Below are 108,998 nucleotides of genomic sequence, written 5' to 3'. Positions count from 1 at the left end.
TGTCTCATGTCTTAAGCCCTCACAGCTTATCCTAAATTATGGACCACCCTATACTTATTTACAAAACCCACAAATATTTACACTGTTTATTTCACTGTCATAAACTTGACTGCAGTTTTAGTCTTTCAAGCTGGTATGCACTGTAGCTGCATTGTTGGTTTCTTGTGTTATATTTGTATTTGTATCTATCAGGGATACAAGCTCAAACCTTTCAGATTGGTTAAAGCCACTGGACCCTTTCGGTACAGAAAAAAAAAATTCACAGATTTACAAATAACTTACAGGGTTTACAGAAGGTAGTAATGGAAGACTTCTCTTGAAATATTATTTCATGAAATGCTTTACTTTTTGAGAAAACAGTAAAACCATATCAATTCTCGATAGCGAGAATTACAGATTTATTTTAAACACATGTCATGACACGGCAAAACGCGCAGATACAAGGGTGGGTTTTCCCGTTATTTTCTCCCGACTCCGATGACCGATTTAGCCTAAATTTTCACAGGGTTGTTATTTGATATAGAAGTTGTGATACACGAAGTGTGGGCCTTGGACAATACTGTTTACCGAAAGGGTCCAATGGCTTTAATGTTTGCCTGGTGAAGAAAAGTAGATGTTTTTTTCTTCAGATATAAAGAAATCATGTTCTTTGATCTACAGTGTACTTCTCTAGCACTGAGGAAACTGTTCCCAAAAGCCCCTTGAAATCTACATACAGGTTAATATTTTTAGAGCGCCGGCACGTTAATCCGGAGGTCGTTGGTTCGAATCCCACTCTAGTCAATTCTTTGTTCAACCCCAAAAATCAGGTGCATATTTTGTAAATCTACATGTACAGATTAATTTTTTTACAGATTATTTGGGTGACAGATTCTGTGTTCAGTAGACAATAGTCAACCCTCAATCACAAATCTGAAATCAACTTTTACAAACTTGTTCTCGGTTGCCCAGAGCCCTGAACCTGAAGTCTTCAACAAAATGTTGTTGCAATACACAACTGTAGTATAAACACATCACTTAAAAGGCGCGCTTTATCTGTGCGAACATTAGTTAGATAACTTTATGCTCATCTGTGGATTGTGGAGCTTGTTGGGGGCCTGGACGACAGGCCTGGCAAAGGGGCCAGTGGTTCCCGAGTTGTCAAGCATCAGTTCCTGTTTTTACTGGTGTATTTTTTTAGCGAAGCTTTTCCCAAAACACCACTGTCTGATTATTTTAAACTTTTCACCAACTTTTTAAACAACTTTTCAAGATATCAATGCTTTAAGTACTAACTTTTATCAATATATAAATCATGTTTTAAGCCTGCACCAAATTATTCAATGAACCATAAACCAGTTTAAAAACCGACCTAGATTTCAAATCCTTTAATTGGACCAAGAATTATACCTCAGAATTTCACAAGAGCATTCACCAAATTATACAGTAGCCATTTTGTCACAAAATCCAGACACAACTTATAATCTAGAATTGCATATATGTACATTCCTGCACATACTATGTGGAGTTGCCACAACATTCTGGATGTCACATTCACTGTACTGTAGGTATGGTAGGAAATTCCAACTGGTGTGTTTGAAACCGATGCATAGAATTTAGAGCTAAACTAGGAGCCAATCCTGTAGTATAAAATACAAAGCCTGAAGTTGTCTGCGTGTGAATGTTTTTCTTCATTTAACATTCACGAGCAAGCGTTATAGACCAATAGAAGTGTTTGTTTGGAGTCAAAGGGAAACTTTGCAGGGAATTCCGCACTTACGTCATGCGTATTTCACCGGTCAGCAGGGAGTTTTGCTTGTGAGTGTGCATTCTCCACTTTACTACATAGGTACATGCTTGCACAGTAAGCGGAAAATGATGATCATAAGCGCAGAATTCGGCGTTTAGGAGAGCCTTGACATTTGGACCTGGTTTGTAACACACAGCACTCTGATTGCATGTTTCATGAAATCGGTGACAACATTTCTTTCTTACAAAGATACTGATGAAAACACCCTGTAATTCTTACACCAATAATGTTTAAAGTTACCCAAAACATTTCTTACTTCCAAGCACCTGTATGCTTTGGACACCAACTTTCTTCTGGCAGTCGTTCCATCTTTAACTAATTGAGATTAATATAAGATTTCCAAAACGATTTTGTTGTGGCTCAGTTTAAAAGGAAGCTTCCGTCTAGACGTTGTTTCTGGGTGTTGCGGGATCTTAGTAGGCCTGCTGTTGTTGTCCAGAAAACACCCTTGTAAATGATCCCAAATAGGGTTTTGAATTTGTCGTTTCTTAGCACATGTTTTCACACGCTTAAGTTACTGTAAGTTAGTCTTTGGAACAGTTTTGGCAACTTGGTGCAAAATGTTTCTCATAAATCAGGTTATGCACTAGTTTTAGCATCACTCATAACTGAGGAAAAATGATGGTTTATTTTTTAAGGTATTATTTATATTCTTTTGACTCTCAACATTCCCAAATTCTCCAAAATCCTATGTCTAAGTTTTAAAGATTGAGACTATTTTGATGAATTTGGTACTCCTGTACTCCCCAGCCACCAACATTGAGTAACTACGGACGGAGTATGTAGAGTTGAGTATTTTGATGAATTTTCATGTGTAGTACTGTACCCCAAAACCACCCACTCTTAGCATGAGACCAAACATTTGGGTGTTGAGTTATCGTAGAGTCATTTAGGGGATGGAAGGGTCTCTAGCAAAAATAATTAGAGGCGACGGTTAATAAAAAATAGTGAAAATAAAGTTCCCAGCATTGTCAAAAATATTCTCCAAAACTCCTGAAATAACTGTTTATCAACCCTAACCAAGTGTTATTTGCAGCCACAAGTCACTGTGTTTAAGATCTACCCAAACATGTACATCTTTCATACATGTAGATAGATAAAAGTGCACATGTAGATAAAAAAAGAGTGCAGAGATTTTGACAATAATTTGCAATTACAACTAGGTTAATTCAATAATCAAATCAAACCTCCTAGGCCCATAATCCATGTGCAGAACTCCTTCAATCTTATTTACTTGAGTCTAAACCGCATGAGGAAACTGAGCTATCGCCCATGTGTCCCTCTTCCGTAACCCACCAAGTAACCATGTAATGCTAACCGTAGGAAACATGTTGCTAATTGTGACGGGCAGCAAGGGAATGAGCTCGGACATGAATGCTGAGATAAGACGATTCCCTTAGGGATACATCAAGATCAGGTTCGGACTACTGGGGGATTGTAGAGAGATTCGCAGGATGGAAGTTCATCCGATGTGATCCCAGTTCCAAATTGTTTTCTTGGGATTTTTGGGAATGAGAAATGAAATGTCTTTCTACCATTCATTGATTGTGATTTCGGAAGAAGTTAATTCATAAGGCATGGGGAAGAGACTCAGGTACATGTATGGCCATTTTGTTATTCTTCATTTCAAACTGATGCAACTAAAATGAGACTTGGGGGATAGAAATAGTAATAGTAATAGTAAAAGTAATAATAGTAATAGTATTAGTAATAGTAATAATAGTAATAGTATTAGTAATAGTAATAATAGTAATAGTATTAGTAATAGTAATAATAGTAATAGTATTAGTAATAGTAATAATAGTAATAGTATTAGTAATAGTAATATTAGTAATAGTATTAGTAATAGTAATAATAGTAATAGTATTAGTAATAGTAATATTAGTAATAGTATTAGTAATAGTAATAATAGTAATAGTATTAGTAATAGTAATAGTATTAGTAATAGTAATAATAGTAATAGTTTTAGTAATAGTAATAATAGTAATAGTATTAGTAATAGTAATAATAGTAATAGTATTAGTAATAGTAATGGTAATGGCAAGTTTGTGAACACTTTTTTTTATTATTCCTTGAATTTTGTATTGGAGTTCAAAAATAATTCTGTTAAACTGAGGCTAGCGTTGCCTTTTTTTCTGAGTCAGTTTTCAGAATTGCTCTAAAATGTTTTAGGATGATAAACCAATGATAAATCACTGAGTAGAAGTCGTTGCCAAGTTGTCAGGCCCACTGGACTCGAGCTGTCATTCAAACCTTTATTATTCCTTGAATTTTGTGTGTGAGTTCAAAAACAATTCTGTGAAACTGACACAGGCATCGCATTTTTTCAAAGTCAGTTTTCAGAATGGCTAGGAAGTGTTTTAGAATAGAAGAGATAAACCAATAGATCATGGAGTAGAGGTCGTGGCCAAGCGGTCAAGCACACTGGACTCAAACTCTTTATTCAGACCTTCATTATTAGTTCAAAAACAATTCTGTGAAACTGAAACTGCCTCGCACATTTTTTTAAAGTCAGTTTTCAGAATGGCTATAAAGTGTTTTAGGATAGAAGGTATAAACGAATAGATCATGGAGGTAGAGGTTGTGGCCAAACAGTCAAGCCCACTCGACTCAAACATTCAGACCTCCATTATTGTTTGAATTTTGTGTGGTAGTTCAAAAACAATTCTGTGAAACTGACACTGAAATGGTATTTTTTTCTGAGTCAGTTTTCAGAAAGTCTGTCAAGTGTTTTATGAGAGATAAACCAATAAATCAAATTAGCGGAGGTCGTGGCCGAGTGGTCAAGCCCGCTGGAATCAAACTCTTAAATCAGACCTTTTTATGTCCGCTTGTAATAATTTGTTTTTACTCTTGCACTGATGTGTACGTATTAAGCACTGTGTACTCGGTTCTTTCCAGGGTTTTGAAATAACAAGTCCACAGGCAAATCACTTGGGTGGGATTTGAACCCATGACCTCTGCATTGCTAGAGCAAATTAAAAAAAAAAAAAAAAAATTAAGATATAAAGAAATCCAAGCTTTTCGATCTAATAAAGAAATCGTGCTTTTTTATCTACTTTTCTAGTACTGAGGATAATGTTTCCAGAAACCCCTGAAATCTACAATTTCAGGGGTTATCTAAAGGTGGCAATGCCCTCATTTCTACTAATACCTCATAGCATATGGATCCATGTTTCAGACCTCGTTGTCAGCGATAACGCTCATCTCTGTTACAAGCGGTGTAAGAGGATCATTGTCAGTTGAACGGTTGCCTTGCAATCCGAAGCAATAATGTTACACAAAATGTTTCCTATGTTGTTCTTCTGGCTACCTCTCTCATCCTAGAGCAATTAGAAAATACTGTAACTGAACTCTCTGGACATCTTGAAACGATTATTAGAACTCCGCGAGAAAACAAAACCCAGATTGTGTCTTATTTAGGTCGGAAAAAACATTATAATAACATCCTGGTATCTTTCATATCCTTAAAGTCAAAGAGTCATTGAAACAAAAACAATACTTTTGAAGTTCAGTGGTTATACAGTTTTATGTTGAACAAGGAAAGATTTGGTTGACTTCCTACCCTGCTTTGCTTTCCGTTTCTTCTAAAACATTTTACAATAGAAATATAATGAAGTGTAAAAATTAGGTTGATTTCAAAGACACTGGACACTATTGGTAATTGTCAAAGACCTGTCTTCCCACTTGGGGTATCTCAACATGTATAAAATAACAAACCTGTGAAAATTTGAGCTCAATTTGGTCGTCGAAGTTGCGAGATATGAATGAAATAAAAAACACCATTGTCACACGAAGTTGTGTGCTTTTAGATGCTTGATTGCGAGACCTCAAAATCTAATTCTAAGGTCTCAAAATCAAATTCGTGGAAAATTACTTCTTTCTCGAAAATTACATTACTTCAGAGGGTGCCGTTTCTCACAATGTTATAGACTATCAACAGCTCCCCATTACTCTTTACCAAGTAAGTTCTTATGCAAACAATTATTTGAGTAATTACCAGTAGTGTCCACTGCCTTTAAACTACCCTCATTTCGGTATACCTGTACCCCAATGGAAACTCTCTACATAAATGAGGGCATAAGTTGTAATCAATCGGGAGTCGTTGAAATATTCTCATCGGCATCGATGAAACATTTGTACTATATCTGTCACTTAGACCAGTGTCAAGGGAATTGTTACATTTGTAAAGGTAGAAACGTGATGAAGCTATCAAGTTGTCCCTTCAGGGGGGTAGGAACATTCTATCTCCATACTTCTCTAGTTTGGAAGATAAATACCACGCCAGGTGTCTCAGAACATGAGCAGCCCTAAAGGAAAGGCAACACTCTTTCTCAAAAAAAGAAATTTTCAAATATCTGCTGACGTGACCTCAAATTCTCTTTTTCGGTTCTGAGCCTTCGAGCTCCAGAAACCTAAATAGTTTCTGAAGTATTTAGGTTGAAAAGTATTGACATTTTCTTTGATTCAGTAATTATTTTGCTTGGAGGAACCATTCCCTATAGATGAAAAGGCAAGGAAGTACATATGTATAAAGAAAGCGCTGTACAAGTGAAACTGACAAAAACAGTCACTTCTAATTCTATATACTGATGTTACTAAGATAAGTTTTGTAACTTTTACATTTTTTCAGCTCATTTGGGCCATCTTTCTTGACCTATCATACAATAAGTACGCAAGTACATTGTATTGTCGTTCTGTTCCTGTACATTCATGTCTTTCTTGTTGCTAAGCATATTCTCTTGTACAGCTAGCGCAGACATTCCTGTAAACCCGGTAAGCAGAAATAGTGACTGTAAATGCAACAGTTCTTGATAAGCAGATCCCACCACAACAGTTTTCACTTGATAATGTCTTCCAGGCTTTAACATCAAGGTTTTCTGTATTTACGAAATCTCAAATTTCCTCGGGGAAAAAAAAAAAAAGACTGAAACAATGTTCTCCAGATTGCATAGGTCATATAGATATAGGGTAAAGCATTCTGTGGTGAACAACGTAACCTTCCTCAGACGGGATTTATCAAAACAAAAACACAAGCAGTCTCCTAAAAGCATTAATTATTTCCTTTAAAAAAAAAAGAGAGACACAAAAAATGTCCTGAAATAATTAAGTTCTTGCATAAAAATGAAACAAACAATTTGGAGACTTAAAGGTTGTACCAATCCTAGCACGATTGGCTTAATGTCCCATCCAAAGGATAAAGCAATAATGGTGAACTGTCTTGCACAAGGACGCAGGTGCCACAACCAGGACTTGAACCTTCACTCTGTGGATTAGAAACACCAGAGCTTAAATTCGGCCTCCTAGCCGCTACGACGAGCCAACATTACAAACTTTTCCTGTTAGCTGGCACGTTTGAGTTAAGCGTACAAAGTTTGTTTCAGGCGAGGGAATTTCAGGTTTGAAATTTATTTTTAGTCAAGTTTCACTTAACTCAACGCAGATCAAATAAAAATAAAAATGAACTGAATGTACCCAAAACCTTTCTTAGCTTGTCCACAAGATAGTAAACGCAACTTAGTTTCCTCATGGCCGTAGTTCAAACTGAACTTCAAGAAATGTAGTACCTCTACATTACACTTCAGCTGTTGTTCTTTCATTGATTCTAATTAAAAATGAAAACAACAACACATGTTGATATATATACATGTGTGTGTATACTGCGATTGATTACACCCATCTGGACATACAGAGGCCAAGGCAAGGGTGGAAATTGTTTCATCCTAAACAATTTGAAGTGAAGAGTTCCAACCTTGCGTTGTTGCTTTTGACTCTAAACATGCTAAAAAGTTTCATTAATTTGTTTGTGAGAACGAAAAATTCATAAGATATTAAGGGGTTTCTTTGAAAAAATACCTCCCTGGCTCGCACATGTGAGAGAGCCCGATTTCTGAGTACTCTGCAAGATTTTTTTCAATTGAAAATGCAATCACCAATGTGGAAGTGTTTTGTTTTTCAACCGTTTTAACTCCCATTTGGCAAACAGCCGACTCCGAAGGTCAATCTCTGTTGTTAAAAAACAAAGCGGGAAAAATAGAATGCTTGACCTAATTTGCTTATTGCACTCATCTTCGCAAAATTACCAGGGGGTCATTTCCATGCTAGCACATTATATGACATTGAATGCTGTGCCCAATTTCATAAAGCCAGAAGCACAAAGATGTACCCAAAGCACATGAAATCTTTCTTAGTAGAAACTGGGTACCTGCCAAAATTTGAAAAAGTAAACATTGTTGCAAATGGTGCCCCACTCAAATGTTGCCTAGCAAAGACATTTGCTAAGCAATATGTTTTGCTTAACAGCTTTCTGAGCCCTGGTCATTTTGAACCCAACCATGGAGCAATAAACTAGGTTTTGCTCCATGATCCAACAAAACTATTACCGTAAGAGATTGTTTTTTCTGGTTGCCTCAAATTTCCACTTGTGTCTCTCCACCCTGCAAAGTTATCAATTGTTTCGTTTAAATCAGTTATGGATAAGTCTGTTGTAACATCAGATTAGAAAATGGAAGTAGCTGTTGCAAACTGCTTACCAACCTATGCAAAAATGTATGGCCTGACATTTGGACCCTATAGTTTTTCTCAAAGGCTTAAATCCTTACAACCAATCCACTCCCAACACTAGTTTCACAGCAGTAGGTTTGATCGAGCCTGAGTTCAAACCTTGGCACTGATCTTCTTGGATAGGTTACAGTCGAGGAATTCCGGAACTGACCTATATTTTCAAAAACCTTGGGAGACTTTATAGAGCCAAGATTTGAAAACAACTAACGAATAACTACAAACACACCTTGTCTACATGTATGGTACTTTGCTACAGTGCAAGGGCAACCATTAAGCTGGCACTAATGGTAATAACTCAAAATAATTGTTAGCACTTTGTAATTAGCAATGGAGAGCTGTTGATTGTATAAAACATTGTGAGAAACAGCTCCCTTGGAAAATCTTAAAACCTATGGTCAAGTTTTGAAGTGGCACCAAGGCCAAGACCTGGGCACTGGAGGCAAGACCTGGGCACTGGAGGCAAGACCTGGGCAATGGAGGCAAGACCTGGGCAATGGAGGCAAGACCTGGGCACTGGAGGCAAGACCTGGGTAATGGAGGCAAGACCTGGGCACTGGAGGCAAGACCTGGGCACTGGAGGCAAGACCTGGGCACTGGAGGCAAGACCTGGGCAATGGAGGCAAGACCTGGGCACTGGAAGCAAGACCTGGGCACTGGAAGCAAGACCTGGGCACTGGAGGCAAGACCTGGGCAATGGAGGCAAGACCTGGGCACTGGAGGCAAGACCTGGGCACTGGAAGCAAGACCTGGGCAATGGAGGCAAGACCTGGGCAATGGAGGCAAGACCTGGGCAATGGAGGCAAGACCTGGGCAATGGAGGCCATGGCCTCTGTAGCTTCCGTGTAATTCCAGGCCTGGGATTGGATTAAAGGCAGTGGACACTACTGGTAATTACTCAAAATAATTAACAGCATAAAACCTCACTTGGTAAACCACAGGCCCCAGCCGTATATCTGCAGAAATTATTGCTTAGCAAAACTGATTAATAGCAGAAAGTATAGGTCAGCGCTAGTAGTCATCAGTAAAGTAAAAGAGCTCAGGGATACCCTACTTTTTCCCTTGTGGGGTAATGTATTTGGCTTGATAGCTCGGATGAACTCATACAATATTGCATAGAAATAATATTAATAAGTTAAACAAAACTAAAAATGAACATATTTTACAGATGATCTTCTACATACGACATGTTCAAGTGCTTAATTGTCATCATCTGTTAAATATCACATAATTGGCCTACCTGTACCAAACCTCCCTGTTGATTCACTTCTTATGGGTACCCTCGACATGACTGAGGGTTCACCAGTAAACTTTCCTCCCGTGTCATCATTCGCTGGCCGGTCATCAGCGCCTGGCCTGTCATCAACAATAGGAACCCAGTCTCAACTCATCCTTGTCAAACTTGTCACATATCTCAAGAACTTTCCTATTGTCTTAAAAAGAAAACCTACAATGTCTGAACAATGCATTTATATTCTCTTTATCAAAAATCAAGGTCATGTTTTGATTTGAATTTTCTTGTGGGTCATGAGGGTCGCACTTTCTGGCGGCAGATGCTTGATCCTGCCCTAGATCGATCAACAGCTGAGTTAGACACCTGTTGATATCGGTAGCAAAGTTTAGGCCCTCTGCTAGGGTGGTAGTCTAGAGTAGTAAAGGGACCACACCTTCTATCTGGCGCTCACAGCACCGCCTACTGTCTCCCCCCCTTTGGTTCACTACACTCCTGCTATCTTAACCTTTCATCTATTACCCAGTAACCTACATTTACCACCCAATGTATCCCAGGTAGGATATGGTTAAAGACAGCGGACACTATTGGTAATTGTCAAAGACAAGTCTTCTCACTTGGTGTGTCTCAACATATGCATAAAATAACAACCCTGTGAAAATTTGAGCTCAATTGGTCATCGAAGTTGCGAGATAATAATGAAAGAAAAAACACCCTTGTCACACGAAGTTGTGTGCTTTCAGATACTTGATTTCGAGACCTCAAATTCTAAACTTGAGGTCTCGAAATCAAATTCGTGGAAAATTACTTCTTTCTCAAAAACTACGTCACTTCAGAGGGAGCCGTTTCTCACAATGTTTTATACTATCAACCTCTCCCCATTACTCGTTACCAAGTAAGGTTTTATGCTAATAATTATTTTGAGTAATTACCAATAGTGTCCACTGCCTTTAATCCTATAGATGGTACCCAGTGGTACCTATTAATTAGTTAATGTCCCTGAAGTTAAGAACTCATAACTTGAAAATAATGTTAATACAATAAACCAGAACCCTTTATAAAAACTGCTATCTTTCTCCATAAACCACATTAATTCAAAGTGAAATGATTCTCAAAATGCTTTATAATACTATCGGAAGCTGCTGTACTTCTATCCAAGTAAGTTTTTATTGCCATTAATTTAAGAGTGATTACCAAACATATACACTAATCACCCTTATTGTTCAGTTTTTCTTTACAGCAACTGCTTTGCATTGAGCTAAATATTTGGCAAATATTCAGTTCTCATAACAAGGCTTTTCTGGTGAAAAAGTTATTCGGTATTTGACCTTGACTTTGTTGCTACTTTCCCCCTAAAAAAATAACTGCTCTCAGTTGGTCCTTCCTATAGAAACCCACCACCATCATTCATTATGTCCATTTACGCATCAATTATTCCTACTGCCTTTGGTATTTCTTTTTTCATGGAAACACCTGTTTTTATCTTTTGAACTTTGACGACAGCCAGCTGCGGATACTGGTCACTGTCAAAGAACGAATTCTTTCTTTTTTCATGAAATCTTTTTGACTTTTGCAAATCCGGGCTCATCTCCTTTGGGGATTGGTCGGCTTAGAAGTTTTACAAACTTGATGTAACCATGGCATGCATGGGTGAACTTTGTCAACCCATCAGGGTCCAATTTTATTGCACTGTTTACAACAAAATTCTAGGCTTACAGCACCCTATAAAGTTTTGAAGTTATAGTGCTCTACCAACCAGGTTACTATAGTGGTTGATACCCATGCCTACATCCTTGTGGAATGTGAAGGGGTTAACCCTGTTTCAGCCCCAGGAGTAGGTGCACATCATTGTTGGTGGCATTGTGCTCCTGGTGACAGTTGATTTGGGTCAACATGGGTCAACTGCCTGGAGTTGAGTGATATCTCATAAAAAAATGTTTTTAAATAAATAAAACAATTGGCCCTATAACGATGGTCACAGAGAAATCCATGTAACTGCCTTTGAAATAATGTTGTGTGATACTCTCACTATTTTAGTAAAAAAACACATTTTCATATAATTTGCCAATAGAGGGAGCCCTTGTGCCCTTCACCATGTTCAGTTTTATGTTGTACTCCAGAATTCCAAGCAATGCACACACTTGTCATAGTTTACAAAATTATCCTTTTCCTGTAAACAAGAAGCTTGCTGTAAACCCAACTTTGAGCAATCGATAATTTGTCATTTGTAAAGATGCAAGTAAGGCTGCATTCCATTTGTCACTGTGTATTTTGGGAGAATATTATGACATTACCCCTTAGAGAGACCATTGATTTCTGTACTTAATCATTCGTATTACCAAGTTGTGGTTGGTGCCAATCGGGGCCGACCACTGTAGCTACAACCTTACCTGACACAACAGTGAACGAAGGATACATGTTATTACTGAAATAAAAACCATTCCAAAGTGCTGTCAGATTTTTTGCGACTTTAAGAAGTAAGACGATTGAGGAGCTCAGTCTCCCACCCCTTCATTCCCCGGAAGATCGTCAACGAGACCCGTCTATAGTTACCCATCAAACCCTCAGGAACATCTGCGCATTTCATTGAACCGTAAATATTTTTTACGGAAGTAGATAAAAACTGCCAATGCGTGATTAATAATGAACTATGAATGGGAGAACCATGTCCGCTTACATATAACAAACCTCAGATGGTTAGGGTGGGGGAAGCCGGGGGAGGGTGGAAGGAGTAGGTTCATGCTGAGTTCAGGAGGGTCTTGGCACGCAAGGAAGTCAGCCAATTGTAGTTTCCTCAGTTTCCCACCAAAAGTTGTTCCCAGCAAGGGTGGAGCCAGAGCGTGAAGCGGCTCGGAAGGCCCGAGTGAACCGAGAAGTTTTAAAAGTTGTACGGAAGGCCCCTTTTTGCCTACGTAGTTTAAAAAATTGTACTGGAAGAAATGACTTGCTTAACGGAGAACATGTTTAGGGTGAATGTTTGCTAAGAAAATAAGCCAAGGTGGGATCTGTACACTGGTAAAGTAGGTATATCTGCTTGCCAACCAAAAGTGCCATGTGTCATGTGAACTGTTCATAATAGGATCCCTGCTTATTCTCTGTAGCAAAATTAATTTTGGGGTACAACAAAAATGGATTCAAACCTGCTACCGCTGGGTTTACGTACCAGTGCTCTACCAACTAAGCTATCCAGCCCTTTTGCTGTCTTCCTATTTTGTCAATGTTTAAGAAGGTGCCAGTCAGAAGGCATACAACAGCTGCGCTCTCCCATAACGGTGGCTCGCTGGTCAAATAACACAGTTAAAACACCTGAGGACCAGTCAAAAATTCAGTTCAAGTGGTCCAACTGGCTAGTTCAATTTTTTAAAGGCTTGCCCTATTTTGATTGAAATATGGACCAGTGAAAAAAGTTTTGGACTAGTGAAAAGCCAAGCTACATGTAGCTGGTCCTGCTGGTCCATTCACTAAAAAAAAGTTAAAGGGAAACTGACCCTAAACTGACGTGTTGCAAAGGAATCACACCAAACTATGATATTACCTAGGAAACAGATATGAAATTTGACCTCTGTGGTTTTATTAAATTCCAAACTTTTGGCGGTCAAGATGAGTTAAACTGTCATCAATGTTGGATCTTGTCTCGTTAGGATGAAAGTATCGTCTGGTCAACTGACAAACTTGGCATGATAACTAAGTGATAGTTTCCCTATTGACTTCCTTCTAGTTGAACATCAAGTCTGGGGCGTCATAGTTGACCTATATTGAGATGACAGGCCGTGTTCCGCCTTAAAATAATAAGAAAACGGAAAAAGCATCGTCAACCAAAGATTTTATCTAAACGTTTAGAGATCAGTGTATAACAAAAGACTTGGCCGACATTAGCCCTAAATAGTCTTAAAAAGCAGGGCTTGAGTTACAAGGAGGCCCTGGAGGCCGTGGTCTCTGTTGCCTTGGTCTTGGCCTTGGTGCCCCTTCAAAAGTTCCCCATTAAGATTTTGCAGTGGAAGTGCCCTTTGCAAAATGAATATGCCCTTGCCCTCAAACTTTTAACTCCATACTTGAAACAGAAATCAAATTTGAGTTGAGCATTATAGGGTGTTTCGTTTAGCTTCCCTGGGTCAACCCCGGTGCGTGGCGGTTTTTTTCCCCCAGGACGAACATGGGTAAATATCTGCACACGTTCATCCTGGAAAAAAAAGCGCCACAAACCGGGGTCGACCCAGGGAAGCTAAATGAACGCACCCACTAATAAGTAGAATAATGCGCGCAACACAGGTTGAGGTCACTGTGGTCAAGTGGTTAGACTGCTGGACTTGCAATCACAAGGTAACTGCTGATTTCACAATGACAAGAATAAGTATTAGCATCTACGAATCATAGTTTCTTGATTTGTGCAATTCAGAATCACAGGCATTAAACCAATGTTTGTATGAGAGAAATTATAGCTGTTGCTAGCTTGGCGTTTATATCCCTTTGTGGGAGTTTGCCGAGGTTCCTTTGACGGGAAGATCATCCAAAACAAACAAACTTTTCTATCAAGGAATGGATACCGGTTATCGCTGGGATATGACTTTGCATTTACCTCTTACCCACTTGTGACACCAGCTGGTACCCTGCTAAATATAGAAACATTTAAGTGCAACAATCTTGAATCCAAGCAATGTTGCCGTCTCATCAGGAAGTTGGTTTTTAGCGGAGGGGTTAGAGTGAGCATCTTTTGGGTCGTAGTTCGTTTGACATACAAGTAAACTTGAAACATTTGATTTCCTGATTTGAAAGACCTAGTTTCTCCTGACATGCCTGAGGAAATAACCAAATTACCTTTTAAAGGGGGTACTAGTTAGTGTTTGTATAGGCAAAGTTGACTGACTTAAAGGAATTGTACAACATTGGTTTGTTGATTTCAGAGTACATTTTTTTCAATCCTTGAGCTTTCAAGAAACGGACAGAATCATAAAGGGATGGGTACATCATTGTTATTAGTTACCATTTATTCCAGTCATTTTGTTTTCGAGAAATATTTCATAGAGGATTTACGTTACATAAAAAAAATCCACTAAAGCGGGATTTGAACATCGCTATACCAGAGCTATCTACCCCTATGATGGCGGTCCCCTATTTTGTCAATGTCTTTGTTGGGGGTGCCGGGCAGAAGCCATTTAAACTGTAACGGTTGTATAGACAGGGATCACACCCAAGCTTACAATGCAGCATGGGAAGCGACAGCAGGGGGATCACCTTTAAGGAGATGCAACTTTTACTCTGAAACATAAGTGATTTGGGGTGGACAAAAAACAAAGGACTAGAACGGGATTTGAACCAGCAACCTCCGCTTTAACGTGCCGGTGCTCTACCAGCGGAGCAATCTAGCCTTATGTTGGCAACCTTTCTATTTACCCTGCTCTGTGGCTGCTGTATGCACTGTAGCACCTTGTAAACCCTTATAAGGTGCTACATAATTGGGTCTAACAATTCGTCACTTTCTGAAAGTTTGAACGCATACTCAGCGCCTTGAGCACCTTGTTTGGTATACGTGCGCAATATAAGACTTTGATATTATTATTATACTATTACATGTATATAAAGTAATACCATTTTTTATTTGTCATTATTCAGGTTATTCCACAACTCATTGCGAGAATAGACACACCAAGACAACTAGTGGGTCGGTTGATTCATCAGCTACTGATGGACATCGGAAAACAACATCCACAGGTAAGAGGCGAGGGAAATTTAGAAAGCGTGTAGGGAGGCAGTAGAGGAAAGGACGAAGTTCATATTTAGACAAAAACATTTGCTCCAGTCTTCAATTTTCCAGAAGCCTTAAACCTGGTTCAATGCGAATGCGATACGAATGTTTACGTCACATATTCACAACGAATTGTTCGCAGGGGTTGAGTTGTGCTCAACTCTCTTGCGAATATGGCTGCGAGAACAGAGTTTTTACATCAAATTCACGTTGCATTCGCATTCAGGCTTTAAGAAGAATTCCAAGACTCAGTTTCACAAAACATTATTATATTTGGTACAATAAAAACGTTCAAACTTCGCAGCCAAAGGCTGGAATTGTGTTTAAAAAACAGAGTTTTATAAAAATAAATTAGTAAGATTCATTGTATAAGATTTTTGCAGTAATTAGTATTGTGATATTTCACACTTTGCTTAGCAATTTTGATACCGACCTAAGATCAAACTCGTTGCCTCTTAGTGAAATCAAGCCCTGTATACATTTCTGGCTGAGTTTACTATTTTTATCTGTGGTTAAAAGGGGGTAAAACTGTTTTTTTATTATGTGTTTCACAGGCTTTGATTTACCCATTGACCGTGGCCTCCAAATCGCAGAGTACGGCTCGACACAATGCTGCAAATAAGGTGCTGAAGAACATGTGTGATCACAGCAACACGCTGGTACAGCAAGCTATGATGGTATGTATTCTTGTGTCTCATTTCTAAAGAATCGTGGTGAGGTATTCTTGAAGAAAGGGTATAAAAAAGACGTAAGGAAATAAAAGAAAGAATTTGGGGGTAAAGGTGTCACAGTGGTATCTGTGATTGGTTTGAGGGTTCGAAAAAGTAAGCTTCACAGTGATACGTGTAAGGGGCCATTCAGTAAAGTCAATGTAGTAATATTTCAATTTTGTTTCGCAAATTGTTTTGACCCCCCCACCCACCCCAAATTTTATGATACACGTGTAGTGTTAGCACTGAAGGACAGAGTAATGCCTCAAATAAACCACATATGTTAGATCAACTGTCTCTTACATCAGTTAATTTCAATCTTGCCAGCTTATATAATTTGTCTACTTATGATTTGACTTTAATAAAAACTCAGTTTGAATTTTTAGATTTTAAATGTCTTTTTACCCGCCCACAAAAAAAAATTGTGAGAAAAAAAATCACAATTTTTAAACATTGACTTTTCTGAATGGCCCCTTAATGTACATTGTAACTCTGCTTTAAATTCTTCTTCCATTGCATCTTCATCCGGTTTGAGGGTTTAAAGGAATAAGCCTCACATAAGTACTTCAGTTTGACTCTCTGTATCTTGCTTTTGTTTCAGGTCAGTGAGGAGCTGATTCGAGTAGCAATCCTCTGGCATGAGTTGTGGCACGAGGGTCTAGAGGAATAAACCTCACATTTAGTACCTCAGTTTGACTGTTTAAATCTTGCTTTTGTTTCAGGTCAGTGAGGAGCTGATTCGAGTAGCAATCCTCTGGCATGAGTTGTGGCACGAGGGTCTTGAGGAAGCCTCACGACTCTACTTCGGGGAGAGGAACGTGAAGGGAATGTTTGGGGTTCTGGAACCTCTTCATGCTATGATGGAACGCGGACCTCAAACCATGAAGGAAACCTCATTCAATCAGGTATTTATTCTGCCTCAAACCACCTTCTCAAAAATTTTCGCAGGAGTTGAGATTTCAACTGATGCGAATTATTCATTGCCAATTTGTGCCATCAAAACTTGTACTGCATTGGCATTCGCAGAAAGTATGAACCAGGCTTTAGGGAATCCAAACCTTATCAGATCAATTTCTTTCATACAGGCGTATGGTCGTGATTTAATGGAAGCGCAGGAATGGTGCCGGAAGTACACACGCTCCCGCAATGTCAAAGACCTGACGCAAGCCTGGGACCTGTACTACCACGTGTTTAGACGCATATCAAAACAACTCCCTCAGGTAAGTCTCAGTCTAAATTAAGATGATCTTTCAAAGCTTTTGCGAAGTTACGTAAGAGATGGTGAACACCCATACACCATTCTGAAAGAATGCGGACGGCACAGTGGTACCATAGTGTGCTCATCTGGAGGTTGCTATACAAAAGCTTGCCCCGAGCCATTTGACATAGCAACTGTCTTCTATCGTCTGAGGAATTCAATTGTAAACAGTAACTTGTGACTAAGCAAAATATTGTCTGGCATTATTCAAATCTAACTGGCAAATGGCTTATCACATGATCTCAGAAATTATTGTCAAAAAAAATTGTTGGTTTACAAATTGATATAATCTTTGGAATTGTCAACAATTTATTTTCAATTTTTTTTCTTTTTCTTGTAGTTAACTCAGCTAGAGCTGCAGCTTGTATCTCCCAAACTCCTGATGTGTCGAGACCTTGAACTGGCCGTCCCAGGGACGTACAACCCAAATCGACCAATCGTACGCATCCAACGTGTTCAATCATCACTACAAGTTATCACCTCTAAACAGCGCCCTCGCAAGCTAAGTATCTTTGGTATGTTCATCTGCTTATCTCTATATTTACCTGATTCATATTTAAGATAATAATAAAAATAATAATATCAAAGTCTTATATGTATCTACCAAACAAGGTACTCAAGGCGCTGAGTATATACAAAGTTATTGTAGTGATGAATTCTGAGACCCAATTTAGTTGCACCTTATTATGGGTTTACAAGGTGTTATAAAGGACAAGTACTGGAAATTCAATCTGAAAGCTCGCCGATTTTAAAGTTCATACCAGAACAGATTCTCCAGAGAAATAAATCCATCTGAAGTGCTGTCAAAGTTGAGGAAACTACATTTCAAGACCCTCCCACTAAAAACCTGGGGCCACGTTCATGAAGCTGTTAAGCAGAAAATACTGCTAGACAAACTTCTTTGCTAAGCAAACATTTAGTGGGGCACCAGTTACAAACAATAATATCTTAATGCTGTTTTGGCTGGTAACCTATTTCTGTTAAGCAATACTTTTCTGTGCTTACATGGCTTAGCAATCTTTTGTGCTTGCAGAGGAATTTCCAATATTGAAAAAAAAACCACAGTGGTCACAAGGTCTGGAGCGGAGTTCAGCCCGAGTAGCATCAGCGATGAAATTGGGCCCTGATTGTCTAGCTTTTCCCCAGTTGGGGTTTCCCTACCACTTCTAAAACTTCTGTAACATCTACTTCTCAGAGTGCAGTTACTTTTGAGGGTTTCTTGGTTTAATTACTAGAAGTCTCCCGAACACCCTAATAATCTACTCCGCGGTAGTAGAATTAAGCAAGACAGTTCTCTAAGAACAAATTCTACCTGGCAAGTAGATACACATATGGTGTTACCGCAAACCAAATATATATTGATACCTCACCATGCAATGCCTCAAATCCTATATAGAACCTGGTCATTATCCAAAAAATGTGACTTTGATTTTTAATTTTTTTTTTTCGCTTTAGGGAGTGATGGAGCAGAATACATGTATCTATTGAAGGGACATGAAGATCTAAGACAGGACGAAAGAGTGATGCAATTGTTTGGTTTGGTCAACACCCTCCTCGCTAACAACCCAGATACATTCAGAAGGCATCTCAAGTAAGTTAGGAGAAAAGTCTTAAAACCTAACCCCAAATACAGAAACTAACCTTGAGTCACCAGGCCTCGAGATAACCCATGGGACCAACAGTATGTAGACTTTTGGACAGTTCTTTTTCACAGTTCTCACCAGTGGTGAGGGTGCTCAGACCTACGCATGCAATAATGAGCATGCGCGCTCCCGCTCAAAGCCACAAAAAAGGACCGTTATGTCTGTTGCCGCCAGCATCTCAAAAGTCTCCCATTGCCCATTGCCATGACGCCCTGTGCCCTCTGCAAAGTTCCAATACAAACTTACATTTTCCTCATAGAAGTGCCCCTTATTACTTCAAGAGCGAGAGTTAACTCATCAACATGCCCTGCAGTTCGAGCATAAAATTGATATCGTTATCTTGCACACCATTTTTTGTCCCACAGGGGTTGCTGTTAAAAGGCCTTATTCACACCTCTACCCCCCTCCCCATTTGACCCCCCCCCACAAAAAAAAAACAAAAATGCATATACAGACAAAGAACAAGCAACCCACATTTTAGAACATGCCCCCTGTGTATTAATTTTGTTTTTTTACCCATACACTTATGTGTGCCCCCTGTGGGCAAACTTTTCATGTTGTAATCTCAAATTCAACTTCCCACCGAGGTAGGCACTCATTCTTTGAAGGGGTTAACATAACCTACCCCCACCCTTCACCCCCCAACCCTCGTTCCCCAATACCAAACAGCGAGGGCTGTTCTGACAAACCAGGCAAATATAACTTGATACTTCCCTTAACATCAATCCAAAAGGAAATCAGAGTTCCTTTTCCACTTATTGCTGAAACTCTCGTAATAGGAAGTCGAAATTGTGATCTCTTAGATTAGACTGTTTTGCAGTGGGTCGCCAAAGCTGGGGTTGATTACAATAATACCTTGCCCAATCCTAAACTTGATTTCAAAAAGAGATAAGATTTAGATCTAGATGTGGTTCCATCACATGATGATTTGTGTTGTGACATCACATTTTACTTACATAGGAGTGAAGATTGATTTAAGACTGATTTGTGGTCTAACTGTAAGAATAGAACATGGCAAAAATTCTGAGCGAAGTTGAAGTCTGTGTCTGCCTTTGTCAGCTTTGAAAACAGAGTATCAATACCAGATACCAATTTTGTAAAGCTGTTCAGCAGAAATTGCTGTTTAGCAAATTTCTTGGTTCTTTTACATGCAGTACCAATCCTAAGAACAGTGCAATAATTGTAAAATGTCTTGCTCAAGGACACAAATGTCATGGTCGGGACTCAAACCCACACTCTGCTGATTATAAACACCAGAGCTTGTGTCCGATGCTCTTAACCGATCATCCACGACACACGGTTACCCTGCAAGTTCCTTGGCTTCTTTGTAAACTTCCAACCAAACGAGGACTCTTGTTAAAACGATCAGTGAACTTTAGGTTAAAAATAAAACAAATCGATTTTTGGGATCATCAACCTTGTACTTTGCCTTTGAAGTACATTGTTCAAGGCGGTGACTCAGGCAAGTAAGGTGCTGGAAAATTTAGTAAAACAAGATTGCGTCAGTCCTTGTAGATTTCATATTTAGGAGGGAGCAAATCCCAGTGTCCCTAGGTCCTTACACCCTACACTATAACCCCTATCATCTAACCCACTTTCTCTCCAATGTATTCCTTGACAAAACAAACAAGGCATTGACTTCATCTCCAGAGGCAGATGGCCGACTATTTTAAGACTTTGTTTTTCAATATACCTTCCTGTACCTATCACCAAAGCGGTTTGAGATTTTGCCGCCAGCAAACTTCCCAGAGGGACTTCAGGTATCAGGTAGTTTTGCCATATATCCTGAGTTCTGGCCAGCTCTTGTTGACCCTTTTTCGGATATGGAATCTTGAAGTTATTTTGGCAATAACAAGTTTCTTGGTGTTTAATTTGTGACTCAATTTCTTGTAGCCATTTATGAACGTTCAGAAAACTTCTTCAGGCCAGCGACAGCAGGTTTTTCTAAAATTGGTATCAACTCAAGTTCCTGAACAAAACCATGGAATTAATTAAGAGCCCATCAAGAACACTATTTAAGATTGATTTTTATTTTTGTCCAGATATCTTGACAAAATAAGTGATATTGATCAGGCCTTTCTATTCTGAATACGCTTTATATCACCAACTTGCAGATGGTTTATATTATTTTTTCAATCATGGCGTGTTGTGGCCGAGTGGCAAAGCACTCAAACTCTGCTGGTGTCTCTGATCAGCAGAGTGTGGGTTCGAGTCCTGCTTGTGGTACTTGTGTCCTTTAGAAAAGTACTTGACTTTAAATACTTCGTTTTTCGGATGGGACATTAAGGGGTAGGATCGGTAATGGCCGTAAAAGAAACCAGAACACTTATCGAGGAAGAGTAAGGGTTAACCCGGTGTTTCTGGTTCATTGCAAGCACCCTTGTTAACAGGTTTCCTTTGGATTTTTCAATTGAGGTGCCCTTTGCAAAATTAAACTGGCCCTCTCAAAGACGAAATTCAAAGCCTGATTTTAGACTGGTAATCTTGTTATCTGGTACTCCCTTTAACCACTTTCCTGTACCTATCAAAGAAATAGAGTATAATTTGTAGTCGTAACTTATGTCAGGTGTATGTACGCCAGCATTTACTGGCATTGGTTGTGAACTTCCTCCTACCTACATGTGACTCTACCAACTATCAGGGTAATTGATTGAGATTTTCCGTTCTGAGAACCCCTTTCAAAACTATCAATTGCTGAGTATTTAAAGAGGCTTTAACTTTTAACCACAGTGAAATTTGCTGTTGTTGTTGTTGTTGTTGTTGTGTCTCTATTTTCCGATCATTTGCGAAATTCATTTTAAAGTGGACTTCCTTCCAGCCCAAGTCTTGAAATCATCATCAAATTTTGTTGTAATTTTAAAACTGGCGATTGTCAGTGAAATTCACAGAAATTTGTTGTTGTGTCTCCTTAAAGGCACTGGACACCTTTGGTTATTGTCAAAGACCAGTATTCTCACTTGGTGTATCCCAACAAAATGTATGCATCGAATAACAAACCTGTGAAAACTTGAACTCAGTTGGTTATCAAAGTTGCAAGAGAATAATTAAAGAAAAACACCCTTGTTGCAGAAAGGTTTGTGCTTGTAGATACATAATAAAAGACTTCAGCTGAAGTCTTTTATTATTCGAGTGTGAAATTACCTCTTCTCAAAAACTATGTTACTTGAGAGGGAGCCGTTTCTCACAAAGTTTTATACTATCCAACTCATTTAATACCAAGTAAGGTTTTACGCTAACAATTATTTTGAGTAGTTACCAATAGTGTCCAGTGGCCAGTGCCTTTAAGTTAACCAGTGACTTTGATTTATTTTTAGTTGGACATGGGTTGAGGTTTGCCCGGACTGGGAAACCTGTTGACTTTTAATTCCAGATCTTAGGGTGTTTGACGGGAAACTATTTGTCAAGGGAGTAATTGGACATAGCACTGTCCATGGTGGATTGCTGTGCAATCTGTTACGTTTTAATCATTTGAGTCTAGACGTAAACCTGTTTAATTCTTACCGCGCAATACTGTACGGTGTCCTAAAATTACCATCCACATTTCTATGTTTCGAGCTGACTTATTGTTTTAATAGATGTTAAATTTGCATCGGAGATAAAGAATATTAATTGGGGTAACCCTTACACTGTTGTGTGTAAACACTGTGTACTCCAGACTTCTGTTGAAAATAAATCACTGGAATATTACTCGGGTGGGTTTCGAACCCACAACCTTTGCCAATCTAGAGCAGATCTTAGGGTGTTTGACGGGAAACTATTTGTCAAGGGAGTAATTGGACATAGCACTGTCCATGGTGGATTGCTGTGCAATCTGTTACGTTTTAATCATTTGAGTCTAGACGTAAACCTGTTTAATTCTTACCACGCAATACTGTACGGTGTCCTAAAATTACCATCCACATGGATCGGGTGGGTTTCGAACCCACAACCTTTGCCAATCTAGAGCAGATCTTAGGGTGTTTGACGGGAAACTATTTGTCAAGGGAGTAATTGGACATAGCACTGTCCATGGTGGATTGCTGTGCAATCTGTTACGTTTTAATCATTTGAGTCTAGACGTAAACCTGTTTAATTCTTACCACGCAATACTGTACGGTGTCCTAAAATTACCATCCACATGGATCGGGTGGGTTTCGAACCCACAACCTTTGCCAATCTAGAGCAGATCTTAGGGTGTTTGACGGGAAACTATTTGTCAAGGGAGTAATTGGACATAGCACTGTCCATGGTGGATTGCTGTGCAATCTGTTACGTTTTAATCATTTGAGTCTAGACGTAAACCTGTTTAATTCTTACCACGCAATACTGTACGGTGTCCTAAAATTACCATCCACATGGATCGGGTGGGTTTCGAACCCACAACCTTTGCCAATCTAGAGCAGATCTTAGGGTGTTTGACGGGAAACTATTTGTCAAGGGAGTAATTGGACATAGCACTGTCCATGGTGGATTGCTGTGCAATCTGTTACGTTTTAATCATTTGAGTCTAGACGTAAACCTGTTTAATTCTTACCACGCAATACTGTACGGTGTCCTAAAATTACCATCCACATGGATCGGGTGGGTTTCGAACCCACAACCTTTGCCAATCTAGAGCAGATCTTAGGGTGTTTGACGGGAAACTATTTGTCAAGGGAGTAATTGGACATAGCACTGTCCATGGTGGATTGCTGTGCAATCTGTTACGTTTTAATCATTTGAGTCTAGACGTAAACCTGTTTAATTCTTACCACGCAATACTGTACGGTGTCCTAAAATTACCATCCACATGGATCGGGTGGGTTTCGAACCCACAACCTTTGCCAATCTAGAGCAGATCTTAGGGTGTTTGACGGGAAACTATTTGTCAAGGGAGTAATTGGACATAGCACTGTGCATGGTGGATTGCTGTGCAATCTGTTACGTTTTAATCATTTGAGTCTAGACGTAAACCTGTTTAATTCTTACCACGCAAGACTGTACGGTGTCCTAAAATTACCATCCACATTTCTATGTTTCGAGCTGACTTATTGTTTTAATAGATGTTAAATTTGCATCGGGGATAAAGAATATTAATTGGGGTAACCCTTACACTGTTGTGTGTAAACACTGTGTACTCCAGACTTCTGTTGAAAATAAATCACTGGAATATTACTCGGGTGGGTTTCGAACCCACAACCTTTGCCAATCTAGAGCAGATCTTAGGGTGTTTGACGGGAAACTATTTGTCAAGGGAGTAATTGGACATAGCACTGTCCATGGTGGATTGCTGTGCAATCTGTTACGTTTTAATCATTTGAGTCTAGACGTAAACCTGTTTAATTCTTACCACGCAATACTGTACGGTGTCCTAAAATTACCATCCACATGGATCGGGTGGGTTTCGAACCCACAACCTTTGCCAATCTAGAGCAGATATCTTACAAAGTAGACCACCAAGATTGCCCGGTAGCTAGACACAGTTCGACTCCTTTATTTTAGCAGTAGGTACTGCAACAATTTAGTAGATGTAAATTTGCAACGAGGATAAAGAATATAATTTGTTTTTACCCGTACTCCGATGTGTGTAAACACTGTATGCTTGGGGATCGGGGTTCTGTGAAAAAAAAAAAATCACAGTCGTCTGTTTGTGTTTTGACCTACTTTGTGGACAAACCAAAATTCAGTCAACCAGCCCGTCTAGTGTGCGCAGTTTATCACCATGATTTATGCTGTTTCCAAAAATAGTTGTTTTAAAGTCGGAGAAAATGTAAACAGGAAAGTGTTTTCGGTCAGGTTTGAAACTCTCGTAGAATAAGAGATTTGAAAGTAACTGTTTTGTCTTGAGTTTATTAGAGCTGTTGAGGTTTATAAATGGTCCCAAGCATAAACATGTGTGGTTTGTCAATGAAGATTATGGGTTCCAGTTAAAGAGGGGCTCTAAGGTCTAACAGGGTTTTTTCAAAGCTGCAAAAATATTCCGGAGAAGAGATCCAAAAATAGGAAATATGTCCTTTAAAGATTTCCACTGGTTCAACGCTTCTTACAGGAAATATTTTTGATCCAAAAACTTCCTGAATTTATCAGATAATTCAATGATTGTTCAAGTTATAAGAAATGCATGACAGCATGTTTGCTGGTCCATCTACCATCCTATCTCCCCCCCCCCCCCCCCCCATTCCATTTAAAGTATTTGAGCTGATGGGGCAATTGCCCTGCAGTTACTTTCTTTGCCCCACCCCCAATTTCTACCGAAAGTTTTTCCCTTATGGTCGGAGTTGAATTCAACTCCAAACCAACGCAACAACATACCACAACTATATTTAATAGCAAATGAACACTCTTTATCCAATTTTTTTACATCAAAAATGCTATATAATAATTTTAGTTTTAACCTTATATGTTATGTACATCAATGTTTGATAGCACATTGATTGGGGAGGTAGTGCTTTCTGCTCTACCGGCCAGGTTTCGAATTGATGATACCCAAGCCTACATTCGTGTGCACTGTGAAAGGGGTAACCCTGTTTCAGCCCTAGGAGTAGGTGGCAACGGCCTCTGGAAAAAAATAATTGTAGCCCACACCTTGAAGTGGCCTTCAGGCCTTGTGTGTCAGGCGACTTGCATAAAAAAAATAAAAATTAAAAAATTTTTTTTTAAAAATGTATACTCAATACTTTCTGGAGTCCTGTAAACAAAATCACACACATATAATACTTGGATGAGACTCGAACCCACGACCCTTTGCAATTCTAGAGCAGTGTCTTACCAACTAATAATAATAATAAAAATAACCCATTTTTATATAGCCCTTTTCACACTGAAGGGAGTCCCAAAGCTCTTCACATTATTACCCCTGGTCACTGGGCTTTAAATCACTCCTTAAACCATCTCAGCTCCCTGGTGGGGAGTATGCAGCCTGTGCAACATTAATATGCGCTACTCGGCTAAATCAATCACAAGAACCATCTCTGCCCTCACAGGTACCCATTTACCCCTGGGTGGAGAGAAGCAATTATAGTAAAGTATCTTGCTTAAGGACACAAGTGTCACGACCGGGATTCGAACTCGCACTCTGCTGCACAGAAGCACCAGAGCTTGAGTTCGGTGCTCTTAACCGCTCGGCCACGACACCCCAACTACCAACTTTATGGAAATAAAACAAACAAACAAAGACTACCAAGATTGCCTGATAGCTATAGGCAAGTTCAAATCCTTTGTTTCAGCAAAAGAAAATTGCCTAGCCCCTTCAAGAGAGAAGTTCCAGACCTGCTGTTTTTTTTATTTTTATGGAAAAAGCACATAACCACTATGATTTGTTTTTGTTTTCATTTAGCATCCAACGTTACTCCATCATCCCACTGTCGACAAACTCTGGTTTAATTGGCTGGCTGCGTCACTGTGACACTCTTCATACCCTCATCAGAGATTATCGAGATAAGAAAAAGAAGATCTTGCTCAACATCGAGCACAGAATCATGCTTAGGGTAGGTTGGAATAAACCAGGGGTGGATTTCACAACGAATTAAGCCACTGGTCTTCTTCTCGGGTTGGGACGAGTTACTCGTCCCATGGAGGTTGTCCTAACTTAGGACTAGCCTTAAGTTTTTAATAACTCCCAGTTAGGACTATCTTTGTAAAATCAAACCCAGGGCCTAGTTTAAAATCACATGGAAATAGAATCTGTTTTCTTTCAAACATAAGAGAATATGCTTACGAACAATAAAACAATTTTTTTAGTAATTGTTTGTCATGATTTATATGTTTAAAAAATATATAAAGTTGTTTGGGGGGCTGACTCCGCCTACCCCTTTTGTGACGTCAATCGAGGCAGACTTTGCCTGCAATGCGTATATTAAACACACGTGCAAAGTACATGTACGTCCAAGTCGTGAGTTGGTACATTTCAAAAAGTGTTTTTCTGCATTCAGCAGCAATACACCTGGTCGGCATTGCCGGAAAAAAACAATTTTTTGGGGTTTTTTTTTAACGTACAAACTCACGACTTGGTCCGTACATGTACTTTGCAATTGTGTTTACTCTACGCATTACAGGCAAAGTCTGCCTCGATTGACGTCACGAACAGCGCCCTCTCGGGTCGGGTCTACTCTCAAATTTGTAAATAACATAAGAACTGATTTTTTAAAACCTTAGTTAACTGTTTATTCACATTCCACTCATCAAAACACATATATTAGTGACAAAAGCTTTATTTTGAAAAAATACCACTTCCAGGTGACTTTAAGGGCAATGCTTACTACAGAGTTCTGCGCTTACAGCCAGCACCAAAACTAGGGTAAAAAGTTAGGGGGGACAAAGGGGTGCACCATGTTTTGTATGAGGCGTTTCTGGCCAATTAACAGTAGTTTCCGTTTTTCTATTTAACAAGCTTTTTGTTCAGCATTCTTGTTATGTAATTAAAGGCAGTGGACACTTTTGGTAATTGTCAAAGACTAGCCTTCACAGTTGGTGTTTCTCAACATATGCATAAAAATAACTAACCTGTGAAAATTTGAGCTAAATCGGTCATCAAAGTTGCGAGATAATAATGAAAGAAAAAAAAACACCCTTGTCACACGAAGTTGTGTACGTTTAGATGGTCGATTTTCGAGACCTTAAGTCCTAAATCAAATTCGTAGAAAATTACTTCTTTCTCGAAAACTATGGCACTTTAGAGGGAGCCGTTTCTCACAATGTTTTATACTATCAACCTCTCCCTATTACTTGTCACCAAGAAAAGTTTTATGCTAAAACTTATTTTGAGTAATTACCAATAGTGTCCACTGCCTTTAACTATTGTTTATGTAAGATAATCTGAATAGGATGTGAAACTTTGTATGGTGTCGGGGAGTATAACTAGGTAAGGTTTGTGGCAGCACCATGTGTAAATCTCTTTTGGGTAGTGTTGGTTATGAGAAGAACCAGTGGTTAACAATTCAACATCATCTGAAGTGAGTTTCAAAACAAATACGACTCACAGACTTTTAATGAGGATAGTTGTTTATTTTCTGACACTAGATGGCGCCAGACTATGAGCATCTGACCTTAATGCAGAAGGTAGAGGTATTTGAGCATGCTTTGGAACACACTCAAGGAGATGACTTGGCTAAGCTGCTTTGGCTCAAGAGTCCAAGCTCAGAGGTAAGTGTCTATGAGTAGGGTTTACTAGTATAACAGTATGAGCTTAGCCCAGCTGCCTCTCCAATAAACGGGCCTGAGTGCAAGGACACCAAAGCATTATCTCCTTGGTAAAGGGAACCCTATAATTATGGAAATTATACATTTCTACTGCAGCATTTCAAGGACACCAATGCAATAACCACGGGGCATGGAAACAATTGCAGTTGTTGCCTCCGTGAATAAAGTACCTGAATAAAGATGCTGATTTAGTTGTTGACTCTGTTGATTTTCCCTCCAGGTATGGTTTGAGAGGCGAACCAACTACACACGATCTCTGGCAGTCATGTCAATGGTGGGCTACATTCTAGGACTTGGAGATCGGTAGGTCACAAATTATTTTGTCCACTTATTTTATGCCAGCTCTGCAAGCTGGCTAAGTGATGGATTGGTGTTTGGGTGTTTGTTGTTAAACAAACGGGTAGCTCAATGGAAGAGCAAGTGGTATAAGTACCAAGTTAAACCTTTGGTGCACAGATTACTTTAAAACAAATAAAAAATTAACTTCAACTTGTTTTTTTTCTCAAAATCTTTCAATAGCACCCCTTGTTAAACATCACATCAAGCGAAAGCTCAACATTAATTTTGGTTTTTACCCATACACCGATGTGTGTTAGCTCTGTATACTCAGTACTTTCCCGAGTCCTGTGAAAAAATATCACAGGCATGTTACTCAGGTGGGATTCGAACCCACGACCCTTGCAATTCTAGAGCAGTGTCTTACCAACTAGACTACCGAGGTTGCCCGGTAGCCAGAGGCAGTTTGAATCCTATGTTTTGGTAGCGGTTACCGCAACGATATAAGAGATGTTAAATTTCCATCGGGGATAAAGAATATTAATTTTGGTTTTTACCCATACACCGATGTGTGTTAGCACTGTATACTCAGTACTTACCCGAGTCCTGTGAAAACAAAAAAAAGAAAGCTCAAAACCGCTCTAAACGACCGAATGAGGCTGATATACATGAATATGGGTGTTGTACAAGAACTTTTCAAGTTATGACCGTTTATCAAAGTTCAATTTGACGTGTTTTTGGTGGTCGCTAGCTAGCGACCGCCTTGTGCACCAAAGGGTTAAGCAGCATTGACTGTGGATGGGAGACTATTACTTGTATTGTTATGGTAAGTGGCTTGTCTGAGAAAGTTTCTGATGGAATTTTTTTCATTTTATTTTTTTCAGACATCCGTCAAATCTGATGTTGGATCGTATGTCAGGAAAGATCATCCACATTGACTTTGGGGATTGTTTTGAGGTGAGACGTTATTCTTGAATATTAGAATACAAAATGCATGTGGACAAGGTCTGAAACTGAAACTCGTGTCCCTGCAAGGATTTATTGGCCGTTTGTGATGGAGTCACATGAAATATTCTGAATATCACAATTGCAAAAAGATCAGGCGATGTATTTTAAAACTTGTTGATGTGTTTTGATAGGTTGCCATGACGAGGGAGAAGTTTCCAGAGAAGATTCCGTTCCGTCTCACCAGGATGCTCATAAATGCCATGGAGGTCAGTAGACTTGTGTCAGTCCTCGGCTAAATCCCTAAAGTCCACATCCGGAGTTCTCATGGTAAACTTGAACCAGTGTAATTTGCCTCAGACTGGGTGAAGTCTCTTTGGCTTGGACCAAATGGAGCGTATCTGGGATTTCTTTTGTTTCACGAAACCATCAGACTGCCATCAGAAAATTGTGTAACCTTGGGCTAGGTGAACTTGTGTAAATGTCCTGGGGTGGATTTCACAAAGGTAGTCCTAACTTAGGACTAGTCCTAGGCAATGCTAAGAGATAGGACTGGTCCTAAGTTAGGACCAGTAACCCATCCTAACTTAGGACTGGTCCTATCTCTTAGCATTGCCTAGGACTAGTCCTAAGTTAGGACTACCTTTGTGAAATCCACCCCAGGTCTATGTGGCGTGTTCTGGTGAACAAATTTGAAAAACTCACCGATTATGGAATCTTTTTCCCTATGATGTTAAATGTAAAAATTCAATTCAATTCAATTCAATTTAATTCAATTGTTTATTGTCACACATCTAAATACATATACAGTGAAATTCACTTCGGCTTGCGAGTCTAAAAATATTAAAAATTACAAAAAATACAGAAAACCCTTAAACCGCATAGGCATACAATAACAAGCAAATAAACGGTATGCGCACATTATGCAGAGAGACAATAACAGTTACAAAATTGCAAATCCCCAAAAACAAATTAAAAAGAATTAATCATTAAAAAGTAACCTTATTGCACTGGGATAAAAACTATTGCGAGTACGGTTGGAGTCGGCTCTGATCGCTCTATATCGCTTACCTGATCTCATTAATTCAAACAAACTATTTGCAGGGTGAAAATGTAACTAAATATCTCCTTGATTGTTATACAAAGTCTCCCTGATTGCCAGATGCAATTGCTGGCATCTCTGCAAACACTGTATTCTTAAAAAAAGGTAACAATTTATACAGTCCATATTGAGTGACTTGAATTTTACTTTTTCTCTTAAAAAGGTTACTGGCATTGATGGGAACTACAGGATCACATGTGCTAGTCTCATGCAGGTGCTGAGAGAGCATAAAGATAGTATAATGGCTGTACTGGAGGCATTCGTCTATGATCCACTGCTGAATTGGAGACTAATGGATAGTAAGTAACTTTGTCCAATTACATGTACATGTATTACCAACAGGTCAAATGTTTTTAAGAATTTTTTACTTCTATTGTTATAATTTAGGTTGTCCATTACTTGCTTAGCTTTTGACTAGTGCCTTTTGTTCAGTGCCCTTGAGCTTGTTAACATGATAAAGGGCACTGTATACACTTGGTATTATTACGAATAAAGTGTTTGGGAGTTGGTAAATAACTTGAAATACTCCTGAGTTAACCATTTCTTGTACTTTTTTTACAGCTGCTCCTAAAGCCAAGCGTTCCAAGGCACGATCAGATTCCTTCTCATCAAGTCAGAATAATGCAGGTGAGTGTCGGTATTAATGGCCTCGGTGCCCCTGAGCAATGCCATCTTGCCCCTGGGTCTGGGCATTGCCCCTGGGTCTGGGCATTGCCCCTGACCCCTTGGCATTGACTCCTTGGTTCTTGGCATTGCACCCCCACCCCCAGGGTATTGCTTCCATGCCCCCCTGGACATTGCCTCCTTGGTCCTGAGCCTTGCCCCCTGGACATTGCATCCTTGCCCTTTGGGTATTGCCTCCTTGCCCCCTGGGCATTGCCTTCATCAATTCAGACACAACCAAGAGTTACCTAGCAAGCCTGCTGCCATCTAGTGTCCCTAAATGTTCCCATTGGTAGTCGTACAAACTTTCTGCCAAGAAGGCTACCTGGTGTTATTTTGATATTTTCACCGATTATTAAGTAATCAGATGAATGTTTTCTGCATCCTTTTCATGCTTTCATGTTCAACAAACATTGTGTTTTTTACTAGATGCCCACTTTTTCATATTTCACTTCAGAGCTGTTGCATAACATCCATCGCTCTGCATCCATTGTTCTGATTGATTCAACAAATAAATAAAAAGAATAGTTTGTCAAAATCAATGACTAGAAGCAGCTGAAACTTGGTTACCGTTTTTAGCAGGATTTTTACATGAGAAAATACCAATTAGCTTTTGAAAACTGCTAACTAACCAAAAGGACCTGTGGTATAAAAGCAAACAAATAGTTAATGACCTGACGCTTCAACCCTAGCAGAGTCTTTCTCAAAGGCTAAAAGCATATCAAGTTTTTCTGGGACTTCAAGGCATGAGTCCAAAGCTGTGATTGGTCAGCACATTCATAGGATTGGCCAATCAGAACCCTACTTTCCTTTGTTCTCTTTTTAGTCATTCATTATTGCACAAGCTTGCTTTTCCCGATTCATGCATTTTAGATCTCCTTGACGATGTGAATATAGACACGCCCAAACAGAAGAAGGCGGGTGAGGCCGGGTCGTTGCAATCATCTGGTAAGGTCAAAGTTTAAGCAGAACATTTTTTCTTCATCAGATATTTTCACCTCATGACACCGGGAACATTAATTTCACTGCTGAGTGCAATAGCTTACTTTTCATGAATTGAGACATGCTCCCTGGAAAGTGAGATTTACGCCCTCATTTTTGTTACCGGACACAAGCTCTGGTGTTTCTGATCAGCTGGGTGTGGGTTCAAGTGTCCTTGAGCCGGATCTCTCTCATGTAGGTATTTGCCTGTGGTCTCCTCGCGTTTTACCCTGCTTGAATCACTGGTTGCTCCCATCACAGCCCATCTCTCCAGTGCTGCTGCTTTTAGTTCGGTGGTATCACAACCTGACCAATCATGGATAATAATAATAATAATAATATTAATAATAAAGACTTGTAATTTGCACATATCCACCCTGCTGGGTGTTCAAGGCGCAGATGGATGTTGTCCAGCCAGCGCATCTTTGGTCGGCCCACCGAACGATGGCATCCGTCTGGCATCCCATCTTCATCGGCTGCTGCCATACTGCCTTCGGCGGACCACATGGCCCAACGAGACACTTTACCATAATTGTTTTAATCTATAGGTCCTGTGTACTAGGACTGGATTACCAGAAATATATAATAATAATATAATTAATACAATGTATACATTATACTTTCTCAACTAGACATTGAGGGCGCTGTTCAACCGGAGGCTCTTAACAAGAAAGCCATCAGTATTATCAACAGAGTTCGAGACAAACTCACAGGTACGTAGTGTTTGTTTTTTGTCTTTCTCTTCCATTTTTGTCTTTTAGCAAAATATTCACGCCCCCCCCCCCCCGCTCCCCAACAAGTTGTTCCTGGTTTTACCACTAGCCTTTGTAGTTGACATTTCAAAGTTGTTTACAGTGGTTTTATGCTAACCGTAAATGGTTTCTTGCTTATTTTGTTTTGATTCCCCCAGGTTGTGACTTCGCTCAGAAGGATTCTGTGGACGTCGCTAAGCAAGTTGAGCTGCTGATACAGCAGGCTACATCCCATGAAAACCTCTGCCAGTGCTACATTGGATGGTATGTATACATTGTAGCTCCATAGGTCAGAGGTCATTGTAGGCTCCACTCAAGGCTGAAACCTAGATTGTTGTTATTTTAGTCTGTGTATGGGATGTTTGCAAGTGCTGACTGGGGACTGGTTATCATACACAACATGACGCCAGTCTGACCATTCAGCCTCACTTGGATAGGATTAAAGGCACTGGACACCTTTGGTAATTGTCAAAGACCGGTATTCTCACGTGGTGTATCTCAATATATGCATCAAATTACAAATCTGTGCAAATTTGGGCTCAAGTGGTCTTCGCAGTTGCAAGAAAATAATCCCCCCCAAAACACCCTTATTGCGCGAATTTGTGTGCTTTCAGATGCCTCAGAGAGGCTTCAGGCCTGAAGTCTTTCTCAGATTCAAATGTTCCATTGAGAAATTACCTCTTTCCTAAACAAAACTACGATACTTCAGGGGGAGCCGTTTTTCACAATGCTTTATACATTCAACAGCTCTCTATTGCTCGTTACCAAGTATGTTTTATGGTAATATATTTTGAATAATTACCATAAGTGCCTTTAATTAAATGTATTCCAATACACCTTATTCTGATTGCCATTATTGTTTCGGTGACATTTTTTCTTGTCTTTCTTTCTGCAGGTGCCCGTTCTGGTAAAGTGAGCTGCAGTCACACATGCATCCAGCTCAATAAAGATGGCCTTCAACTGGTGAAGATCTACCATAGAGTTATATATAAGAACTAGAAGGCGCACTGGTGATGCTTCTTGCACAAACGCGACGGGACCGCAAGGAGACCCGCGCGCCATTCTGCATGCACCTTGAATATAAAGTACACGTTGGAGTTTGTGTTTATTGAACGCTACGCGATATGCTGTTTTGTCAACTTAAAAAATGGCCGCACAAACACACGCTGTGCGATGCCTGTTTTGTCAACTTACAAAATGGCCGCCTGCGCGCATTCCAGGTCGCGTATAACTCTATGAGATCTACCCACAGAGTTTAAGATCATCCTACAATCTATTTATACTTGCAAGTAAATGTGCCAAATACTTCAAAGGGAAAATACAGAATCTAGGGGGGGGTTTTGGGTTTGGGTGGTTTAAGTTCTGAAGAGCAAATTAAAGCATAGTTCTCAATACCACTCCAGACAGAGTGATCTGTCTATCTAGATAATCTCTGAATTTAGAACAAATTAAATTCTACGTAACATTGTGGCACACAAAACCATGGCACACATATTGTAGGCGCAAAGTTAGTTTAACTTTTTATCTCCCACCAATGTTTACACAATCAAACTAGTAAACAGCAACAATCGCCCAGACATGCCAGAAGTACAAAATGGTCTTTAATGGTTACTTGGCGTTTTCCTTAAAATATTTTAAGGAAGTAAATTTAGATATGTTTACTCTAAGAAGATGTGTCTCTTAAGAAAATTTGGGGCGTTTGTTCGGGGGGTTTTTCCCGGTTTTTTTCTTTGGCATTGTCAAAAGAAGACATCTTTGCGTTTGTGTAATTCTTGTACTCATGTAATGTGTGGAGTAATGTTACTTTCGTTTTACAATAATGTTGCAAACATGTATGAATAATCATGTGGAGATTTGCATAAATTACCATAAATTATGTATATAATATTGATTGTGTACGGCTTTATATATGTTACTTCAAATGTCAAAAAAAAATTGGTTTGTCTCGCTAACTTCAGCCATTGCAACAGAAACAGATGTCAGATGTAGTCTATATTTCTTTTAAAAATAACAAAAAGATTTTATCTGTTGATAAGCAATTTACTTCTGTGCTGAGCAATTGTATGATAAAGGGGCTGTGTCATTATTAAAGACAGTGGACACTATTGGTAATTGTCAAAGACCAGTCTTTTCACTTGGTTTATCTAAACATATGCATACATGTACATGTACAATAACAAACCTGTGAAAATTTGAGCTCAATCGGTCGTCGAAGTTGCGAGATAATAATGAAAGAAAAAAACACCCTTGTCACACAAAGTTGTGTGCTTTTAGATGGTTGATTTCGACACCTCAAAGGCTAAATCTGAGGTCTCGTAATCAAATTCGTGGAAAATTACTTCTTTCTCGAAAACTACATTACTTCAGAGGGAGCCATTTCTCACACTGTTTTATACTATCAACCTCTCCCCATTAATTGTAATCAAGAAAGGATTTATGCTAATAATTATTTTGAGTAATTACCAATAGTGTCCACTGCCTTTAAAGCAGGCCTGTAGCTATAAGTATGAACTCTCAGCCAGTTACTGTACGGGCACGCATCCCTTCATATCTATGGAGAGCATGCATGCAGTAACTGGAATGGATTTAATTATTACAGACACAGACTGGCTTTGATCAAGATGACACAGCCCATTTAACTTATTGCCTATTGAGAAGCCAGCCTAATTTATGTATAAGTAAGCGGAATATATTTCAGTTTAAAAGGTCTTGGTACTTTTTGTTGAACACAAAACACAATGTCCACAGAATTACATCAAACTCACACAGTGTGAAGATAATGATGGTAAAAGCTTTCCTTAAAATATTAGTTGCTGAGGTGCTGTAGTTTTTGAGAAATGAGTATAAAACAAAATTGGTACTAAATCATGCGATTCTTTACCAATACATATCAAAACGGTGGCGTTGAAGGGACTTTGCAAATCGCAAATACAATTTTGCGCACATAATTTGCGAGGTTTTCTATTATCTTGTGCAGGTATTGCATAATGCTGTTACATAATGAGGGCAAATGTAGGCAACATCACAAATGCGCATATTATATTTATGACTTGCGATGTCTCTTCAGGGCCACCACAGCTTAAGGACTTTCTTTTTATTGAATTTGTTATATTATTTTGATGCGCGCTAAAGATTTTTGGATACTACCAGACAAACTAAGAAATGTCAATGTTGTCGTCAGAGAGTAGTTCACAAAATGATTGAAAATAACTTAACAGTGAAATAATGGAAGTAAAGACCCATGAAAGAATAATGTTTTTATCACATTAAATAATCTACAAGAACAATTATTGTTCAATATAAAAGTCTTGTTTACATCGTGTTTGATTAAGTTTTTCTCTCCATATTATTTTAAGAGACAGACCGTCCGTATGTAAGCCTGAAAGGGGCATTGCGAAGTGTTAATGAAATTTGTCTGTTATTCTATTCCAAGGGCTAGACTCCTTCGACTTTAAATCTGTTTTAAAATATTGGGGCGGATCAAGAATGGCAGAAAATTGGGGTGCATTTGGGATTGATACCGATTTGAAGTAAAAGGGGTAAAATGTTGGGGTGGGTCCTGAATAGCAGAAAAGTGTGATGCATTTGGGATGATATTTGCGATTATACAGATTTGAAGTAAAAGGGGTAAAATGTTGGGGTGGGTCCTGAATAGCAAAAAAGTGGGGTGCATTTAGGGTTGATTTATTTTAATTAAAAGGGGTAAAATGTTGGAGCGGGTCTAGAAAAAAAAAAGTGGGCTGCATTTTGGAATTGATACAGATTAGAAGTTAAAGGGGTGGGTCCTGAATGGCATAAAATTGGGATGCATTTGCAACTGATTTATTATTTGAATTCAAAGGGGTAAAATGTTGGAGGCGGTTCTAGAATAGCAGAAAAGTGGGGTGCATTTGAGATTGACTTGTATTTGAAGTGAAAGAGGTAAGATATGGGGCAGGTCCTGAATGTCAGACAAGTGGGGTGCATTTGGATTGAAACAGATTTGAAGTAATTCAAAGGGGTAAAACGTTTGAGGCAGGTCCTGAATGGCAGAACAGTGGGGTGCGTTTGGGATTGGCGCAGATAGTAAAAGGGGTAAAATGTTGGAGGCGGGTCCTGAATGGCAGAAAGATGGGTAAATAAAGGAATTGTTTTATATTATTTGAAGTAAAAGGGGTACAAATGTGTGGGCGGGTCCTGGATAGCAAAAAAAGTGGGGTTCATTTTGGATTGTTTTTGTTATTTGTCATTAATTTTTTTTGTTCTTTTTTTTGGGGGGGGGGGGCTTTCATAGCTATAGAAAGCACTAAATAAAAACGTTTTAAACTTATAATTGTATAATGGCAATAGGTAAGGTGTCTCTGCATCTGCGGTTTTCGTCTTTGCAGAAAGCAACCCTCATCTCTGTTTCTCACAACCACCCTTTCAGGAAGACGTTTGTGTTTATAATGTACGAAGGTTTTCTGCAAACTATTAACTGATAGATTGGAATGCTGGAAATAAATGTTTATTGAAAATTAAACGAGAAAGCGTAATAAATGTCTCGTCATGAAGGCGAATTGATAAATGTTGGTGTTCATTTTTTCTTTTTTTGTCTGATCAGTATAAAGGCCATGAAGAAATCACTCCTAAAAGTTATATGCTTCCCTCTTTATTTATTTCACTCTTACAGCCCCCCCCCCCCATTCACTACCACAAGTATCAGTCACAAACCACAACAAACAAACCTTGTCGAAAAGCCGATGTTGTGGAATATCTTCCGGTAAAAGTTAAAACTAAGCACGTGGGTTTGTTTATTAAGTGCGCCCTCCATAGTCCAATCTGAGGCAGTTTCTAAACAATGGAGGGAGGTTTGACATCTGACAGGATGGGACGTCTATCTAACCACTTCTTTTTGCTGTTTTGTCTCCTCCAAGACCACCAAAATGCTCCATCTTTCGTTCACCAATGGTGGGTAAGTTAGTACATATTGTGAGGGTAAATTTTAGGGGTATACTAGTGTTACAAGTTGCCAATTTTCCGGGTTTTGTGTTACTGTTGCGTTTGTCGGCTATCCGTATACGTACGTACACAGTCGTAGTTTGTGTTTATTTACGTGTAGTGTAATGCCATGTGTCTTGCACCGTTATACGACATGACGCTAGCCTAGACAGGGCAAATTTCATAGAGCTGCTGAACGGCAGATTTCATGCTTACTGTGCGGTTTCTAGTTCAAAGCCCTGCTAACTGTATTTAAGCATGCAAAAGGTATGAAAACCTTCCGGTGCTTACTAATTTCTGTAATGAAGTTAATATAAATAAGTATGAAAATGATCGACGTAACATAAATATCAGTACACACAAGAATTGCCGCCCACTTTTCTTGCCAACCTTTGAAATATGCTTATTAATGCATCAGCACATTTTTCTGCTACAGTTAGCATGAGAATGTGCTCGTTGTTAAGCGGCACTATATGATAGAAATTGGGCAGTGGTTGAATTTGAACCTCTCCATTGCACTTGCAGTACATGGGGACTGGCCAGACGTCTCTTTAGGAGTCAAGAATAAGGCAACTAGGTCTAGGCATTGCCCAATCAATAAGAAAATTCATTCACATTTAATGTTCAGTCATTATTTCCTTCGGGATGTTCCACTTTTTGGAAATTCTAGACCCGCCCCACAAATTGTTACCCCTTTTACTTAAAATCGGAATAAATCCAATATGAACCCCATTTCTATGACATTCTAGACCCATCCCCAACATTTCCCCATATACCCACTTTTCTTTAAATCTGTATCAATCCTAAATGCACCCCACTTTTCTGCTATTCTAGACCCGCCCCCAACATTTTACCCCTTTTATTTTAAATCTGTATCAATCCCAAATGCATCCCTTTTTTCTGCCATTCAAGACCCAGCCCAACATTTTACCTTTTTTACTTAAATTAAATCAATCCCATATGCACCCCACTTTTCTGCCATTCTAGACCAACCCCCAACATTTTACCCCTTTTATTTCAAATCTGCATCAATCTTAAATGCACCCCACTGTCTGCTATTCAAAGCTCAATCCCAAACGTAACCCACTTTTCTGCTATTCTAGACCCGCCCCCAACATTTCCCTGCCCCCAACATTTTACTCCTTTTATTTCAAATCTGTATCAATCCCAAATGCATCCCACTTTTCTGCCATTCTACACCAACCCCCAACACTTTACAGACTTTTCTTTAAATCTGTATCAATCCTAAATGCACCCCACTTTTCTGCCATTCTAGACCAACCCCCAAAATTTCCCTGCCACCCCCCCCCCAACATTTTACCTTTTTTATTTCAAATCGGCATAAATCTTAAATCTTAAATGCACCCCACTTGTCTGCTATTCCAGATCCGCCCCAAAAATTTTACCAATTTTTTTCAAATCTCAATCCCAAACATACCCCACTTTTCTGCTATTCTAGACCCACCCCCAACATTTTACCCACTTTTCAAATATTAACCAATTCCCAAATGAACCCCACTTCTATGACATTCTAGACCCGCCCCCACAATTTTATCAATTTTCCTTCAAATCTGTATCAATCCCAAACGCACCCCCCCTTTTCTTCTATTCTAGACCCAACCCCAACATTTTACCCACTTTACTTCAAATCTGTATCAATCCTAAACGGACCCCATTTTTCTGCTAATCTAGACCCGCCCCCAATATTTTAAAAAGACTTCTAGCTAGAAGTCTTTTATTATTTTAGTGAGAAATTACCTCTTTCTCAAAATCTATGCTACTTCTTCAGAGGGAGCCGTTTCTCACAATGTTTTACACTATCACCAGCTCTCCAATGCTCGTTACCAAGTCAGTTTTTAAGTTAATATTTGTTTTTAGTACTTACCAAACGTGTACCTTCTGCCATTCAGGACCCGCCCTCAACATGTTACCCTTTTACTTCAACTATAAATCAATCCCAATTGCATCCCCTTTCCTGCCTTTCTAGACCCACCCACAAGTGTGTACCCCTTTACTTCAAATCAGTATCTTATGCACCCCACTTTTCTGCCATTCAGGACCTGCCCCCACTGTTTTACCCCGTATACTTCAAAATATACATCAATACCAAATGCATCCCTCATTGCTGCCATTCAGGACCAGCCCCTAATTACCTTTTCTTCACCTCAAATCTCTTTCAAAAATAGACCCACTTGTCTCCCTTTTTGGGACTTGCTCCCAACCAACAATGTGTCTCCAAACATCACCCCCACTGTTGCTGTTCTTAACCCCCTCCCCCAACCCCCCTTTCTTCATACTTTATACCACTAATTATGTGCATCTAAGGATTTGCCTCATGATTTCATCAATGGGGGAAAGGGGAAGAGATTGGGAGTGGGCAAAGTTTCTATGGGGGGGGGGACCACCCAGATTCCTCTCCTCTCGGTTATTGACCTTTTAAACATGTGATTTGTTTTCGTTCTTGATTAAAATGTAAGTCATGCAATGAATTTATTCTTTTATTTATTCTTTTATTTATTCTTTTAATTTCTGTTTATAGAACACTCAAGGTGATGACGAGCCTCGATATGAAAGATGCGTCAGCTCGCCTGAAGAAAGCCTGAAGAGAGCCCCGGCATCATCATGAATTCAAATACATCATCTCCTCACTGCATGCCCCCAAGCTACTTCAGTTCAACTCGGCTAGTTATTCAATACTTGGATATTAAGGTACAATGATGTACATTGTTCAACTATAAATACTGCCAATTTGGACCCATCCAAGAATATTTGTTGACCCGTTGTGCTTCAAATCTGCATCAATGCCATTAGGAACAACATCCACTTGCACAATCACGGCCATATCTTGTTGGGCCCCCCTGCCCCCTTTCAATGTTGGTTCTGATTGATGGTCTTCTGCGTTACAGTCTTCTACGTTACAAGCAACATTGAGCAGGGGAACGGGGGACGGGGGAGAGAATGATTATTGTCAGTGGGAAGTGTACAGGAATGGTTTTTGTAACGTTATAGGAACGGGTGGCCCAAGCATGTTGGCTGGGATTGTAGGCCGTCCCCAATACTATATTGCCCCTTGTACTTCTATCAATGACAGATTTGCACACAACTTGTCTGTTAATCTAGACCCATCTCCAATACTATTACCCTTTCGACTTCAATATGTATCAACGCCTTAGATGCACGAAACTTGTCTGCTGTTCTTGACCTGTGCCCAATATGATTACCCCTTGGGATGTATCCACCATCAATCATCAGCCCCTTCTACAAACTGAATTACATATGCATACAATATGCAACTGTTTTCCTCTTGACATATATTTTAAACATTAATTTTGTCCTTTGAATGTTTTGTTTATAGAACACTCAAGATGATGACGAGCCTTGGTATGAAAGATGCGCCAGCTTGACTGATGACAGCCCGTGAGATGCTGCCTCATCATGATCTCAAATACGTCATCTTCTCAGCGTCTCAAGCTAATTCAGTTCAACTTTGTGATTCATTCAATACTAAGATGTTAAGGTACGTCTCACGCAGTGAGTTTTATTTATTGTAAAAAGATCTGTTTACATAGACTCTTATAAACCACTCAGACATAAGTTGTTTACTGTTTACAACTAAAACAAAGTTGTTATTTATTTGGAAAGCTATGAATTTAATTCAAAGCAAAAGTGTACTTCGTGAACAGATCTTTACCACGTACAGCCCTATGTGGCTGTTTTTGCTATGGAGTGAAAACTTTGCTGAATATAGTTGTGTACATTTTGTAACTCCTTTGAATCATCTGGCCTGATACTTTGCAGAGACAAGTAACGCAGCAATTGCCTCTATGCACACGGCCTTGGTCATTGCCTTGGTGCCCATTGAAGGTTCTTGTACTAATTCAAATTTCCCTCACAATCTTGCGTTGTACTGAGAATTGCTGCCTTGCCCTTACAAGAATGAAGCATCAGGCCTGAAGAATGGGTAGTGAAATGCAGAAATCAAAGGGCTACTATGTACAACTACAGTTTTTACTGAATACCAAAGCAGTGTAGTGTACAATCATGCAATCTTGTTGTGCGTATATGCTAACATGTACAGTTTTAAAACATAACTTTACACAGATGTCAGAGTTTGAAACATGTTTTAAATACTTAGTTTGATATTTATATGTGGTAAATTTGATGTATTTGTATCACACGTGAAGATATTCATCTCCAAAACATTGTACGAACAGAGTAGGGCTCTTAGTTTTAACGGAATCCTAATGTATGGAAACTTAGAGTGAACATCTGCATTTCAATAAAGTTTTACGCTTATTACTGAAAGTACTGTACAGTATCTTTCCACCATTTTATCTTGAAAGCCAGATACCGCAAATCCGCGAGAACCCAAAAATAAATAGTTATCATATTTTTGTATGATTTTTTGATGTGTTTAACTTGGAAACTTGGCAATGCAGATGGTCCTTCTAAGCTTCCATACAATTTTTGTCACATCTTTTGAAGTCTGGCTCCTAGTCTCTCAGTGCTAATACAACACCTATTCTTAATTTAGGTGCCAGACTAATTTCTTGTTTGATTTCTCCTATACATGTATATAGGTATACACTTAGGTGATAAGTTATCAAGGTTATGTGTGTAAATGCCCCTTTTAAACAGCTTTTAATATATGCCAGCTTCGGAATTCACAGAAAGCTGAGCAGACATACTTTGAAATACTTAAAATAAGAAGTTTGAAGGTTCCCAGAAGTCACGAACGTGTGTTTACCTCCATGTTTCTGTGCAATTAAATTGTAAAGAGTTCTATAGCACTTATATTACAACTTTCGCTAAGTGCCGTTTGAGAGTAGTTTTAAGCAATTATTTATTAAAAAGAGACTTTTCTGTAAGTTTGTTTGTCACCAGAATGCGTATTGCATGTAGAATGTTAATAGGACACTATTCCGCACTGGTTAGGGGTGTAATGAAGGTTTTGACTCTCAATTTTTGTAATTTTCAGTGATTTTTATGGGTTTTTTCCCAAAAAAATTTTGATTTCAAAAAAAATTAACGAGCATGCGTTTCAGGCGATTTTAAGAAAATGAATTACCAAAAAAAAAAAATTAGTGGTGATTTTTGTAAGTTTTTACAATTTTGGATTTCTTTTAATGGAAAATGAAAAAAATTAACGAGCGTGCGTTTCAGGCGATTTTAAGAAAACCATTCACCGTTAATTTTGACTTTTTTTTTTTTTTTTTAATTAAAATTAAATAAAATTTAATTAAAAAAAAAATCTCGCCTCCACTTTCCTTCCTTCCCGGTCCACCTCTCCTCCCTCTCTCTCTCTCCGGGTCCACGCCTCCCCCTGGTGTGTCTCCGCCATGTTGCCTCCTCGTCGTGGTAGTCCGGGGTCCGTGGGCGTTCCTCTGGTGTCTCCATGTTGGTGGTGTCCTGGCCGGGGCTCGAACCCGCACAGATGTCTCCAGTGTAGTCCTTCGAAGCCGTCTCCCTATCCGCTAGGCTATGGCGTCTTCCGGGTTGGAGAAAAAAAATTTGAGGTGATAAACATTAGAACGAAGTCTTGATGTGCACATGTACACGCGTATATACACAGTAGCGACCAGTCTCTGGATCAGTCGTCGAGAGAGCGCCCTCTTGTGGCAATATTAATTAATATGTAATTAATAGTGCCGCAAATAATTAATATTGCCACAAGAGGGCGCTCTCTCGAGAGTATTATCTTGAATCAAGACTACCAATCAATAGCCTACTCGGCCATAAGGAAACATAAACTTGTTTGTCGGTTTTGTTTTAATATAAAATTTAATACGTTTGTCGCTTTTTTAAATAAAATGTGAATGAGCTAAGATTGCCTAATGTGCACATGTTTGTTTCGTTTTATGAAGTCAAATAAATCTTTTTAAACAAATAAATACAAATTTGACCAAAAATAAGTCAATCAGAGACAAAAATGATTCAGATTCTTCATAGTTTTATTATTCATAAATTTTAATATTGATTCATTGTGAATTTAACCAAGAGTATCATATAATAAACTTTTACCAGTAAAATATTGACAAGTCACTTGTTTGCTTATTACTTAATTTTAAAATTCTGATGTGGAAATAGTTGTGCCAACACTAACGACAAGGCTCACGAATATAGTACACTGTCACTGACTGAAAATGCTAATGGTAGGTTTGTCCTACAAAACATTTTTTGTTCATGCAAGTTTGGTATGAGTAACTGGACACTATTGGTAAATGTCAAAGACCAGTCTTCCGACTTTGTGTATCTCAACACATGCATTAAATAACACCATGTGAAAATTTGAGCTCAATTGGTCGTCAAAGTTGCGAGATAATAATGAAAGAAAAAACACCCTTGTCACACGAAGTTGTGCCCTTTTTGATGCTTGATTTCGAGACCTCAAGTTCTAAATCTGAGGTCTCGAAATCAAATTCGGTGAAAATAACTTCTTTCTCGAAAAATACTTCACTTCAGAGGGAGCTGTTTCTCACAATGTTTTATACTATCTACCTCTCCCCATTACTCATTATCAAGAAAGGTTTTGTGCTGATAATTATTTTGAGTAATTACCAAGAGTGTCCACTGCCTTTAATAACAACATGATGAAATAAAACTTGACTTTTCAAATCCGAGTACATTAAATTTTGTTTAAATTATCCATCAAGCCGAGAATAGTCGTTTCTTGATAAGGGATATTTTTTCTGATTATCACAGTGCACACACACTATGGTTATTACTCAAAATAATTGATAAGTGTAAAACTTTATGAACCGCAAGGGAGTAGTAATGTTTTTCAGAAAGAGACTATTTCTCGGTCAAACAATTTAGTGCAACTGCATGCAACAAGAAGGCACTGGCCACTACTGGTAGTTACTCAAAAAAGTGTTGGCATAAAAACTCACAAAATAATAAAAGACTTCAGGCTTGAAGTTTTGTTATGCATCTGAAAGCACCCAAACTTAGTGCATGCAACAAGAGGGCACTGGCCACTATGTGTCATTACTCAAAATAATTGTTGGCAAAAAAACCTTACAAATAGTAAAAGACTTCAGGCTTGAAGTTTTGTTATGCATCTGAAAGCACCCAAACTTAGTGCATGCAACAAGAGGGCACTGGCCACCATTGGTAATTATTCAAAATAATTGTTGGCAAAAAAACTTACAAATAGTAAAAGACTTCAGGCTTGAAGTTTTGTTATGCATCTGAAAGCACCCAAACTTAGTGCATGCAACAAGAGGGCACTGGCCACCATTGGTAATTATTCAAAATAGTTGTTGGCACAAAAACTTCCAAATAGTAAAAGACTTCAGGCCTGAAGCTTTTTATTATAAATGCAACTTAAAACACACAATTTCGTGCAACACAGGCGTTTTTATAGTAAAAATTTGTGAAGATTGAGGGAGCCAACGTCTCACAAAAGTCTCTTCTCACTGACTAAGTTTCTCTTTGCTACAATAAGTCACAAAAATCAGCTGTTTCACAGTGATAAAAATTGTCCATGTGGGAATCAGATTATATGGCTCTCCATGTAGGAATCAGACGTAGCTCTCCATGTAGGAATCGAGCGTTGCTGTCCTTGTACAAATCAGACGGTTGCTGTCCATGTGTTCATGTAGGAGTCAGACGTTGCTGTCCATGTAGGAATCATACGTTGCTGTCCATGTAGGAATCGGAAGTTGCTGTCCATCTCAAAATCAGAAGTTGCTGTCCATCTCATCAAAATCAGAAGTTGCTGTCCATCTCAAAATCAGAAGTTGCTGTCAAGTTAGGAATGGTGTGGATGTCCATGTAGGCATCAGAAGTTGCTGCCTAGTTCTATGGTTCCAGTTAGGAATCTGGTGTTGCTGTCCATGTAAGAACCAGACGTTCCTGCCCAACTGATGTTCTCTGACCTGAATTGTTGTGTTGCTCATCAAGGCAGAAAATAGAAATCCCATTAGATTCCAGTTGCCCATGTGAGACCTGCAGACAAAAAAAAGTAAACCAAAAATAATGCATGAAGCAATGTACATCGTGTATTAACAAATCCCTAAACATTCAAGTTTGTTGAAGAATTCTCAAACTGTATTATTTAGCATCAAACTGACATAAATAAATTATGTTTCTCAAAAGGAAATCTACTTAAAAATTTAACAAAGTCGAAAAAACCTCCTCGTGATCAATTAAAATAAGCTAGTATAAAGCAAACAAATTTGAAATCTTTTTACTAAATAGAATCAGTTTTTTTGGATAAAAGTTAAAGCAAAAGCAGATTAATTTGTCTTCAATCCTATGAAACATCCCAAGTTAGATTGACATGTCTTTTTTTTTGCATCAATTAATTTAAACTTTTGAAGCGGATGCCAATTGACATGGATCATGATGAATAACCGTAAAAATTAAAGTTTTAAACAAAATAATTTCAAAGTCAATCTAACTGGGATTTTTTTATTTTTTTTATTTATTGACATCCAACAGCGGAAAGCCGCCACTTACAGGAATCGTTAAAAACTATGTAAAAATATAAATTTAAATATGAATATAAATACAACAATATATAACATTAAAAATTAAACAATATTGATAAAAACATTATTTGTTTTATAGAATTCTCAATTCATTTTGCATTTAGCCATTGAACTGTTAAAGTAATTTTTTTGTTTTGAGAAACACAATTCTTTTCTTGAACCAGGAAAAATAAATTGTGTTTCTCAACAAAAAAAGGACAACAAATAAATTTACTAAAATGAAGAAAACAAATTCAGGGCGAAACAAAAACAAGTTAACAGCCAAGTATTTGAAACTCAATGCATGGTTGGGTTGGATTAAAATTGGGTTTTAGCCCAACAACTTTGGCTAAGTTGGCAGAAAACAAAACAGTTTTTGCGGTGACAGATACCCACGTATTTTCTTGCTAAGCCAAGAAATTTGCTAAGCAGAATTTGTCTGCATTTGTTTTATTTTAAAAAGGTTTGGCCCTAGCTAGGCCCAATGGTACAAGGGGGTGAATTGATGTGCGGGATAAATACTTTCAAATTTTCAATGTCTTGTCTTAAAAATAAGCAAGCACAATTGAAAAACTTGCTAACCTCAGAACCGAATAATTTTGCTTAGCAGGTAACCAGTCAAAAGTTCCATTGATTGTTGTGGCTGGTGCCGCACTCAATGTTTGCTTAGCAAAGAAGAAGTTTGTCAGCAATATTTTCTGCTTTACAGCTTTATGGAAGTGGGCCGTGGTCATGGTGGTCAGAATTGTTTTCCTCCATGTCGAATGTCATGATATCCTACATGATGTCAATCATCAAGGGTCAGTACTTAATTGGTCAGGAAAAAACTCTGCCAGAAATCCCTTTTGGACAAATTTTGTAGCTGTGAGTGAGTAACCCTTTGACTTTGTGTTTTTCAAAGTGACACTGACAGTAGAGAATATAATTTATTAATTTCACAGTTTAATTTGTTTTGGTATGATGGGCATGATGGGTCACTGACTGTGACAGTATATGTTGTTTAACTTGTTACTGACTATCATTATTAACAAACAATGACAAGAATTGGCAGAACTTGTCCTGCAAATCCGAGTGAGATTTTAAGTTGTTTAAAATAATATTGCATTTGCAGTACTCACATCCATTGTCGATCATTCTGCTGTTCCATGTTGGATCTGACATACTGCATGAAATACTGTGAAGATCATGACTTTCTTTGCCTGCCTGATGGCTGGTCACGTACGTAGCCATGGCTCCAGCTGGCTCAAATTTCTGTAAAACGGGGCGTCTAGCTCGGCAGATATAACACTAACAGTCGAAGGTTGCCCGTTGTTTTTCTTTAGTTAGTGTCAGAGTTGTGTACACATCAACACTGTACATTATATCCACTGTCAGCATGTCCATAGAACAATTCCTAGTTGATAAACAATAAAAAGAAACACGATCACTTTTAATGTGTTGAATATGTCGCACTTTTTTTTGACAGTTGACAACACATGTGTTGTCAAGTTGACAAAAATAAGTATTTCAGATCAGCTGTCTAGACAGCGCCCTCAAGAGTCGACACTGAATGAAAACAAATACACGTTGACACATCTCCCTGCCTTCGCTTCGTCTTGTCCTTCGATTTTGAGTAATACAATTACAGCAAAAACAATGAGCAATTGTCCTCAGTTACGAGTGGAATGTATTGTAAAACTTGGTGGGAGTGCCGTCACTGTGAAAGACCGATTAGAAACGGAAAAACTTGATGAAATCAGGAAGATTGCTGAGTTTCTAAACGTAAAATCACAACAACAGCAGCAGACGGCGGTACACAGCGACAACAATGAAGAACGCCATCAAAACAAACCGTGCATTTTGGTTCATGGCGCTGGGTAAGCAAAGGGGAACTTTCTGTATCCTGCCAACACTTATTCACTAATTTTTGCCAACAGGAATATCTCATTTGAGTACGCTACATTTTTATTTTATTCAACCATCATCATTCACATGTATAACAAAAAAGTAGCAAATGAAAAAAAAAAAACCATCAGCAAACAAACCATGAAGTCTGTCTGTTCATACGGTTTATGTAAGCTTCGTTGCCCATGCTTGGGTGAACTTAAAAAGGATTAAAACCTTTAATATCCACAACAAGACTTACTTGAGCTTTTGTTTTAAATGGGGTTCCCTCCTGGAGTCCTGTTACTGGTAGCCAATCAGAAGAGTTGTCAGCATGAATATTCATAAAACGTCAGTCAAGGACTCAACTCAAGGGCCTGCACACTTTTGTTGATCACAATGAAGTTGTAGGCCTACTGTAAAAATATGCCCTAAGTTGGCATTTGGCATTGTTTCATAATATTTGGGTCATATTTAGACCCAGTTACTGGGGCACTGTACTGCTTTTTTAAAGAAATTTTTCATTATTGCCAGTACGATCGATGACAAATTTCGAAAAAAGGAGTACAGCGCCCCAGTAATTTGGTCAAACAAAGGCCTTATTTGTGAAAACGTAGTTAATGATTAAATTGTCTAATTCTTCCGACAGGTCATTCGGCCATTTCCAGGCTAAGGAATATGGTGTGGCAGATGGTTACCATAGCAACATGGATGATGAGCAGATCAGGAAAGTCAAGGAAGGCTTTTGCAAAACGAGAATATCTGTTACAAAAGTATGCTTTGTTATTGGTATCTATGTAAATATTTTTTTACAGTCAAGTGACTATTTGAAAACAGTAAAAAAAGGAAGTCCTTCAAACATTTCAGGGGCAGGAAAGGAAATAAATGTCGCATATTGAAGAAGGATTTAAAAAAGTAATGTTTGAGAAACTGATGTTTTAAATCATTTGGTTTCAAAACTTTACATGATGGGCTCGGTGACACAATCTTTGTGGTAACACCATACAAATCTCCTTCTATAAATATTCTGGTGGTTCTGAAAAGTTAGTGTTTTAACAAATCACAGCTTTCTTTTGAAGACTATAGGAGCGTACTGATCGAAACGTCAGAACTACCACAACTCATAGAGAGAGATATTTCAAGTACGTACAAACCTTTACAAGAATGATTTGAGTTGCTGATGAAGTTCAATTCTAAAGCGATTTTTGATTTTGTTTGACCACTTTTTTTTGTAGTTAAATCACATCATTGTAACGGAGCTGAATGCACACGGTGTCAACGCAGTTGGAATATCAGTGAGTACAAATTACAATAACATTTCTGTTTTAAAAAGATTGAATCAAACTTTATTTTTTTTAAACAGTGACAAAAGTACAAAAAGGTTTAGTGGTTGCAAAACTCTTTTTTGACTTTTGTGGCATATCATGTTGAGCAGAGCCCATTTTCATAGTTTCTTAAAAGCACAAAAGTTGCCAAGCACCACAAAATCATGCTTACCAGCCAAACTACCATCTCACATGTACATGTACAACTAATGACTAGTACTATGCGTATTTCTGCTTAGCAGGGCCCAATTCTGCTCAGTAAATTTCTTTGCTAAGCAAGAAATGAGTGGGGTACCAGCCACAGCGATGGTAATGGTATTGTAGTTATGCTGGCAACCTAATTTTGCCAAGTAAGAGTTTTCTGTGCTTAGCAAGTTTTTGTGCTTACATGCTTATGTAAAGGGTAATAATCCATCCTGTGAAATTTTTATCAAGCTAGGTAAAACAATAAGCCATTTTGAGATTTGGTGGACACAATACTATGACACTAACTAGGGTTGGGTAAATTTCTGTATTTATAACACCCAAACTCATATAGTGTCCACTATATTTCAAAATGGCTAATGACATCGGTTGTCTTTATATTCTTTCTTAAAGCCATGCGGTGGATGGGAAACAGACGACAGGCGAGTGGTGAAATCGGACATTGTGTCTATCCAAAACCTATTGGCTGCAGGGTACCTCCCTGTACTGCATGGAGACTGTGTACTGGATAGACAGAGAGGCTGTACAATACTCAGTGGGGATACGATCATTGAGGTAAACATTTGACCATGAAAAAGGAAATTTTGCCAAGTGGAGAGAACTTTAGCTCGATTTGTAAACAGGATTTCCAAAAACAAATCTTCTGTCTTTTTGAAAAGAAAATTGCTCACTTTTCCACTTGACTTGAACATGTTGACCCTAAACCACCCTGCAAGTCATCAAAACCCAACAGCATGTTTTGATTATGATTCTATATGGGATCAGGCATACCACCAAAAAAAGAGTCCAACAGTTTGGGTGTTCATATTAGTATGAGTTTAAAGTCACCTGGAAGTGGTATTTTTTCAAAATAAAGCTTTTGTCACTAATATATGTGTTTTGATGAGTGGAATGTGAATAAACAGTTATTAACTAAGGTTTAAACAAATCAGTTCTTATGTTATTTACAAATTTAAGAGTAGACCCTGACCCGAGAGGGCGCTGTTCGTGACGTCAATCGAGGCAGACTTGGCCTGTTATGCGTAGAGTAAATTTGTTTTTTCCGGCAATGCCGACCAGGTGTATTGCTGCTGAATGCAGAAAAACACTTTTTGAAATGTACCAACTCACGACTTGGACGTATATGTACTTTGCACGTGTGTTTACTACACGCATTGCAGGCAAAGTCTGCCTCGATTGACGTCACAAAAGGGGTAGGCGGAGTCAGCCCCCCAAACAACTTTATATGTTTTTTAAACATATAAATCGTGACAAACAATTACTAAAATAATTGTTTTATTGTTCGTAAGCATATACTCTTATGTTTGAAAGAAAAACAATTCAATTTCCAGGTGACTTTAAAGTTATGACTTGCAAAATGTAAATCACATCTTTATCATCTACATTCTTGTATTTTCAGACGCTATGTTCAGAATTCAACCCTAAACGAGTAATTTTTCTTGCCGACGTGGATGGAATTTATGACATGCCACCATCGGATCCTAAATCTAGCACACTGCCTGTTGTCACGGTAACTGAAGATGGCAGCATCACCGCTGCCATAGCAACCTCCTGCCTAGAGCATGACGTCACCGGTGGCATCCGGAAGAAATTAAAGTCAGCGACTTCAATCGTGACGGAGAGCAAAGGAGCGACGAAGGTTTTTGTGTGTAGGATCAATGCTGTGGGAGCTTACAACGCTTATATGCAAGGAAATCTATTAGGAGAACTCGGAACGGAAATTCGGTTCCAGGACTCAGTTTCCTAAACTTAAGTAGTTTTTTTTCCAATATCGGATTTGAGGCAAATATGGTGAGGTATCAATGTATTTGGTTTGCGGTAATGCTATGTTTATATCTATATTCTGGGAGAGAACTTGTCTTCCTTTATATTCTACTACTCAGAGTAGATTTTACTAAACATTTAAAAATGGTGCAATTTTAATATACTGCTTTTAAGAATTTCTAAATGTTTTGGGGTTTTTTTTAATGATAATTTTTTTACAACAGGCCTGGAATTACACAGAGACCACGGCCTCTGCTGCCCCCAGTGTTTGCCTTGGTGCCCCTCAAAAAGTTCACAATAGATAGTCAGACTGTCCAACGCAAGAAATATGAAATGGAAATTGAAATACAGCACAGCACACATCATTAAAGACACTGGACTCGTTTGGTAATTACTCATAATATATATTAGCATTAAAACTTACTAGGTAATGGACAACAAAGAGCTGTTGATAGTACAAAACAGTGTGAGAAATAACTCTGAAGTAACATAGTTTTTGAGAAAGAGGTTATTCTCACTAAAATATTTGAATCTGAGAAAGACATCCGAAAGTACACAATTTGTACTTTTTTCTTCATTATTTTCTTGCAACTTCAACGACCAATTAAGCCCACATTTTCACAGGTTTTTATTTTTTGAATATGTTGGGATACACCAAGTGAGAATACTAGTCTTTGGCAATTTACAAACGTGTCTACATTCAAGTGCCTTTTAGGACGAGTTGTCAGTATTACCATAGTGATTTGTATTAAGACGTCCCACTTTGCTTAGCATTTTAGATTGATATATATCTTAAAGGCCTTGGACACTATTGGTAATTGTCAAAGACTAGCCTCCACAGTTGGTGTATCTCAACATATGCATAAAATAATGAACCTGTGGAAATTTGAGCTCAATCGATCATCGAACTTGCGAGATATGAATGAAAGAAAAAAACACCCTTGTCACACGAAGGTGTGTGCGTTTAGATGGTTGAATTCGAGACCTCAAATTCTAAACTTGAGGTCTCGAAATCAAATTCGTGGAAAATTACTTCTTTCTCGAAAACTATGGCACTTCAGAGGGTGCCGTTTCTCACAATGTTTTATACCATCAACCTCTCCCTATTACTCGTCACCAAGAAAGGTTTTATGCTAATAATTATTTTGAGTAATTACCAATAGTGGCCACTGCCTTTAAGATCAATCTTGGCTCTTTGTAAAACCTGTAGAAGAATGATGAACAGCAGTGGAACAAATAAAGTCAGTACAAATTACAAATTTATTTCAGTCTTTCTTGCACTTTTATAACTACAAAATATAACATATTTATTGTCTTCAAGCAAATTTGAAACCTTGAGACCAATTGGTCAATCCATAGCAACAAGATTCTGATTGTGCGGCCTATATCAAAACCAGTTTTATTGTGCTGTTTTAACTCTACAAATTGGGCTTTGCTTGAAGAGTAATTCTTTATCACAACAGCGCTTGTGGAATCTGGAAAAATATTAAGTGTCTGCGTACCATGACTTTCGGCCTTGGATATGGGGTGCAGAAGCGCTATATTTTTTAACAAATTTCTTGGTACCCTGTAAAATACGCTCGCTTTAAAGCATATTTTCCTGCTATAGTAAGCAAAATAAATCAGAAAATCTGCTTTATACCAAAAGCAGCTCTATGAACTTTTCTACTCGTGGAAGGCAGACTGAGGTATACTACATGTAAGTTCTAGTAAGTCCTCAATGCTTTTTGGAAGCGTTCAGTAAAAAATACTTTAAAGGTAGAGTCATTGATTGGTGCAAACATTAAAGGCAGTGGACACTATTGGTAATTGTCAAAGACTAGCCTTCACAGTTGGTGTATTTCAACATATGCATAAAATAGCAAACCTGTGAAAAATTGAGCTCAATCGGTCATCGAACTTACGAGATAACAATGAAAGAAAAATACCCTTGTCACACGAAGTTTGTGTGCGTTTATTTGGTTGATTTCGAGACCTCAAGTTTTGAACTTGAGGTCTCGAAATCAAATTCGTGGAAAGTTACTTCTTTCTCGAAAACTATGGCACTTCAGAGGGAGCCATTTCTCACAATGTTTTATACCATCAACATCTCCCCATTACTCGTCACCAAGAAAGGTTTCACACTAATAACTATTTTGAGTAATTACCAATAGTGTCCACTGCCTTTAATGATCATAAAAAGTTACTTAGAAAGAAGCACTGCAGCTTATACATAGTATAAGCTATTCTGAAAAAGGATTCCCTTTAAAGTTAAATGGTATTGATATCTTTTCACCACAAACAATTTAATTTGAGAAACGGTTTATGCATGAAACATTTCTCAGATTTCTATTGGGTTTCCCTGGTGCCCGTTTGTGAATGCTGCGGCCAGAGATGTGATTGGCAACCGCTTTCACTTAACGTGGATGGATTCAAGACACTGTATTCAGCTAAAACTTTCTCAGGTGACTTTAAAGACAGTGGACACTATTGGTATTTGTCTAAGACCAGTCATCTCAATTGGTATATCTCAACATGAGCATAAAATAACAAACCTGTAAAAATTTTAGCTTGACTGGTCGTCGAAGTTGAAAGAAAAAAACATCCTTGTTAAACAAATTTGTGTGCTTTCAGATGCTTGATATCGAGACGTCAAATTCTAAATCTGATGTCTCAAAATCAAATTTGTGGAAAATTACTTCTTTCTCCAAAATTACATCACTTCAGTGGGAGTCGTTTCTCACAATGTTTTACACTATAAACCTCTCCCCATTACTCATTACCAAGTAAGTTTTTATGCAAGTAATTATTTTGAGCAATTATTACACTCAGTGTCCACTGCCTTTAATCGCATCTTTATTGAACATTTTGCCTACCAATTCAGCATAACATCCACAAAAAACAATCTATGACCCTACCTTTAAAAGATGTTCTAAATTATTTTTGGTTTACACAAACACTGACATGATGTTATCCCAGCTGTCATAAATGATCTTCAATGGAGGATTTGGTTGCAGATTCCTCAACATACAGTTGCATCTGATGGTAAAAAAAGTGTTATGAAAAAAAGCACTTTTAATTGATGGAAATCCAGGAATAATAATTTTGGTGTTTTGGTGACCGTTAAGTGTAACCACACCTTGAAGTGACCGTCCACGGCCTTCTAAAAGAACTAGTTACAAATAAATCTTGGGAAAAATATCAATAAGTTATTTACAAACCTGTAAAGAGAAACAATAATTAATTAGTGATTCACAAACCTGTAGAGAGAAAAAAATTCAATAGTTATTTACAAACCTGTAAAGAGAAACAAAAATTAATTCGTTATTTACAAACCTGTAAAGAGAACCACAAATTAATAAGTTATTTACAAACCTGTAAAGAGAAACAAAAATTAAATAGTTGTTTACAAACCTGTACAGAGAAACAAAAAAGTGAATTAGTTATTTACAAACCTGTACAGAGAAACAAAAATTAATTAGTAATTTACAAACCTGTAAAGAGAAACAAAAATTGATTAGTTATTTACAAACCTGTACAGAGAAACAAAAGTTAATTAGTTATTTACAAACCTGTACAGAGAAACAAAAATTAAATAGTTATTTACAAACCTGTAAAGAGAAACAAAAGTTTATTAGTTATTTACAAACCTGTACAGAAAAACAAAAATTAATAAGTTAATTACAAACCTGAACAGAGAAACACAAATTAATTAGTTATTTAAAAACCTGTAAAGAGAGAGAAAAATTAATTAGTTTTTACAAACCTGTAAAGAGAAAAAACCTGCAAAAAAATTAAATAGTTATTTACAAACCTGTACAGAGAAACAAAAAATAATTAGTTATTTACAAACCTGTAAAAAAACAAAAATTAATTAGTTATTTACAAACCTCCACAGAGAAACAAACATTTATTAGTTATTTACAAACCTGTAAAGAGAAACAAAAATTAATTTGTTATTTACAAACCTGTACAGAGAAACAAAAATTAAATAGTTATTTACAAACCTGAAAAGAGAAACAAAAATTAAATAGTTATTTACAAACCTGAAAAGAGAAACAAAAATTAAATAGTTATTTACAAACCTGTAAAGAGAAACAAAAATTTAATAGTTATTTACAAACCTGTAAAGAGAAACAAAAATGTAATAGTTATTTACAAACCTGTAAAGAGAAACAAAACCTGCAAACAAATTAAATAGTTAATTACAAACCTGTAAAGAGAAACAAAAATTAAATAGTTATTTACAAACCTGTAAAGAGAAACAAAAATTCAATAGTTATTTACCAACCTGTTAAGAGAAACACAATTTAATTAGTTATTTACAAACCTGTACAGAGAAACAAAAATTAAATAGTTATTTACAAACCTGTAAAGAGAAACAAAAATTCAATAGTTATTAGTTATTTACAAACCTGTACAGAGAAACAAAAATTAATTAGTTATTTACAAACCTGTACAGAGAAACAAAAATAATTAGTTATTTACAAACCTGTACAGAGAAACAAAAATTAAATAGTTATTAACAAACCTGTACAGAGAAACAAAAAATAATTTGTTATTTACAAACCTGTAAAGAGAAACAAAAATTCAATAGTTATTTACAAACCTGTACAGAGAAACAAAAATTCAATAGTTATTTACAAACCTGAAAAGAGAAACAAAAATTCAATAGTTATTGACAAACCTGTAAAGAGAAACAAAAATTAATTAGTTGTTTGCAAACCTGTACAGAGAAACAAAAATTAATTAGTTATTTACAAACCTGTATAGAGAAACAAAAATTAATTAGTTATTTACAAACCTGTAAAGAGAAACAAAAATTAAATAGTTATTTACAAACCTGTAAAGAGAAACAAAAATTAAATAGTTATTTACAAACCTGTAAAGAGAAACAAAAATTAATTAGTTATTTACAAACCTGTAAAGAGAAACAAAAATTTAATAGTTATTTACAAACCTGTAAAGAGAAACAAAAATTCAATAGTTATTAGTTATTTACAAACCTGTACAGAGAAACAAAAATTAATTAGTTATTTACAAACCTGTACAGAGAAACAAAAATAATTAGTTATTTACAAACCTGTACAGAGAAACAAAAATTAAATAGTTATTTACAAACCTGTAAAGAGAAACAAAAAATAATTAGTTATTTACAAACCTGTAAAGAGAAACAAAAATTAAATAGTTATTTACAAACCTGTACAGAGAAACAAAAATTCAATAGTTATTTACAAACCTGAAAAGAGAAACAAAAATTCAATAGTTATTGACAAACCTGTAAAGAGAAACAAAAATTAATTAGTTGTTTGCAAACCTGTACAGAGAAACAAAAATTAATTAGTTATTTACAAACCTGTAAAGAGAAACAAAAATTAAATAGTTATTTACAAACCTGTAAAGAGAAACAAAAATTAATTAGTTATTTACAAACCTGTACAGAGAAACAAAAATTAAATAGTTATTTACAAACCTGTAAAGAGAAACAAAAGTTTATTAGTTATTTACAAACCTGTACAGAAAAACAAAAATTATAAGTTAATTACAAACCTGTACAGAGAAACAAAAGTTAATTAGTTATTAAAAAACATGTAAAGAGAGAGAAAAATTAATTAGTTATTTACAAACCTGTAAAGAGAAAAAACCTGAAAAAAAATTAAATAGTTATTTACAAACCTGTAAAGAGAAACAAAAATTAATTAGTTATTTACAAACCTGTACAGAGAAACAAAAAATAATTTGTTATTTACAAACCTGTACAGAGAAACAAAAATTAATAAGTTATTTACAAACCTGAAAAGAGAAACAAAAATTAAATAGTTATTTACAAACCTGAAAAGAGAAACAAAAATTAAATAGTTATTTACAAACCTGTAAAGAGAAACAAAAATTAAATAGTTATTTACAAACCTGTAAAGAGAAACAAAAATGTAATAGTTATTTACAAACCTGTAAGGAGAAACAAAACCTGCAAACAAATTAAATAGTTAATTACAAACCTGTAAAGAGAAACAAAAATTAAATAGTTATGTACAAACCTGTAAAGAGAAACAAAAATTCAATAGTTATTTACAAACCTGTGAAGAGAAACATAATTTAATTAGTTATTTACAAACCTGTACAGAGAAACAAAAATTCAATAGTTATTTACAAACCTGTAAAGAGAAACAAAAATTCAATAGTTATTAGTTATTTACAAACCTGTACAGAGAATCAAAAATTAATTAGTTATTTACAAACCTGTACAGAGAAACAAAAATAATTAGTTATTTACAAACCTGTACAGAGAAACAAAAATTAAATAGTTATTTACAAACCTGTAAATAGAAACAAAACCTGCAAACAAATTAAATAGTTATTTACAAACCTGTACAGAGAAACAAAAAATAATTAGTTATTTACAAACCTGTAAAGAGAAACAAAAATTAAATAGTTATTTACAAACCTGTACAGAGAAACAAAAATTCAATAGTTATATTCAAACCTGTTAAGAGAAACACAATTTAATTAGTTATTTACAAACCTGTACAGAGAAACAAAAATTAATTAGTTATTTACAAACCTGAAAAGAGAAACAAAAATTAAATAGTTATTCACAAACCTGTAAAGAGAAACAAAAATTAATTAGTTGTTTGCAAACCTGTACAGAGAAACAAAAATTAATTAGTTATTTACAAACCTGTACAGAGAATCAAAAATTAATTAGTTATTTACAAACCTGTAAAGAGAAACAAAAATTAATTAGTTATTTACAAACCTGTACAGAGAAACAAAAAATAAATAGTTATTTACAAACCTGTAAATAGAAACAAAACCTGCAAACAAATTAAATAGTTATTTACAAACCTGTAAAGAGAAACTAAACTAATTAGTTATTTACAAACCTGTAAAGAGAAACAAAAATTAAATAGTTATTTACAAACCTGTAGAGAGAAACAAAACCTGCAAACAAATTAAATAGTTATTTACAAACCTGTGAAGAGAAACAAAAATTAAATAGTTATTTACAAACCTGTACAGAGAAACAAAAATAATTAGTTATTTACAAACCTGTAAAGAGACACAAAAATTAATTAGTTGTTTACAAACCTGTACAGAGAAACAAAAATTAAATAGTTATTTACAAACCTGTAAAGAGAAACAAAAATTAATTAGTTATTTACAAACCTGTACAGAGAAACAAAACTAATTAGTTATTTACAAACCTGTACAGAGAAACAAAAATTAAATAGTTATGTACAAACCTGTAAAGAGAAACAAAAATTAATTAGTTATTTACAAACCTGTACAGAGAAACAAAACTAATTAGTAATTTACAAACCTGTACAGAGAAACAAAAATTAAATAGTTATTTACAAACCTGTAAATAGAAACAAAACCTGCAAACAAATTAAATAGTTATTTACAAACCTGTAAAGAGAAACAAAAATTAAATAGTTATTTACAAACCTGTAAAGAGAAAAAAAAATTAAATAGTTATTTACAAACCTGTAAAGAGAAACAAAAATTAATTAGTTATTTACAAACCTGTACAGAGAAACAAAAATAATTAGTTATTTACAAACCTGTACAGAGAAACAAAAATAATTAGTTATTTACAAACCTGTAAAGAGAAAAAAAAATTAAATAGTTATTTACAAACCTGTACAGAGAAACAAAAATTAAATAGTTATTTACAAATCTGTAAAGAGAAACAAAAATTAATTAGTTATTTACAAACCTGTAAAGAGAAACAAAAATTAATAAGTTATTTACAAACCTGTAAAGAGAAACAAACATTAAGTATTATTCGTGTTGTGTAAGGCATGTAAAAGAACCCAGTGCACTTATCAAAAAGAGAAGGGGTTCACCCGGGTGTTCCTGGCAGTAGCTGCTAAATGCGCTGCAGCACCTTGTAAACCCTTATAAGGTGCTACATATTTGGGTCTCATTATTCGTCAATTCAATATCTTTTAGAAAGTTTGTATGTACCTAGCGCCGTGGGTACCTTGTTTGGTAGATATGTGCGCTAGACCTGCTCTGTGAAAATGAGTCAGATGTTGACAATTTAAAGAATTGAGTTATATTGAGTTACAGCAGTTATTTGGTATATATGTCTAAGCTTTGGGTGTATCGCGTTGCTGAGTTACTCCTGTTTGAAATTAGCCAATACATCATTTCATGTGAAAAACGAATTACAAGTAAAGTGATGTTTTAAACTACCATTTCGCGTAAAAGGATACTAATTAGACTAAAGTATAATCACAAAATTGTTGTTTTCATAGCTTTATTGCCTAAAAGTGAGGCTTCTAAAGGTTTACCATGCAAATATGGATCTTAAAAAAAATTTAAAAAAAAAAACCTTTTTTGGGGGGACATTTTTCACATTAAACTGTCCATGACTTAGTGCATTGGGCGCAATCTGACTCATTTTCAAAGAGTGGGTCACAGACTTTGATACTATTATTATATTATTATCTCTAAGACGTACCTTGATAAGATCAGAAGACATCATCTTGAGTGGTGTCATGGAAGAATCTTTTAATGCACTGAGATGTTCATCTGCTTCGATCCATGGAAAATCCTGAAGCACATCAAGAAAAATGTATAGAGATTGAAGGCCTATTAAAGCCATTGGACCCTTTCGGTTCAGAAAAAAAAAAAGTTCACAGATTTACAAATAACTTACAGGGTTAACAGAAGGCAATGGTGAAAGACTTCTCTTGAAATATTATTCCATGAAATGCTTTACTTTTTGAGAAAACAGCAAAACAATATAAATTCTCGTTAACGAGAATTACGGATTTATTTTAAACACATGTCATGACACGGCGAAACGCGCGGAAACAAGGGTGGGTTTTTCCGTTGTTTTCTCCCGACTCCGATGACTGATTGAGCCTAAATTTTCACAGGTTTGTTATTTGATATAGAAGTTGTGGTACACAAAGTGTGGACCTTGGACAACACTGTTTACTGAAAGGGTCGAATGGCTTTAAAGAGCTCAGCGCAAAAAGTCTGGATTAAGTTAGAAGAAATTCCATTCTAAATTCAGAAATTAACAAAATTCCACTGAAGTAGTTATAAAGGCAGTGGACAATATTGGTAATTACTCAAAATAATTATTGACATAAAACCTTACTTGGTAATGAGTAATGGGGAGAGGTTGATAGTATAAAACATTGTGAGAAATGGCTCCTTCTGAAGTAATGTAGTTTTCAAGAAAGAAGTAATTTTACACAAAGTTTATTTCGAGACCTCAGATTTAGAATTTGAAGTCTAAAAATCAAGCATCTGAAAGCACACAACTTCTTGTGACAAGGGTGTTTTTCTTTCATTATTATATCGCAACTTCGACGACCGATTGAGCTCAAATTTTCACAAGTTTGTTATTTTATGCATATGTTGAGATACAACAAGTGAGAAGACTGGCATTTGACAAATACCAATAGTGTTCAGTGTCTTCAAGAGGACAATTACAAGGAAAGACTTTGTTGTGAGTGTACCTGAATAAACTGACTATCTTCCATGGAAAAGACCGCCGAACTCTTGGTGTGGACGAGGATCTTAAAGGAGCAGTCTGAAAACAAATAAAAAGGTAAACATTTAAAGGGCAGGTCACATTCTGATTTCAAAGAGCTAGTACTTCCCTAGTCTTGGTTCAAGACACTTCTGTTGTGTATTTTGGTGGATCATAGGGAGATATTAATAACAGGCGAGAGTCTTGAACCAAGACTGGCATTTCTCTGACAAACTATTTCCTAACTTAAAGTACCTGGCGGGTTAGACTGTAGTGCAGCATCACATGTGTTGATTCTCAGGAGGAAGGCTCTCAGTGACTGTTCTATGTTGATTAGGAAGCTGTCATTGCTACAAAGAGATGTATAAACATGAAATAGTCAAGAGTTCCTGGTTATACCGTTTAATAGTGTGGGTTTGAATCCCCCAGTAACACTTGCAAGACAATTAACCATTGTGTCGTCCTTCCGATGGGGGCATGGAAAAAAGCCATTAGTTCCATGTGTTGTGTAATGCATGTAAAAGAACCTGGTGCACTTATTGAAAAGAGAAGAGGTTTGCCCGGTGTTCCTGGCTGTGGCTACTGTATGCACCGTAGCACCTTGTAAACCCTTATAAGGTGCTAAATAATTAGGTCTCAGAATTCATCACCCTCCATTCCCTATCTTTCTGTATAAATGTATACCAATGAATACCTTGTTGGTAGATCTGGCGTATAAAACTTTGATATTATTATTATTATAACTAAAATGTAGTATCATATACCTGAGCGATCTTGAAGATGGGGGCGCTATCTCAAAGACGAAGCGTTCAACTGGATGTTGCAGTGCGTGAATGATCACCACAGAGATGCACTGAATTTCATCCTGGACAGTAATACACAGAAGTGAGAATCATTGCAGACAAAAAAGGTCTGAAACTTTACTCCGGGGCCCAATTTCATAGAGCAGCTCAGGCACAGAAACTAGCTAAGCAACAATTTTGCTTACCAGAATAAGGTTACCAGCACAAATACCATCTCACATTAAACTATCTGTGGCTGGTATCCTGCTTAACTTTGTTGTAACTCTAGGTCTTTGAGTGTAACAATTAAATTAGTAAGTACTGAGGAAGTGTGTGGTACTGTTTAGTTCCCCCAAAAAGATACTGTAAAAAAACCAGTTTGGCCAATAGAACTCACTTTGACCAATAGAGGTTTTATTCCTGCAATGACGTCTGTGATGTACTGATTGAGTTCTGGATGGCGGGACATCTATGAGATAAGATACATCAAAATAATTGTTAAATTAAATAATTATATTTCATCATCATCGTAATAAACAAGTTTGGTATCGTGTCCGAGTGGCCCGGAGCGGTGGACTCCTGCAACTTACAGAATGTGGGTTCGAATCCTGGCCTGGTCAGTCGCAACACTTGTGTCCTTGTCTTGAGCAAGGTACTTTATCATAATTGCTTCTCTCCATCCAGCAGGAGTACAAATGTACTAGTGAGAGTTTCAACTTCCATGGGAAAATCTTAAAGTCTATTATGGGAAACTTCTGAAGGGGGCCAAGGTCAGAGGACCAGTAGACTTGATGACACAAGTCGTTAGCGCTGCCTGTTACAAACACACATTCTGCCGTTCATGCAACAGTCACAGTGCGATTATCGTTCATGCAACGGTTGTAAGTACAGTGCGTGGCAGCTCTATACTGGGATCGAAGATGTGTGTACCGTCCCCGTAACTACACCGCTTTATAACAATTACCGACTTGATTTCAAGACTAGAGGACTAGGGGCAACAGAGCGCCCATGGCCTCTATCCATAACCTACGTATACTATAATTCCAGGCCTGCAAATTGGGGAGACTGCCTTTCAAATACATGTTAATTAAAACTACCGGTACATGAATTTGAAAGGTAGAAGACAGGCCTCAAAGTCTTGTTTATGACCGAACATTTTTGGGACCACTTTAGTCCCATGTAAGTAACGATGTTCAATTATGCGCAAGACTTGCACATTACTTGGATACTGTGATACTGTACCATGGTACCGTGAATTCCCACTTACCTGTACCGGCACATTATACTTTTTCCTGCGATCGAAAATTCCAGATGGGTACAAGTTTCTGATGTACAAAATTTGATTCACTGCAACCTCCAGAAATTCACACAAGATATCGGCCGCAACTTTTAACAAAAAGAAATTAGGTTGTTACATACAAAACTGTGTAACTTCTTACTGAAAAGTCAAAAATTCAAATGAAGTCTTCTTTTTTGTTGGCCCTTTCAATTTCATAAAATGTATTTGTCGTATTGCATCAGTCAGATGATCAGAGGCATCAAAATAATGTGTGGAGTTTCCCACTTTTACGATTACCAGTTACAATCATAATCATCATGACAATTTTTAGATTTAAATTCTAAAATTAAATTGTAAATTTTACAACTTAATTTTACAATTTAATTTTTAAACTTTACAGTAAAAAATATCAAAAATAACCGATTGAGCAAGTTTGTGTTATCATCACTGTATCGTCACTGTTTGTAGACTGAAAGAATCGAATAAATTATGCCTGATTTTAGTGTAACTGTATATGTAATACCACATACCGGAAACTACAACACCGGACAAAGAGGGCGATATTATTTTATCACGAAACAGATGCAGTGACAATTCCGCTTCGGTGAGATGAGTAACCCAACAAACAAGTATTTTCAGCACAAACCTTGAGACAACTTTATCCCGTTGCCATAATTCCCTTGCTCGGTAGCCATGGTCAATAGTTCATCTTGAATTCAACTATTTAAGAGCTTTCAATGTCACTAAAACAAAATATGCTGAAGAAACATAATGACATTTCCAACGACTTCCGTACTTGTCCAAAATTTATTTTTCGCGGTAGGTTGAAATAGCGCCACCAAGCGTCCGTCGTAAAAAAAAATAAATGGGGAATAGAGATCAATGAGAGAGAGACACTGATTGAATAAAATTATTTGGAGGCAACTGAACTTCTTTTATCTTTTTGAGAGACTAAAAAGGAGGGGAGGGGGGCAAATGCACCCAGTCCCTTGGTGTCAGTGCCCCCCTACAAAGCCCCGGTGCCCCGTTTTTGAAATATAAAACTTTGCAGATTGAACATTTCCAGAGATTTGGCCTTGGTCTACACCTTCGTCTCTTGAAACACCATTTCCATTTAAACGTACGCATTCACGCAAGATTAGGGAAATTAACGTTAAAAAGGACCCCCCCCTAAAAAAAACTACCCTCCTTTAGGCGCAGTGGCGGCCCAGTGCTTCCCCCTATAGCTGTTGATTTGTTTTTAAAGCTAACATCGAGATGAAGACCGTCAGAACTTAATGATCGAAACGTCGACTTAAACTAACGGTCACACCAAACTTTAAGGAATGCTGTCAACCCTGGCCAGCTCAACTTTTCAAACAAGTTAAAAGAGTCGTCTTTACGATATTAGTAAAAACTCTTGAAGCCTCATTTTTACGGCAAGAAAGGAAAAAAGAAAAATAATTTCCTTACACCCGAGTCTTTTTTCCACATCAATCGTTGTGAATTACACACAAAAGTATAAGAAATATAACCCATGCATCGTGACCAGAGGGTTATAATTTTGTCACTTTATATCATTCTGAAAATGAACATGGTTTACTGTTACTCCCCTTCTATTAAAACTTGCCAGTAATAGATTATGACTGTGCCCCGAAGCCATGCCGTAACAAGAGGCGGATTTCTTTTTCCTAGAAGAAAATTCTATTATCGTTTTGTTTTCATCATAAACGATTTGTATTCAGGTTTCAATGCGAAAGGTCGAGCGAAATAGATTATTTTCTTACTTCAGTCATTGTGTCTACTTGAATTCGGGACCAGAGGTGCTTTTTAAGAAAACAAATTCAGTGCATCGAAGAGGCCCCAAAGAGACAGGGAGCAAACAGAAAAAAAGCAACAACACAGATAGTCTGGTTCCAAGACCCCAAAATCTCCGACTAGGCTCTGTCGAATTTAGATTTTTAACAAGAGACGTCAAGGAATCTTTGGTCAGGGGACCAGACTACAACACAGACAACATCACAAAAGCAACATTATGCAAATCAACAATGAAGATTGCTAAAAAATGTTCGGGGAAAATTATCCGTATACCATGTCGCCACCATTAGTTTTGAAATAAAAATTAGTATTCTAATTAGTTTTCTAACATTGACATCAGTTTAAAAACAAATTTTATTTTTAGTCTGCGAAGACGACATGTACGCAGAACTCTCTCTCCTTACGACTTGTTGTGATTCTGAAAAGAACCTGTGAATTATCAACTTGACGTTTCGATCAGTATGCTCTGATCGTCTTCAGGAGAATAATGAAGACACTCATACATTCTCCTGGAGACCCTCACAGCATTCTGATCGAAACGTTAACTTTTTAGACAACCGGTTCTTAGGGGTAGAGAGTTATACATAAATAGTGTCTCAACAATAGAATTATCAACCAACATCCAATTTACCATTATACAAACAAACAAACGCAGATGAACACCTCAACAAAAACCCAAACCCAAACCGCAAACAAACAAATAATACACGGCGGCAATTATTTTGCATCCTCTCACCACACACAACATTTCACAACAGACAACGATAAACACGCAACATTGTAACTAAATCAATCACTTAAAAACAAGACATGAAGAACAAAATGACTGAAACTGTTCACTATAATCAGCAGTGTTTTAATGACGTCATACCTGCACAATTACAAGCAAAAGTATGTACAATACAGTCGTATAACAGAGTGAACTGTACCTACTATTAACATTAATTTACAAAATATATCCATTAAAGTTGGACAGATGATTGAAATCGAAGTTATTCCTGTTTGTTTTTTTAAGTAGAAGTCCAGAATAAAAATGTATAGATCAAGAAAAGGAGCAATATACGATTTATTTAGGGTCACAGCTTTTCCCTTTAGAGATCCCTTTGTCGCCTTTAGAGATCACCATTACAGATTCGTTTAGAATAAATTCTAGTGGCACAGACACAACGATCAGGGGCATGGAATGACCCACTCCTTCTGTGAAGCATCGTGACTGGCAGAGTGTGGTATAAAACCCGAGGATTTGCAATAAATGTGGACAACTTTTAGAGTAACAAGTGTTCCGACACAAACAATATTAGTAAAAAATGTTGGGACATTCTTGCAGGCAAAGCTAATAAGGGTCTTTATCAAATCAAAGCCCCTTGCTTTTTTTCACTTGTCTTTTTACAAAAGAAAATACACTACACCATATTTACATTCATTGCTCAGAAACTGATTGTACCGTTCCTTCTAATCAACCATTTACACTATTTAAACAATTCTCGGCAATCCAAACAGTTGTTGTTGGGGTTCACAGAATAGTGCGCCCCCTGAGTTTGGGCATCACATAGGGTGTGTTCGTTTAGCTTCCCTGGGTCGACCCCGGTGTGTGGCGGTTTTTTTTCCAGGACGAACGTGGGTAATTATCTGCACACGTTCGTCCTGGACAAATATAAACGTCACACACCGGGGTTGACCCGGGGAAGCTAATCGAAATTATATTGATCATTTTACAAACACACCAGCAGCTTATGGTCTGGTAGCCTGAACATCTGACGTCACACTTCGAGGCTCGTGAACAACGCCAGAGACCGGCATCAAAACACTGGCGTGTAGATTCACCTTTGATCTCACAAATGTCACATAGAGATACACAGTCAAATTCTATGCGGACTTGAGAACAGTGTACTGCAGCTAGCTCATATCACTGCATGTTTATCAAAATGATATAATCACGGGACCCGTCTATATCGTTACGGATAAAGACATGAACCCAGTCTAATGGTCTGGTAGCCTGAACATCTGACGTCACACTTCGAGGCTCGTGAGTAACCCTTGCGGACAAAGACAACGGACCAGCCTAATGATGTGGTTCCCCGTCTTTGCCCATCGGACACCGGTATAAGAATTCATAGGTTGATTTTGGAGATGAAATTAGGCCCTGGTTAGAGATGGCCAGTATATTATGTGTACAACCATTGCAGACACCGGGCGAAAGGTTGCAATGGGTGCGTTCGATTAGTTACCCCTGGTCAACCCCACGGTGCTCACTCGGGTGAGCTCCCGATTCAAAACGCTAATCGAATGATCACTCACCGCTCTCGTGGTGACGTCATGCACCTCGGGTCAGCCCCAAGTGACCCGTTCCATAAGCAGGGCACTTGGGGCTGACCTGGGTGAGCCCCTGGAATGAAGTCAAAGCTATTCGAACGTACCGGGGCAGACCGGGGTCAACCCGGGGAAGAAAATCGAACGCACCCGGTACCCACATACCTTTTTACATATACCCATTGGGCAAGCGCTAACTGTTGAATGAGGTGCATGCTGGGCTAGCTAGCGATGAGCCTGACATTTCGAAGCCTTCCTCCCAAACATCCCCCAAAAAGAAACCCCCACATGTAATAAACTACCGTCAAGTTTAGTTCAATTACTCCAAGGTGAACGAACTCAGTCGAGTCTCGATGATAAAAGACAGAAAACTCTATTTTCAATTCAGGATTTACCTTGAGTCTCAAGGCTTGAGTGCATTCTTCGAAAACCACCTGCACGATCTTAAATCAATTTCATTATATACAGAACGTGAGCACTAAGGTAAAATAATGGTAAATCACTGAGTATACAGGGGAAGTACACTGTTACAAATCATCTAGATGTCATAAAAATAACCCGTAGTTTGAACCTAAAATTGTGAGCATTTTACCAAACCGGGTGGATTTCACAAAGAGTTAAAGGAACACGTTGCCTTGGATCGGTCGAGTTGGTCTATAAAAAGCGTTCGTAACCGTTTGTTATAAAATGCATGTTCAATGATCAACACAAACATGCCTCAAAATTGCACGGTTTCCTTTTACCTCGTCGACTAACACGGTCGGCCATTTATGGGAGTCAAATTTTTGACTCCCATAAATGGCCGACCGTGTTAGTTCGCACAGTAAAAGGAAAACCACGCAATTTCGAGGCAAACTTGTGTGGATCATTGTAGTTTACTTTTAAAACATCTTTCCAACCATATGTATTATATAAAGAACGGTTACATACGCTTTTTATAGACCAACTCGTCCGATCCAAGGCAACGTGTTCCTTTAAGACTAGTCTCATCTCGAGTTAGGACGAGTCACTCAACCTTTGTTAGGACTAGCCTTAAGTTTTTTTTTTAATATCTCCTAGGACTAGTCCTAACTCTTATTGAAATCTACCTCAGGTGTTTACTATGTGCTCAAAACATAAGTGCCCACTCATTATTACTCAACATTATTTTTCATTAAGATTTTTTATCAGCAGATTGCTTAACAAAATATCTCCGCTAAGTAAAAATAGCAGGAAACCCGTGACAAATAGTGTGTGACGTGAAATATTGGTTGATAACCTCTTTAAGCTTCCCACAATATACAATATTTGGTTTGAGATTAATAATAATAATAATAATAATTAACCATTCTTATATAGCGCATAACACATAGAAATCAAACATGTCCCTAAGCGCTTCTGAGAAAAACACAACAGAATACAAAGACAAGATGTACTGGGTAACAAACAAAATGGATGAATTAAATGATAAATAAGTGCGTCTTTAAAGCAATCTCAAACCTAATAATGGAATCAATGTTTGTTATGTGTTCCGGGAGATTGTTCCATAAGGTTGAGGCTGTGTGAACGAAGCTGCGTTCACCATATGATTTGGTCTTCACTGGTGGAATAACAAACAACTTTTTCTTATTAGAACGAAGATTTCTAGAAGGTGTGTACAATGTTAACAGCTCTGTCAAATAAGGAGGCGCAAAATCATAAAAACATTCATATGCTAACAACAATATTTAAGATTGTGACAAATTAACTGCGTGCACATAATGAGATTAGCCACACCAAGTGTTTGCAAATAGATTGTTGTAGATGTGATAGTAATTTTCGTTTTAAAATGTAGTTTTGCTATAATATAGTTAATCTCTTACTGCGGTTTATAAAATAAAGCATCGGCAGTTGCTTAGCAAAATAATTTCTACTTTAAAGGTATTATACAGTATTTGTGGAGCTCACGCACTAGTCACAGACAGTGTTCATGTTTTGAAATACAATGACATAATGTGTAAATTTGGGCTTAATCTTTTGTGTGAAATCAGGAGAAATAGTAAAAACCATGCTCAATTTCTGCATGTAAACTTTCAGGTTTTTTCCCCTTACCAATCCTGTATGAACACCTTTCAACTATTTAGTTTTTATACAAACTTTACATAGCTTAAACGCGGTAACAGACAGGGGGGGGGGTATTTTGAAGGATGTCACGTATGAAAGGAAGAAGGGGCGAGGGGAGGGGCACGGGATTAATGGGGGGAGGGGCGAATACTAGCACTCGTCATGATACGAAAAATCTGTACATGTTGCTTGATCAATGTACGTTGGGTCTTCGTAGAGTAAATATTCCTGCTCTCCTCCGTCACATGGTGGGAAATCTCGCGGATCCACGGACTGAGAGAAGTCTCGCCGATTCTCGTGCTGTGGGAAATCATCTGTGACCTATAGGAATACGGACAAAAAGACACAAACATTAATAATAACGAGTTCTAAAATACACCTTCACTATCATTCTGTGTCACTATATTCTGTGTCACTATATTCGGTGTCACTATTATTCTGTGTCACTATAAGTTTTTATCTTAAAGGCAGTGGACACTATTGGTAAGTGTCGAAGACTAGTCTTCACAGTTGGTGTATCTCAACAGATGCAATATAACAAACCTGTGACAATTTGAGCTCAATCGGTCGTCGAATTTACGAGATAATAATGAAAGAAGAAAACAAAACCTTGTGTCACGAAGTTGTGTGCTTTCTGATGCTTGACTTCGAGACCTCAAATTCTAAACTTGAGGTCTCGAAATCAAATTCGTGGAAAATTACTTCTTTCTCGAAAACTACGTCACTTCAGAGGGAGCTGTTTCTCACAATGTTTATACCATCAACCTCTCCCTATTACTCGTAATCAAGTAAGGTTTTATGCTGATAATTATTTTGAGTAACTACCAATAGTGTCCACTGCCTTCAAACCTTGCAAAGGTTGTGGGTTCGAATCCCACCTGAGTAATATGCCTGAAAAGAACTCGAGAAAGCTTTGAGTATACAGTGCTAACACAAATCGGTGTATATGGGTAAAACCAAAATGAATATCTAAAATCTTGCTAACCATCTTCGATTCAAATTTGTGATTTGTTGTAGTCATCATAATATGCACTTTAACTATTAAGGGTAGGATCATTAATGTTTTGTTATAGATACAATTTAAAGTCACATGTGAAAGTTGCAGCTGAATCTTTGGGAACGGACACCAACTCTCGTAGTCTAAGAAATGATTCATGCATAAATAGTTTCTCCGAAAAATTACCTCGAAGGGAATCTATTTTTAGGATAGTTTAACTATCAACAGCTGCAGCGCTTCTCGCCACGTAAGTTATGGTAATTTTTGACCAATTTACTAACCTATACCTTTAAAGCGACATTTATAAATATAAATTCGTGTTTTTGCCTGCTCTCAAATCACATTAATGATCGTAAGAATTGACAAATTACTGCTTTTAGGAAAACTACAAATCAAATCTAAAACACACGTCCGAGCAAAGTCCCACATTCTGGCGAACATATCGATTGAGCCGGCGGGCTGAGAGCTTCACACCGCCCGTATGGGAGGTGCCTCGTCGACCGGTCGACCGGCCGGCCAAACCCGTATAATGACCCGTGTAGAACAACCTTAAAACCTGGCGGCTAGTCATCATTGGGGATCGTTAATATAGCCGGGTGAATAATAAATCAACTCTTCCAACTGCTTGAAAAAAAAAAACTACCAAGTCATTTTTTTTGTGGTAAGTCATGGGTTCGTAAAGGCACAGTCTGAAGCCAGATTCAAGTAGTGTTAATAACTCAATTAAACAGAATACAAATACGTATTTGAAATGAATTATTGATGAAGTTGTCTATGAGGGGAATAAAAGGTTGAGGGGAATAAAAGGTTGACGTCCAGCGTATGATTAGATGGTGTCAAACCTGCGGGGATTGAGGTACTTGAGATCGAGGGAGCTTCACAGCACAAAGGGTTCAGCAAAAAAGCCATGGGATTTCCAACACAAGATTCATGTGTAGTTCATTGACCTTAGTGGCGTAACTAAGAGGGAGTGGCGTGGGTGAGCAAGTTGGGGGAATTTTGAACTTATACATTCTAATAAGCTTTAACGTGATAAATGTCAATTTGACACACGTCAGAATACCTTATTTAAAATATTAAATACAAACGAAACTACAAGGTTAATTAATTGGACAGAAGTGCCAGAATTGAATTTAAATGAATTGAATGGACAAGGACATTACCAAGTGTGCTTAGCCTCTGTTAAATTCCACCCTAGCTCCGATGCTGCTTATAATGGGTGCGTTCATTTAGCTTCTGTCGGTCGACCCGCTGTGCATGGGTGCATGCTCACTCGACGATCACTCACCGCTCTCGTAGTTACGTAATACACACGGGGCCAGCCCCAAGTGACCCACTCCACAAGCAGGGCACTGGGGGCTGGCCCGGGTGAGCCCCTGTTATGACGTACATGCTGTTCGAACGTACCGGGGTCGAACCAGGGAAGCTATTCGAGCGCACCCAATGTTCTGGTGGCCATCTTTGTTTTCTCCCATTTAAACTCATTGCCGAACAAACTTAGAGAATGAATCAGTCTGGTTCTTACAACATAGATGGTTTTGTGATTGTTTGGTGCACGACAATGGTGGATGCAGCCAAGACATAGGCCTTTTTTTTCGAAACAATGGCTTCAGCTTTGGATTCGGCTTCAGGCTCCGTCCTCTCGTCTGAAGCCCTGAGCACGTCACAAAGGCCAAGCTAGCCTGAGCCGTCCAAAACAGAAGCCATGGTTTCGAAAAGGGCCTTAGTTTTACGAATGAAAACTAAAAGCATGTACCTTTGAACTCTATGGAGAATTGTACAAAAGCGTCTGAAGATATGACTTGTGCTAACCTTTGACTATAAGGGCTTGTTTATAACCACACTAACGTGTCTATGGGGGAGCGATCGATGGGATAAGAATGGGAGCGAGTCCAAGTTATTTTATCAATAGTTAATTTACATATTCATGAAGATTGGAATCCAATAAAGGTATGGAGGCCGGAGAGGAACGTTGACCGGTGTGTTATTTTTGTTCCTGGTCAAGCACCCGAACGATCGAATAGTTTCTAATTAAACACGGATAGAAGCGACAAGATTGCATGCAAAGTTTCTTCTTGATCTTGATATTTTGTTAGCACAAATAGCCTCAGCCTGTTGACGTGCAGTCCCACATGCATCGCTAAATTTCGCACTTTTCTAGCCTAAACGCTGGGACATATGGGCCATTTCTGCCTCAAAAGTGGTAATGTGTTCCTCTGGGGAATAGTGCGTGGGTGAAGAGATTGTCTGTAGCAGTCCTTGATTGTCTGTGGGATTTGAAAATTTAGTCCATCAGTTTCATGTTTAAAAACCCTGATATAGGAGGAACTCGGTCAGACACACTGGTGGCACATTTACCATGAAACTATTCATGTATAGAATACACACCAACGGTGGGAAAGAGGTTGTAACATCGATCTCAATCCTTCACCAACAAGATACGGGACAGTTGATGTACCCCCAAAGCAAACGATATATGACTTGTTCAACAAGAAATTGGCAAACCAACATCATATGACAATAAGTCACAGCCCAGAATATTTAAAACGTACATTGAACTTGTGTTATTCCATAGCCATAGAAACGCCACGCATTTTCCCCCACAAATATTTAATTTGATTACTACACGTAACTCGCAAATTTAATTAAAAGAAAACAAATCATATAGCTCCTGGGAGTTTCAATATAAACGGAATAAATTTTCAGTACAATACGGTGAAATGATATAAACATTATTCCCAATAGAAATTTATTTCACTGCGAGTTCTCCAAGAGTTGTCTTTCATTCATGAACATTTCTTGCTTGACAACATACATTACTGCATGTTTTGTATCCATTGTACACGCAAACGCACTAATGAAATTTGATAACATTGATTGACAACAAAATAAATAGTCACATACACTAGGCTTTGTTGGGACTTAAGCGCAAGGCATTGATATAAATAAACAACACCGTGTGCCTTCTAAGCGCTAGTAATGGACGAACTGCATTCGAACGCCGGTCAGCAACCCCGAAGCACAAACAACGAATCCAAGTTTGATTTGTGTGCCGTTAATTTAAATATTCAAGGGTCCCGTGGGAATGTCCGGTTCAGTATTAGATTAAAAGGCTTTGTAGGGCTTTGAAAAAGAATCAGGAATATATAATTTTTATTTTTCTAGAAGAAGGGCACTGCGCCATGTCAAGGTTTCGTTCGGGTAAACTGTTTTGATTTCGAAGGAAATTTTAAACAGTTGGGGAAACTGCATTAATTTTTTTTTACAAATCTTGTGAGGCAGAAATCTTTTAGATTAGATTGTGTGATGGAGGGAAACATGCACCAGACGCGGAGTTCTGAAGAGATGCAACACATGTAATAAAGCTGTTAGAATGGTTCTTTGTTCTACATCTCAGCAAACTATGCTCAGAAATTAGAAGAAAAAAAAAAAAACATTCAAGGAGCAAGTCTTTAAATAGATGTTATTCGCGTCCAAGGGAAATAAATTATTTGAGCGATCGCTAGATTAAAAAAAACCCGATATCGAAACATTGCTGTATTTGTGTTACCTACGAAAAGAGAATGTTCAAGTAAAAAATATGGACCATAGCACAAAAGTGGTCCACATAATATAGGGATCGAACCACTATGTGGACGTACCCACGCCCACATTGTGTTTTCCTACAGTATTGAAGAATAATATTCTGCCGTACTGATTGAGTACGGTAGATGGCCTTAGCTTTCGATCCAAACTGGACATTCTTCAGAGGTATAAACAAGTACAAACAAATACAATATCCATTTATAGAAGAGGAACGGATCCATCCGTACTTATATAATATATCTTGTCCATAAGTGCACATCACAGAACAAAGGCAGTGTCCACGCCACATTATAGAGTCGTGTGAGTGCAGCGGACTTGAACGTGATGCATAAAGGAGAAAAGCCAGTGCACGTACATGCATTTTTAAAAAACACTTATAGAAAATACAATCATGATCAATCCAGCTATTCGCTTGAATTGATTCCGTGTACACGTGCTCTTCGCAAGAAAAACATGTTTGTATGCTTCGCATACAGTAGCATAATATATTACTCGCAGTAATTGTGCTAATAGGGACTTTTCGTTTTCGACGACGGATGGTTCTGCGACGGGTAAGATGACATTTGGCGTCATCTGCGCATGCGTCGGCTTTGAGGACGGTCGTCCCTCAATTTCTACGACAGTACTTTGGATGAATCTTCGTTGTGCTGAAAACGACAACGTTTAGGTAAACAACCGTCGCAGAACCATCCGTCGTCGAAAACGAAAAGTCCCTATTGATGTCACACTTCAAACGAGGATCAAAAATTGCTAAGTGCTCACGGTGTCTTTAGATGGATTAATATTAATTGTTTTGTACAACAATCAAAACCATTGGGGAATGGTATCCCCTTTTCCCCCAGAGTCACCAAGAGTACAACTAAACAAAAATACAATGTCCTTACTGCGAATCCCAAGTGATATGTACAACCGTACGCACTTCTTTAGTCTACAGACTTAGCGCGTCAGTGAGGGACAGACGACAGAATGGTGGGGGCTTGTTTGCACAGGCAGTGTAAAGTCAACTTGAAGTTCGCCTATACTGCAAGCATTAAACTCTTAAGTGGCTGTCAAGTGTATAATGGCGGGTCCTACTGCGCCGTATCGACCGATGTACACAGCCACAAAATTATCTCGCGCTTGGTTTGAAGCTTCTAAACATCTAAAACATTCTAAAACTGTGGTTGAAACATCAGTATGTTTGGATGGACACATTTTGTAGCCCTTCTTGAGAAAACAGGTTTTATGATGTTTACCGCAAACCTCAGTGCCCAAAGTTCCCCACACCATGGCAAGTTTTAAATCCCGTAAAAGTAAAGTTTGACATATAATAATTGAGAGATTAAATTTATCTGATTTTCAATCTCCACTGCGGTTAAATGATGCCTTATCATTTCCTAAGCTCTTGAAAAATAAAGAATCCCAGACGGTCCGAGCCATAGGCTATAAACAGACGAGTCATTTCTTTTAGTGATTTTATATTAGGAATGGCTCGCTAGTCGGCAGACGATTTTCAAATTCCTTCCGCTTATGTCATGTGCCCGAGTGATTTTTTTAATAACAGTGGCAGCAAGAAGCGCATGGGACATTGAATTTGCACTATTTGTGTTTGAAATTAAACATGGGGCCTTGGGGGTTAGTCTTCGTAAACTTGAGCACAAATCAAGAAAATCTTCAGAAAATCCATGTTTTTGAATGATGAGGTATGCGTAGTCAGTATGGTGAAACGACTGGTTTTAAATGAGAGCAAGTGGGGGGGGGGGGACTCAAATCGGGCATTAACATCAGCTTGGCGTTAATACCCAATTCACAATCAACACTCAAAATCACAGATGGAATAAGGTGAAATGTGCAGTCGTGAAGGGCAACCACTGGCTGAGAGTCGTGCGTAGCTCGTAATTATTTGCCATTGTTTGTCATCAAAGATGGCGGTCAGTGACGTCATGAGCAATCCAACTTTACGAAGCGTTAAGTGCAAACTTACTTTGAAATGCTTTGAAAGTCGTTTGTAATGTGGACCAGGTTCAGAATATGGATTTGTGAAAACCCAGATAAGCGGAAAGCCACTATATTAAGTATAAAATAAAACAACATTTTGGTTGGCGTAACAAATTAGCCCAAACTTACACCATAGTTGTCGTACTCCATGTTGTTGTCGTCGTACTCTGGCAGATTTTCAGGCTCATTCTCGAATCGTGAATAAGGACGGAGTGAGTCTTGCCAGTCAGGTCTGGGGAGAAAATATTATATTATCTTACAGGTCTTACAAAACATATGAACAGACACTATTTTTTTTCAAACGGCATCCTACCAAAGTCGGCTTCGACAATATTATGTCATCTCTGAACTCAGTAGGGAAAACGATTCGAATTCTGGTTTGATTAACAGAATAATAAACATACACTTTTGTTTAAGAACATGCAATGAAGATTTAAGATTAACTTGGTTGTTGACCCCAGCAAATTTGTCCACTTGGGGCGCCCTCAAGAGACCTTAAGCTTCAGGACCTATTAAACGAAAGCTCTATGCTTGGGGTTCCTTCGTTGATTTTGGCGCCGTTTGAATTGTGCGCGGTGTCTCAACATCGCCTGGTTTGGAATCTGCCATGGACAGTGAGACGAAGCTTAATACGTCTCACTAGTTTACCCAACGTTTAAAACTAAACAATCACATAGGGCGCCCTCAAGAGTCCTATGCCTACCTTGTTCTGTTGTATATGACAAGAGCTGTGATGTACGACACCAAGACGACTACAAAGCCTATGGTAATCCATAATGCAGCGTGATTGATGACTCGTCTGGTTCTCAGAGACCGCTCGTATTCGGTCTCGACGCTGTCGCTGTATTCCTCGTCATATCCATCTTCATCTGAAAAAACCCAAATTAAACGTAATTTTCAAATAGTTATATTTTCAGAAATTTCGAACGTCAACTATCATTTGTGATTGCTCGAAAATGCTTCTTCGACCAGGGTGGATTTCACAAAGAGTTAAGACTAGACTTATCTCGAATTAGGACAAGTTACTGACGTCCTTACTTATGACTAGCCCCAAGTTTTTAATATCTCCTAGCACTATATAGTCCTTAGTTAGGACACTAGTCCTTAGTTAGGACACTAGTCCTTAGTTAGGACACTAGTCCTTAGTTAGGACACTAGTCTTCAGTTAGGACACTAGTCCTTAGTTAGGACTAGTCCTAACTATTTGTGAACTCGGCCCAGGCCCTTACTCTCTGAAAAAGCTCGGTCAAAATTTACCCAAAGAAGGGTCCGCACGGGCCATACTCAAGACCGGGTCATTACGACTCACTTGGGGGGGGGGGGGGGAGGGAGGGATCAAAAACACTTTCAGTCACGTTTAGCCCCAACAAATAAAACAGGTACTGTTTGGAAAATAAGTAAGGCACCTAATCTAAGACGCTCTATATTCTAGTCAATTCTAACCCGGTCCAGTGTCTTTTAGAACAAATAAGTGATACCAAAATTGTAAAGACATGGAAATTACACATCCTATAGAAACATATCCATAACCACACATCCTTACTACTTTTTGTAAGACAGCATAATACCCGTAAACTCCAATATGCTTCCAAATTCATCTGCTTCCCTATTTATGAATGATTGCCACCTGTTCAATTCAAGTCTCTCCTTTTTCAATCAACAGCAAAACAAGTTCGATCCAATCACACAAAAGACCCTCATGAAAATCACACTTTCGGGTGGCAAGGTTATGTCAGTATCCTTGTCAACTGAACAACAAGGATGTATGATAAAGTCTTGTGAATTTCTATCACTGGTACATGTAATATTATGAGCTGACTGTTAAAGGCACTGGACGCTAATGGTAATTACTCAAAATAGTTGTTAGCGTAAAAACTGACTTTGTATTAGCGAGCGATGCAGAGCTGTTCGTTTATAAAACAGTGTGAGAAACGGCTCCCTCTGAAGTAATGTAGTTTTTGAGAAAGAGGTGATTTCTAACTAAAATTTCTCACTCAAATAACAAAAGGCGTCAGCTGTGGAAGCCTTTTAATTATGCACCTGAAATCATACAAAGTAATGCAACAATGGCGTTGTTAACAAACTATTCTCTTGCAACTTCGATAACCAAATGAGCCAAAATTTCCACAGGTTTGTTATTTCATGTGTGAATACTGCCGTCGATTTCACCAAACTCCTCCCAACTTTAATTGGGTTTGATCTTATGACTTTTGGGACGAGTTAAGTTCCGTATCCAAAGGTGTAAGATGCATTGAACCCGTCCTAAAAAGTTAGGACGGGTTACTCGTCCTAACCCGAAATGGGTTTAACCCTAGAGTTTGTTGAAATCGGCTGCTGGTCTTTGACAATTACCAATGGTGGCCAGTGCCTTTAAACCCTTTTGCCTCCGACTGTGTTTATTACTGGTCACACTGTTGAAGGACGGTACGGGAAATAGTGGCGGGTATCCGGGTATGGTGATGGGTGTCCTCAAGGAGGGATATGGATACGGATGACGTCACCGCTACGGGTTCAGTGTATTGCTATGAAGACCATCTGCGGTTGGCCCCCTGTATGTATACCTACTGGTATTTTTAAGTTTTAATCATTGGTTCTCATTAAGGGGCCAGACTATTGTCGTTTTACTTGGGCTCAATTTAATAAGCCTGTAAGCCCAACAACTTGCTAAACACAAAAAAGGATTGCTTAACAGAAACAGGCTACCAGCCAAAATGACATTAAGTTGACATTGTTGTGATTGTTTGCTTGTGAACGTTTGCTAAACAAATATATTTATAAAATTGGTCCCTGTAATATTCTGCCCAAATGGCACCTGACCATATTGCTAACTAAATCTGTTTCCTGACTAGTGGCTACGACTTTGGCTTTGTCACCGCATCATCGCGCATTGAAACTGCCCTTGCCAACACCCTTGGCAACAGCCATAGCCGCTAATTCTGACACGGACTAAGTCTAAAATGTGGTTCCATTGATTTTGAACGAGAGAAATCAAAGATGACTGCAAATTATATTATAGTCTGTTGACTTTTCTGTTACGATGAAGACCAGCATTTCGTATTGTGTTGAAGACAGGGGACGTGACAAAGGTGGTGGCATAAGGAGGGAGTTTAATAACTTTCAGACGAGAGGTTACCTCTGTCCCTGTTTATACACAGACTCAATTATAGTTGTGCAGAGTCACGCGACTGAGGCGACCCTCTCGTTAAAAAGAAAGAGCATTCACTAAAATACAACAGCAAAATCCACACAACGATGTCTAATAAGATAATCTCTTGTACTAGAATTGCTTTGAACCATCCAATCAATAGCATACAACTCAAACAGAAAACAGCGCATGTTCATTTTATTTTATTATTGTATTCTGATTGTGAAGCCAAGGACGCTCAGTAAAGTGATTTTAATCACTGTCCTACTCTCTAAATGTAAAAGAGTGAAAAACACCACTCTTTACATTTCGAGCTGTCCCTCATACATGGCTCTTCAAAAAGAGTGGTGGTTGTTTCACTCTTTTAGAGGGGTTTCACTCCAGGACAGAGTGAAAAATCACTCAAAAAGATGCAAACTTCAATCTAAAAGAGTGGAAGACCACTCGAAACAGTTGTCCTTCATATGGCTCTTCAAAGAGTGCTTTTTCACTCTATTACATTAAGAGAGTAGACATGAACCATATGGAGAAAAGACACGAAAGGGAGTTTCAGTTTAAGATGTTGGCGGAAAACCTCAGAGAAATACTCCATGGGACACCAACACGCAACCAGGTAGGGACTGAAAACCCAATCCACATACATGTAGTGCCACTGGCGTGTTTCGAACCAGGGAACCGGGGTCATGCTGACGAAGAGAAGACAAGGAAGGAGGTTTCAGTTTTAGATGTGGGAGAAAAACCACAGAGAATATTCCACTGGAAACCCACGATGTCAGGGACAAAACCAATTCACAAAGCGCCCACGGTTGTGATTCGAACCGGGGATGGTGAGGAAATAAACCACTCAGTCAACCCGAAAGATGGTTCCCTTTTAACATCTTCCAAGAGTGCCCACGGTGTGATTCGAACCGGGGGTCCTAAAGGTGGATGGTGAGGAAATAAACCACTCAGTCAACCCGAAAGATGGTTCCCTTTTAACATCTTCCAAGAGTGCCCACGGTGGGATTCGAACCGGGGGTCCTAAAGGTGGATGGTGAGGAAATAAACCACTCAGTCAACCCGAAAGATGGTTCCCTTTTAACATCTCCCAAGAGTGCCCACGGTGGGATTCGAACCGGGGGTCCTAAAGGTGGAAGGTGAGGAAATACACCACTCAGTCAACCCGAAAGATGGTTCCCTTTTAACATCTTCCAAGAGTGCCCACGGTGGGATTCGAGCCGGGGTCCTAAACGTGGAAGGTTAGGAAAGAAGCAACTAAGTCAACCCAAACGCCCTCTCCTTTAAATATATATTTCAAAAAAGAGCACAGTAATCATCAGATCAGACAACAGTAAAATGACAGACAAAACAGCAATAGTGGATAGAAACATACTTCAGTTGACGCACTTCCAGCAATGCTTTCAGGAGAAATACAAACAAACAATTTAGTAAAAAGCTTCACGTCCCTCGCTCTTAACCAACAACATGATGTCATTAAAATGATCAAGTTATAGAATTGACAGGCGCCGTTTAGAGCCCCCAACTATAGGCAGACAATCATATTTTCAGAGACGGAAAAGGGAAATTAAGGCTAACAAAAATTGACGTTGAGAGTCTAAATTAATTTACTCGTTTTACAGTGAGGTATCAAATTTCTCGTTTGATAAAAAAAAAAAAACCTCTTTAAAACTCGGGGTATTTGCCACTTTATAAATAAACCTTATCTACATCGCTCTTTTTTGCCCCATCTATATCAGAAGACCGTGTTTTATCACTATATGAAGTGTATTTTCCAGAAGCTAAGAGAGGGCGATATTGAACGGTGAGAATAATTAAATCAGCCCATCACATTCTAGCGCGAGCAACGTGAACATGATATCTTTCTCTCCTCGTAGCATTAACGAGGACGGGGTCTTTGCACGCGCGTCCCGGCCACCGGCCCCACTGCCAACGAACGGGGGAAAAAATCCCGGACTCGCGCTCCGGAAATTTAACCATCGTTTCGTAAGATATGGGAAACGATTGGTGACTATAAAGTAAAAGAAGGAGACTTATTGAGTTTACACAAAAGGGTATTCAACTGCATATTGTCTAGATAACTGTCTATAAGTACGAATGTTTTTGCCTCGGCATTGTGGTCTAAAAATAGAGCTTTTATTTGGAAAACGTTGAAAGCATGTCCTTGGGTAGTCGCGGCTGCAGCGTCCAGCTGAATTCAAATGCGAAATGTGATTGCAAATAATATTAAGTACTTCAAAAACATGAGAGAATACGATTTAATAATGTTGTGTTGCAAATGTACTTCAAAAACATTAGTGGATACAACTTAATAATGTTGTGTTTAAAGGAGCACGTTGCCTTGGATCGGTCGAGGACTAACACGGTCGGCCATTTATGACTCCCATAAATGGCCGACCGTGATAGTTCGCGACGTAAAAGGAAAACCGTGCAGTTTCGAGTGATACTTGTGTGGATCATTATATTCTACTTTTAAAACATCTTTCTAACCATATGCATTTCATAACAAACGGTTTCAAACGCTTTTAATAAACCTACTCGTCCGATCCAAGGCAACGTGTTCCTTTAATGTCTGAAGTGCAAACTTCAATCATAATGGAAATGTTTCCACTTATAGGTCTCCCCTTCTCACAATTATGAAACTTAAACGAACGGATACATTACGAAGACGTTTGGAGCACATTGACCGAAACGCAATTACAAAACGTCGAGCAGTACACAACGGCTTTTGTCAGGGCCACCACTACTCACTAAAGAGATGTTTACAGAGTGTCACCGCGAACCTTACTTTCTAAGTATTTCACAAGTCTTCTCTTATAGTTTCAATCTGAAATTCATCAATTAGAAATTCAAGTTTCCACACATTCTTTCAGTCTGAAATACTGTCAAAATTGATTTTTATTGCAGACTTATGCACATAAAAACACTGATTTCTCCTGATTTTTCACAATAATTTTGTTATTCCATGTGCTTATCATTGTTGTTAACCTTATACACCGATATGTGTTAAAGGGAAGGTACACGTTTGGTAATTACTCAAAACAAATATTAACTAAAACCGACTTGGAAACGATCATTTGAGAGCTGCTGTTAATAGTATAAAACATTGTCAGAAACAGCTCCCTCTGAAGTAGCATAGATTTTGAGAAAGAGTTAATTTCTCACTAACATAATAAAAGACTTTTAGCCAGAACTTCTTTTATTCTTATCTGAAAGCACACAAATTCAGCCAACAAGGTTTGTTTTTCTCTCATCATTTTCTCGCAACTTCGATGACCAACTTAGCTCAAATTTTGACAGGCTTGTTATTTTATGCTTATGTTGGGATACACCAAGTGAGAAGACTGTTTTTTGTTTGTTTTACAATTACCAAACGTATACCTTCCCTTTAAGCACTGTATGCCGAGTGCTTTCCTGATTTATGAAAACAAATCCACATGCAGACCACTCGGGTGGGATTCCAACCCACGACCTTTGCATTGCTAGACCAGCGACCTATAGCCCGGTAGAGGCAGTTCGAATCATACTGCAGCAGTTACTACATCGATGGTTGACCACACACAACATGAACACTGTTTTGCCAGCTCTATACCAATCATGGGACCTTTAAAGGCAGTGGACACTATTGGCAATTGTTTAAAGACTAGTCTTCACAGTTGGTCATGTATCTCAACATATGCATAAAATAACTAACCTGTGAAAATTTGAGTTCAATCGGTCATTGAAGTTGCGAGATAATAATGAAAGAAAAAACACCCTTGTCACACGAAGTTGTGTGCGTTTAGATGGTTGATTTCGAGACCTCAAGTTCTTAATCTGAGGTATCGAAATCAAATTCGTGGACAATTACTTCTTTCTCGAAAGCTATAGCACTTCAGAGGGAGCAGTTTCTCACAATGTCTCCCCATTACTCGTCACCAAGTAAGGCTTTATGTTCATAATTATTTTGAGTAATTACCAATAGTGTCCACTGCCTTTAAGTAGGCCTGCCAGTTGTCACGTTTTCAGGATACCATGATTGTTGGTTCATGTTTTTGTTGCAAATCTAAGGCAACGTGTTGTCTCATAATTAGAATTTTGCTTTCTAATTTGACACTGTGTCACATCATGGTAATGTATTGCGCTTTGGTGAGTGACTGTGGAGTAATATGTGTTAATGCACTAATGACCAGTCACTCACCACAAAGCAATATTCCAGCATCATGCCTGAAAACTGTATCCAACGAACACGGGCTCAATTTCATAGAGCTGTTCAAGCAGAATATGTTATACACTTCTGCTTAGCACCATTTAGTAGCAAGACACCAGTCACAAGTTCATGGGCTCAGAACGTGCGTCAATTTGAAACAAAAAATAAGCATACTTTGAGGAATGAATTTGTAAAGAGAAGTAGACCTATGCCTAACCATGGCCTAACTAAGCATCGACCTTCAGTCTGTATTAGGCACTCTAAACTATTTCTTGCTTCATAATGAGAATGCATCTTGAATATCCATCCCTGCAACCCAATCGCCCAACTGGTAATCCGAGATGGAGGGAGCCCCACATTAAAATGGGCTCGAATCCGGTGTCTTAACATCCCCCGGATCCACCTCCGGCTGGGATCCGGTTGTGAAAATAATCCGGCGAACATAATCCGGCAAATGTAACATCTGCGGTCTGTGTGTACGTTCAAGCATTACAGAGATAAACCCTTCCCATGTAACAACAGTGTATATCATTCGTGTCTAGCTCTCTAGCGACATATGTCTTCATTTGTATATTTCAAAATAAATGGAAGAAAAAAAAAAACCCAAAACAACTGAAAACACAGAGTTTAGAATTCGATACTTTTCAGAGTGATGCACGAGGCCTTTCGGTCCACATGGCCGCTTTTCAGGCCGTCTAGTGCGGCGCAACACCCCGCAAGGGGCGAACTTAATCACCGTAGCTAAGTGGGTCTGTACTCCCATGTGATATCAACTCATCAAAAAATAAAAGATTTTTTTTTCTTTGTGAAAGAAAGGAAAACAACAGTCATTTCGTGGTGTTGCTGTACATTTCGCGGACGAGGTGGAAATACAGTGCGAGGAATTCGCCCCTAGCCTTAAGTATAGCACTTTTCATGTGAAATGATGAGTTGTTGGGTCTTATCTCACGTCTTGTAGATTGAAACTTTGGTAACGGGGGTGATGTATTCTACCCGAAGATCGAGCAGCTGATGTGCTTCGCCTAAGGCGTAAGAACTGGTTTAATTACACGATAGTAACACCAAAGGCACGGCTGGCACGAAATAAAAGCCTCCAAAATAAGAGCAAGATATGCCGGAGTCTGGCGAGAGGTGCGGAAGGGGCGTCTGGGCTTATCGCACAAGGCGGGATCCTGTTTAAACACAATTTAACGAGACGGGAGAAACTAATTTCGACCGATTCTCTTTCTTTTTTTTGCCTTATGGAAATTGAATTAAAAAAAGGAAATCGATCGAAACTTTGTGGCGAGCGGTATTCAAATTAGTCAGAGTTTTTGGCACTATTTCTATGATTCAATAAAAATCCATATATATCTGGTACTTTTTAATTTAGAATCAAAACGCTGCACACAAGAACTACGTGTTGCGATCAGGGCCCAGTTTCAGAAGGCTGCTTATGGAGAAAATTTTGCTTAACAATACCCTGCTTAGCAGAAATGAGCAGGATACCAGTCACAAATTGTACGCTTGACATGGCATTTGGGCTGGTAACTTTAATCTGGTAAGAATAATGTTGCTTTTAGTTACTTTTTATGCTCAAGTAGCATCGCTAAGTAGCTCTGTGAAATTGGACCCTGGTCTTTAGAAGAGCCCATCTCGACTTCTTAGAAGTTTGCAGAACCGGTGACTAAATGCCCGTACTTGTTGCTAGTTTTACACCAACAATCTTTACTCTTACAAAAAGTAACCGTTTAGTGTTAATTGAAAGCATAGTCAAATGTCTTGTCAATGCACGAGCGCCACTACCGGGATTCGAACCCACAGTCCGGTGATTCAGAGATCAGAAATTGAGTCAAAATGTCACTAAATAGTTATAATTTGGGAGGCTAACCATCCTTACTTGCAGCTGGAAAGCTGAACTGCGAAGGACGTGGCATCAGCGTGCTCGGTGAGCCGCAAGTATGCAAGGGAGTTTTTGGCAAACCAGCCATGATCAACAGCCAGATATCGAAAATGTTTGATTTTTCACAATAATGATACTCGTCAATTTAAAAAATATTTCGATGATCACCTGTATACGATGTCTTCAAAAATTTCCAGGGCTGAGAATCAAACAAAATGTTCACTTACTGAATCAATATTTTTCCACACTTAAAGACGGAAATTCCCCGAACACTTTTTCCTTCAAGTCGATGAGTTTAAGTAAACGGAAGACACCGGGGCTCTTCATATGCCGTTTAGGAAAACGACAACTCAGACCAAGTTAAGTACAAGGATCTGAAGCGTATAAATTCATCTCAAGACGGCACCAAGGTGTCATCAGCGCACGGTGAGAGCATCTTGACAGGTCACTTAAACCATCTTGAAGATTTGTTGTTTTAGACTCACGGGCACCGAAGAGTAACTACATCATCTTTTTCTCTCTTCCTTTGATAGTTAGTATTGATTGATAGATGCTTCTTATTTTTTTAGTTGGAGATTTTGTTTGATGTCCATAAATTTTGATCTAGCCCGAGGGTGTTTTTCGTTTCTTGTCTTAAGTGGAGACGATAGATACTTGTTACTTACTATCGGTTGACGACGTCTTGAGAAATTATCAATTCAAGGACGTAAGAAATTACATTTATGAGCAGTTTTAAACCAATAATCAAAAGTGCTTGGTAGCTCTTCCCAGGCCTGTAATTACACGGGGGCCAAAAACTCTGTTGTCGGCCCTTGTCCTGGCCTTGATGCCCCTTCAAAAGTTTCCCAAGTTTCAAAAGACTTTAAGAAAAATGACATAGACCCCTGTACACGCCGCATATGTTCAGACTACATTCTAGACTAACATGTGCACACATTGCCCCGAGTTGCATACACTCTGTGGACACTTCTATGCAAAACACTCTTCAAGAATGCAAAACTAAACTGTGTAGACGTCTGTAAGTCCACATAGTGTTTCAGATCTCTACATTGTGTGGAATTCCTTTGTTCCCCGGTCCACACTTCGCTCAAACATCTACCAACTTTCGGTCAGTGACACACCTTCATTATAATAATAATAGTCGATATTTACATAACGCTTTATACACCCGAAGGGCGTCTCAAAGTGCTGAAACATACAGCATTTTATGCAAGGTATGGGACTAAGTTTGAATAATTGTGAGATCTACTCCTTTTATAGTACCATGTAATGGTTTACACAAGGTGTTGTGGCGCAATATGCCGCAAAATGGCAGGCACCATTGACGACACATACCTCACAGCAAGGTGTACATTGGTATCGTCAATGCGTTTAAGCAAAAAAACCTTCAAGCAGAAATTGTTCCTAAACTACGGCTTCATCATAGGCTCGTTTTAACCATAGGCCGTATCCGAATTGGCGTATACAGCTACGGCTACAGCTGTTGCGAAGGGTTGTTGCTAAAGGACATCCTATAACTCAACGCATGATGATGCGGAAATCTAGCTGTAGCCCTAGCTGTATTGACCCATTTCACCTGACGTCATCATCAGAATAATCTTGGATGTGCCATTTTGGTGGTCAATGTCAACGTGTGTTATCCAGTGAAGTGCGCATTTTTAAGTGACGCGGCGTTTACACGTAAGCCTATTGACCACCAACATGGTGAGCGTGGCATCAGTCGCCGCGTGTGACGCGCGTGCAAGGGGTCAATAGCTGACAGTTCGTACATTGCCCTGGTACATTTCAAGATGGCTTGACGTAGCCGTAGCCCAAATAAGCCGCTTAAAAATGGATGTCTATGGCTTACCAGTTACTTCCTCCGTTACTTGCAAGGTTGAAGCCCCAGGGGGAGATTCCTCAAATAATTCAGGTGTTGCATGTTTCACAGGAAGGTCAGCCGTTGTCCGAATCTCGTATTCCTTCGAAACTGTTTCATAGGTTTTAACAGTCTTAACCTCAGTTGGCGAGGTTTTTTCTGTCCAAGTTAATCTCTCTGTTGTTGGAGGTGTTTGGGTCGATGTGGGGTAGGTTATGGTCGACGTAGAGGGCGTCGTGAGAAGACTGTCCTTAGGCACTGACGAGGTTGAGGTAATTGTTGCTGCTCTGTAAGAGCTTGAGTTTGTATTGGACACTAGACTAGCCACCAAGTCCTCCGTGACATCACCTCTCCCATTAGCACCTGCGGTGCTCGAATTCGTACTTGGTGAAGTCACTACTGACGAGTCTAATGTTTTGCTAATTGGTGTCACTGAAGATGACGGATGTAATGTGGTGGTTACAGATTCAAGAGTTGAAATAAGCTCTTCTTGGTGTGTGTTAACTGTCTGCAGTTCAGTTTCTGTGGCATAACTTGTAACTATCTCAGTTTGTAAAGTCGTTAGTGGTTCTATTGTTAAAGTATAACCAGAAAGATCGGTTGATTCATTTTTCGAGCTCTCAAGTCCAGTGGATTTTTCTTGGCTCTTGCTGTCGTTATCTTTCACCAGTACCAGTGTTTTATTTCCCGACTGTGTGTCGTTAATCAGTGTGTGCTCCACATGCACCAAAGTGGACAGAGAGGGCGCTCCAGATGTTGTAACATCGTGAACACTTGTGTCGACGTCATCAGATTCTGCTGTGACGTATACAGCCTCGGTGTCGTTGCCTACGACGTCAGTCTGTAATTCCACATAGTATTCTGACGCTGGCACAACTTCAGTTGTCGTGTCATTATCTAAGGATATAAAGAAACATGAGCCATTATTAGAAATACAATAACAAATCTTTTAATTCAATACACACACAAATCAACAACACCAAAAACATAGAAGCAAAGATTTGAAACAATAGATCTTATAGAACTACGTAAATGATGGAGATTGACTTGGTGAGTCTGCTGCCACCTAGCGTTCCAAAGTCTCCCATTTGTACCCATTCGTTTCTTGTGCAAACCCTTTGTGATAGTACATGAATCTTCATGAACGATTTATTAAAAGGATTAAATACGTATTTAAATAACGGGATAATAATATTAAGGTCAGTTTCAAAGTGATTGGATTATCTTTAATCCGGGTCCCGTGTTTTGATCCAATTTATCGTGTCGTAGTCGATTTTGTGCCTTCCCGCTAATCTAGTTTATGGTATCCAACATTTCCCCCGTCAATTGGACAATACTAATTAATCAAAAAGAGTAAACAGTTCACTTGCTGGGTAGTACATAACTTGAGACCTTTCATTGCTGTAAACGATCCTACCACATCTCTTTTTATATAGTTGAGGTGGTTCTGAAGAGAACCAGTTTTGTACCGACTCGACGTTTCGATCAGATGGTCGTCGGCAAGATTGTCTTTTCCAAAAGCTTACAAAACACTAGACTTGATAGTCGTTAGGCGCTGCCTATTTGTCTGCCGTTCATGCAACAGTCACAGTGCGATTATACACATGCAACGGTCGTAGGTAGCGCGTGGCAGCTCTAAAACTGCGACTGACTCACACACATACTGGGATCGAGGGTGTGCGTACCGTCCCCGTAACTGCACCGCGCTCCAACTGCACCGCGCTTAACAATTACCGTCTTGGCATCAAGACTAACAAAACACTTTTGTTTTAATTTATAGTAACCCCTATCTAAAATTGTACCCATGTATTTTTGTACGACACCTACTGTCGAGTGCTAAAGGTCGGGGTTCCATTCCAACCAGGGGTGCCATAGATTCAGATAAACCCCAGTACCATGCCGAGTACCTGCAACCTTCAAAGGACTTCTAATATTTAATTTGGGCAAAACATATCTGGGCCAAATTTCATGACTCTGCTTTCCGCTGAACTCTGCGCTTACGATCACGATTCCCAGCTTACTCGCAAGCGCCGAATTTTTGCACTAGCCTTGTAAGCCTGTATTGTGGAGTACGTATCCGCGCAGAAGCCAAAATGACCCACTAACCCGTGAAACACGCTTGCCGTAAGCACATAATTCCCTGCTTCCACAAGCGCTTACGGTAAGCAGAGCCATGAAATTGGGCCCGGACTGTTGGTTTCTTTCATCTGGCAATACATTTATATTAAAACAAGACACGCAGGTATAGTGTTAACCGAACGCAGGTGTTCGCAAGAACGTAATTATAAACAACACTAACGAGTATTTACATCTGTAGTGTCAGCTTTCCCACCAATCACATGTTTCCGGGTGCCATTTATCCCGATCTTGAAGAAGATCATTTTAATTTGCATAATTTCTCAGATAAATCATCATCGGTGGTCCCTCAACTCAAATGCTTTTAAAATAATTATTCTTAAGAATTAAACCCCAGGGGAATTGCAAGCGAGTGCTCCGCACCATTCAATGTGACAATAACAGAAACTCAAACGTTAGCGACAAAATACAACAATCTGTGAACTCGGGAAATATAAATGAAATTTTGAATTTGAATCTTTAAAAATATTATTATTAAGAATAAAACCCAAGACGAGGTGCATGTGCTGGGTGCTCTGAACCAGTCAATGTGAAAATAGCAGAAATATGAACAATAACAATAACAAACATGTGGCATTGGAAACTGATCCATCTGAAATGTAAATAATGTTTTTAATTTGAATTTTTTTTTAAATATTATTATTTTAATAGGTTTAGTTCTTAAAAGAACTAAACCTAAGTTGCATGTTAATGCTCCACACCATTCAATGTGAAATTAAGAAACATATGAACAATAACAATACAATACACACGTGATCCCAAGAACTGGGATACCTCTGAAATGTAAATTAGATTTTTAGTTTGAATATTTTTAAGTATTATTATTCAGAGTTAAACGTATGTGAATTTTCCGCACCACTCAATGTGAAAATAACAGAATTATGAACAATAACATCCGTGACCTTGAAAAACTGATCCATCTGAAATGTAAATAAAATTATTAGGATTGAGTTTGGTTCCTCGGGCACTATATGAAAGTATATTCCAAGCACAAGGGTCTGGCTCACCGAATCTCATATGCACAAGGCTGTCACCAACGAACTACGTTTGTATTCATGGGGTCACATGAGCTTGCCGTTAAGTTAAAGACATAGTCCAAGTCTATAGTTGGGAGAGAACAAACACAGCAAGTAGAAACACGTATACACATGGACAAGTTTTCGGTAGCAGCATGTAATGCATATCTCTCAATGAGTTGGGGGTGGTTCTGACCTGACCTCACCATGTATTTCATGAAATCCTATAGAACAGTTGTTGCAAAAGCTCATACTAGAAAGGTCACTGTTTAACAATTATTTAAACCACAACCAATCCTGGTCTGATACTTCACCGAGGCAATTGCCTCTGCCGCCACTGGTCAAGTTGCCCCGGTGCCCTTTGAATGTTTCAAGGAGAAAACGTTCCATTGAATTTCCAAAAACGAACCATGGCCTGCAATCGTCTCAAAATCAAGAAACATGTAAATTAAAAATGGGAAAACACCCGCCCTGTTCCATTCAAAAGCTACACACGTACCTATGTGCCCCAATGAACATCGTGGTTTATAATATGCTGCTGGTCTCAAAATAATGTCCAAGTCGAGAAAGGTTAAATTTTAAGACCATTTTGTAATTACTGATGCTCTTGTATAGGTTGCAACATGCATGAATTTGAACTTGCCCGTTGTGTATAAAACCCCCTTATTAATTACTACCACACTGTTCTTGATATCCGTTCATACAATCTGATGAATTTCGCACAGATTAGTGTTTATTGAAACTAGGGATAGAGGATGATACAATACTGTACTAATAAGTATGGGTTTGCGGTGACACCCATGCAAACATCTCTTTCGTGAGTATGGTGGCTCTGAGAAGACCCGGGTTTTCTGCTCGACGTTGCGATCATTTTACTCTGTCCGTCTTCTTCTACTCTTCCAAAAAACGAAGATGTATTCTTCCCTTTAACGCGGGGAGAATTTCAGAGGCATCTGATAAATCACGTGCGATGAGGGAAAAAACTGCAGCGCGGCTGCGAAATTACGTTTTACGCTCGAGTGGTTTGTTCAAGGGCAGTCATGCAAGGCCCTCTATTGGCTTCATTAGTTTTGTTTGTCGAGTAATTCAGGGATTTCCGAACTGATAATTGGAATGTGGTGACATGGATACCCGGTATAGAACGTGGGGGCACGGGTCGAATGCGTTTATCCAATTTCGAATGCTTTCGAGTAGAAAAACGAGGGAAGATTTCTTTGTTTAAAGGTAAATTATGTGTGTAAGTTTAAGGCATCGGTGAGGGGTGGGTCTAATGTCACGACTCGGCCAACGTAAGCGAGAAATCGGTGATTACGGTGGAAGAAGAATGTGCGCTCTACTAATGTATTCGTACTCACAAAAGACTAGTCTCATCTCGAGTTAAGACGATTTACTCGTCCTAACTCAGGACTAGCCTTAGTTTTTTTCAATATCTCCAAGCACTGGTCCTTTAGGACTTAATCCTAACTCTTTGTGAAGTCGACCACAGGATGTTTTAATGTGCGCTTGTGTTTTCACGTCTTCATTAAAGCATTCTTCGCTAAAAGTTTGTGCTAAATCTGTAAGTGTAGAGTAATGACAATGGGCTTAATTTCGTTATTAAATATTAAGCTGTTTAGCAGAAAACTCTGCTTAGGAGAGTCGGGTAAGTTTTTGTGCTTACATGATATATGAAAATTGGACTAAGAGCAGAATTCCTCGGTAAGTAGGGCATGAAATTGGCTGCTCTATTAATGTAAACAGCTTCATTCCGAAAAAACAGTCCAACCTATATTTTGTTTTCCCTCTAGAACCCAAAACTCCATAGAGCCGCTTAAAGACACTGGACACTATTGGTAATTGTCAAAGACCATTATTCTCACTTGTATCTCAACATATGCATAACATAACAAACCTGAGAAAATTTGAACTCAATTGATCGTCGAAGTTGCGAGATAAACATGGGGAAAAAACATTGTCACACGAAGTTGTGTGCTTTCAGCGGGACCTCAAAATCTAAATCTGAGGTCTCGAAATCAAATTCGTTTAAAATTACTTCTCTCTCGAAAACTACGTTACTTCAGAGGGAGCCGTTTCTCACAATATTTTATACCATTAACCTCTCCCCATTACTCGTTACCAAAAGTTGTTATGCTAACAATTATTTTGAGTAATTACCAATAGTGTGTCCAGTGCCTAACAGCACCATGCTTACCAGAGTAAAGGTTACACGCCAAATTACCACGCCACATGCACCATCTGTGCCAATAATATTTCTGCTCAGCAGAAAGTGTTTAAGCAAGCTCAAGCATCTCTAATGATTTTGGGACCATGTCTAGAATATTAACGACCAGGAGTTCGATTGCTTCATAGTTCAACCGTTCACAGAAACTCGGGCAAGGACATCAGAAAAGGTTAACTTTAAAGGCACTGGACACCTTTGGTATTTTCTGTAACAGAATAACAAATCTGTAAAAATTTTGGCTCAACTGGTCATCGAAGTTGCAAGAAATAAAATGAAATTAAAAACACCCTTGTTACTACAAGTTTGTGTGTGCTTTCAGATGCCTTACAAAGGCTGCAGGCATTTGAGTGAGAAATTACCCCTTTCTCAAAAACAAAAGGGTGCCGTTTCTCACAATGTTTTATAGGTCTACTGTCAACAGCTCTCCATTGCTCGTACCAAGTAAGTTTTGATGCTACCAATTATTTAGAGTAATTACCAATAGTGCCCAGTGCCTTTAAAATAGTTTTTTTTATTCGTTTTCTCCTCGGTCTAATGATATCTTTCTTATAACATAAGGCATGAACGCTCTAGCGAGGGCATTAATTTTTAATTACGGCGGGCCTTTGTTAGAATTATTGGCCCGCAGTCATAGACGAAGATATGGGGGCCATGTTTTCTTATTGTGCCCTCAGAACCCTCAAGACCGGAACTCTACACAAATTGAGCTAATTATAATTAATCATGGAGTTACGGTGATTAGTATGTTTTCTTATCTAATAGGCACTAGTCAGTCTCTTGAACGATGAAGAATGTTGTTGGCAGCAAAATTCATCCAATTTGTAAAAACATTCTTCTTCCTTCACGTAAACAAAATCTGCTCGCAAGTTTGAAGTGCTACCTCGCCATGCTCAGAGGCTGGAAGCGAACATTGTGGCTTAAAGGCAGAGGACAATGGACACTATTGGTAATTACTCAAAATAATTATTAGCATAAAATCATACTTGGCAACGAGTAATGGGGAGAGGTCGATAGTATAAAACATTTTGGGAAACGGCTCCCACTGAAGTTACATAGTTTTCAAAAAAGAAGTAATTTTCCAACCATCTAAACGCACACAACTTCGTGTGACAAGGGCGTTTTTTCTTTCATTATTATCTCGCAACTTCGACGACCAATTGAGCTCAAATTTTCACAGGTTTGTTATTCTATGTATATGTTGAGATACACCAAGTGAGAAGACTGGTCTTTGGCATTTACCAATAGTGTCCAGTGCCTTTAACGTCAATGGTAATGAGCAGCACGACTAAATTAATAACGGTAGCCTAAACCGGACGACCCATTTTACCCGTAATTGGCTTTGTGGTGTCGTGTAGAATATTTACATGTACATTGCTTACAGCCATCAAGATTTTGAACCCGTAACCTTCTGATAGCTATATGTCCAGAGCAATGGGAGACTTTTGGGACGCTAGGTGGCAGCAGACTTACGAGGTAAATTTCCATTGTTTACGTAGTTCTGAGCGTGCGCACATGACCGAGAACAACGGATTTTACCTGGTAAGTCTGCTGCCACCTAGCGTTCCAAAGTCTCCCATTGGATGATACCAAATCGACTTCAATGTTTATCGTCGAGGAAACATCGATTTTGAACTGAAAGCAATCTTCTTGTATACATACACTCGACTTATTTGATAATAAATAATTCAAGAGAAAAAAAACACTTGCGAGTTTTATAGAAATTGATTTCAAACTTCAGATCAGAGCACACTGATCGAAACGTTCTGGGCCCAATTTCATGGCTCTGCTTACCGTAAGCACAGAATCGGTGCTTACGGAAGCAGGGAATTATGTGCTAACGGCAAGCGTATTTCACTTGTTAGCGGCGAATTTTTGCTTCTGCGCGTGCGTACTCTCCGTTACTACGCGTTCTAGGCTAACAAGGCTAGCGCAGAAATTCGGCGCTTGCATGTAAGCGGGGAATCGTGATCGTAAGCGCAGAATTCGGCGGTAAGCAGAGCCATGAAATTGGGCCCAGTTGTCAACCAGCGGTTCTTCTCAGAACCACACTACTCAAAAGAGATTTACTCATGGTGCTACCTAAGCAACATTTTTGTTGTGCAAGCTTTTTTGTGTACTTGACCGCAAACGATTCGCGAAATCGAGATAAGGGGAAAAACAATGTGTCAATCGAACAGTTGAGAAACGAAGTTGTGTACCTATAATTAACCCTCCATGCTCAAAGCTTAAAACACAGACTCTTAAAATAAAGTGAGGATAATTTTCCAATAATTGTATTTTTCAGATACAGTCCTATTTTTGACGAGGAACCGAAATACAAGAATCGACTGATATTTATATGACTGAACAGTCGAATACATCTAATCGATTCAACGATTTAGTAAAACCGATTAGTTATGATGTCGTATACAGAAAATAGACAATGATTCCAGATCCAAGATACACTATCTGTCCTTCAATAAAAGAGAGTCCAAATTAAAATAATCGATTTTGTTTCCTTTCATTGGCAAACCGCCCCCACGTTTCCGCCCCGTCCGTCCTTCAAACCTTCTATCGTGACATCACAACTACAGTCAGCCGATAATGCAGATTTGAATCTCTAGCACAATCTCTGTCACTTAATTAATCATTTGTTGCTGGACGTAGGTAATTAAATTTACACATAGTATCATTCGCTAAGACAATACTTTTTGAGTGCGTTAATTGATTTTTTAATGGAAAGATGCCAAATGTGTTTTCATAAAACTAACTCTCTTTTTTTTAAAATCGATTTTCTAGAAAAATGTGTTTTAGACGAACCGACTTAGTGTGCAATATTGTTAGCGCAAAAGTGCAAAAAAACAAACCAAAACAATGCAAATCAATGCAGGATTTTCGGTAATGGTCAATCGGTAATTAATTTAATAGTGGGTCTTACATATAAATAGTACAGCAATTCCAGTAAAAATCCTCCATAACAATACACAGAGAAGAACAGCAATTGGTAAACTTTGAAGTCCCACAACATAAGTTTTCGCTTCTGGAAATAGAACGGGCCCATATAGCACAACTTGACAACCTGAACCGTGAAACTTCCCGCCCTAATACTCCAGGCTGCAACATTTCTAGAACAGTTGAGAAAGAAAAAAAAACTGGACATGATTAAACATTCCATTAAGGCCTGTCAGGATTCATGCATTAACAGATTATCTATGCCACTTCATCAATCAGCACAGCTTCTCTATTGACCAAAAACTACGGGGAGAGACGAAATCCACCGGATTGTCTTGTCTACGGACGCCGTCATTCCAGTCGTAATGACGGCGCGGGCGATGGGTAAAGACTCGGTGACAAATTGCTAAACCCTAAATTAAAACACTACCTATTATCTTTCTAGAGATCGTATCAAAATCTCTCAAAGGCTATGGCTATCGCTATGGATACAGCTGGAACGCCACGTCATCATGCTTTGATGTAAAGGACGACCATAGCAACTCCCCTACAAACTGTCATAGCCATAGCCTAAATAGCCGACAATTCGGATACTGCCCAAGCGACTTTCAAGTAAAAAAGGAATATTTCATGTTTTGGAAAGAGTGCAACATATCGAGAACCAAAAGACCATCCACCGTGCAGTATAACAAAATAAGTGGTGTTTGAAACTAAAGAAGAACCAGGGTGTCAAACTCACCGGACGCAGAAATCCTCTTAGAAATTCCTGAGATTCTCAAACAAATCAAGACACATTTAGCTGGGGTTACACAATGTTCCATTTTGAGCCAAAAATGACCACCGTGCAGTATAATTAACAAAAACAATAGTGTTAGAAAAAGAAAAAAAAACTCACCAGAGGAAGAAATCCTCCAAGACATTCCTGAAATTCCCATAAACACAACGAAGACACCATACTATTATTTTGAGCCAAAAAATTACCACCGTAAATGTTTGAAACTATAAGAAGAACTGGGATGTAAAACTCACCAGTGGAAGCAACTTGGAGATGAGCAAAACAGACCGTCAGCAGCCACATACTACCAGAGCAAAAACATCCTCAAAGGATATTCCCAGAACACAATGAACACACATTATGAGGGGGTTACACAAGGCTCCATTTTGAGCCCCAAAAGACCACCGTTTATACTGTTTGAAACTAAAGAAGAACAAGGGTGTTTTACTCACAAGTGGAAGCAACTTCGAGATGAGTAGTTTAGACTGTCACCAGCCGGCCACATACTACCAGAGGAAAAACATCCTCGAAGGATATTCCCAGAACACAATGAACACAAATTATGAGGGGGTTACACAAGGCTCCATTTTGAGCCCCAAAAGACCACCGTCACTGTTTTAACCTAAAGAAGAACTATAGGGTATTTACTCACCAGTGGAAGCATCTTGGAGATGAGCAATACAGACTATTATCAGCCACATCCACTGCATCATCTTGAGTATCATCCTATCCTCCGGAGTAGGAGCAGGCAACCTTCTCTCATCCTCGGCTGAGACCAAATGACACGCACGGCGTAGTCTCACCCTCTCATATTAGGATTTACATCACGGCGCGTTGTTACAATGCACAGTCTAAGTGGTCAAAGGCTGCGTGTAATGGTATATGCGTTGAGTCAGCTAGCGATGGGTACTACGGGAAGTGTTTCGAGGATTCTGGAATGGGAAATTTAATAAGATTGTGGTACATCTTTTATCAAGGTTATTTGTACGGAAACAGTTTGGCTGGAGGGTTTGCATACGATTGAACTAGATATTTTTTGTTTGAACCTTTGCTAAAAAAACAAACTGTTTTTGAGTTTGTATGACATGAACTTATGTTTTAACAAACGATGGTTTACAATAAAGTTTAACTATATGGGGGAATTAGAAAACAACACAAAACAAAAAGACGGTGACATTATTTAGATATACTTGCGTTATTCAAGCACCTTTGTTTACGGGTTTTCTTAGTCGTGTGAGCCACAGTGATTAAGTAAACTCATGAGGCCTCCTTGGATGCATTGCCAGAAACATATATTAGCAATAATTAAATAAACAAATTTCAAACATCAATATATTAAAATGATCCACACAATGTTTCCGTATTGGCAAGTTAGCATATTATTTATAAATAAACACAAATATGTCCCCAATTCTTGCATAATCAAGACCCGATGAACCAATCCCAATAATCCCTAATGAATATTCAACGACGGTCGATGAGTTCGTGCACTAGTGGCCAGATGTCATCAATCGGACATGCATAATTAATGAATGCTCATATAACCATGAATAATTCATGAGGCTACCGCTCCAGCCAAAGGTGTTGCACTGAAACAACATGATTTATTCATGAGTGAGATACATCATGAATATAAACTCAAACATAATTATTTCCAGTGGTATATCTTACAACCCTCAAGGAGTTATCGACTTCTTAAAGAGACAAGTGGAGGTCAATAAGTGTTGGGGATGTTCCTTCAGATATTGGTCAAGTTTACGGTTTAAGGTGGGGAGTTATTCTCCGCGGGCCCGCGGGCCCGCGGGCAAGGACGGTTTTGCTGGAGATTTTAAAGGTAAACTTCGAGCCCTCTGTATAGTACATTTGACCAGAACCCCCCCCCCCCTCCCCAGCGTCCTAAAAGCACCCCACTCCATACGGCAATTCAGCACCCAAACCTTTGGTTATTAAGTGAAAGGGTCGATGTGCCTGTTCTAATGAAAAGCCATTGTATTGGCTTGTAATACCTTTATCCTACACAACCAGACAATGACGAGGATTTGGGGGACTTCAGACTGGTGCTCTTTAAGTTCATAGGCTTCATGGTTTGCTTTTGCTACCATTTTTAACGAAGAAATGTCTAACAAATATCTAATTTTGTCATCTATATCATTTATCTAAGTTGAACATGGACAGAGAAGGAACGCAGGATAAGGGTGGCGTCTTATGAATTTATATTAGATTAAAAATGAAACAAAAACAAGTTCGGCAGAATTTGATTAGTGTTGATTTTTCACGTATGGCGCATCAAACTGGAAACCAAGCGTGGTCAGGCTAGAGTTCTGCTTTGACGTAGCTCCGTACATGCATGGTAATGAGGCACCGGCCACTCGGTTTTAAGGATATTCAACTTTGACCCTTAAGGCTGGTACCGGTTCCAGCCAGCAATGCATTGTTACATGCTTACCAGCTCGTAGGTGCCGTCTTTACCAATGACGTGCTTGCAATGCAGCACTCGGGAGTGTGGCCTTTAAAACAAGCGTAAAATGAGGCAGCCTTAGCAGAGAGTCCTAGCTTTGACATATCTTGGTACATGACGTCACGAGCAATGAGGCATCGGCCACTTGGTTTTAGGCTAGTCCCATATGCATACCAGCTAATAGGTGCCATTTTACACCAATGACGTGCTTGCAATGCATCACCAGGAGTGTGTCCTTTATAAGACAAGCGTAAAATGACGCGAGATACGCTGCTTCTATGTGGAACTATTTGCCCCAGCCTGTCTTGTATTTACACAGCGTGAGTTAAATAACTACTGATGTTGTAATGCCTGTTTGGCTTGGACATTAGAGCTCGCATCGTGACGGGACATGGTAAAACAATATGACATGTAGCTTTGGAAACGGAACCAACATTATACGACGGGGGCACAATGAAATTAATGTGTTTTTGCCTGTAAGTGTTATGAATGTGCTAAGAGGGTGAGACAGTGAGGGGGCGGGAGTCTACGTAAAAACAATGTGATGCTGTTTGTTCTTGGGCTGCATTTATGCATTGGGGAAAATGCATGAAATACCTTCGAGCGAAACTAAATTGTACGTGTGCGAAATATTTGCTATAAAAAGATTTCATCGGTTATGATTATTTTTTATAGTATTTATAGTTGTTTGCCTGTACTTGTGCTTGTCCCTGTCTTTCGGTTTTGTTGTGTGAACAAGGGTCCCCGTTTAGTGGGCCTGTGGGGGGTTTCCCTTTTGCACCGAGGTCATTTTTAATGTATTTGTGCATTGAAGGTAATACACAAAAAAATTGAAAATAAAACAAATTATACATAAATCGGGGAAGATAAACGGGTGAAAAACTAGTGAACTGTTATATCTTCAACATTCCCCTGTTTCTTTTCGTATGCAATTCAATTCAAGAATACGATTATTTCCATACTCTCATAACAGAATAACGACAGATGTATTACGGAGTAAGCCAAAACAGTAACAGTAAACATAAGTAAATAAATAGAGTACGGGGCCATTTTGGTAAGCATGAGCTTGTAAAAAACAGCTGTAAATAAGTTAATACTCCTGGGCCAAAAATGATCCGGGTTCTAGGTGGACCTGACCAATTTGCGGGTCACGCTGACCACATAAAAGGTTAAACATATGATTTGTCTGCGTCATTTTGACCATTTTCTGTGTCACTTTGGAACAGTTTCCGGTTTATACAGACCCAAACAATTTGTTCAGGACCCACGGTACATGGATTTAGGTAAATTCTGACCAGGATGTTTGTTTTAGAGTATAAGACGCTTTAGGAAACTACTACACAACCTTTCACTTATTACACAATATTGTACTTATATTCTGATATTTTGATAATCACCAATCAATATGCAGGGGACAAGTCAAATCAATACACATACATGGCATTTTGGATGGTGGTCTGTTTCGTGAAACATAAGCAACATGTTGGTTTATAAAAAAACAAAAAATTATGGAACTGGGTCGAGGCCGTACACAAAAATCAATCCGGCTCATAAGACATGTTTACTGTTCCACCTTTCAGTGCAGTTAAAGGCACTGGACACCTTCGGTAATTGTCAAAGACCAGTCTTCTCACTTGGCGTATCTCAACATATGCAGAAAATAACAAACCTGTGAAAATGTAAGCTCAATATTGGTCGTCGAATTTGCGAGAAAATAATGGAAGAAGAAAAACACTTTTGTCACACGAAGTTGTGTGCTTTCAGTTGCTTGATTTAGAGACCTCAAAATCTTATTTTGAGGCCTCGAAATCAAATTCGTGAAAAAAATTACTTCTTTCTCGAAAACAACGTTGCTTCAGAGGGAGCCGTTTCTCAGAATGTTTAATACTACCAACAGCTCCCCATTACGAAGTAAGATTTTATGCTAATAGATATTTTGAGTAATTACCGATAGTGTCCACTGCCTTTAAGAAGGAATAGGAGTTGGAATACTAAACTGGTAGGCTATGCGCTCCCCTGGGAATATTATTAGCACTGCCTGACCAAGATTTTTACGATGGATCGATAAGGATCTGAAACACCGCAAATTTGATCAGACTACTTCATAACACAATCAAAACTCAACAGGGTTAAAAAGTGTTTGGCTGTTGAGCGGCAAGCTGAGAGAGATACTTGTTTATATTTTTTCTATAAAGATAGAAGGTGTTGCGTTTTGCAAACTATTGCTGCATCCGAGGTTATGATCACATTACATGTATTTATGAAGTAGCTTACAGCATGGCAGTACTGCCTTATAAGTTATAACTCGAGTTCTTCGAGTTCTTACTCTCTTTGAATCAATGCAATGTACAACAAATTGGTTTGAGTTGATATAAGGTACAACACGAAGTGTTTTTTATAAATGTTTTGTAAAAGCATGTGTAATATAGCTGAATCAAGAAAAGGTACAGCACTAATGTAAAAGCGTTGTGTAATGTAGCTGAATCAAGATAATGTACAGCACTAACTGTATGTAAAAGCATTGTGTAATATTGCTGAATCAAGATAAGGTACAGCACTAATTGTATGTAAAAGCATTGCTGAATCAAGATAAGGTACACGAGCTTGCCTTGAATTGATACAAGGTACAGCACTATTAGTGTTTGATACATGTTTGTAAAACATGCGTAACAAAGCTGAAGCAAGATAAGGTACAAGAACTTACTTTGAGTTGATAATAAGGTACACCAATGGTAGTATTTTTTTAATCGTTTGCATCAACACGCGTAGCTGAAGCAAGATAAGGTACAAAAACTTGCTTTGAGTTGATAAAAGGTACACCATGGACTGGTAGTATTTTTTAATCGTTTGCATCAACACGCGTAGCTGGAGCACGATATTAGGTGCAATACCTTGGTTGAGTTGATAATAAGGCATACACCACTGGTAGTTTTTTATTATCTTGGCGTACTTTTTTCAATAAAATATGTCGAGTAAACCGATGTAAAGTCCATATCTTTAATTTATATATCCAGCTGCAGAGCATTTAATGCCATTTTGTTTCATTTAAGAACTTTATTTACTAGAGATGCAGTCTGGTAATTCAATTACGATGCTTGGATCTCATCGACTAAGTAGCAACGAAGTCCAGTTACCACATAATCTGAAGGTTCATATTGATTCGATATCTATCCCGAAATCAGATTAAACTCCCGTTCCAGAAAACTAATTTTACAATCCAAATTATCCTGGATAAGGTTGGCGCAATCCTTCAACGTCTTAATGGCGTTCTCATGGTAACCGTAAATTTAAAATGCCCTGGGTGTTCCATCAAAAATCGCGATGGCCTTCTCTCTCTCTACGGCTGTTTGCTGTGCGAGTAACAATATCTTCACTTTCCTATCAGTGGAGTATTTATTGACTTGCAAATATTGAAGTTATCGCGGCACGCCATCGCTCCGAAAGGAATATATAAGTGACTGTCCTAAACAGATAGTGGTAGAGATTTTGGCCATTATTGGCTAACGCTGCGATGAAATCCATCTAACGATCTTATATATTCTATAATGGAATTGAAAAATGCGCCATTAAAGGTTGAGTAACTTTCATCCTATTTGGACCGGTTCACTGTAAACATATTTTATACCCTCCAGCCATATTGGTCTGACTGATCATAACATATTAAAGACACGGGACCAACACAATTTCGAAATGATCACACTGAAAGCTCGAGGGAAAGTTGGTGCGGGGAAGAGACAAAGAGCAATGTTGTCGTCGGGAGCTTGTATAGACTGAGACCAACACTGAAATCAAGACGTCAAGGTCCCAGACTGAGAAATAGAGCAATTTTGTCGTCGATAGCCCGTAGACTAAGACCAACACCGATATTAAGACGTCGAGGTCCCAGACTGAGAAATAGAGCAATGTTGCTGTTTAGAGCTCGTAGACTGAGATCAACAACTATACAAAGACGTCAGGGTCCCACACTGAGAAATAGGGCAATTGTTGTTGGTAGCTTGTAGACTGAGACCAACACCCATATCAAGACGTCAAGGTCCCAGACTGCGTGGGAGACTAAAACCCAATAGGCCCGACACTGACACCAAGCTCGTGACCGTTGCATAGAAAATGTATGTAATAAGATACTAATTTGGGGTAAGAGAAAACTGAGCTATATCGTCAATGAATATTTACATTGTCTTATCCACATCGTACACACTGACCAACGCATACGACATGATAGCCTAAGCTGGACCATGCTACATATCCTAGAGGGAGTGTCAATTAACAGGGGATGGTGATTTAGATAGGAGTGTGGGCAGGAAACAACTCTGCCAGCATTATTTGTGTACAAAAATCGTTATGTCAATTGTGAATGGTAGATAAAACCAATATTATTAAACTTAATTTTTTAGGCAAACTAATCAATCGAACAACAAGCTTTAGCACAGCTCGAGAGGAAGGTAGGAAGAGGAGTAAAATCTTACGCTGTGAAAGTATTATGGAATGTCCCCCACTGTAAACAAATATTTACTTAACGGATCACTCAGAGTTGTGCATGTGAAATTAGCGTCTACATCTCTAATGTGGAGGGTGTTGCACATGGAACTACACTTCAGATTATGATTCACTTTGCTAAAGGCAAAATACCATAGTGCGAGTTTGAGCTGCACGGTAGCGCCCTTGTGGAGTATTTTACACGATGGAACAATGGACCCCACTGGGAAAATATTTGTTCAAGTTCGACACCACAAGGGAATTCTGTAGAAAAGGGAAAATTTTACAACAAAAACCGGAACCGTAAGGTGGTGTACACGTAAGTCAATTTAACTTTAAGCGCCTAGTACAAGTCTATTCCACATTTGACTAAAAGCACTCAGAACAAATCTAAATATACACAAAATGCATTCTATCTGAGTGAACGAACGGGAGTCTCAGACCGCAGAGATGTATATTCTATAATTATTTCAAGATGTGGCACATGTTCCCCGCAGGATCAACAAACCACGTGGACGCACTTTCCTGTTTTCTTTAGCTGCTTGTATGTTCCAGCTTGAACCGTTGTTTTAAATCAATCAAATTTCAATGCGTAATGTCAACATTTACCCACCATAGGGATTCACTTATTGCGTCCAGAGGGGGGTAACCGCACCGATTAAGCAGCATTGATTATGCAAATGTGTGTAACCGGGGCGCCCTCTTGTGACATTATGCCGGCAAATAACCCAATTATAGAACCGAGATGCATTGAGTGTTTACACATCTACGGGGAAAGCTTGAATACGATCGTGACTAATGACTGCAAGGGTTTTTGTGAGGGAAAAACAAGAAATGTGGCTAGTAGAGAATTTACTTCGTCAAAGAGTCCCCTGGCAAAGATATCTAATCACTTAACAAGTTACAGTAACCTCATGGGATAAATGCAATCAGATTAATGTTCCATGCTTAACGTTCTATAGACCCAACGACACCGTCAAACACATACGGGGGAACGTCTACGACAGTTTCTTTTCTGCAAAATAAATATCTACGATGAATCGAGAGGATGATTGTGAATTTACTTTTAATCCGAAAATGGGGTTATGAAGTTTATTAATATAATAATGTAGGAGTTTCACGAGGAACCTGGTAGTATAAAGAAACCTGGCAAAAAACTCATAAAACAAGAAGGATAAAATAACAAATCATCCATGTACATTTTTTTATGATTCAAATTACATGCGTTTTTGTTTCTAAATGTGTAATTCTTATACTTCCTCCTGTTTTTTTAAATATTTTTAAAATTTTTTATTATTATAGATTTACAGAAATCTTTCCCAGCCATGACCTCATCTCACATGCAATAATTTCTTTTGGTACGCGTTTGGTTTTAACATTTCGATTGTTTGGGTCTGATTTCAACATGAAACGTTTTGGCACAAAATGCACGGTATACAGGATCGACACTAAATTGCTATAGCCTGGCTGTTGATGATGGAGACATGACGTTACACCAGGTACTTCTTTGAGATATGACAGCAAGTGTTTTAAAGGCAGTGGACACTATTGGTAATTACTCACAATATTAGCATAAAACCTTTCTTGGTGACAAGTAATGGGGAGAGGTTGATGGTATTAAACATTGTGAGAAACAGCTCCCTCTTATCTGAAGTGCCATAGTTTTGGAGAAAGAAGTAATTTTCCACGAATTTGATTTCGAGACCTCAAGTTTAGCACTTCAGGTCTCGAAATCAACCATCTGAACGCACACAACTTCGTGTGACAAGGGTGTTTTCTTCTTTCATTATTATCTCGCAACTTTGATGACCGATTGAGCTCAAGTTTTCACAGGTTGGTTATTTTATGCATATGTTGAGATACATGCTGTGATGGCTAGTCTTTGACAATTACCAATAGTGTCCACTGCTTTAAGCCCATGCTGTCGGATAAAATGACTGCAATATATTACGACGCTGCATTATAAACGAGACATGCGATGGAAAACTATAACCTTCTGATATAAAAGCAATTAAATTAATGTTCCATGCTTCACGTTCGGTTTGGTCCAAGTTTAGCGTCGCCATGAAACTGATATGCGGGAACATCTAGGACAGTTTCTTAAAAATGAAACTGCGATCGTGAATTTGAGTTTGTTTTCTACGATTAAAGAAATCAGCACTGGTTGTGTTCATTGTATGACATTAATAATTTTGAGCCCATGCTATCAGTAAAAATCACCTTAAATTGACTGGATCAAAACAGTGGTACATCGAATGCTGAACCAAGACACCAGGACACAATTTCATGGCTCTGCTTACCGCCGAATTCTGCGCTTACGATCGCGATTCCCCGCTTACGTGCAAGCGCCGAATTTCTGCGCTAGCCTTGTAAGCGTAGAATGCCTAGTAACGTGGAGTACGCACGCACAGAAGCCCAAAATTCGCCGCTAACCCGTGAAATACGCTTGTCGTAAGCACATAATTCCCTGCTTCCGTAAGCGCCGATTCCGTGCTTACGGTAAGCAGAGCCATGAAATTGGGCCAAGGACACAATTTCATAAAGCTGTTGAGCAGAAAATACTGCTTGACAAATTTCTTTGCTAAGTAAAATTTTAGTGGGGCACCAGCCACAGTAATGCAAACTAAATGTAATTTTTAATGGCAACCAGTTTCCGTTAAGCAACACTATTATGTGCTTAGCAAGTTTTCGTGCTAAGAGGCTTTATGAAATTGAGCCCAGATATGAAGTAATATATTAAAACGGCGAACGCACACTGGCACGTACAAACTATGACATTTTATTTTACAAATACTCTCTTTAAACATGTTTCCTGTCAGGGTCGCCAACACGCAACCCTCGAAGCAGAAACGCACAACAATCGGGCAGATATTTAACATTATTTTCAACAGAATAGTGACAAGGTTGGCATAATCAGAGCGTGCAATGATTCGTTTATTGTTTGCCTGTCGAAGCCGAGCGACCTTTGCTCGGGTGTTTCTAATCAGCAGAGTGTGGGTTCGAGTCCCAGTTATGACGCGTGTATCCTTGAGCAAGATTGACCATAATTTCTTTGTCCTTCGGATGGGAAATTAAGCTGTAGGTCATGTGCACTACTCTAGTGAATGTACAAGAACCAAGAACACTTATCTTGGAAGAGTAGGGGTTAACCCCGGTGTTTCTCGGTTTACATAGCAAGCACCCTTATATATACAAGTGTCTTAAAGGCAGTGGACACTATTGGTAATTACTCAAAATAATTATTAGCACAAAACGTTACTTGGTTACGAGTACTTGGGAGAGGTGGATAGTATAAAACATTGTGAGAAGCGGCTCCCTCTGAAGTGACATAGTTTTCGAGAAAGAAGTAATTTTTTATCGAATTTGATTTCGAGACCTCAGATTTAGAATTTGAGGTCTCGAAATCAAGCATCTTTAAAAGCACACAACAGTGTGACAAGGGTGTTTTTTCTTTCTCTATTATCTCCCAACTTTGATGACCGATTGAGCTCAAATGTTCACAGGTTTGTTATTTTTATGCATATGTTGAGATGCAGCAAGCGAGAAGACTGGTCTTTGACAATAACCAATAGTGTCCAGTGTCTTAAAGGCTTGCCAGCTATATGATCATGTTCACTCATGAGCCATCCTTGGTTTCTTTACCAGATATATGTAATAATAACAACACATTTCAGGAAACCTTCTGCAGAATCAGGGAGAGTTTGAAGCTCTCTTGAAAATATCCAGTACAAATGTGAATTTCCAAAACTTTGGCCAGCCTCGCACATATCAAACTTCACGGAGACAACAAAGCGCAACTGCCTCCGTGGTCATTGCCTTGGGGCCCTTTGAAATGCGACCAGTAGAAATTTAAAATGTCCGCATAGGGTGCCCTTTACCAAGGAGAAAAAGCGTTGGTGCCCTTGCCCTTTCAAAAACAAATCATACAGGCCTCCCTACGTTAGCCATTTTCCCTTCAATTCTCTCCGAGGAGCATCCATCCATGCGTGTTTGGCTGAGAGAGTTATTCTACACGGATTTCAATACAACCCAGCGAAACAAAGCTCCAAAAAGGAAATATCATGCCGTATAAATGTATACAAAAGGATTTATCATAACAGCATCTCTCGCATAAACAATCGCACTGAAAAGCTTTGGGAATAAATTGCCATTACGATATTATGGCCGCGGGTATAGGTCTGGTTGAGTTCTTAGAAAGGAAACGACGACGGAGGAACCATGGTACTGGCTAAAGATATCAATGGTAAATAAAATATGGTAAATAACACATTTAGGAATTGTTTTTCTTTTTCAAAACAACATGAAGCTTTTACCTGTTCATTTTCTCAGCACCCCAGCTATGCATGGTGTGGAGAAAATATAAATAAATAGTAACCTTGCGGGTACAACCATGTGTAAATCTCTTTTGTGTGAGTATGGGCTCTTGAGAACAAACCGGCTCTTCTAAGAGCCAACACTCACACAAAAGAGAGTTACAAACGAAAATAAACAATCACAAATATTCAAGTTTGTATAAGGTTTTATATATTAAAATGAGTAGGGTAGATGGCCTTAGCTTTCGATCCAAACTGGACTTTCTTTAGAGGTTATATATGTTATATAAAAATACATTCACAATAAATTTAGTGAATAAAAAATAATGTTATAAAAATGGTAATACTAATGTTAACAAACATTTAATCAACCAACCCCCCCCCCAAAAAACCCAAAACAAATATGCCTACACAACAAATTAGTTGATAATAAGTTAATATGGGCGCCAATAAGTACATTCGTGGAGTGCATTACTTGAACCAATTATAACCCCAGATCAGATTCACGTTATACCGTGTTCAGTTCATTTTTTAAAACATAACTCAAAACACAAAAGGTTCTCCATGTGCAATCAAACGTAATAGCCTGTATGGTGAAATAGCTCTTATTCAACCTTTGCCCTCTGTGTCTATTATTAGCTATCAAAATGGACCAGACAGCTATACGTCACACCATGAGTACTACATGGCGAGCAAATTACTATCAACGCCAGTTAGACACCCTTTGCTCTAACGATATGCTGCCTCCTCAAAATAACCAAAGTTCATTTCTAATTCTAACGAAAAAGCTTTTTAAAAATTCCAGGAGTAACGAAATGTTACAGCACAATGACGTGAACAGATGGTGGAATATGCGCGGGAATGGATATGTTGACAAAACTGAAGAAACATACACTTTGCCTTCTTGAAAGCCAAGAAGTGAAAGTTAATTGGAAATGAACGTGAAGTGGCTGCTCAATACCTTGAACCAAACCAAAGTATCGCGTCTGATAGAAAGTGAGAATTTGTTTGTGCTTCACGGAGGCTACGTGTCCCTGGTCATTACATACATGCCCCAAGCGATTGCTTATACCTCATTGCCTTGGTGCCTCTTACATTCTGTTGAACCAAAATAAAGTACAGCTTTTGGTTGAAAATCAAAATTGATGCTTCACGGAGGCAACGAAATGCCAACGTGTCACTGGTCATTACATAAATGCCCTGAGCGATTGCCTAAACGGCATTGCCTTGCTGCCCCTTACATTCTGTGGATCAAGACAAGATCAAAAACTGCCGCAATGTTTTTGTGGCTCGTGGCTCTTTATGTCAAGGATAAGACGCCATTGTACCACCATCAATACTTTTACTGTCTTTGAATCAAGATAATGTACACTTAACTACATTTTGGTATGGATAGTAAAAGCGCGATTTCCAGGCTTTATCCGCTCTCTCCAGGAAAAAAAACTGGTCAAAAGTTGCACGAATCTCGTAGTTCCCCCGCATTTGCAATATAAGTGGACCCCGGGCTAATCAAGGCACCAGCCTCCCTACAGTGTGGCGTCAATGGCTCTAGTTTGAAATTAACGCATGCTGCTTCGGTCATTATAAATCAAAATTAAGATATTTATTGTGATCGAGTATATGGCTAAATAGAGCAAAAACATCGATAGATTTCGTAAAAAAAAAATCAGGATTTGTCCTCAGCACTACTAATTGAAATTTGACAGTTATAAGTTGCTTTTGGTGAAGATCGATTGCACGTTTCGTAATAAGCAAGAGGCGACAGAAGTCCAACACCGAAGCTAGCTAATTACCTCTCCACCAAGCAAGTCGTAACAAAATGTCTTCCATTGCGTTTTTTTTTTTCAAATTAAAAATGACGTTGAATATCGCGATAAAGCAATTAAGTTTCGCTGCAATCGAAATTTCATTTCCGATG

General features: G+C 38.5%; 4 protein-coding genes and 1 long non-coding RNA gene across 6 annotated transcripts; 3 read left to right on the top strand and 2 right to left on the bottom strand.

Moving 5' to 3' along the window:
* The first annotated feature begins 16,640 nt into the window (after positions 1-16,640).
* LOC117302687 (serine/threonine-protein kinase mTOR-like) lies at positions 16,641-34,968 on the top strand. The gene is made up of 16 exons (XM_033786679.1): positions 16,641-16,665; positions 16,787-16,939; positions 17,120-17,254; positions 17,633-17,807; positions 18,748-18,883; positions 26,230-26,380; positions 27,912-28,034; positions 28,312-28,394; positions 29,252-29,324; positions 29,507-29,581; positions 30,578-30,713; positions 30,976-31,041; positions 31,951-32,025; positions 32,691-32,771; positions 32,969-33,074; positions 33,706-34,968. Exons 2-16 carry the CDS (start codon positions 16,862-16,864, stop codon positions 33,719-33,721), a joined length of 1,509 nt encoding a protein of 502 aa, XP_033642570.1. The 5' UTR covers positions 16,641-16,665; positions 16,787-16,861; the 3' UTR covers positions 33,722-34,968.
* A 2,673-nt stretch (positions 34,969-37,641) lies between these two features.
* On the top strand, positions 37,642-42,787 carry LOC117302124. Its single transcript, XR_004520386.1, has 3 exons — positions 37,642-37,743; positions 40,309-40,478; positions 41,125-42,787. It is a non-coding gene; the product is annotated as an uncharacterized LOC117302124 (long non-coding RNA).
* Positions 42,788-47,815: 5,028 nt separating this feature from the next.
* Positions 47,816-51,791, top strand: LOC117302455 (isopentenyl phosphate kinase-like). The gene is made up of 5 exons (XM_033786410.1): positions 47,816-48,099; positions 48,756-48,879; positions 49,342-49,401; positions 50,029-50,190; positions 51,035-51,791. The coding sequence occupies exons 1-5, from the start codon at positions 47,879-47,881 to the stop codon at positions 51,380-51,382; spliced, it is 915 nt and encodes a 304-aa protein (XP_033642301.1). The 5' UTR covers positions 47,816-47,878; the 3' UTR covers positions 51,383-51,791.
* A 2,363-nt stretch (positions 51,792-54,154) lies between these two features.
* Positions 54,155-63,747, bottom strand: LOC117302515 (mitotic spindle assembly checkpoint protein MAD2B-like). 2 transcript variants are annotated; one of them, XM_033786480.1, is made up of 8 exons: positions 63,582-63,747; positions 62,924-63,042; positions 62,054-62,125; positions 61,639-61,739; positions 61,130-61,224; positions 60,861-60,934; positions 59,849-59,941; positions 54,155-54,417 (listed from the first exon to the last, which is right to left on the bottom strand). In XM_033786480.1, exons 1-8 carry the CDS (start codon positions 63,628-63,630, stop codon positions 54,361-54,363), a joined length of 660 nt encoding a protein of 219 aa, XP_033642371.1. In that variant the 5' UTR covers positions 63,631-63,747; the 3' UTR covers positions 54,155-54,360. The 2 variants fall into 2 exon arrangements, with proteins under 2 accessions (XP_033642371.1, XP_033642373.1); XM_033786482.1 differs by lacking the exon at positions 63,582-63,747 and adding an exon at positions 63,356-63,390.
* Positions 63,748-68,499: 4,752 nt separating this feature from the next.
* LOC117302779 (cell wall integrity and stress response component 4-like) lies at positions 68,500-96,765 on the bottom strand. The gene is made up of 5 exons (XM_033786814.1): positions 96,486-96,765; positions 86,746-87,651; positions 76,387-76,552; positions 75,813-75,915; positions 68,500-69,445 (listed from the first exon to the last, which is right to left on the bottom strand). Exons 1-5 carry the CDS (start codon positions 96,556-96,558, stop codon positions 69,275-69,277), a joined length of 1,419 nt encoding a protein of 472 aa, XP_033642705.1. The 5' UTR covers positions 96,559-96,765; the 3' UTR covers positions 68,500-69,274.
* Between the last annotated feature and the right edge of the window lie 12,233 nt (positions 96,766-108,998).

The sequence above is a fragment of the Asterias rubens genome, chromosome 18, assembly GCF_902459465.1.
Source record: "Asterias rubens chromosome 18, eAstRub1.3, whole genome shotgun sequence".
In the NCBI taxonomy this organism is placed as follows: Eukaryota; Metazoa; Echinodermata; class Asteroidea; order Forcipulatida; family Asteriidae; genus Asterias; species Asterias rubens.
The sequence above is the reverse complement of the archived record's forward strand: the minus strand, read 5'-3'. Positions and strand labels throughout refer to the sequence as shown.

Coding starts and splice junctions, on each gene's coding strand:
- LOC117302687 (XM_033786679.1), top strand. CDS start 16,862: ATGTTTGGGGTTCTGGAACCTCTTCATGCTATGATGGAACGCGGACCT. Junction 18,884..26,229: donor ACATTCAGAAGGCATCTCAA/GTAAGTTAGGAG, acceptor GTTTTCATTTAG/CATCCAACGTTACTCCATCA. Junction 29,582..30,577: donor TGCTCATAAATGCCATGGAG/GTCAGTAGACTT, acceptor TCTCTTAAAAAG/GTTACTGGCATTGATGGGAA.
- LOC117302779 (XM_033786814.1), bottom strand. CDS start 96,558: ATGATACTCAAGATGATGCAGTGGATGTGGCTGATAATAGTCTGTATT. Junction 76,553..86,745: donor AGTAACGGAGGAAGTAACTG/GTAAGCCATAGA, acceptor GGGTTTTTTCAG/ATGAAGATGGATATGACGAG. Junction 69,446..75,812: donor TGGAGTACGACAACTATGGT/GTAAGTTTGGGC, acceptor GTATTCCTATAG/GTCACAGATGATTTCCCACA.
- LOC117302455 (XM_033786410.1), top strand. CDS start 47,879: ATGAGCAATTGTCCTCAGTTACGAGTGGAATGTATTGTAAAACTTGGT. Junction 48,880..49,341: donor CGAGAATATCTGTTACAAAA/GTATGCTTTGTT, acceptor TTTTTTTTGTAG/TTAAATCACATCATTGTAAC. Junction 49,402..50,028: donor TCAACGCAGTTGGAATATCA/GTGAGTACAAAT, acceptor TCTTTCTTAAAG/CCATGCGGTGGATGGGAAAC.
- LOC117302515 (XM_033786480.1), bottom strand. CDS start 63,630: ATGGCTACCGAGCAAGGGAATTATGGCAACGGGATAAAGTTGTCTCAA. Junction 63,043..63,581: donor CGGGATAAAGTTGTCTCAAG/GTTTGTGCTGAA, acceptor TTTTGTTAAAAG/TTGCGGCCGATATCTTGTGT. Junction 61,740..62,053: donor TAAAACCTCTATTGGTCAAA/GTGAGTTCTATT, acceptor ATTACTGTCCAG/GATGAAATTCAGTGCATCTC.